Genomic DNA, 130,324 nt, shown 5'->3' on the forward strand with positions numbered 1-130,324 from the left:
TATTATTGGTAAAAGATAACATTACAAAAGATGAATTACAATATTCTTATTTCAACCCTTTTATAATATGAGATTACATGGTTGTTAATGGATTATATTCTAGTCTCAGGCTATATTCTATGATTTTGACTCAATTTATCAGAAGCTCTTGAAAGTAGTTGTATAATTTTATTAATTTTTAAACTCGTATTTATTCATAACATACAGATGAAAGTAACCAATCATAAACATTGTGCTTATAACAAAAGAATTCTGACACAGATTCCATAGTCTCAAATGAAAGACTTCAATTCCACGAAGTCTGTTATAGTAGGTCTAATGTGATGAAGGATCTTGGCTATATTCAATGATTTTAATCAAAACCTACGTGTAATATGAATTCTCAAGTGTAAGATGATTATAATTTTGAGAGACTCTTAGTATTAAAATTTGAGGTGGGATGAGAAATCCTTGTGGGCTAACACACAGATTAGTGTAAAGATCAAGTTTTTCACTGACACAGTGTTAGTTGATTCAACAATTATATCTTAACCATTGAACTCTCACTTGATCTCGGCAATTCATCTCTTCTTTTTATCTCATGACATTTGACCTATGGGGCTGATCTATATTGGTTCAAACTCTAAATCTCTGAGGATGGATAAAGAATGTAGTCAGCTATTTTCTGTGCATCTGGTTAACCTTGTTTACCAGTTAATCTAACTGTCGTTAGTTGTAATTACACACAGGATCTGTTTTCGCATACAGCACTGATCACTTCTCAAACATTCTTAACATTTTTCAAACTGTCACAATTCTGCTTTTAACACTTTTATCAGAACATCCTCTTGTTTTCATTGACAATCACATAATCCTTTCCTAATAATTACCAATTCAATCAAATTTTATGATATTTTTCATATTATGCCTCTTTTCTGATATATTGTGATATGGGCTCACACAAATAAAGCAATTCCTGGAACTAAAGTTAGAACTGTTAATTCATTTTGTGGAATTTGAGGTTTGTTGTCAAAATTCTTCACTATAAACCATGATATAGATGCATAAGCCTATAAAAGAACACCTACTTAAACAGATTATTCAATTGATAATTCATCAATCTATGAAACTTTAAAACATGTTTCGATTTATCTTGTCTTAAAAGAAACTTTCATCATTTTCCATTCTATCAAATGTTTAAGAACCTTCTCGAACTGTTTAATGAACTAAATTTTTGTTCTACTTGATAAAGATGAACTTGATATGATCATCAAAGGTTGTTTAAATTGGTTCTTATTTATCTTAATTGAATGGTTTATTTTTCTAATAATTTTCAATAAGTATGAAGTGTTCTGAAGACCAAGACCTCATCATTTGTCAAGTTTTATATTAATGTGATTGAAGTTTATACTTATCACTGATGAAAAATATTCTAAAATATGGTAATTGGGGAAAGTAAAATCCGCGTTTTTCTAATTTCCATTCAGTACTTTAAGTTGTGGATGAAAAGGTTTTTCATGTTATTTATAAAGTTTGAAATTGAGATTTAAAAATGAATCTTTTTGAATGCTAGAACACTGTTTTATTTATAACCTTTTTCAATCCTCTTTTCAGTCTTTCTTTGCCTTAGGAAAATGTTTCAAATTTTAAAGTTTATGACTGATTTTTTCCAGGTGTTACTACTATGACGTTTAGAGGTTATGAATGGATCCAGTATAAATTGTATAACAGAAAAGAAGATAAACTATTTTCTGATCAGAATAGAATATCTCTTGAATTTAAGGTAAGTCATCTTTTGATCATTGATGTATATGTATCAGAGATATTCAACACACATGTTCTTTGTATTATTTCTGAAACTTTCCAAACTCAACCCCATTTTTTGCACCACTATAGATATGAATAAGATTATCCCAAAATCAGTTACCAGTAATAGTTTTATTTAAATATCTTTTTGCCTGTATTCTTGATCAATATGTTTCTGCTTATTGCTTTTAAAGAACCTTGATTGCAAATTTACTTTAAGTTCAGAAGGGCATCAATATTTGTGTAGCTGAAAATTTACAATAGTACATGCTTTTATAGATTCAAATTTCAATAGGTTTTGAAAGAGTGTGTCATATTTACAATGGCTTTCATTGAACGATTCCATTATGAAAGGTAGAACCCTGAAGCACCATGTTACATGCAATAATAGTTTTAGTGCTTGCTAATGTATTTCTGAATAATTTATTCTCCAAATGTATTTCTTTGTTTTGCCTGCAGCAAATGTACCTTTGTTTTATGATAGAACTTGTTAAAGGGAATGTTGAGGAAACATTATAAATATTTAACTACAGAAGACATCAGTGATTTCTTAAACCTTCACTTATCAGAATCCATGCAAGATAAAGCAATTTCAGTGTAGAGATTAAACTGTATTTGACACCAATAAAACTTCAGAAGCTGTGCAGATAGTTTTAATATAATATAATTGTGTTGGATGAATTCAGAGAGGATGTAGCAATAGCAATCTCTGGATGAAATATTTAAATTTCAACTGAATGATATACTAATCATCTGAATAATTCTTGAAGCTTCATCAGTAGAACAATTTAAGTACCGGTATTGACCACTGTCTTCCCAAGGAACAGTAAAAAATGTATTATTGATGAAGGTGTTTGGACTTCACTTCAGACTTGATTTGTTTCTACAGTCTGCTAATTTTATGGTAACCTTGGGTGAAATATAAACCTTTTGAGCTGACCTTTTTCTTTGAAAACAAACCATTGGCAATGTGTACTTCTGAAACAGAAGCAAAGTTGACAGAACTTTTACTGAGAACATTCAAGCTTAAAACCTTTTTTTGATTATCAGTCTCATAAGGACTACACAAAAAGTTCTGTTTAAAATGTTAATTCTAAAATAAAAAGTAAAAAAAATAAAAAAATGGAAAGCACTGAAGAGAAAAAGAAAAAGGAAGAATATGGGAAATAAAAATCAAGTTGATATATTACCAGCGCTTCAGACTGTTCTTGTCATTAAAATCATTCAATTTACACACTTTATAGATCTAGAAAGTTGAAAATTGATGGCTGCCTAAAATTTAATGTTACAGGATGTCAGGCATGTAGATGGAAATGGAAGTTGTAACATGTAATCAAAGCTTCAATATGTCTTGTCTTTTCCAATTCAATATCTTAACTTGTTTTTTCTGGTGTTGTCTTTGATAACAAGTACTTGTTTAAAATGTGTTTTTATATCAAAGTTGCTATTTATTTAAAACTTTCTTGAAAGTATTATGTTTTTGTTTGTGTTTGTGATTGAATAACTTTCTTGTTTGGTCATTATTTCCATGTATCACAAGAAAAACACTAACCCAAACAAATCTAATTTCTTTGTCAATATTATGTAAAAAAATTGTGATGCATAAGACAAATATTACATGTTTTGGGACGACGCATTGAAAATGTGTTTACTAACTGTGTAAAAGTTGTTAAAAGGTGGCTAATTAGATTGAAATAGACGATTGACCAAGATAATCTGTGAATGTATTTGATGTTCTTTGATGAGAAACTGAGCGTTAAATCTCTTTCACTGTATAACAAGTATTTTGATATAGAGTGAGTTATTTTTATCCCGAGTTGTTGATCCATATAATGGATTTTCTTATCCTTAATTAACCTATATCATTCCACTAAGTTAATTTACACTTTGCTAAGTGTCAATTCATACCTTTGTATGCTCTTTTTGACATGTTGGGAAGGTTATTTCAAGTTACAATGAGGGTCGTTTCACATTATTTTAAGGGTTGTTTTACATCAACTGAGGGTTGTTTCACAGGTTTGTTTAACATCACTTTAAGGTTTGTTTAACATCACTTTAAGGGTTGTTTCACATCACTTTAGGTGGTTACAATCCTCTGAAAGGTCAATTTACATCATATTTAGGGACGTTTCACACCTCTTAGGGTTGCTTCATGTGTATATAGTTAGGTCAGGTTAGTTATGAATTCAAGAGAGATTAAATTCACACAGGTAGTAAAAGTAGTGTGAATCTGTTATCATCACTTTGTTAAACACTCTGTCAATATTGACTTGTTGAGTTAAAAATATATACAACTCTACTTTTTATATCCATAGCTTCCGTATTGTCTATCTTATCTATCTTTTTAAATTGAAATAATTGTTGAATAACACAATCTGTTGTACTTTTAATGCATGCGGTTGTGGTCAGGTGAAAATTGGCAGACAAAATAAAGTTTTAGTACAGTTTTAATGTGATGGATTATTCTTTTTAACAATGATCATGTTTCTTCTAATTTTCATAGTTTTTTTTTGCTTAGTTTTTAACTTTGAATACCTGTGAAAGAAATCAAAAATGTGACAAATGAAACTTTCTTGGATATTACCTCACTTAAACACACACTGAATTGTATGAAAATTAGAAATGATACATGATTCTTCTAATTTCAGTAGAATTTTGCTGTTATCTACATTAAGAGATTTGTCAGCCAAATAATTTTCACTTTTTAAATACCAATTAAAGTAGACAAAAACATGACTGGTATAAATCTTTTTGACTATCACCTCAAAACAGCACATTGAATTGTATGACTATGACTATGGGAATTACAAAATATGTAATATATTTGGACTAAGTAATGTGATCTATATAATATTCTTAAAGATCAATGTATTTATTCCTGAGAGCAAAGAACATGTTATTCCTGCCATTTGATATCAGGTTAAAGTATTCCTCTGAGGAGAAGGCATTATAAAAGTCAAAGATCATGATCTGTAGATGGCCAGGATAATTCCATCAAACATCTGCTATATAGACAGACTATTGGTAATATGATAGTAATAATATTCACAATCATTACAACTTCAATATACTCTTATTATTACCTTGAGAATTCATATCTGATCAAATATTGTCTGTACTGTTTTAACTGGCATTTGCTCAGAAGATTATAGCCTGGTGTATGTTTAAAAAATGATCTGTTCTCAAATCAGTTCTGAGAATGGAACGGAATTTTGTTTTGATTACAGTTGCAAACTGCTACCACAGAAGTGACATGGTCCTTGAACTGTTTTCAGCACAGAACAGAACAGAACAAACAATGTTTCCATTTAAAGAAAAGTTTATTACGCATGTGTATTGACACCTATCCTTTTCCCTTAGTTTTCAAAGGCTGAACGAGTTTTATGGATATACAGCATTTTGCCATCTACTTAGGTTATGAAATGTGCAACTGTTTTGCACATTGCATGATGTTCATCGCCACTATAGTGTAGAACTCAATATCATTTCATTTGTTAACACTGTGAATAATTTCATTGCTTGAATATAAATCTTTGACTAATTTAGTCATGAAATAATTAGCATAAAGGTTCATCAAACCCACAATCATTAAAATTACAGCTCCATTCATTCATTTATAGCTGATAAAGGTGTGGTGGTGATACATATTACTATTACAATACTGCAGAGTTGATGAAGTGCAATATTCTTTCATATGAATACATTGTGGGTAATGATTATCGCATGGTATTTACTTTCAGTCAATATAGCAATTAGTCAATGCCTGTGGTCTGTAAAGATAAGTTCAAATTAACCACCTAATTTCCACTGTGATTGCGGTTCTTGATAACAAAAAAGGATGCATTGCATATGAAACTTTTTATATTTTATGATCTGGTTTCAGTGTTCCAGTCATTCAATTTGTTAATCACTAAAATTTGATTTTAGATTTGGTTTTCTAATCCAATCATCGCTGTATTTCTGAATATCTGATTTTTTTTTTTTCTATATTCAGTCTTTTTTTTAAATATCAGTGAGTAATGAGATATATTCGACAGTCAATTTGAATGGATGCTATAAATATTCGTATTAATTGGTATGACTGTTATTTGATAGTCCAACCATTAAATTCTTTTCTATTCTAATCTCTTCATCATAGTACATTAGTTATCATTAGTTATCATTAGTTATCATTAGTTATCATTAGTTATCATTAGTTATCATCATTTATTCCAGTCTTTTGATGGTAATAACATTATGATTCATACAGGAAGTTATATCTGATTTGATATGATATATGAGATATGATCAGTTATTCACTTCACCAGCTGTAAGAACATAATTTTCGAGAATCAAAATGGAAATTTAACTGTTGCTTTTCAATCTTCATATTAGAAGTCTTCTTGTTGTAATGTTGGATAACCACACCACTTGATACATTTTAAAATTTTGAAATTAAAACCTTGACACCTTCTAAAAAGACAAAATATCTATAAAGAATATCATAACAAAGGATGGATCAGTCGTTTTAGAAGAGTTTACTTTACTAGGAAATAGAACTTTCTCTTTATTGTAACTATTACAAAAGTTAGGACAAAACACCTAGTGGAACTACCACTGGAATTTAAAATGAAAATTGTATTGCCTGTTTCAGAGAATTATCTTAGGGAAATTCTATAACGAATTATCACTAATCATATGACATATCTAGAAAATTAACATTGATAATTAGCATCTGGTCATTTACAATGATTAGATATAATCTCTGTCATTACACTTATTAGATCCTATCAATTACAATTATTACATCCTATCTATTATAGATCCTATCATTTACTATTTTATAAAGTAGTTGAGGTGCAAAATTACTGACTTCAATGATCAGACTTGATTAGAATAATTTACTAGTTCAATAACATGCCTTTCATTTAAAAATGAAAACTGAACATTTTTACAGCCAACACAAAAATATGTGGTGCCGTAGATACCAATATTGATAAAATTTTAAGCATTGTTTTCTCATGTATTGAGTTCAACATTTGCTATCCATAGACTATTGGGCACCTAGTGCATGTTTGCAAATGGAATACAAATAGTGCATTTTGTCTTATGTTTTGTAAGTAAATGTTAGCTTACACATTGGTGATAAAACATAACTGTATGTATTCAATTTAAAGTGCATACCTTTTAAAGCTAGGTGTATAAAATAATAAATTATATTGAAATATAAAGGTATAAACATGTTATAAAGCTTATATAAATTATAATATAATGTTAATTGTGAGAAAGATCAGAAGGGGTCATATATTTGTACTCAATGTAATAGAACCTTCTAATTGCACCTATTGACTTCAGATCAGGAAATATTTGAATGAATACAGGCCCTGCACAATGATTAGGTTTAGTTATTGATGACTTTTCAGATTTTGTAATCTGAGGAAATTCTTAAGGTCAGAAATATAAAAGACATTTTTCAAAGTTCCAAAGATTGAAATTACTTTCAGATGGAAGAACAATAGTCTTGACTTCAGGCAACAATCCAAGAATTTTTAAAATACATTTAAGTCATCTATCTTTCTTTATCAAGTGCTCTTTATAAGAGCAAAACCCTGAAAAAACTTTTGAAGACCTTCAATATTAATTGGAAACTGATAATTCAACTAGCAAAGAAAAAGCTATTCAACTTCCTGTTTTGTTTGGAGGAAAGTCTTTATAAGACACAATATCTGAGTGGCCTCACGACTCCACTGATTTAATTTCCTGTGACCAGATCATTGGATTAACTGGTTGATTTAACCTGCAGGGTTATTGACGTGTATTGGGTTAGAATGACCAGCACTCAGCTATCTCATACCAGCTAACTTGATCCTGGCCACATACTCTCAAAACGATCTTAGCACTTGGATCTCCCAGAAACATTGTTAGAAGTTATGAACCTAGGACATCATAGCCCTAAGATCATTTCAAATTTCATCCCTTATTGAAAGGATGGATAATGAAGGCATATAGGATCAATCTAACTCTTACTGTAGTTATATTTCACTTATTTTCATTCGTATTATTTATTAATACATCTGTTGTCTGATACACAAAAGTGTTTTGATTGGTTAAGAATATTTTTTGGAATTGAAACCAAAATGTACAACAATACTGATTACCATGCCTAAGGCAGGGTTTGTTTACTCCTTTCAAAACACCTGATATCAGTAACTTTTCATTTAATTTTAATAGCGTGGTCGACTATTGTCTTTTTTTGAACAACTTAATTTCTCCTTGGCTTTTGGGCTATCGTATAATCATGTAGGTTCCAGAAAGGCTTTGAGGTTAAGAAGAATGTGTTTAAGTCTGTAAAAACTGGTGAAAAACAATATTAATAGCCCAACAATAAACTGAAGTAGCTAATAAAATACTTACAAAAGAAGAAAATATTATTGTTGGCAATGTGATGTAATTTTAGATAATTTATGAGCTGTATATATTATTTGAACATATGTTTTACCTCATTTTACATATTTCACGAACAGTGATGAAAGTTTTTGAATATTTTTTGTCTTTTTGTAACAAAATTATCAAATTTGAGCAATTTTGATGATGGTGCAGTATGCACATTAGAGGTTCAAAAATGTCCAATTGACAAAAAAATAAATGGTCTACCAGTAATTTTTTACTGGAGGCCCATATTGTAAGCACTAAATAAGACGAGTTTGATTTTTCCTTTATATACTATCAAAAAACATTAGTCCAGATCTACTGATTTGACATACTGTGGCTTTTCTTTTTCTTGATTTGAATTTCCAACCTTCTACAACTGCTTTCTTTTAATGACCTTTTTGTTGCATGTCTATGATGCACAACTGTTAAGGTTTTCTTCTGAAATCATTTTGTTTCCACTCTTTAAATTTTTCCGTATACAAATACATACGGTCTTGCAACACTTGTATTTTATAATGAAATATGATGTATCTATTTCAGACTGGTCGTGGATCTGGTATATTATTATATGCTGTTGGTGGTACACCTTATCATACCCATGTTACAGCTACATTACGTAGTGGTAAATTACATACATCTATATCATTTGGTGATACTACTAATGATCTAGAATTTACAATGGGTCTACAGCTAGATAATAACAGGTAAGTCTATTTAGTTGTTATAGACAGTGACGAAGGGGCAGTTGCCCCACCCCCCTCGCAGCCCCGAAATCAAGCTTTTAGGATAAAAATCTTATTACTAGGTTAGAGATTAGAGCAATCTCGGATATCTAGCTCCCAATGAATTGGATTCTTCTTAATGTAGCTGAGATGATGTATCACTTACTTACATACTAAACAACAGCTAACTGATTTTGTTTTTGATTTTACCAGATAAGTTGGTTAATTTGGGCTAACAAAAGATGTCAAAAAGTCCTGGGCAAAAAAAGAAGCAACAATCGTATGATATTGAAATACCGTAATCCATGAATTAAAATTTAAGAATTTTTCATCCAAACTTAACAAATTAACACTTAACACAATCTGGCAATCTATATACCAAAAAATCTTCACATGTTAAATTAATCACAAATAAGATATATTACTCCAGTAATTAAAGACCATTCAGAATGTTTTTAATGAAGAAAATAATATTGTTGTTAGAACTTATCTCTGTTTACAAAACAAAGTATACTAATGGCATGATTGGCTCTCCCTGACGTGGAACTGGGGGAAAATAAAACACCTCACTGACTGCTTTAGACCACCACTTGTTGGCTGTAGGAATTAAACATTTATTGATATTGTTGATGAGAAATTTCATTGATCAATTCTGCTTTAATTGTTTTGTCCCTCTGTAGTTCAGTTTATTGTATTTATGCTTACTGCTTTGAGTGTATATTACCTTACATGGCAAGCAATGTTCTCATAATATAGGAGTATTTGATTGATAAAAACATGTATTAGACAAAATTCCAGAAATTTGAACTAAAAATCAATATTTACAGTAGAAAGTAAATTTCTGCTGCTACGTGAAATATGAAGTTGATAGATAACCTGGGTGTAATTTATCATATTAAATAAATAACAAAATGTGTATGCACAGATTACTGTGATAGACAGATACATTTAGATTTCACTTAGAATAGGATAAGTTAATCTCTCAAGCCTTGAGACTCAAGGTCTGAGTAGAAGATGTACCATATCTATTACCAGATCTCATAAATGTTTTCACACGACTTAACCTGATAGTCAAAAGGGAGAAAAGGTATAAAAGGGTCACAGTTTGTGTTAGAGGTTGTTTTTTTACTTCACAATTTGTTAAACTGTCCTTCAAGTAAAGGAAAATTTAAAAAGATTTCATAAATTACATATTGTTAAAAAAAACACGGTCAGACATTTTGAAGGACATGACATGACTGTCAAATAATGAAATTAACATTTCAATTAAAGAATATGTAAGTGGTTGTGATGATAAACCAATATGAGGTAATAGATATATAAGATATTTGAAGTATTAAAAGATTGGATAAACATCTCAATAAATCTTATATTAGGTCAGAAAACACTTTCTTATAATCATATTACTATAACCTTTGATGATGAGGCCAGATTTCTGAATAGTAGACCTATAGTCTGAAACATCTAATTCTGTTGGTATAAGAGATGTTGAATATTTGGACAGTTTTCTTTTTAGAAACAGAACCTGAAACATGCAGTGGTGTAGAATGTTTTTACTCCAAGCTTCAAGCTGTGCAATCCATATATAATGTTACTTTGTTGTTGATACTATGAACATTACCATTGCTCAGACACTGATATATTGGTTTCAACTGGTTCAGCTGGCACAATAGCATTACCTATATGTGACCACACAAGATAATATCAGAAAATTTCAAGATCTTGAATATGTGCTAACTGCAAAAATGGATCTTTAATGTACTTTGTGTACCATAAGCTCATAGTAAGTCTATTGGTGCCAACATGCCATTAAATCTCAATTGGTTCCTCGGACTAAGTTTTTACCAATGTTCTGTCAATAAGATGGTAACTAGATAAAGAGTAGAAGTGGTTTATATCTTTACCAATTGAAGGAGATGATATTAATTTGATTCCTATTGACTACTACAGTATAGTAAAGTTAATAACTGTACGTGACTCTCATAGTACATTACTAACTTCAGTTTGTTTAGTTAATTTATTTAGGGGTAGTAAGAGGGTCATATATCAACACATTTCTAATGTTTGATAATGCTGAAATCTTAATTCTCTGGGCAGGGCAGGTATCAAGATATTTAAAGATGATAATAATTCTATGACGTGTATTTGAAAGATAACACCTTTTGTGAATTAAATTTTTTTTAAAATAAGTAAGGTCTAAGTAGGTATAATACAAACCTAAAGTAAGAAAAAAATCCTCATAAAGATTCTTGATATTTATTCAAAAACAAACTAAGCTTATACATGTATAATATTAAATGTACATGTTAAATTTCCCATTGATCAGTCTATTTATATTATCCTGAGTGTCTGATATGGAACTGGTATTTAAGGATACTTAGTAAAAGCCTCTGGCAAAGATCAGCTTCAAGATAAACGTGGGAGTTATAAGACTGCCTTAGTTGTAAATAACTTTCAAAAGCACCATAATGTCATGCCTTTACATTTTACATTTTACAACATATAATTCAATTTATAAGAAAATAGGCTGGAGATACAAGTTTCCTTAAGTTGAGCAAGGAAGATTTTCTCATGTATTAATTCACATAACTGTTGCTCTTGTCCATGCAAATTTGCCTTTATTGTACATAGTTTGTTATTAATGAAGAGGTGGTCCAGAACAAAAAGCAAATAGTTATTTCTAGTATTAACAGATATAGCATTCATGGTTGGCTCTAAATTTATATAAAATATTAAGTGAATATATGAATTTTGTTCATTTCAGATGGCACAATTTAACAATAGTACATAATAAACGTGATATATTTGTATATTTGGATGGTGATAAGAAATATAAAGAAGTAACAGCTGATCAATATTTCCTCAGTTTAGATCCTAATGTATACATTGGAGGTGGTGATAATTTTGTTGAAACAAGAGGTAGGTCTTCATTTAATAAACCTGTGATATATACCCTCATCAAGACAGTTGATTAAGAAATTGGGCACCTTCTCATGAGATCAGAGAAATAGTCAATGGAACTTGCTATTTGGCTGATCAATAGATATGTAAATGAGAAGAGCAATGTTTGATGAGACACTGTCAAACATAATACAGAATAAATTGCAGATTGACAAGTCAAGTGATGTCTTGATCAATGGAGTGTTTGAAAAGATGGCATTAATTATTCCTCGAAATTCTAAAATAAGCTCTGTTAATGGATTTTAATGCATATCCTCAGAATTATACGAATGTAACTCCTTGTAATCAAGTGGTATTATATTTTACAAGCTACCTGTATCAGTTTTCAAGATATCAATTTCAGCACAAGGTTTATATATGATTAAATTTGATATGTTACACTTTTATGTATTGAAAGATGAATTAGATATTTATTTGCTTTCCAGACCACTTTTTTACCGTCATCTCAATTTTCTACTTGAAAAACTAGCCATAAAAACTGTATCTCTTTAAATGATGATTATGATTAAATGATGAATTGAAATAATGTTTATTTTAGATTCACTTTAATACCATTAGTAAAATAGAGAATATGTGAGAAACATGCTTGAAGTAAAAATATTAAATACAAGACCACCCTTATATTGCCTGTGAACAAATAGTTTTGTCTTGCAAGATGACCAGTTGTCAACATTTAATACTAATACCTTCAATACAGCTGGGATTAAATATCAGACTGGAGCATTTCCCTACAGATTATACTGAAAACTGTTTACAACACACATGATAACTGAATCATGTTTCTTAGTTTAACCAGTGACCAATGGTCAACAAGGTTATTGTCAATAGTCAATGAAGGATATTAAATAGTCAAGTACTAAAGATCAGTGCACATTGAATTTTCCTGGAAACATGCTAGATGTGAATACTAATCTCAATAACTACACTGGTTTGGATGAAGAATGGACATCGGTCAAGAGTTTAATTGTCGCTGTTCAAAGATGAGCATTGATTAACTATTGAAGTTTTAGTTTGGCCATATTTTATTTGTCACTTTTGACAGCTGGGTCACCATTGCTTCTATCAATATTGTTTTAATTAAACACCAATTAAGGCCATACCAATCTACTTAATGGTTTTGTAAAACCTGTTCTATTCCTGTTGATTTTTCCTGTTGATCATCCCTCACTAGTGATTTTAAATCCTGATTAAGGACAAATTTTGCTCAGTGGTTTGAAAGTTGATGATGAATATTGTTTTGTGTACAAAAAAAGTTTTCATAAGCTTATGCTTAAAAATGTTAGAATTTATTGATATTGTGGCCAGTGAACATTGGTTGGTTGATTCTTTTAGGTCTGGAAATGAAATGAAATGAATGGAGTTTTACGTCCTACTCTTCTGCTCTTTTAGGTCTTGAAAAAATGATAATGACTGCATAGTCTTGTAACACTGCTTAGATGCATTATTCTAGATATGAAAACTACCATTTTGCATATCTCATTTCAGGTTTACAAGTAACAAGAAGTTTTGTTGGCTGTTTACGTAATGTATATTTCAATGATGATTCCGTGCTTCATAGTCTGAAAACAGGGAAAGATAACTGTGAATATCAAGGGGGACGTTCAGCCCAATATGGATGTGATGCAGTACAAGAAATACCTATTACATTTCCTATAGCTGGTTCAATGTTACAATGGGATGTACCAAGAGAGAAAGAGTTATCTGTATCATTTAGATTCCGTACAGTACGAGAAGTAGCAGTATTATTTAGTATAGAACTATTAGCTAGAGATGGTCTAGGTGGTTATGAATATGGATATCTTGAGGTATTGTTGTTGTTTTTTTTTTTTTCGCTATTTATGTGACTTGCATTCAAAATATAAATAATATTCAAATTTAAACAAAATTATAATTGATAGGTGTTCTAATAGATGTTCTAAGGTTTTTTCTACACAAACAATTACACAATGTGTTAAAAATAAATTGTCTCAAGACATTAGTAAAGTTGACCTGTAATATATTAAAATTCAGTGAATGTTTGTGGTCAGTATTTGATGTTGTCTGAAACAAACTGTATATTATGTGACAAGAATAATTTTGTCAGTATTTACTAGTATTGAAATTTTCTTCATTGTTTAAGATGTTATTGTCATATTATATTGTCTGAAATGCTGATTATGATGGTGATGTATTACATCTGAGTATTTTTTCTGTAACTGAAGGATTCAGATACCATTCAGTCATTGAGAAAGATTCTTTGTATTTCCAAAAACAAAGTCCACTTTTTCAGATATACAGGTTGTTTAATAGGTGAAAAACTAAAAAGTTGCAAACACAGTAGTATAACTTATTGTGCTGATGAACCAAGGATATATTTCACATAAGATTTTTGCATGTGTGTAATCTTAATTGTAGGTATGGGTAAAAGATGGTAAACCATTCCTAGATTTTGTACCATCCACTAGAAATAAAGAGAGTTTCCGGGAGAATCAGTCGATACCAAGTTTAGTTAATAATTCACAATGGCATACTTTAGATCTGTCATTACATTCCAGGTAAGATTCTTCATATTTTACCATATTTATTCATTTTCTCCTTATTTTTTATATAACTATATGATATTTTTGTTGCTTTTAATTTGTATATCCAAGAGTAATTAAGTTGCGTAGTTCAAAATATTTTTTTTTTTATCATAACACTGAAGTTATTAAGTTTGTTTTTTTATATATAGATGGGTAAATTAAGTTAACATTAATACCTAGAGTACATCACATTTTCACTGTTTATAAAGTATATGAATGTATCACTATTATTTATCTTAAAAAAACAAAATATTAAAGGGAAACAGTCCTTTAATGATTCTCATTTCAGCTGATTAACATGAAATAGATATGTTTTTCTCAAAACTAAACTGAAACTAAGACATAAGGTCAAGTGCTTGATTCAAATCTCAATTTTAATAACATCTTTATCTATTTGTGAACTGGATAATGAATTTATCTGTAGTTATTGACTCAACCTTGTACTTTCATTTTGAAAAGTAATACAGGTAGATGCATTATGTTTATCAGCTGAATGACTAGACGACTATATTCCTTTCTGATGACAATTATGTAAAGGATGCTGGTTGCACAATATAAATAATGATATTCCATGCATTGAAAATGTCACACTTTTTCTTAGGCAATCTCAAGATTTTTTCAACACGTCCAAATATTCCTTGTAGGTATAAAACTCTTATTGTATTGGTATATCACTGGTTTAATATAATAAGCTATAAGTGGCTTAGTTCGGTACTAATACTAATAAATATCACTATTATTCTAGATCATTGCCTACTAATCATTATCTTATAGGCTTTATACTAATATAGATGACACTTTATATCCTACCATATAACACAGCCATTTTATCAACAATCTATTTTCCTGAGCTTAATAAGCCTTATGATTTTGGGGTGTAAAGCTCAGAGAGAGAGGGTTATTTTAAGTGTAGGTTACATAAAACTTATAGAATTGCAATATCTTGAATTAGTAAGAAGCCAAATGCTCATTTAAATCTGTAGTAAAAAAAAAACCTATTTTCAGGCTTGTATTGTAGAGGAATTTGAACCATGACAATAACCTCATTGATTTCCTTCGATATCCTTTCAAAATTTTACTAATTTCATTCATTATCATAGTTTTAGAGAGTAGCTTTTATTAGTGTAGATTTACAGCTTTATTTTCTAGATCTACTTTCCGAGTTGCTATAGAGTTAGATATTAATACAACCATTCCAACAGTAATATTTTATGAGCAAACAAACTCAAACAGAATGTGAAAACTGATCAAGTCTGCAAGCCATGAAAACTCAACAGATGGGAAATACAATATTAATTGCAAGAAATATCAATAAAATGCAGTCAATATTCTGCAGAGATTTCTGCTAATTATCATTTGAATCTTGGAATCACGATTCAGTACTGTGATAAATTACTTTCCATTTTTATGGCCTCCATTACTGTTTGCTGTTTGGTTTTTATCATAGAATACAATCAACATTGATTTGATTTTATTATGATCACTGGAACTGTCTCTGGGGGCTGCAGAATATTGCATAATGAAAACAGGATTAAACTAAAATTGATACTTGTTTGAAGCAATGAAAAGGGAAATGACTTTTTTAAAGTCATAAAATTATTCAAAGTGTCAATTTGTCATCTCTTTCAGAAACTCAAGTTACACATTTCCTTTTGATATCAGCAGCATTATTGAGGCTTTGGCAATTATTCAAAACTTGACCATAAATTTTTTTTCATTGATATTTTAGTCAAGCCAAATTAAAGGTGGATCAAGTTTCTATTCGTACCAATGTATACAGAAAGACATTAGAACACCAGGGTAAACTTGTATTTGGTTATGGTATTGGACTACGTAGGTATAAAAGTAAGTTTATGTTAAAACAAAGCTAGATACACTTTGCATGACTTTTTGCATTTTAAAGGATATTTCAAGTATTCATATTTTGAAATTTTCTTGCAAAGAGTTAATATGGGGCATATTTTTGCTGATATTTTCCTCAGAATAAGGAAAAAGAGTTTTCCTTCGTTTAATCTAACATCAATACTGCTTCAAGGAATCTGAAAGAATATCTGAAGGAAATCTAATATATTAACCTTTAATATTATTTAGTGATGTGATTATTTAGATCAAAGAATTCAAAAATGACTGTAATGTTAGCAGATGAAATAAAATGTTTTTTTCACATTTGCAATTGAGCTTAAAGTTTACAAAAGATCTTACTGATTGATCTCCAAGTTATAGATCTTTTAATCTTAAAAAAATCTTTTCTTAAAAAAAAATTGAAGTATAAATATTTAATCCTCTGTTTGCCTTGACTTAATTATTGATTATATATTTTCTAGGATCAGAAGGATTCGTAGGATGTATTGAAGGATTAGTTATACAAGGAAAGTCTATAGATCCTATCAGTATTATGGAGAGTGATAGAGCAGTAGGTTTAGTATTAGATGGATGTAACCTAATAGATTATTGCAGCAATAATAATATATGCCAACATGGTAGCATATGTTTATCAGATTGGGATGGTGTTAGATGTGATTGTTCAGAACATTATGAAGGAAAAGCTTGTCATTTTCGTAAGTATATTACTTTTGAATAATAAATTTGGCTTTCTTCAAAGGCTGTTGAGTCCATTAAAGCTACCTTTCTCAAGTCATACACCTCAACATTCAAAACTTGTGGCTTAGATTTCTGATTGGACAACTTTTCATAAAATCTTAGAAATATATCTTAGCTTATTTAAACTAATTTGCTGTAGTAAATAAAGTAATATACACAATTGCATTAAATACTTCATTTTGATTTTTGCAGCAAAATATCCCAGAACATGTGATGAATATTTTCAATCAGGAAGGAATATGTCTGGTATTTATATGGTAGATTTAGATGGTAGTGGACCATTATTACCAGCTCATGTTGAATGTCAGATGGGTAAAATACATGATCAACATGAATATGGAGAAACAATCATAGAACATAACTTTCATCCCAATACCACAGTTAGACAGCCATCATTTGCTGATAGACAATATCATCTCTCTTATAGGTTAGTTTGAACTATGTATCATAGTCTGTCATATTTTAAATATGTAGTCTGAAGATTAAGTTATTGAGAATTATCTCCCTTGACAGAAGATGGTTAGCCTGAATGGAGATATACCTTGATAGCTCATTATCACTGAACAAAAAGATTTGGAGAATCTGTGACTATGTTTTGAATAAAGGTTCACTTCTAAGATATAACATGATTGAATTTGTCTGCTCTGCAACAATTAGACCAATTTGAAATCTAAATTAATGGTTAGAGTTTTTGATAAATATGAGTTTTGTGTACTGATAATTAAATACAGAGATCAAAAGTGAAATGATATATATATATCTTTGATCTTGTGGTTCTATCATATTTCTATATCCTTCAATATTGATTTATTTTTCCAGGGGAATGTCAGCTGCTCAACTATATGCACTAACAACAGTTTCTGCTAAATGTGAACAGTATATTAAATATGAATGCTACAGTTCACCTATGGAGTAAGTTGCTAAAATTTTCTGTCTTTGTTTGTAGGTTCCATATTTTCCCTGCAAATGTTTCAATGTTGTTTTCTGAGTTATCTTGATTGGATGATTTTATTAAAGTAACCCCTGTAAAGAACTTTGTGTCGCAAACAGATCAAATTTCAATCTTCCGAAAAAACAACTTAGATAGATGTTTGATGATTCATGAATATTGTGTGTATTATAGACTAGGTAAGAAGACTTGGTTTAAAGCAGCTAATGGTGAGATAGTAGATTATATAGGGTCTAATAGAGCTGGTTTCTGTAATTGTTTACCTGGTGAAGAAATGTGTTCAGGTGAACGCTGCTATTGTGATCGTGGTATGTGGATATTTCCTAAAGATGGGTTTCCTTATTTTCTTTTAATCTTAATTTAATTTGATTATTTCGACGACTATACTTATATTAATCGAAAGTAGAGGTGTTCTAATGATTGGAAAAAGTACCAGTTTGTCTCACGAGTCCCTAATTATCTTGTATTTAACTAAGTACCAAGGAAATTCCAATGAATTTTCTCACAGTCACAGCACTATAGAAAGTTCAATTGTCTTTTTTGGATTATCCAATCTGTACATATAAGAATGATATGAATGAATGAAGGATGATGATATGATAATTTGTTACAGTATTCTGTTATCAGATGTGAAGAAATAGATGTTATTTTGTATTGTATGTATGATGTTACAGGTTTAAAAAAATGGGACCAAGATTCAGGTATTAATAAAAATAAAGCTCAGTTACCACTAACAGAAGTTACAGTATTACAATATCCTACTGGTACCGGAAACCTTACTATTGGTCATCTTAAATGTTGGGGCAGTGGTGAGTAGGGGCTTTTCAATTCATAAAGATCTTTGATCATTAAAGATGTAAAATTTGTGGAACGATAACTGTGTTTACTGCAGACATAAGCTTATTATCTACCAACTGATCAGCCGTAATAGATGTTCAATATGTAAAAAACCTATTCATTCAAATATTATATGGTATTCTATTTCAGTCCAAGTTCCATTAGATAAGTCTATCACTTTCATTAAAAGTTCCAGTTATGTAATGCTACATTCCTGGAAGTCTGGAGATTTACGTATTAATATAAAAACAGATCAAACTAATGCCTTGATTCTCTATCAAACACCAGGCAAAGGAATGGGAAATAAATTTTGTATAAAAATAATATCTGGTAAGTTATTAAAACGGTTACTTTTAAGATGTCACTATCCTAGGCCACTTAGATATTAATAGCAACATGTAAATAAGGATTGGAATGGTGCCAATCTATTCTATCAGTGTACATATTCTCTTCGAGGTTGCCATTTGATGTCTTATTTTGAACAATACACCATTTGATTGGATGTCTATTTTCAGCTAATGAAGTTCAGTTTCATTTTGTGATTAATGGTAAATCTATATTAAAGACTATATACACACCTATCTCATTTGATACTGGAGAATGGCATACCATTATAGTTGAACATGATAAATATAATCTTAGATTATCAGTAGATCAGAGTCGTAGTTTATATACATTACGTTCTGATATAGATGATTTAATAGATTTCTCTGATGGTATTTTATATATTGGTGGATTGCCTGATGGGTATGTATATCTAATTATCAAACAGTCTTTTACATATTCATCTGATAATTAATTGTTTGATTCATACTAAAAAGAAATGTGAAACCTGCAAGCGAATGTTTTCATACATTTTCAGGGACCCTTATCTCATAGCCTTAATTTTTTTTAAAGCATGACATTTAAAATTTACATTGGAAGCCAACAATTTTGTTGCAACTCTCACTATTCTATAAAATGTATAATTATTTAATTTGACGCACATTCAGGAGGGCTGTTGTTAGACCCTAACTGAAGTGGCTGTATTTAAAATAAAAGCTTATAAAAAAACGTAATGAAAGTTTGGTCTGAGTTTAATTAGGCTACTTCAAGGCATGATTAGATGACTGAAAAGGTAAGCAACTCTACCTGACTAGAAGGGAAATAACCTGTGTTAAGACAGGACTAATCCAGACCACAATATGACAATATTTATAATAGTTTATTGTATATTACAGTATTGCTGGTGAACTAGGAGAAACAGGACCAGGTTTAACAGGGTGTGTACGAGGGTTTGTGTATAATAATAAAGAGAAAGATCTATCTAGATTAATAGATGGTAGTATGACAGGTGTTACTACTGATTGTATGTCATCATGTTGGCCCAATCCTTGTCTAAATGGGGGTGTTTGTGAAGAGAACTGGGGATCCTATAACTGTATTTGTGCCAATAAATGGATTCATTATGGAAATGATTGTGAAAGAGGTATGCATAGTTCCTTATTTTTTTATGGCATGTATTGTATTTTAAGTTTTTTCGTATTGATTAACTTAAATGAAGTTGTGTTCCTATTCCTTCCCTAAGAATTGCCACAGTCTGGTGCTTGTTAAATAGAGTCTGTTTTTGTCATACATCCTCATTAATTCTTATTACTGCTACAAATGCTTAAAATTCTCCCTGAATTTATTTTTTTACCCCTGGTGGTAATGTGTTATTTGATATCTTAATTGTTTCAGATATAAATCGTGATGCAGTGACAATGTCTGGTACAGTAACATCATTTATGGTATTTGATTCATCTGAATATCCTGAAGCCTTACATCAAACTATTATATTTAGTTTCCGAACATTTAAACGGGAGGCAATGATACTATACATACATGATGAAATGAATAATTTTATACAGTTTGAACTACAGAAAGGAACCAAGTTGATTATAAGTTATAATAATTTTAATGAAGTTATTAGAGAAACTATTACATTTGATATTGAGCGTAAGTTATTAATGAATTGATTGAAAAACTGTTCAATACAGAAAATACATTGCTGCACATTTGCTTGTTACTTATTTCCATGATAATAAATATCAGATTTACACCTATGGAACCTTAGTGGTTCAGTGAGTAAAAGGCTTGCTTGAATCCTGGTATGGGTCATTATAATACCTTCCGACTTTTTCCTCCTGGTTTGTTACCTGATGCAGGTCACGGTTGCACATGGAAAAAGCATCTTATCCACAAGATGGCACAATAAACAGGCTGTGCCGTTAAAGATCCCTCAAAAATCAGATATCAAAAAAGAGTAGGCTTATTCTGATGTCCTAGCAAAATTTTCTTCATTTCACACCTCATCTTATTGCCCATCCAGAAAGCTTAAATTGGTGCAAACATGTCATACGTAACACCCATTTAAATTTGAAAACCAATTGATTCCTCAATTTATACTATGAAATATTATTGTAGATAAATTAAGTGATGGTAAATGGAAACAAGTAATAGCAGAAATTATAGGTGATTCTACTAGATTACAAGTTGAAGATAAAACTCTATTAATACAATATCCTAGATTAAAGTTACGCAATTATAATACATTCCCTTATAAAGAAAGTCGTATTCCAGGTAAATTGTGTTTTTTTTTAATATTCTCTTAATTAGAAGTCTGAAATATTCAAATGCTTATTAGAAGATACTTGTAACTGCAAGTTAAATATTCTGTGTTGTCTTAACATTAACCTCTTCCATAGAATATGTCAATGATATGACACCAACTTTAGCTTATATTTTATTGATTAATTTGTTGGCAATTATAGCATGACTTTCAGCAATCAATATTTGGGAATCCAATGATGACATTCCAAATTCCAAGTTAACCCATTTGTTAAGGCATTTGACTATATAAAAGTTATTGAACTTCTTTGTGCTTTTGTTTGTAGAATCAGTATTTTTACCAAGACCTTCTGAAAAACCAGTTCCATTTGTTCATCTTTATGTTGGTGGTGTTCCAAAAGGTGCAACTACTCTACCTACCTTTGATGGCTGTTTACGTGGTTTGAAGATTGGAAAGAGAATATATAATTTGAGGGAACAAGGCGTAAAAGCCAAAGCAGGTAAGAAATAAATAAATACATTTGGTTGAGAGACAGATAGCCTGAGATATCTAGTATGAAATATTGTTCATGAGATCAGACTCAAAATCAGAGAAATTGATCTAAGATACAGATTTTTAGATATTGAATTTTATCTATTATGTTATTTAACAAGATGTCCATTACTCAAACAAATGTAATTTATTTTTGTAGGTGATGTTACTACTGCATGTGAAACTGGTTGTATAGAAGATAGATGTTTAAATGGTGGATATTGTACTGAATATTTTAAACTGGGACAATATGATTGTGATTGTACTGAAACTGATTATTCTGGACAACAATGTCAAATAGGTAAGGACATTTTTTGCACGTTTATAAATATCAAGGAAAACTTGTATGATATAGTACTTTTGATTACTGTGTTTTGACCATGGATAAAAAAAATTTGACGAATACCTGTATATAAGACATTTTGTTCCCTACATCTTTTAGAGTAGTAACTTCAATGCAAACCAAACAAATGTACATTCTGAGTTAAAGAGTTTGATATTGAAACAATATTTCAGTCTGAGAAATGTAGATTACCTAATCATGATCATAGTCCTTAACAAAGTTATCTTAAACCATTGTTATTTATACTTTATAAACAAATGGCAGATAATGTATTATTATTATTATTTCAGAGCCCTCTGGTAAATTTGATGGTAATTCAGTGATAGAACAGAAGTTTAGATTACCATTAATAGATCAACGTAGTTTATCAGAACAATTGTCTTTTACCTTTATATCAGACGGTGTTGATCCTAGTCTGTATGTTAAAGGAGAAATTATAGAAATGGCTATGATTTATGTTACAAGTTCTAAGTAAGTTTTGTATTATTCTCAATGATATAGTTTAGATTTATTCAATAGTTCATGTTTGTTGTTGTGTTAAAAAGGAAAAAAGTGCTGTGAACCCTGTTTTTTTTTTTATTGAATTTTTAATTCCATACCATATCCATGAACTTGTAAAACTCACCAATTGTAATTGTACATTAATATTTAACATGATTTATTACAGAAAGAAAGATTATTTACTGGCTAAATTAGAACAAGATGGTTCGGTCATGATAGAAACTAATCAAGAAATTGGAATTTGTAAGCTTTCAATTTTCATCTACAAAAGCATATGATACACTGGGCTGATTTGTGTGCCTTTTTTGTCATGCAAAATTGGTAATAACTTGAAGAAAAAACAATTAAACAGAATGCTGACTTTGTATAGTCACTTTGATCTGTGAATAATTTTTTGAAGGACTTGTTTTAAATTAAACACATTCCAAATTATTGTGGTTAATTTTTTTTTTTAAATATTTTGCAGATCGTATGAAGATTCCAGTAGATTTTGCTAATGGTAAAGCTCATGAATTGAGATATAAACGTGATGGTTCAGATATGTTTGTCACAGTAAGTGATAGTTATTTTAATACAAGATATACGACTTTCAAATACATGTCTCTGTGATGTTTGAACATTTTGTCTATGTTCATATCAGCATGAATGCATCATATATAATCATAGATTATGACTCTATCAAAATATTTCTGTTACATTTTGTCATTTTTGTGATTCAAAATTATTTTCCAAGTCATATCATATTTTCTATTAGAATAGTATTGCATTTGTCAAATTTCCCATTGTTCATCATATATGAGTTTTGAGCATGCTTTATTCTTCTTTTTATCATAAATTTCCTTTGCCTGATTATTTAGGTTATACCATATGATAAAAAAGGATTTCCCATTGTAAGTTCTCTATAAAAACACTGCCATATATGTATTGTATTCTATTGCTTTATATCACTGTATATATCTGTACCCTGTTTCTGAAAAAATCTTGAAATAGAAGTTGTCGTAGATGTAGAATTTCACGTTGAGAAAAGTCATATTTGCGTTAAAATTTGATCGTTAATTTTTTGAGAAACAGGCGCTAGCACAGTTTATATTATCATATCATATATATACTATTGGGTGGAGATATTTTTATATGTTATGTCAGAGTTAGGCTTCTTTATTGCACCTTTCCTGTATATTTGACGTATATGCACATTTTTGTTTAAATGTAGGCCTACATTGGGTACAGTAAAAGTTTAAGATTTACATATTGGACTTTTTCATCAAAGCTGGTGCTAGTTGACGAACTAGCTAGTTATTGCCAATCAATTTATATCTGTAGATCAGACATGACAGCATAATATGTAGTTTTATCAGCAATCCTGTTGTTTTTAACATGGTTTATTTACTATAATAAAATACATCTATATTTTTCTTGTATTATCATACAAAAATGTTGCAAAACGTATGACAAAAACTGATTCTACAGTGTTTAATATCTAAATAATATTTCCATGACTGTAATTGTTTTATGGTTACCTAGTTAGATGCTTGAGGTTAAGAGTTCAATTATGGCTTAGTATACCATCTTATTTTTCTACCCAACTCTATTTGTCATTTGATCAAAGTTTGAGACATCATCTAATCATTAGATTAGAAGTATAAACTGATGCTCACCAAGAACCTTAACAAATAAAGAGCAGATGGTCCCTTAAAAACTTCCCCATTGTACACAGCATTGTTCCCTACTGCAATCAGATATATGATGCTATATGTTGTAGATTGATGGTATAGAAGAAGCCACCATGAATTATGCTGCGTTTGATTTAGATGATATAGATTCTATTTATGTTGGTGGTATGGCACAACAAACAGATGATTTTTACAGTGTTGTCAATTTTACAGGCTGTATCTCCAGTAAGAGACTTTAACATCTATTTTTATATTTCTCTAAGTCTATCAGGGTTCCAAAGCCCTAACTTAAAAATAGAGCCATATTCATTTGCTTTCATTCAAATAGCCACCTGCTTTGTATTTTTTATTAAGGAAGAAGGTTTATTAATTGTTTTCATAAATGAAGAGTCTGTAAGTTGAATTGTGAAGAATGGACCTATTTGATCAGATATTTTACGAATTTTTTTCATTTCAGATGTAGTCTATACACCATCTAAAACCTCCTCGATTAGAATACGTCCATTAAAAGATTTTTATACTAATAGTTCTGATATAAAAGTACTGGGTAACAGTGTATCAACTTGTTCTGATAAACGTCCTAATATATATGGTAAAGTTAGTCGCACACCAAACCCTCCACCAGATGAGTTCACAGATTTTGAGGTTTCTACTTTTTATATTTTTCCTGATTTGGGACAATTTTATTCCAGTTACACAAAATCACAATCCAAAATTTAAAATGGTAGTCTTTGGAAGCCTTAAATGATATGATAACAGAAATAAAAGTCTGTCATTGATATCAAAGAATTAAAGATCCAGAACATTGGTTGGAAAATGATTACTGTATTCCAAAACAGTTTCTGTTCAGCATTACTCGGATTAGTCTTCTAATTATGCAATTTGTTTTTTTAGTCAGTGACAATGCCGGAATGGAATATTGGACCAGCTAAAGTAGAAATAATTGGTGGAATACCGATACCACCAACAGATATAATAGTAACTACACAATCACTAATCTTACCTAAAAATAATACCTCAACTTTATTAACAGATTATAGTGTTGATAATATGACTATAGGTAAGTTTTTAACCGTCATCCTGGCAAAAGGTTCCTAATTGCACACTGCATGGCATTAACCCTCTTCTTTAACCAATCAGGAGAGGAAAAATAGGCTGTTTCATATAGTTTATTAATCTTTGAAAGTAGAATATTATCACCTTCATCATTTTTGAGGAACAAAATTGGAATATCAGGAATCAGAGACCCAAATCATTGATATTTGTGATGGTCTATATATACTTTATATATGTATTATATTTCAATATTGTGAAGGTAAAGATGCTTTATTTGATTTCATATTAAATTATCATTTCAGTTATTACAGCATGTATTATAGCATTATGTTTAATACTAGCTATTATAATAGCGTTATTATTGGTAAGACGACGTAGAAGATTAGGTGAATATGAATTAAAGAAAAAAATAGTAATGGATGGTGTAGATGGTGATTTAGATGCTAAAGTTCCATTAAATCATGTGACATCTACTCCAGTTCCTCATGACCATCTAGCTAAACTTGATGAATTTAGTATGGTTTCAGCTACTCTTGGACCTCCAAAAAGTAAGCATTATCAATTTTATGTATAATTTGAATTGAATATGAATTGATCTACAATTGTATTGAGCACTATTTTAACAGTGAAAATATTTTATTATTGTATAATTTCACTTATGTAGATTGATACTATAATACATCTTATAAAAATTAGCAGTAATCCTAGAAGTAAAATAAAGTCTTTTTTTGTACTATGTATATTCACAAGGTATAATGATCTTTGTGTAATACCTGGACATCATTCTGCAAATACAGCCCATCAATGCCCTCGACAGAAGGACTCTTAATAACATTGCTGGCTGTGTCTAGATCTCTGATTGGCTGTATGCCTAGCATACAATTCCAATCAAATTGCTTCATTTATAAACTCTTGTGATACATGGAAAGACACGGATTGTATCAACATTGTGAACATGGGTGCTATACTAATCTTTGTTTCTGCATGTATTTCAGTGAGGAATAATGTAGCTAATGACCAGCAAGCTAACAGATTTAGTCAAGGAAGTTTTGTAAGTTATTTTATGATAATGAATACTAGCATGCTATATAAATAGAATGTCTGTTCTACCTCCTAACTGTTCATTAAGAAACATGTTATTGTCTTAGGTATTTGAAGTCCAATACACAGTGATGAATATCAGGTTAATTCTGTATTTTGATCTCTAAACATTTTGGTATTCAACCTTTGAAACATTGAAATTTCAAGTTTAACAGTTAGTATGCACAATTGAAATAAGGCTTGTTTTTTTCCGCAAAGTTTGATTCTATCTTCATGCTACCAAATGCTTTGAAATATTTAAATCTGTTTTAATTTGCTCAAAAGATCAAATGTTTTCAAATCCAAAAATCTGTACTGGTACTGATCTTCATAATTATCAGAGATTTCAGACATCAGTAACAAAACATTAAAGAGATCTTTTGATCAGTCAGTATTTTTGAAATTTATTATAAGAAATAATGCTCAGGTTGATTTCTTAAACTGTGTGTATTGGACTTCTGAATTACCATTCCCTGCACATTTGACTTGACATAGCTATAGACTATATAGACATGCATTAACCTGAACTATTTATGACTTTGTAGCCTATGATAGATGATGAAACAGCGTTTTCTAGTGCTATATATAATAAACGTAAAAATAGACCAGCTTCTTCTATATCCGAAGTCTTAGAGGAATTAGAAAGGCGACAGAAAAATATTAAAGATCCCAGCACAGGTACATTTCTCTATCATATTTTGATACCCTTATATTTACCTTGAATTTGTTGACACCCTTTACTCCTCTTGCATTTTATTTGCACCCTTGACATGCTCTCCCTGTAAGAGTTTACTTGCCTATGGCCTGCCGCTATGCTGATCATTTTCAGATGGAAACAACAATTCACTGTATATTGTATTAACTGGAAATTGCATGAAATGAATGCTCTGATGCAGCTTTGTGCTAAATGTTTTAAATGAACTTTTCTTCCAGATGAAATATGTAAAGAGTTAGAAGAAAATCTTAAAAGAGAATTAGAATTAAATCGTGCCCATGGGGAGGGAGAATTAGAATGGGACCCACAAATAGATAAGGCACCGTTAACTTATGTAAGTCATACTAAAGACTACATATTTATTTTGTCTTTATTGTATTGGACTGTTAAATCATTTTTATATTTTCAAGACCGTTTTTCTAGAGATTGCATTGGAATTTGGTAAAATGGTTTTTAAAACTTAATTCAAACTCAAAAAAGGGATAAATCTTAACAGAAAGTTAACTGAAATAGAAAAAGAATTTGATAAACTCAAAATGTATTAATGATTTTACAGTACCTGTATATATTATTATTAAGTATGGTAAATGGTTTAAACAAAGCTTATTGCATGTTGCATGGCAAATAAATAAATTGTGCATATTTTTAAGATTTATTGTAATAATAATGTACATGTATTATTAACTGCATATAAAGAGAGCACAAGCTTATTTCACCATTTCTTTTTCACATCCCATATTCCCTGCATAATGATTATTAAGTTGCTATTTTCCCCAGTATTTCATTTCATTATTTCATTTTAAAATTATTGTTCTTTATCTAGAAGTTCTCTCAGATTTATTAAATTAAAACAGCTTATTCAACTTTTGAAATATTTATGTTTATGCAATAAAATAATACAAAAATAAATCCCTCAATAAGTTGTTGTTTTTGAATGAAATAAAAGACAAATCCCAGTTTTAATTTAAACATTTTAAATTGAAGAGATCTGAATGTTCTTCTAGATAATTGATCTCTTGCATGATTCCTTTATTCATTTCTTTCTTTCATTCATTCATTCTGCATCGTGTCTTTGTGTTTATTTATTTTTAGGGAGAAATAACTTTTTTCAACAGCCCTTTATTATTGAGTATTCCTGATGAGCTTGAAGAATTAGAAATGTCCCCTAGTTCTTCAATACACAGTCTAGAGGTTGGTATATGCCCAAAATCTATTTCATAAAGGAATGGGAAATGCAGTAAGCTGATTAGCTTCAAATAAACTTCATTTTAACTTTATCTCAAATGATATTGATTTATAGTTTATTTATAAATAATGTACTTAATAAATTTAGTTATTTATTCCTTTTCTTTAAGTATTTTACTGTAGTTTTAGCTTAAATTACTTTCCACTAGCTTGATAGTTTTCACTGATATTTATTAATCCACATTGTGGGTAACCTAGAATTTATTAATAAGTTAAAGTATTGCCACTTTTTTATGTATGGCCACTTTCCATCCGTCTGTCAATAATTGTCTGAAGATTTTTGAAAGATGAATTTTTTTTTTATTAATGACTAACCTTTGAATAAACTTAGGGATTAACGTTTTTCAAAATTCACATTGAAGTAATCTTTCATGAGTATTTTGAGAGTCTCTGAATAGGCCTTTTTTTCATAAAATAACACTATTTATTTACACATATCCTAGATATATTATTTCACGAGGATGATTAAGATTTAAATAAAGAACATTAAATTTCATCACTTTATCCAAGTCATGAAATCTGCTGTGCCAAGGGAGATAACTCTCTATAAATACTTGATATTTTAAGATCACAATATGATGTATGAAGATTATTTTTTCATTCCTGAAATTCATTTTGTGATTTCAGAAAAAGGAAGAGGACGATATAGTAACGGAAGGATCAGAAAATCCTAACAGTAATGGTGAATATAATGGTGATAGTGGGTATGAGGCTGAGTCATCACGACCTGAAGGTTTAGAATCAATAGATGATAGTGCTACTCCAGATACAACTATAGACGAGTCTCCTACAAAATTATACTATGATATTTCTGGTATAGAGTTACAAGACTCTCCAAATTTATCTGTACATCAAAAACTTTTACCTGCAGAGACCAGAACGTAAATTTTCACTAAGAAGTTGTGAACATCTGTTAATGAAACCTTATTAATTCTTGAAGAGACAGTTTTTACTAATGGTTTATGGACAGATGGGCTGTTGTCATGTAGTTGAATGTTGGTCAGAGGGAGCATTTTCATTATCATGCTTATAATGGTGCCAATGGGAACTATCAGAGTCTATGAAAGGAATTCCATTGTGTTCGAACTAAATTACAATCTTATATTCATTTAGGATAATGTGACATTGACATTAAAGTTTTATGTGATTGTTTTTGTTGATGTATTTTTCTGTTTTACTGTTAATGATTTCTGTTATTGCAGGGTTTTGTTACGAAAAGCATGTTATCTACAAGTTTAGAGAAATGAAGGGACAAAATTTAAGGAAATATATCTCTTGTATTCTGTACTTTAAGGAAATAGTGTGCTTTTGCTTCCATTGTAAACTTTGGCATTAAGAAAAGAAAGTCTTTGAAAATTCTGCATTGCTGTATCTGTATGCACTCATTAGTGTCCCTACAAGGGTTATGTTTACTGTGCCAGCAAGATTAATTTGTCAAACTTTTAGACACAGAAAGAACACCAGTCTGGATATAGATCTGAATGATTGATGTTAGGTCTGTTATTTGAAATAGATTGAATGTTAAAGGGATTATATAGAGGTTTAATCAAAATTTATGTGTATCTGGGATCAATTCGCACCATTCCAATTTTCAATCAGATGTCTGTAGTTCCTTCAATTCCACTAAAAATAAATAAGTGTTTGATGACGTCACTAAGTGCAAAAGATGCTTTATCACATATTGCCCTTCGTGATTAGTGATGTTATAAAGCACTTAGTTTTAGTGGAATTGTAGGAACTACAAACGTCTGATCGAAAATTGAAATCAAGTGTCCCAGATACACTTAACAAATTTACAATCCCTTTAAGATGTATAACTAGTCATGTATATATACATACTGAAAACTATGGTGTAATACTGGTATACTGAACTATGATATAATAGTAATATAGTTTGGTTGTATATCTCAGTATTACTCTATCTAGTCTTTACATTCTAAATTTCATTACAATTCATTTGAAACCTCTTTTAAAGTCAATAATCTGTTCTATTTATTTTGATCAAGGTTAGTGCTCATTATTTATATATTATTTTATGTTTTCTTTACTGCAGGGAGAGTTAAAATAGTAATCATACATCAAAAACATTCCTGTGTTCATCTGTGACTCTTGTTTCACTTATTCAAAGAGTAAATTCACAAGTATTTGTGAACGATGAAAAAGCTTAATATAACCAAATCACTAGCCCTGCTTTAAGCAGTCTGGTCTGAAGACAATGATATTTGATGCTGTCTAAGACTTGCTGCAAGAGATAACTTTGGACCATTGGCTATGTAGTTCATGTTTTTGATCACCTGTCTGTAGAATGTAGTAGTTGTCAAGTGCCTTGATTTAAAGCAACTACAATATTCACCAAGGTTGTATCTTGCCAGATCATTTCTAAATGGCATTTTTTTGTTGAAATTTTTGTTTTGTTCATTTCTCTGTAGTATTTTTTAGAAATTGCTATACCTAGCTAAGTTTGAGGCAATATATTATATGATTACACAAGAAAACAAACCTAAAGTCAATACTTGGAGAGAAAGGGTAAAATTGAGTCAATGCAATGAGTATGATATAAAATAGTGTAGTTGTATTACAGAGATTGTGATTACTTGTATCTTACTTCAAGATAATCTTAAAGATCAGTTATTAGCTTTATGTAAACAAAATGATATTCTGTCTCAAAAATATTTCAGGTTTCATTTACAAATATTTTTTTCCCTTGACAAACAACATCATCAACTATCATTACTGTAGATATAAATCATGTCATAATTGTAAAAATTTCATTTTCATTTTCATTATTTGTAATTATCACCCACTATTTCTTGTTTTATTATGAAATAGTGACATCTGTAGTAAGTCATTTACTCAATCTCCAATCAGTATAGGTTGATGACTTCAAGCCATCTATGAAATCATGTTAGACAAATAGTTTCAGTTTGCCTTAAAGCCAAGGTCACACAAAAGTCAATAAGGCAGAATTTATTTGTGGAATTTTTCTGTAAGGGTAAACTTTAAAATTGAAGTTGAATAGTTAAAGGGCTTGTATGTGAATCTGGGACACTGATAGCATCTAAAAATCTTAAATTACTTAGTTTTAGTGGAATTGGAATGGTGTAAGCTAATGCTATCAGTGTCCACAATACACATAAAAGTTTAGAAAATCATTATTTAATCATACAAGTATCATATTATTTGTTAATTTTTATCATAAATCAACAAGTGCTCATCTGCAAGTAGAATCAGCTGACTTGTATTTAAGAAATTTCTATGTAAGGCTTTGTACAAAATGAATTTCTAATTTAATATAAATCTAAAATCCTTGTCACAATGTAATTATTTAAAACAATGATCAACTTGTATTGTTTTATGTTTTAAATTAATGATTTTTTATTGGTTGATTTATAAATAAACTCTTGATAATTATTGTGCTTTTAATTTTTGGATTATTGAACAAGTTTTCAGACTAGTTACCTATAAAACTCATGAGTATTAGAACTAGTAAACTCATGAGTATTCGAAAAAAAAAATCTCTAGAACTCACGAGTATTTTAACTATAAAACTCACGAGTATTTTAACTATAAAACTCACGAGTATTTTAACTATAGAACTCACAAGTATTTTAACTATAAAACTCACGAGTATTTTAACTATAAAACTCACGAGTATTTTAACTATAGAACTCACGAGTATTTTAACTATAAAACTCACGAGTGTTTTAACTATAAAACTCACGAGTATTTTAACTATAAAACTCACGAGTATTTTAACTATAAAACTCACGAGTATTTTAACTATAAAACTCATGAGTATTTTAACTCTAGAACTCACAAGTATTTTAACTATAAAACTCACGAGTATTTTAACTATAAAACTCACAAGTATTTTAACTATAGAACTCACGAGTATTTTAACTATAAAACTCACGAGTATTTTAACTATAGAACTCACGAGTATTTTAACTATAAAACTCACGAGTATTTTAACTATAAAACTCACGAGTATTTTAACTATAGAACTCACGAGTATTTTAACTATAAAACTCATGAGTATTTTAACTCTAGAACTCACGAGTATTTTTAACTATAAAACTCACAAGTATTTTAATATTTTAACTATAAAACTCACGAGTATTTTTAACTATAAAACTCACAAGTATTTTAACTATAAAACTCACGAGTATTTTAACTATAAAACTCACGAGTATTTTAACTATAGAACTCACGAGTATTTTAACTATAAAACTCACGAGTATTTTAACTATAGAACTCACGAGTATTTTAACTCTAGAACTCACGAGTATTTTTAACTATAAAACTCACAAGTATTTTAATATTTTAACTATAAAAATCACAAGTATTTTAATATTTTAACTATAAAACTCACAAGTATTTTAATATTTTAACTATAAAACTCACAAGTATTTTAATATTTTAACTATAAAACTCACAAGTATTTTAATATTTTAACTATAAAACTCACAAGTATTTTAATATTTTAACTATAAAACTCACGAGTATTTTTAACTATAAAACTCACAAGTATTTTAATATTTTAACTATAAAACTCACGAGTATTTTTAACTATAAAACTCACAAGTATTTTAATATTTTAACTATAAAACTCACAAGTATTTTAATATTTTAACTATAAAACTCATGAGTATTTACACTAGTTAACTATAAAACTCATGAGTATTTTCAACTAAATAACTCATGAGTATTTTAAATTATAAAACACATGAGTCTTTGGACTAGTTAACTATAAAACTCTTGAGCATTTAGACTAGTTACCTATAAAACTCATGGATAAAACTCTAGGACACTTAGATTGGTGCTTGGAATGAACAATACCCTGGGTGAGGGAGCCGATTGTTGAATCCACAAAAGATGTCCATAAGAAAGCCCCAAGTTTTTTTCATGCAAAGTACAAAACTATATACTAGACATAATTACAAGTATTTTGCCTAAAAAATGATGATAGAAATATAAAACATCCAATATATAAAATATAACAAGAATTGCATGCAATATAAAAACAAGTTTTCCTTTACACAATGTGATTAAATGGAATATATAGTATACTCAAAAATTAATCAAAGTGGTAAAAAAGTTCATAAAATATTTGAAAATGACACATTTTTTTACAACTTTTTTTTATTAGTTCATAATGCATAAAAATGATGACGATAAATTTGCAAATCAGTCTCATAATCCTGTTTTAACTCTGCTTCCAGCATGAATATTCTCCCAAGTAGCTTTACACAAATATCCCAAACAAAAATAGAACGAGTCTTTCCCCGTTAATCCCAGCTGACCCTGATGACAACGGTATGTATGAATACCAACTTGACCAGGTTTCTTCATATGTGTAGTATACATGGAATATATCACATGTTCATCTGTATTAGCTAGTCCTTTATCTAGTAAATATTCCACACTTGATTTATATCTCTTAATAAATCTACTTAGGGTTTGATTGGTTCCCAACACCATACTACCCGATACCCACACAGCACGATACATCATAATAAAATCTAAATCTAAATGTGGATCATGAGGACCTACTTGTGTAAAACCAACTTTTTCTCGATTGAATTTTTCTGGTGGTAACATTTTAAAAACGTCAGTTCCACTCTCATCAAGCTTTTTAAACATAGTAATATCCACCCAGGCAAAATATGGCGTCTTGAAATAATTTTTCTTCACAGCTTGTAATAAAAATTCATATTTTGCATGAATTAAACATGAAAATTCAGGATTTGTTGTGTAGGGATAATGCTTAGGATATGTTGACTCTTCAAAGATTTTACGAGTTTTCTCCAAAAGTGAAAAAGCCCACAATTCTTCTCTGGAAACTTTGATTATTCTAGTATGAGATTTTGGTAAACAATGTCTGACACTTCTTACATATTTAGCAATCTCATCATCTTCCACAAAAATAACAACAGGGTTGGTGAGTTTACTAAAGGGGCGAACCCATTCCTTATATTTATATGGTGAATGATAGTCTAGAACACCATGTCCTTTCTTTACCAGGCCCAAATCAAACAGTGCTGTAACAATTGTAATTTCATCAGGTTCATGTTTCAAGGCATATCTTGGTATCTGTTTATATTTACACCATTTACTCTGGAAGAATCAAAACTTGAATCATAATCTATTTCTAACTTTATCAAAGTTAGAAATTTTCAATCATGAAAAGTATTGCCTAATGCAAGTTTAATTTTCAAATTTAATTCCATTCAGCCCATCCATGATATGTGTATCTGGTTCAAAGATTGTCCTTGTGGATAATATATAATACAATTATATATAGATTTCTTATAGACAATTGATTATCAAAATACTTTCAATACAAAGTGCTAAGACGAATTAATAATTCTCACGAAAAATAAAACCTTACCACATATGGATGTCCATACCAAATGCCTACACTAAAAACCACATGATCTGTAAAAATACATATAAACCATAAAGTATTTTTTACCAACATGCCGATACAATTAACATTGTTTCTGAATCGGAATATTATATAAAAAAAAAAAATTTTTTACATGTTCTTCAAAAATATTTTAAGTTCTGTTTTATTTTTAAGCTTTTCTCAACAATTTAAAAGGAAACTTACATCCAAGATAAAGTATAATACACAGGAAGAGAAATGCTGCTATCTGTAATAAATTTCTATATAAATATCTTTTCCCAGGAATTTTTATAGCTTTCAATAAAGAATTTGGCAAAATCTTCTCCATTGTGACAGTATTTTTCACCCCATAACAATTCAATCAGTGATCTACAATAAAAGGTTAGCTATTTAGCTACTACTAGAATCTTTGGCTGATTAGTCAATTCTGATTCTGATTGTTAGATGTAGACACTACTTTACATGTTTGGTCATAGACTAACATTATCTAAGTAGTCTTTTTAATATTGGCTGAGGTGTCATTATTGGTTCTAGTGCCAGTAGTCTTGGTCCAAATTGTCCTGATTATCTTGAAAGCTGACAATTTTCAGAAGCCACTTACCAGTAGTCAGTAGATCTTTAATAATACTTGTCATTAGATCTGACATGTATTTTCTAATTTACATACCTAATAATGTACAATTGAGATGTTAGAGAATTAAATATTAGAAGAAAAATCCCTATCAAAGAAATATTGAAATAGTATGAGTCACAACAATGACACACTAGCCTAATAAAAAAATTATGTCTCTATAGCTGTGATATTATTGTAGTCTGTAGCCACTGGCATAATTATTTATTTTCGTGCTGATCTTAGTGAATATTTTATATGTTATCGGACAAATACCTGAAATTTGTGCCTTTTCAATTAAAGAAAAACTAACGTGATTATAAATATTGTTATTCATGCTATAGAACTGTAACAGACAAGAGTTTATTTGAACTCTTGTGATAATAACTTACAACTACACTGGTAATATAAATAAAGGGGAGAGAATAAAATTTTAAAATTATACGGATTAGTCAATAAATATGGGCATACTTTCATACGGACTCACTCCACTAATTCATTTGCCATCTCATCCCATGTTAAAACACGAAATTCAACCTTCTATAACTTTTTCCAGAAATCTCGTTGAAAGCTTTCCAATATGTCGAATGAAAGCCTGAGCAATTCTCAATGTCTCCTAAAAAATTCATTATATGATGACCATGAAAATTTTGAGCTACTAAAATTGAAAGTAGACTACTACCGGTTATACTCATCCGCTAGAGTTTGGCACTTCACAAAACGACTATTTTTAGAATTAGCCTTCCGCCTTTAAGTCTCTCATCATCTCACCAAATCTGAAAGATAATGCAATTTCAGACATCAAATTCCAAATCTAGACCAAATTTTACCCAAAAATAGACAAGCAAAAACCCCAAAAGGGAGAGAGAAAGAAGATTTCTAAAAAATGTTTTAGTGGAGTGAGTCCTATACGGATAAATCTATTGACAGTGCTGAAAGAAGTTATCTCCCTTTGACCACATCCTTATTGTTCACTTGACGGCTTTCCGAACATGTTTGCTGCTGATGGTGGGACATTTTCCCCAACACACATTGCAATCAGTATTAGCCGTTTGCCATGGGATCCTAATGATCAGTGCACCAGTTTATCACAGTCCTGACCTGAACTTGCACCAGTTCATGAGAATTCCATCAGTCCTTCGTGGTTCATTAACCCATGTGAACATCTTGTGAACCTTATCATTTTATGATTATTCATGGAGCCATTTTAAGGTATCGGTAGTCAACTATCTTGATCTAATGAGATGAGTAGGTTAAGCCTGCAATCTTATGAAGTTATGGAGTTGTGAAGAGGACCTGGTTTGGTCTTTCAGTCGCAGTTTTATTTTCATTCTGATTCTAACCAAAAAATGAGAACAAGGCTAGAAAGCTGGGATCATTTTTTTGCCTTTGAAACTAATTGGTTGCCCATTTTAATATTGGGACTGTTAACTATGCAGATGAAAACTTTTAAAAGGGAAGTTTCATAAAATATCACAAAATTTGATTTCATATCTTATTATTCAATAACATACAACCAAATCCCATATAGCATAATCTATAACACACTGTAAAGACAGATTTTACTTCAATCAGTTTTTATTTTTGATTGAATAACATAAAATAATAATAATCTTTAACTAAATATAAATCAAGAATATTTCATGGATCTCTGCTAAATGAATAGATACTTTCTGGTACAGCAAGGAAATCACACGTTTTATGTAATAGGAGAAGTGTATCTCCTGTAACACCTAATACTAACAATATTTGATATACACATCAAAGACTTATGTCATGAAGGTTTTTTTTCTTGGAATATACAAACTAACTGAAAATTTCTCTCAAAAGAGATTCAATAAACAATATTGAGACAATGAAATTAAATAACCATTTTATTTTAAGATTTGACAGTTTTTTTTTTTTTTAGTCATTTAGTAATATATTTAATTACAAGTTTTACTCTTTCATTATTGCTCTTTTTAAAATCATTTTACAAAATTATATTTACATCTAGAGGGTTCACATGGACATTATATGACATTCAGATTAATTGCATTTGACTGCTTGCATAAGGCTGTATCACTCAAGCTGGATTTGTATTTGTACACCTTTTGGCTGAGAATTCGTAACCCCAAATCTATCAAAATCTCTTTGATCAACTGAATTCAAATAAATACTTTAATGAATCCAGTGTTGCCAAATGGGCTTGTACAATTGGAGTGAATTCAGATATTTTTTGTGGCCAGAGCATCAGAACGTACAATTTAAAAAATTATCATTAACACCCATATGAACACCTGTCAAACCTTACTCCTTAATAAGATTTTTATACATCAATACAACAACTAATAGAAAAATTACAAAAAAATTATGCTCATTTTGTTACAATAGTCTACTGAAAATAACACAACACATTAGTAATAATTAGTGAAAATACAGGAAAGGGAGATAATTTCAAAAAATGTGTGAAAATATCAAAAAGTTGTAAGCATATTAATTGTATTAACAGTATAAATAGTGTCAATATAGAAAAAACTACATCAATTTACATTATAATACAGAATATAAAAAATCTAATTACATCATTAATTTTGAATAACTTGTGCACTGACAATATAACAATATCTAAGTTTTAATGTCGCGTTGGAAATGGTGAAAGTTAATATAATAAAAGGTGCTTTTATTAGAATGTTAGAATAATCATGATAATATATCAATCACTACAAGTGAAGACAAAATAAAATGAAAAAAATAATGAAAAAAATATATGAAATTGTGCTTTTCATTCGATCTTTATCCTTCTTGGCCATGTGTAGTGTAACTGGATACACAGTACAACATCTAGCCATGGAACTTATCTGACAATTCTTGTCACTTTAACATAAAACTTAAAGCCACAATTTTAATTCTCACCAAAACACGACCTTTCTGCCTCCTCACATCCTTCAGGAGAAAGGTAAAAATTGCATCAAGATTGACCATGTCAAAAAATGACCTTTTGACCAATTAACCTTTTAGAGAAAAGGTTTGTACCAATACCAAACGACTCTTTATACAGTGTTCAGACTGCTAGAGATTCATGTTCTATATTGGAGTTGAGATATGCTGAGTTCTCAACACCCTCTGTGATCTCCATTGCTTTAGAATCTGTTGAACTACATGTGGTAGAGGTAGAGCCAGCAGTCTCAATGTTTACTGTTTTAAAGGTACTGAGTGGAGTTGATACTATCTGTTCTGTATTCCACTGATATGGTCCTTTCATTTCCCGTCTAGCTTTCCTCTTTAATTTGCGCTCGTGCATCATCTGTTGTAAATGTTGAACCTTCTCTTTAAGAGATTCATCATCATTGGCATTTACAACTGGGCTTTCTACAAATACAAAATTCATACAATATAAGTAATGTCATATTTTTGATTCATATAAAGTAGTCATACATAAATAGCTACAATTCAGTTGTTGCTGTAGCATTTCTGTGCCTTTCTTCGGATTATAATCAAATCTTCTGATAACTCTATGTAACTTATGGTTGATTAAAAATGTAGACTATCAATAAACAGTGAGTTTAGTATTTGAATAAGAAGATGTAGTGTAGACTCACCATTGTTTGGAGTAGTTGACTTATATTCAGGTTTACGTGCACCTGGAGCTCGGATCTGAACATATGGATGAACCAATTGATATGCATTGACACCTAATAAATCATTTAATATATGTACAATAGTATTGACATCTTTCTTTGGTTTACCATTCTGATCTTGCAAAGTTGGATCAAGAGTTCCTGAAATAATCAGAAAATATACATTACAGCAACAATATACAGTGGAGCGCTGTTTAACCTGGAAAGTCCGACATCCACATGCTTTTAACTGGGAACAGAATATTCTTAATCATTGACAAAAGTTATGATCATCAATGGATACTGTTTCTTGCTTCATTAGGAAACGTCTGCACAATAACAGTACCTGATTGCAAATGAAATTAGGAAAATTTCAGTGAACACATACCTGAAAACGTTCCAGAAAACACTCCTTTTCCTAGATGATTCATACTATTTATAACAGCTCCAGAAGCAGCAAGATTGGTTGGCGTAGGTTGAACAGGTTGGGTAACCGGGGGTGTAACAGGAGGTGTAGCTGGAGGTGTAGGGTGAACAGGTGCTCGTGGTAGCTGGGTTTGTGGGGAAGAGGGGCGACTGCTAGGAGGTGTTAAGGGAGTAGAAAGGGGAATAGGAGAGGTGTGTACAGGACTTGATTGTTGTGATTTTGATTGTTCTTTCAGTTCACAATTCTGAAATAAATGAAATAAATTCATCAAAACTATGAATAATGAAGGAGTTCCATAGAGCTTGTATATTTGTTGAAAATGTACCAAAATAACCATCTGCTTGGGTTTGTTCAAAAAGACATTACAATTTGCAAAGGGATCATTGAGGCTGGTTCATTTTGATAATCTTCATATATGAACTAAATAAGCCAAGTACTAACGATACAAACTGTTGTACGAAACCATATGAAAGACATACCTTATTTTTATCATTATCTTTCGGTACTCTGGATAATTGGTGTAATTTTTGTGACAGGTTCCGACTAGCTTCGGCCAGCGAAGCTGAGGAAAGGGATGATGTTGATGGAAATAAATTATGACCAGATGTTGTTGGCGTTGTCATCGATTTGATAGTTTTCGACCTTCGACCTGCACATTGTGACGTCGATAATTGTAACTGAACAAACATCATGTGATCACCAACTCTCATGGCCAGTAATAGTGGTGCTCTACCAGTCAAAAAATCATTGATCTGAAATACATACATAAAATACATTATATAATATAGGTATCATTATTTTTGTAAGTATCTTTATTTTTGAATATATAAGTATCATTATTTTTGTATATACATCACACTATATAGTATCATTTTGTATATACATCCTATGATAGAAGTATCTTTTTGTATACACACCATACTATAAGTATCATTTTGTATATACATCAAATTATATAGGTATCATTTTGTATATACATCAAATTATATAGGTATCATTTTGTATTTACATCAAATATATAGGTATCATTTTGTATATACATCATATGATATAGGTATCATTTTGTATATACATCAAATTATATAGGTATCATTTTGTGTATACATCAAATATATAGGTATCATTTTGTGTATACATCAAATATATAGGTATCATTTTGTATATACATCATATGATATAGGTATCAATTTGTATATACATCAAATTATATAGGTATCATTTTGTATATACATCATATGATATAGGTATCAATTTGTATATGTATCTTATGAGACATTTTAATAAACCAAGTAGACATGGTATTCAGATGAGATTGAACCATCAAGTTGTGAACCATACAGTTTTCATTGATAATCCAAATATATTTACTAAGCTTACCTGTGATTCTGATAAGTTTTCTAAAGCCTGGATAACACTTGAATCTGTTCTTTGAAACTGTAACAAAAAAAACAGAAATGAAACTAAATGCACATCTCTTTCGCATGTTCAGCTTGAAAATCTCACGAGAATGACCTTCTTTTTCCAGATTAATAGTTCATGCACATTGTAATCCTAAAGTCATGCTTTCAACAGTTTCAAATCTACTAAATGCCCTAAATTTTAATAAGTACAATGTAGATTATTATTTCATTGACGAAAGTTTATACAGAATGGGAGGTTTCCTGGTCATAGACCTTTTTTAATGGTTATCTTCTTAATAGACGCTTATAAAAATTGACAGTTAATCTTTTTTTAATCCCCACTTTAACGAGATTGACATAGTGGAAAACGCAACAAAAAACACACTTTAACTAATGAACTTAACATATTCAAAATGAAAATATTCAACTATGTGTAGTTCCAAACTAAGTAAAGAGATGGATACCTCTGGCATGATTGTCAAGATTTTTTCAGGCACCGAATTTGATGTACCTTCATTTAATCATTTTTAATGGAAAAGTAGATTTTCTGAAACGTAATCTGTCTCAATGCTTTTAAGGAGATTCTTGTTTTTGTATGTGCAACAGAGAATTCTTGTGACTGGACCAAATCGAAATGGTGCAAATAGAAACTAAAAGTATCTCTCATACATATATAGGTTAAACTCTGTTGAAGCCTATCCAGAAAACATTTTGAGAACTGAACCATTGTCATATGTTGCTTTTAGAACTAACAAACCCGTTTTCATTGCATTACGGTTACAGGCCATTTTGGATTTTTTACTCCGAACTTTGAGCAATTAAAAGCATTGATATATTATTATGTCATATATAACAAAAAACATCCAAATTCCGAGAATAGAATTGAGAATATGTTTATGTTTAGTGTATTAACTAGTAGGTAGACGCTAATTACCAGACTTTATGAGTCATGTTTTAACAATAAACTGTAGAAACTAGATGTTAATTTTATTCCTACCCTCCTCCACAAATACTTTAGTTATTATATCTGATCAATCATGTCAGTCAAATGGAACATACTTTATATCAGACAGGGGGTGAATAACCTGTATAATAATTGTTATCAAGTAATAACGCTACACTTGTTTGAATATTGACACTTTGAATATCACTTTCAATAAACATTTTGGAACGATATATTGTTATTAATTTCATAATCAAAAACTACTTTGATCATAGTAATCAATTGAAGCCTAATTTACCTACTTTCAATGTGCCGTTTTGGATCCCCAGATATCATATGATTTAATAAGTCCTATGGACCAAACCACATTAAAAACAAAATACAGAATTGAAATAAAAGTTCAAGCTGCAAACTTCAAAGTGCAGTAGAAGTATATTAATTTGTGTGGTTGTTATTGGTTATATTAAAGTACATCTAATTGTTTGGCAGTATAAATGTTATAATATATTTATCAATGCATTTGCAAATCGAACCATAAATAAAAATGTTTAATATCTATCTATGTTAACAGCAGTTAGGTCTGTTTATTTGTGTATAATTTTGTTTATTCTAAAATAAAGTAAATATAAAATACATTTTACTGAAAATATAGGTTAATCCCTACCGTCATTCCACTTTCCATATTTGGTAATAATGTGATTTGGCTACAATCTGTGATATGGTTTTCATGTAAGGTACCATTTTTCAGAGTTCTGAAATTAGACAAAGATAATATTAAGATTAGAGGTACAAAGAGGACAATTCTAGAAATATATTCAAAAAGAGACAGCTAAGTTACAAATAGGAATAGTTCGGCACAGAGAGCTTAGTTTCTCTAAAACAAACTAAGGTAACAAAAAATCCAAAAGAGAAGCCATTTGAAAGAAAAAAAAACTTCATTTTGAGATTTCTTATATCTTTTTGTAGCAAAATTTCATGTGTACAAATTCAGTTTCAAATTTCATCCTACAGTTTTGCTCAAATTAAATGTTAAAGATGTAAATTTCATTTCGTATGTCAAGATTGACTATGATTTCTGATACTGTTCGAAATGAAAGGGGAGAAATATAAATGCTAATTCGCTTCAGGAATAAAGTTTGATACATTCACCTATTGTGAAATCTCTGAAAACCCTAATTATACTTGAAAAAAACTGTAGGCTGTGGGAAGGTTAGACAAATCGTTCACATGTTTTTTTTTCTTACAGGTCTCCTGTTTTGTCTATTGTTTTAACCAATTGAAAGCATGAACAAACAATATTTCACAACCACTTTCAACACATTTTCTTTTTCAAAGTCATTGAAATATAATCAGCCCCATTTTCTGGTATTTAAGTGGTAAGGTGGTTAACAGCCCTCAATATGCGACTTCATAGATAGTCTTCTGTGGTATTCCTATCTCTAGAGCTCCAGTAGAAAAAGATGTTGTGAGAAAGGAATGATGTTGCTTCAAGATACCCTATGTTTGGGTTGCCAAATTAATAAATTTGGTCTCTTTTGTTATGAGCAAAGCTCTTCGATATTTCATTGCATTATATTTCCAAGGTTAAGACCAGATCCTATGACAAGTGTTGTTATTTGAATCTTAATGAATTGTGAATTATGTGTTTTAACATTTAAAGGAGTATCTTCTATCTAATGTTATATGTCATGCAGCTAAAAAATATTTTGAATTCAAACTGATCAAATGATACTTAGTAATGATTAGCCAGGAGTATTTATTGTGCAATATAGAATTATGAAATGCAACACCAGTTTTTCATATTGTCCTTGATATGCCTGATTGCATTGTGTAATAATGATATAACCACTGTCTTAAAGTCCTTAGAGTTAAATTTCCAAAACTAAACTCAAAAATGTTTATCAAAGACAGTTGCCAAAGCCTTAGTAATGCAACTAAAGTTTTTGTACCCATGAAGTACTATGCAAAACTATGAAATAACAATGCACTTTACCAGAGTTACATTAAAAATTTGTCTCATACTTCTGCATCTTGTATCATGTCATTCACAGGAGACAACAAAAAAAGTTTTGAAATGCAAAGATCTATGTTAGTGAGCATGAAAGGAGAAACTCTGCGTGCCAAGGTTCAGAAATGGAGTTCTTTCAAACAAATTGTTTGTGATAAATTTTAACATTTATAGTTTCTGTTTATGCATGTAAAGTCATCACTTCAATCTGAATGATTTTCTTCTCACCTTGCTTCAGGAAAACCTATAAAACACAATTTTTCTACAAAATGATAGATGAGATGTAAATGACAATGATATTTGTTTTGTACAATTTAATGCACAATGGTATGTTGCAATAAGGTTATTTATTTATTCAGAACAATAAGGTACGACTCTCAAATTAGCTTCCATCATGTATTATAAGGATCTCTAATAAAAGTGGCACATAGCCACTGGAAGATTAAAAAAAAAAAAAGAATTACTACTTCACAAAACATGAATAATTTTCCAAAATCTAAGCAAAATTTGTGAATTTAGAATCAGGTTTTCTTAAAGGGACGATAAGAGAATTGTTATAGGCAATATTGTCACAATACACCATGTTTGATCAAGTTAACAAAGATAAGAGAAGTTTAATACCTGGATACAGATTATACCAGGTAGTTTACCTGATCTATTGCTCAATCAAATATTGTGAAATCTATACTGTAAATTTCAAGTGTATTGTCATCAGAGTCAATTATCACATTGCTTTTAGGTAAATTAACAATAATTTACATCCACTTTGTCTTCTATCAAACAATTTCAATAACCTATTGTCTATTATCAAGATCATTTTAAGCAATATATGATAACACACAACCTCAATTTGCTTTCTAAAAACTCATTGATTGCTGTCTGAAGTAGATGTTTTCTAATTGAAATTGTCAATCAGGGACAAATTTTGAACTTCTGTGTTTTGAGGCTAGAGTTTCTTCATGAAGAACAAAATTGAGAAATAGAAACTTTCAACATTAGTATGCCTTTTTAGTATTGAAAAGATTTAAATCTTTTTGGTTTTTTTTTTGCAATATTTACAGACAAAAATTAGTCATAATTGGTGTCTTAATGTAAATATTTACTTTAAACTTTGTATCTTTCAGACACTTTCCTCAAGATATAAAGGACAAAATTGAGCAATAGTATTTTATACTATTATATATATATATATACTATCTTTATATTTTTATTAGTTGACCTATTGCAAAAGTTTAATCGTTGGGGCAATATTAGTCATAAGTGGTAACTTGGATGTAAATATTTACATAAGGCTTTGTACCTTTCAACCAGAACATTCAACAAAAAACTTTAGAAGTAAAGGACAAAATTGAGCAATGAATAGATCTATGTGTCACTTGTGAAATATTGAGCAATACCTATTACAATGTTTATCTTTGTTCCAAACTAGTATGTATGTATCACTTATAAGAATTGAAATTCCGAAAATTAACATTTTTGAATAATTGTTCAATCCATGAAGAGTTTATTTATGCTACTGTCACATCATTAAGTATTGATTATATGCAACTTACTAACTGAATGTGTTGCAATGAATGACTCAATATATTTAACATTTTGAAATATCATGCAATGCTCTCATCAGAACATCTTCATTAGATCAAAATAAAAGTTAATTTTTTATTGTATAAAAAATACTGCCACTGCCAATTAGTATCAAACTTGTATGTAAGTGATTTTCTGTGATTCCTTGCTGAACATCAGGCATCAACTTACCAACGATGGGGTCTGCGATTTTTTTCTTGGTATAGGTCAAACTCAGTTTTGCCAGTCAAGGCTGCAGGGCTGAAGAGCTGATATTGGAAAAGTGTTAGTGTTTAGTGTTCTGATGGAAAAATATATCGAGGCCCTGTGTGCTATAGGTTGCATATTAATGTTTCTTTGACAGTTAGAAATTGACATTTATGAGTTGACCAAGTTTTTCTATTTACTGCATGTTGATGCCTGTCTTTATTAGCCTAATTTGGAGCAGAAAAAGTAGGACGAAAAACACCATGTCATTTCACAGTTTTATTTATTTATCACCAAGGTCTGATCTGAATTTTCAGTAACAGCTACAGACATCAATTTATTAACTTTATGACAAAATGAATTGTTTCTTACCGCCACCTACACCATTCTACCATCACAAACATGTTTTTATAATATACATTTTGGCTAGTTTAATTTAATTTGGTGTAGTTGATCTATAAGTTAGAAGTAAGTCAAGATAATGATGGTGATTATGGAAGATATAAACAGTTCAGTAATATATCTTGTATAATTAATATCATCAGTTTATATTCCAAATAGTTTCTTTCACTTTTCTTTATTTTAATATCTATTCATCAAAATTAATGCTAAACTTTTTTCTAGATTCGCATACTTACAGTATACTTAATTGGAGCTATATGCTCTATTTTTTTTTTGCCTTTGGAAAATGATAATTGACAAGATGTTGCACAACAATCAAACATGTTTCAAAATACTGTGTCAATGCCTGAGCTAGTCTAGATGTTGTGTCATGCGCAAACCAGTTCATGTTTACTTTTTTTGAAACTTCTGATGACTTCTCTTTGGAGGAGTCCCCTACTATACAACTTTCACTGCAGATTTTTGGATGGAATATTTGATTGAAATTATATTTCATCATATACATTTTTACATAACCTTGTGGATGTATTGAATATTAATTAAAATTTAGGAGTAAAATCTTTTCAATGATGTGTTTCCTTGGCTATCTTCAGTAAAAATCTTTAAGTTTTTGAGTGTACCACATCTCATAAATATGGTCACAAGAATATAGGAATCTAGAAATTCAGGATTTTCATTTACTTCATTTCAGTATTAACTTCAAGGACTTAAACAAAATCAAAATACCCAAGTGTAAAAATGACTAAGTTTTATAATAATTTAGAAAGATGGCAAAACCACGTCATAAACTTTAGAATATCAAATGGCCAGAAATAGACCCTAGAAAATATCATGATGGCGAAAATATACTGTTGAGATTGTTCTTGCTATGATTGAAATCCCTATGGAATAATGTATTTAAGTCATACAAAATGTTTGCACTCAGATGTTTTTAGTTAACTCTAAGATATATTTTTGGTATTGTAAATTATTAAAGACAGGTTACTAATTTTGTAGTTCTCGTAGAGATTTTAACTAGTCTGTTCTATGGTATCATGATTAAACTTTGTAATTTCTCTAAACATATGTAAACACAAACAGAACATATCATAGATGAAACAGATACCAAATCTTAATCTTGAAAAGTGATACTGGTAAATTATGTTAGGGTGACAAAGTTGGGATATATGTCTGTTGTTTATATACTTGAAACCATGTTAAACTACCTTAATATACTAGATATAAAATGAACTACCCTATGTTTATTTTGGGTTTATCAGGTGTTGTTCAATACATAAAACACCCACCTAATCTTATCATGTGGTTAATCATATGACTGGAGGTTACACCAGGTCACCTATATTTCTCATTTTTCTTATCAAACCATGCGAACAAATATTTAAACAAATAATGCAAGATCTTTTATAAAAATGAAATAAAGAGAAAATATTTCCCAATTGTCAGAAACTTAATATCAAGGATCAAGTTTTACATCAAAGTGAAGAAATTAGGTATGTTAAAGTTCAAATAAATTGTTGCATTCATATTAGAACAAGAAACCTTTTAAAGAAATCTCACTCAAAACATACCTTTTAAAAATGCAAAAAAAAAAAAATTCTTTTAATAAGGCCCAAATTTTAATTTTACATTTTAATCTTTTATCTGATTCTTTCATTTGCAAGTTTTTCAATCAAGAAAATATGCATCAAGTTTTTTGTACACAAATTCAACTAATTTCATCCCAGATAAACAAGGAAGATATATTGTCGTAAAGTCCTATATATTCAATTATTCAGGATACAGACTAAACATGTATAATATCTCTACCTACACATAACATATAGTACTAATAAACTCTACATGACGTAGAGAAAATCGTCAATTTGTTAAATCCTTAGAATTATTAATATACAAACAAACGCCTACACAGTATATTGATCAAGGTTAAGTTATTGACCTTGCTCTGACCACTCACTCATCTTTATACTGATTATTACTAAGATTGATTAGCAACAATACTATAGAGACCTGGTACCTGGACTGTTATAAAACATTAAGTCGTTAATAAACTAGGAACGATGTCTGGTGCAGTAGACAATGCAGGATAATGGATACAGGATAATCGATACAAGATAATGGATATTGAAGAAAATACACACACAAGGTACTATTTTCTACTGTATCAATGATCCTGAACCACATCGAACACCATACCTTGTCTATTCTCACCATAATAATTTAACCTGCACTCCATTAGGATCATTGTGATCATGTAAACTTAATCTACAAAAATGTAGTGATATAGGCAGTGCTTCCTTATAAATGATAACAGATTAGGAAATTTGGAATAAGTTATAAAGCAATGAACACGAATTCCAGAATAATAAATAATAAAACCCTTGGAAATAACACAAAAGAAAACATCAAATTTGTACATAAAGACTTATAATAAAGTTCTTATTACACAGATGAACTGTAAAAATTGCAAATAATGATTATAGCTATTGTACCGGCCCATAAGTTCAGACTTCATTGATTTTTAGCCATTAACATCCCACGGCTCCAAGAGATCTATGACTCAAAGACATAAAATTTCTTAACATTGTATAGTGGTTGTTTACATGTGTTACCACTAGGGTTTGTTTGTGTTTGTGTTTGTTAGATACCACTGTAGACTAATGGCTCAAACTTGTAGAGAGAAACATCCAAATTATTAATAATTAAGGTAAAACATGCAAGAGGTTAATTCAGACAGAGTGGGTGTTTCGTGCTTTAATAATACCCAAGTTTTTTAACACTTTGCATAATATAATAAACAACTCAAGGACAAAGTTTCATCAGTTGGCTTGTAGCAGACGTAAACTTAACAAAGTTTAAGTTAAATTCTTCTCAGATATTCTGACAATGATAGAGTTGACGTAAAATTAAAATCCAAAACAAGGAGTTCAAAGACTCCAGTTGCGATCTGACATTTCTTCAGAACAATTCAAGATCTCTGTGCCATATAATTTGATTTGAATCCAGACCATCAATAAGGATCAATTGAACATACACAGAATGAATCTCTAACCTAATTCTGTATTGGGTTTTTCATAATGGCTCCATTCTGCCATGAACCAGAGAAACCAAATTTATTGACTCCAATCTCTTAGAAAAGGTCAAATGTCTAGTTGCTTATTGATCCTCAAATAAAAACTCATACAATTTCAACATGTCTTCAGTAGAAATTAAGGGGAGGGGTATTGAAATTGTGATTTAGGGTATCAATTATATATCTGACCTTTAGGATATTTTTCATTAGGTTTCTATATGGCTTAAAATCAATTTCCATCAAGCTGTTTTTCCTTTGTTCCTGTCAGTAATCGGTTATTAAAGAGAGGCACCGCGGACATCAATCTTACACTCTGATTACAATGCAACTTGCTTGATATGATGCAGAACAAACTTTGTGGTAAAAAAATGAATAATATTTAAGGTAATATGATTTGTGGCACAGTTTATCAGAACTTGTTTTGTGACTTTCTGTAATATCTAAGGTCTTTGGGAATTATTTGTGGAACGCAAGAAAAATCCTGCTCAAATCTGTCATAAAAAGTCCTGCCCAAATCTCTCATGAAAAGTCCTGCTCAAATCTCTCATGAAAAGTCCTGCTCAAATCTCTCATGAAAAGTCCTGCTCAAATCTGCCATGAAAAGTCCTGCTCAAATCTGCCATGAAAAGTCCTGCTCAAATCTGTCATGAAAAATTCTGCTCAAATCTCTCATGAAAAGTCCTGCTCAAATCTGCCATGAAAAGTCCTGCTCAAATCTCTCATGAAAAGTCCTGCTCAAATCTGCCATGAAAAGTCCTGCTCAAATCTGTCATGAAAAATCCTGCTCAAATCTCTCATGAAAAGTCCTGCTCAAATCTGCCATGAAAAGTCCTGCTCAAATCTGTCATGAAAAGTCCTGCTCAAATCTCTCATGAAAAGTCCTGCTCAAATCTGTCATGAAAAATCCTGCTCAAATCTGTCATGAAAAATCCTGTTATAAATAAAATATTCTTTGAAAATAATATATAGACTCATGTAGATTAGTAAAGCCCAAATCCAATCTTGACATTTTTAACTACATTCAGACATGACTAGCTAATACATTCTTACATCAACATTCCTGTTCGTGAAACTTTGTTTAGAAGTAACACAAATGGGTCAGCTAAGAAAGACAGAAGACAAACAACATACCAACTACAGAACCTTGTTACTGTCAAACATAGATCAACTTACAGCGATCAATAATTCAATTAAAGAAAGGTCGACAACTTTTAATTAATGAATTCAAGTCAATTTTCTATCGAGTTTGAATCAAGACAAACTGATATCTTACAATTTCTGGCCATAAAAGATTGGCGTAGGTTGATGTTGCCTTTATATTTATCAAACTTCAGATATTTTCTTTCAAACTTCTCATTAACATTGATTTCTTAACTAAACAATCAAAAAATGTCTGAAGAAAACTATTTTTTAAGTAAATTTCTAAAATCTAAAAAGCTTTTAATAAATATAGAATGCAAATATCTGTAGATGGTATGTAGAAAAATATTGCGAAAAAACATCAAGAATGGAAGTTGCAAAAGAAAATCTGATTGCTTAACTGAACTTTCAAAATATACTTTGAATCATACCAAAGCATTCAAGGTCTTTTTTATTATTGTGACTTATATTCCATGCCAATTACCTTTGAACATTTTTCAGCAGGCGATAACATGCAATACTCTATCTATCATAACGTAAGTTCGGCCAATGACTTCAAACTTAGAAGCAGATATCAAATAGATATCAAATTCTGAAATTTCATACTCTTATTATTGCTTATCAGATAAGGGTATTCCATTAATATATGGGTAATAAAATTTGATGTTGTCCTCCCACGCATTATGTCAAGGTCAATATAGTGGAATATCTATTGTTTACATCTGCGGTTACCAAGGATATGAATACAGGGAATTACAAGCTTTTACACTGGTCCATTACTACACGGCTTGGCATCACGCCAACTCTCATTCATTAAACATCCACCTTTTTGCATTATAGGCTACAACTTTTCATTCATTCATTGATTTTCTCCAACATCTTCATCTCAAGTAAACTTTGTATCGTATTGCTATCCTGGATTCCCATCTGGATCAAGACAAATTTCCAAAAGACATTGCACAGAAATCAAGCGCACGCAACATTGATTTTGAATAAAACAAATTTATCAAATTTGCTTTGAAATACAGCAACAACTCATAGAATTCAGGAATTGTGTTTGATTTTGTACACATGAGTATAAAATTCCTACTCGGGGCTCAGAATGATGTTGCCACAAAAAAAACTTGCTCTCATACTGCCAGTGGATAGAAATTTTTATCTTTTTTATTTTTTCAATTTATATGGATGTATTACGTCACGTTGGGAAATAAAGCTTGTTTTTATAAACAAGTTTTTATTGTAATAATAAATCATTTATAATGTTATATAATATAAACAATCGATCTAGTATCAAACCAAACCAAACCTGGCAAATTTTACAATTCTACTACAACTTTTTCCAGTTACGTAGCTGGGCTCTTAGAATAAAACTACAAAACTTCATAATAAACAACTCTTTTGAACTGAGAACCTCCAAAAGTCACTAGCTAATTAAACACATTCATAATTATAATAACTGATAAATAAACCATTCCATAATTGATAGAAAGCCTTGTATAAGAATATAAACAATCGGGTTCCTGCAAATCTGATACAGACTATAACATATCAATACTTGATTGAATATAAAGTACAACCATTGACGTCATTGCCTCATTTCAGCGGATGTAATTTCTTCATAGTTCTTATGGCCTGACCTGTTTCTGACACTTTCTAAGCCTTCACATTATTCCACGAGGGAAAACCAACTCAATTTAAAAAATTCGGTCGAGAATACAATGACCTTGTGAATCTTGCAAAAGTTTTTCCATTGTTACAATATTGATTACATGGGACACTTGATTTTACTCAAGCTCAGTCATGCAGTTTATGAAATTAAGAGATACACAAAAAGTTTGTTTAACTATGATTGTCGTGAGATTAAAAGGTTGATAATTTGTTGGTACCTTTGTACCCGTTAAAAATGTTATCAGAAGTTAATGTGAACTTGACAACTGTGACTTCCATATACTGCGTCATACCTATATCTTTTACTATTGACTTGATAATATTTTCAAATAAGCAGATGTGAACGAGATACAATCAATAAAAATATATTGATTGATGTACAAATAAATAGAGGCGCATAAACCAATTTTTGAATGCAAACATCTGTTGTTAAATTGCATACTTTTGCCCAAAAGGTTTTAATGATAACATATTTATGTTATAAATGCCCAAGAGATGTGCATCAGACCACAAATATCTCAAAAAGGAGATATTGATTGGAAAAATAAGATGGATAGTATACAATATATCATTTAAACAAGTTTCAAACCACAAATCAACACCCTCCTATCTCTAGATTGTGGGGGTGTAAATTGTAAGAAGCTAGAAGTTTAAGTAATATATCAATATAAGTTATTGAGAGAGCAATCTGTGATTGTATGTGCCTGGTTATATCAGTAAACTCTTCCACCTAATCAATGATAGAAGTAGAGAGATCAATATCTTTCAAATATACAGCTTAAAGGCAAAACAATACATTTAACAGTAAATCAATAACTCAGCTGATCTACACTGCCTTATAAGGTAATACGATTGCATTGTCGACTGATTGTTTACATTTTACAATGACACTGATGAGAAGTAGGTCACTAGGCAAGTCTGAATGAAAACCTGCAAAAACACAACCATTGTGTAAAGAGGATGTCCTTAAATAGCCTTTGTCATTGACAAGATTTTTAGAGGACGTATCAACTACGGACTGTCAGTCCACGATATTTCTTTGTGTTCTTTCTGAATTAATATTCAGTGCTTGACTACGAGATGTCAGAAGTAGCGTTCTTACAAAAAATAACTGTCCTCTTATTTGTAATAGGTCCTATGGTGTTCTTCAGTATCATTTTAGTCATTTCTAAATATGGATAGCGAATAATAATAGTAATATCCTATTTGCACATTAAAAAGAAATCCTTGAAAATATTTGTGGTCAATCTCTACCCGTTTTTGGGGGAGTTTCTTCTACCACACCATAAATGGTAATAATTTATCAAAATATTTTTGGGATTGTTGTTTGGTTGAAGTATGCAATATAGGCATATAATAATAATATATAAATCCCTATTATCCAGTGGTTAAAATCTGTTGTAATGTGTTCATATGAACATCCCTATTATCCAGTGGTTAAAATCTGTCCTAATTCTGATCTTTTTTTACCTTTTGCCCTCGTATGTTAATATTCAGTCTCCGAAAAAATCTTTTGATTTACAAAAACTGATCATGTAATAAATTTGCGATACAAGGACCTAGTTTCTGATCTTTTTTTTTTAATTTTGCCCCAGTAAGTTAGTCCTATCTATGTTTGGTAAGTTTTTTTTCTTATTTTATACATTGATGATGGTATGAATGCTGTCCTTTAATAATGTAGATCAAGACCTATCCATTCTCTAATTCTTAACCTCACCTAAAAACTATTTCAACTATTTTCAAGTTTGAGTTGTCATTTCATCTCATTCATGGTTTTTGTTACTATGTCATGGTTTTAGTTTCCTGAATAAACTTGATATTTGTATAAATAATGTAAGAAAAGAAGGGAAACTGGCTTTCAAATACTTTTCACTTTCCTTGAACAAATTTAACCTTTTATAAAACATTGATGTTCAAAAAATGAGAAAATGTGCATATTGCCCCAGGCCCCATTGTAATATATATGTATATACATATATGGAAAACGTTGCCTTAAATATTAAGATAAGATAAAATAAGAAGGGCATATCTTTAATAAAAATATGCATAATAATTCTATTCGTGAATAAAAATTCTGAAAGAACCCATAAACTAGAGTTTTATGACCCACTGCCTTAGTTTCTTTGTTAAAAATTTCCTTCACAACAGGATCATTTCTAGCCAAAAGGCTTCACATTAGAAATTTAAATCAAGCCTTCACAAAACGTCTTTAACAACAGCATGTAAAAAAATATCAGCCTATTTAAAGGGACAGATTCACCATCCGTTTGGTCAATCGTACCTTTGTCATTAGCTAATCAGTAAGATTGTTCACAGCTCACCGTCGTAATTTGAGCCTTCAAATCTTTGTGTGTCCAGAATTATCTGTGTTAAAAGTAAAAAAGATGATTTGTCTGTTCTTGAGACTCTGCCATATAAAGAAATAGAAAGAGAAATTCCTAGTTGAGTTATTTTGAAGGAATTCGTACATTTCTAGTACTTCTAAGACTATTTACATATATTCAAGACCAAAATAACCCCCTGAAATGGCAAACCTGTCCCTTTAAATGTAGAGGTTTTATATCTGAATAAACATACCATATATGGATAGACATAGTTTCTTGTCTTTGACATGCTAATACTTGTCATATTAATAAGTAGTAAAGGTAACCAACAAGACAAAAACAACAATAAACATCAACAGTGACTATAACCATGTACATATACAGATTATCCTAAAGATTAAAACTGAAATTAAATAGCTTTCAACTTTATATGAACTATTTCCTTCTTAACCCAAACTTCCCTATCATGTCCTGAACATAAGACACACCCAACATAGAAACATAACTTTAAATCTACAATTCACTATGACAACTTGATGTTCATCTTCACAATGTCAAGCTATTACATTGGATGTATTGCTTGTATTCTATGCCCTGAACAGAAAGGCTGTAAACATTATGGCTTTCTGTTGAGTGGCTGTATTCACTAGCTTACCATCCAATCAAATTCTGTGATACAAGAAAGGTGACTATTGCAGTTATAGAAGAAGTACAAATATTGTAATGGCTTGACATGGTGAAGATGCTTAATGTGTTGCTGGGGAAGAAGATCAAGGTATAGGCACAATTGCACATGCAAAATAACGAAATTCAAATAGGAAAACAACTTAAACTAGGGAACCATGAATATATGTTTTATGCATAGGGTTGTAGAATTTGAACAAGTTTAAAAAAGAAGCCAATCTTTGAAATTTCAGAAAAGAGAGTACCTTTAACATTCGTTTCACTTGAATCAAGAAAGGGTGGCGTTCTTAACCCATTGAAAAATCTTAATTGAATCAAGGGTGGATCCAATTTTTTTGACATGTCTTATCATATATAATTTATGTTAAACCCACTGTCATGAATCTATTTTTTGACTAAATCATGACCCTCTTCGAAGATTATTACAAAGATATTATATTCATGGCTTTTTGATAGTGTTAAAGTGACTGACTTGTCCTATGTTGCCCTACATACAAGAATTAGGATTAAACTAAACAAATAAAAAAAATTGAGCCATTTTTTCAAAATAATTTCCTTTGCATTGTGTGAGTTTCATCTATATTTTAAAATATGAATAAGCCAGAAGGGAGGGTGAAGGAATCCATTAATGTTTTATTAATCGAGAACTGGAGGTACTTAATTTACACATCATGTTTATTTAAGCAATAAATCTTGTATGAATTTTAAAAAGCTCCACCTTGCTATCTATGGAATCAACAATGATATATGAACCATCCATAGTATGAAGTCTATATTGGGTGTGGTATATCAGTTATCTAATGTCAATACTAAAGGGGTATTACCCAAAAATGTCCTCATATTCAAGAGCAATTTAGTGTGAATTCTACCCTAATTATGATAATTACCTTTCATATTCGAGTTTAAATTCGCTGTTGAAATTGATACCGAATATTCTCTTACATCATCAATATGCATTTTTTTACAACACAAAGTTTTTACAGCCTATTTCAACAAACCCTCCTTCACATTTTTCTCTCAGATGAAATATTATCAAGTCAGTAAGTGCATTGTTACCTATCCTAATCAAAATAATTACATCTTTTCTTCCTTGAAATAAATTTAGGCCTACACTTGTCAAAAACAATTGATTATCTTTTCAAGTTTTTTTTTTCTTAGAGTACACTGAATATATAAATGATTGAGTTTGTATGTCTGCTATGAGGAAACCCTAATTTAATTTGTTAAAAATGGACAAGACCCACGCAGTAGCTAAACATAAATAATATCACTTCCTGGTAATAACTGCAAGTCTGACATATATAAATTTATACAAACATTTTAAACTAAAGATAGCTTTATCTCTGTATTTCAGGGTTTCATCTGTGAACTTTATGTATTTTCAGAAGACCTTCCCAAATTGACAAATCACAGACAGATAAATGATCAGCATTACCAGGTTACAGGTAACAATTATATTTAAAAAAAATATCAGGACTAACAGGACCAGAGATTGTCCAACGATTCCAACAGGTTTGGCAGACTGATACAAACAGTAAGCTTCAAAGAATTTACATTGCTTTCCATTCATAAACCAGTACCTATATGTCCAGATTACAATTTTCATTTGGCCAATGTTTATCAAAATTGTTGCAGGGAAGAATTCCTTACATTTTTAAAAAAAATTGAGACTCTTTGGTAAAAGGCTTTCATCAAATTGATCTTATAAAGGCTAATTGTTTGCTTTTTCTACAATAAAAGATCAATTGATAATGAGAGGAAATAGTTAATCATTTTGATTAAAAAGAATATTTAGAACAATTAACTCCTCATAAAATGATTATATATAATATTATTAGTGGAGGACATAGTTTTGGTAATTACCAAGTAAATATTGTATATTAAAAATTTATCATACTGTTAAAAAGAGCACAATGATGATTGACTGTGAAATGAATGGGGTCTTACTCTTCAACGTGTGACACTCTTCAATTTACTATCTTTTTCTATTGTTCATTGTGTATTGTTCATTGTTTCTAATTCATTTCACAATCCCTCTTTCAAATTTCTGGCAATAAAACATCTAATTATACCTAATTTAGGACTATAAATTACAAAAAAGTTATTTTTAGGAGAACAACTGATAATCAGTTCAGTGTTACAAAATAAATTGCTAGAAATAGTTTCTCTTATTGTCTCTTCTTCAAATTGTCCAATTTAGATTCCTTTTTCAGCTATGTGAAATGTTCGCTATACTTATCTGCACTAAAGAAAGACGCACGATTTCTATAATGAGAAAACAGGATATTTTTAACGTTTTTAGGAAGATATATTAACTTTACAGTTTAATAATGAATGGTGAACATTTCGTATCAATTTCATACTGTATATAATAGTTACTCATCATTTATTGAAAATGTGGAGTGTTTTTCACACTTGATTAATAAATGTAGAAATTTAAATCTATCCTATCTTCTAATTATCATTTCAATGCAACAATTTTAATTGCTTTTGATTTGCAAAATGAACTCCTTGAAAAGGTTTGACGAAATACCAGATCCTCTTTGTGATCTTGACAGCAAATCTTTATTTACTGCTTCAGTGAACATATAAATGACAGAACTGTGTCTTATAGATAACTGTTTTAACAGGGCAATAAATTTTCTCCAATATATAAATTGTAAATATGAACTAAATAAGAAGAAGAAGAATGCAAACAAATATCTTGCCAGTGAATTTTTATCCAACTTAACGTGCCCTTGAAACGGTTATTCTGTAAATAGTGCCTCCACCTACATACTCCCAATTTAACCTGGCACCACAAAGTTTGGCACCATGTCAAATCTTCATCCTAAATAAAACCAAGTAATGTAAGCAATTTATGTTTATTACTGCCTTTCCAAAATTCAATCAGCATGTACTTTACTTTCAAATCTAATTTCTAAGCAAATATGATACAGATAAATAAAATATCAGATACAGTGAAGATCAGGTGATTAACAGGCAGACCATGGTGAGAATTCTGCATAGTAATTATAATAATCAAATGTGTTGCAATTTAGTCATTTGTTAATCTTTAATAGCATAATCGTAAACCCTTAAAATATTGGAGTTTAAAGTCAATACAAAATGTAAATCATTGTATAAAGTATATAAGGCTTCTGTATAAGGCTTGTGTTATATAAAGATAAATTTTGGTGTAGGTGTGAACTACTTAACAGTCCTAATTTTAAAGTTCATGAGGTCAATATCTGACACACTTCCTAAATTTAATGCGAACCATTCAAATACTTGATGGTATTTTTTTGGCAATTGTAACTCAGACAGAAGTCCATAGTTCTGGTTGTAATCATAGTAAATTTTGTGAAAAAATAAATTGCTGAACTAAAGAATATTGTTTTAGCATTTTAAAAGTCTACAAAACTACTGACAGTCAGCCACATTTTCACTCCAATCAGACAAAATTGGCAAATACAAATTCCATATCCCTGATGAAGCTACCAGTATTGAATTAGCAAGTTGTAGCTATTTTCAGGCCAAATCAATATTCATTTTACCCTAGGATCTATGGCCTACAAGACCCAATATAATGTGTGTATGATTTTTAATTAATGAATAATTCACCCCCTTCCCAAAACAATCCCACCATCTACAAGCAATATGACAAGTTTGATATATATGATTCAATATACCTCATTTCACTATTTATAGGGTTCAATTCACTTTAAAGCAATGTCTAGTCAAGTCAGTCATTGACGTCATACTATATACCCTATACAAATAAAGAAAACACATAAAACCTATTTAAATATACACTTATTATTAAATATATATACACTGCTATATCACTTAATGTATTATCATGATCTTTATATTCTTTTCACTTTCAAATTTGGGAGTTTAATCTAATAGTTTCAAAAGAGGAACTATAAGGATCAACACCCAAAATTTGACACACCTAACATGTTCATTGAATTGCCTACCTAGAATACAACCCCCATCTAGTAGTAAAATACAGTCAGCCTTTTGATATAGAAAGAAAAAGTAATGATTTATTCAGTATGGCTATGCCTACAGGTCTCTGTAATGAGTAATAGTAAACACATATAAACAGATGATCAATGTAATGAAACAGTGCTAATCACTTTAGTCATAACATGTGGCAATAACATTTACTAACTTTATTACTAATACTTATACTCAAACTGATATAAACCCACTTTCAGCATGTTACCCTATGTCTCATATATTAATTACCCACATAGTAATTAACAATTACACACATAAAGTTCTTTAAGTCAAAATGCCAAATATGTGAATCAGCTATTCAGCGCCAATTTTATGGTACCATAGATGTATCATCATTCATATCTTTTAAGTTGCAGGCAATGTATTATCCTAATCCTTTAATCCCAATGCTTGGTGCAATATATCAGGAGTTCAGATTATTGCAGGAGTTCATGACCAAGTATATGCAAGATATTGCAGTTGTTTATATTCAAGCTATGATTATGTTTATCAAAGTTTAATGACCAGACAATGACTTATATAAAATATGAGTTAACTATGTAAATGGGCCCACAGGAATTAATATCAACATTTCTAAATATCCCGAGCACCAGCCTACTACCAGTCTATACGGAATGAGTCAGAGTTTAAAATCGGTCAATTGATTTGTCCTATTGATTACTCTATGGATTCTCAATTTATTCAGATCTTTCACCCTTCTAAATTACATTTTCTTTGTCTTCCCAACTCGCCTAAACTCATTAACGTCGCTCTTCCAAGGCGCAACATCAGGCTAGCCCAAGCCACACGTCAAGGAAAGCACGCGCATAATACGTCGTCTGCTATTCAGCTGATAAAGGAATGACAAGCTTGCCGTTGACACTGAACTTGAAACATAATGCGCTAAAACTTTAAAGTTATTTCACCGAATTTTAAACACATTTGTCAATGGATTAAAACAGGTGCAAATAATCTGTTGAAATTACTTAAGATCAAAGGGGCGGTTATTCAGATTTTGCATGCGAATGTAAGAGTTTGAGAGGTCAATAGTGCAAACCGCAACATACACCCCGTTACAGATAAAACTTCAGACTCAACTTTCACTCATTGTTAAAAATATAAATTTACTCACCGATCTTTGTGCAATAAAGTTATTTTTTCTGGAGCAATTTTCAGCTTCCGCGCTATCATCCATTTCAATCCTTGAATCGTTTCCAATCCGGATGATCGTAATTCGATTTGTCCGCCTGTAGTCGGACACACAGTCACTCTAATTCTGTCCGAAACCGAAGTTCCTCGACTTTGGAAATTAAGTCTATCAATGGTTATTTTCTCTTCTGACATTTTAAAATTTAAAAAGTACAAAGGTTAACTTTTGACTTATTTGGTTAAAAGTTTGGCGATGTTTGAGGCTATCACAGTAGGTCCAAGATAGTGACGACCTCCCCCACCCTGGCTTATATCAACAGTGGCGTCAGTACGCGAACTTGTGGCTGGCAAAGACCATCTTCGATATGAACCACATATCAACCAATCAAATAGCTGTATTTGGGCGAATCCATTCACTGAGTAGGCTGTATAGTATATAAATCACTATTATATATATAACAACTTGTACAAAACTTATTAGGGGAGGGTATTCAAAATACTGAATCTGCGCAGTGTCATTTCAATGGAATGAGGGTTAGGTAATATTAGGGCTATTTGGTGTAATAAAAAAAGAGAGAATTAAATACGGATTTCACATAAAATAGACTGGCGATCGCTGGTATTGAATCTGTTCCAAACTATCGATAGTGTATTGGTCTGAATGAGTTTTACTATTGACCAATTCCGAGGTTTATAACTAGTTATCGAGCATTTTATTGAACACAATTCATTGACCATTCAATCAGATAAAATATCGACTATGTCAGCTATCGATTGCCTTGTAAGAAGTAGTTTTCAACATTACATAAACAATGTGTGTGTACAGGACATTTGTGTGACAAATAAAAACCAGAAGGAGGGAGGGGAGGGGGGGGGGTGGATCTGTTGAAATTGACAGGTATTTTGCACTTCCATTTAAATAGCCCAATGAAAACTGTTTGGTATAATAGATATATTTGATCTCAACATCGAGTCCCCAACTTTTTCTGAGCGGATGGAAAACCGTTATAATTGCCGTTATATCCATAAAGTATGATTTACAATGTGGGTACATCGCTTGAATAGAAATACAACTGTCATGTAACAGCTGAAGTTGTTAAAACAACCTGGTACCCCGAGTTTTATTACAATGTGGGAGAATACCCAATGCCTCTGGCCATGACAAGCCACGCTCAAAGAAAATAACGCTAACCGAATGTAGCGTCATATCAGCATTGTTAAGTGACTGGGCTACTTGAAGCTGAAAGCTCATGCAAATGACCAGTCGAAAGCTGTGCTTCTTGGATGGGCGAACAATTACATGTTCAATAACCATCTAACGGTCAAGGCTTTGGCCCTTATTATCATTCTCAAATGTGATTTATGATCTAATTTTATCTTATATACAGCAGTAATTTTCTTGCAATGTAGCAGATTGCTATGTACAGCCGATCCCGATTTAGTCCTTTAAGATCGCATTGCGTAAAACAAGTAACAGCAAGCTTTTTATGTTGTTTTAATATTTCTAGTCCTTGACATATATATTCTTTATCAGCCTGTTTTCTATCAAGGATACAAAATTTGAAAATACACGTACACTTTGACATACAAAATGGAACGCAGTTTACATGCGGAAATAGATGGACCGGGAGCAGCTGGAGAACTGCCGGAAGTAAAATGCTACCAGAAAACTTGCAAAGTTTCGCAATATACACTGACTTTACATTACCCTAAGGACCATAGCCTATTTACGGTGACCGAAATTTCAAATTGCAAAATGAAAGTTTCTTGCTGACGGGGATTGGTGACCAAGGACAATTTTTAACCTTTAGTGAAAGGTTGCATATTTGCAAGCCGAAGGCTTAATTGTACGGTTAATCGGTTAATCCGTTTATCACATTTTTATAAACCTTCAACCAATTTATATAATGTACAGGTCTATGATTTTCAATTCAGTATACCGGCAACTGTAAGATTGTTGCGGAAATTGTGATATGGAGTTATGAAATGACAATTAAGCCCATGCAGAAAGCGATGTAGCCGAATGGAACAATGCTTTTTAGTGACTTGGCATTTTTCTGTTATCCTGTATATCATATCTGATGCCTAATGTACGTGGCACGCACGCCACCAAATAGTTGTATGTGAAAATACTATTTTATCCTTCTTTAATGCATTTCGTGAAATTTCATAATTGGACACGATATCAATATTACGACACATATTTATAAAAGGGTTCCATTTACATGTTACTCGCATGCCCATAGAGATATACATGTAGATATGGTTATTTCAGCACCATTCTTACACTGTGTTAATATTTATGAATGAAGCTATTGCCTTTGTTCAGATTTCTTCCACAGAATGTCATATCGACCCATTACGTTATTTCATTCATTAAAAAGGCTTCGTATCGATCTATCATTAGAGATGTTTTCTTTCAATAAACAAAGTAAGAACTGCCTTATCTTTTCCAAGACTTATGTTTACTCCAGACTAATTCCACAGTTTTGCAGAAGCGCAGAAACATGCCATATTTTCTGTATCTACCTAATATTGCATTACCTTTATAAGAGGACGAAAATCCCGGCAAATAACCTATCGGTTAGTGACTTGCAATCAGATCAGATTTAAGTGCTATATTAATAGCTACCATGATTTTAAATTATTCGGTTAGTTTCAGAAAAACTGGAAGGAATCATGTGATGGCAGATAAATGATATTCCTAAAATACCGAATTAAAATGAAAGTCAAGATGTGCTAACCATTTGAATGCACTAGTATGCAAACTCATTAGTGCAACTAAAAATGTTGAAAAATATATATTAATAAAAGTAAATACTATCGAGGACATATAGTTAGCAGGCAAATCAATGGTTTGGTAATCTAATAGCATCATAATGTCCTCTGGGTTGTTTCACAATCCTATAAACTTCCAATAAATAGCCCCCGGACCAGAAGATCTTGTTTATTTACGTAAGGGACAGAAGGTCGTCGTCCCCTCCTACAACAGACCTGACGTCCTTTACAGGCTTCAGGCAAAATCTCATTCCAGTTTGGAAGCATTTCAATAACTCGAGGTCGTTTTCTTTTTCTTTCATGACGCATGGTCATTTCTAATTGGGAAACAATTGATGTAAGCATTTCCATCTATAGCCTATTATTTGCGTTGCATAATAAAGCCTGAATAGGCGTCCCTGAAAGGCTAGCATTATCCTTCCTCACTAGTGACACTAACCACATAGTATGTTATACTTATGTATACAAGAAATATATTGCCTGATGTTTAAGTATAAGATTTGTTAGAGATATAAACTTCAATAGCCAAAATAAAACTTTTACAAAGCCTAATGATTTCACATCACGAAGATATCCGCAAAGTCATTTTAGACAAAACAACAAAATTCAGCAAAGTTATTAGGCCTACTATTTTTGTCGTAAGGCCAAAACTAACCGACCCGATACTCACAACCTGTGTATATTCTTGTTTAGTGCCCGAGATGGTATCAGATGAAATTACCATTCGAAGACGTTCGGTCGTACCTTTGCTGTTGCTGTGATCAGGCCAATTGCATAAGCTAAGGATCTGAATGATGAAATATGCTCTGGCTTTGGAAGACTATGTCGAAGAGTCCTTTGTTAGAAATAATTATTTCCCATTTTAGCCAATAATATTTCTCAAAGTGCAGTAGGTAAAGTCAACTAACAGAGTCCGAGGTTAAATGTCAATGACCATGATCTCTATTACAAAGAACCATCATCGAATGGCTAATCTTAGTTAACTTTTTTCATGTCATATTATCAATGCTACTTGAAAGTTTCGTGCACGTAATAATACCTTGTCTTCCGGGGGTGTTTGACTTCCTAACACATATTCTGGTTGAGTTAAACTGTATCTTCTAAAATGTCATAATAATACAGAATTTATTGTGTTAATTTACTAGGTTAATATTTCAGAACAAATTGTCAGCTCGAGACTTGAGAACAGACAATAAGGACACTGATGACGTAATGTATGACCTGATTCAATGGTCACCGATTGACAAACTTATAGATTTTTCTTTCCATCAATAAAGCTTTGTCAATCTCCTGTAAAGGGCCATGACCTAGTAGTTCTATTCTCTAATGATCTTGATGTATTGGATAGAGATTACATCCAGCCTTTGCACATATCGAATTTACCTGCAAAGTTTAATATTGACTAAGCAGGATCAAACAGATTTATCCCACTCTATAGTCGGTCGATATTCCAATAGATTATGGTAATATAAATTACTTATTTGTGCAGCTGCTGGCTTCGATTTGGGCCGCCGAATCAGGTTTATATGGGTGATATTTTTTCGATGGATATCCAGTTTGTAGTAGTAGTGGATACCCATCAAAGTTGATGGAAATAATTCGTGGATAGGACGCACAATATCGTCTTTTGCAGATAAAGTGAGTATATCCTGATTGCGCATGTTTCATCCATGTAATACCACTTTGACCTTGTTTCATCCCATTGTTATCCCACTGTACTAATGTGATCTTAAGCTATCATATTGTACTGCTGTGACCTTGTTCTATCCCACTGTTATTCATTTAACCCACATCTTCGATCTGTATCCATCCCATTCTACCAATGTGATCTTTAACCCGGCCAACCCCATATCTTGGACTGAAATATCTCACTTCAAATTGCAGATAGCAAACATATTTGGAATGTCATGATATATCTACATATTGTCGAATGTTCTCTTTGTTGGACATTTTTCGTCGGAACTCTTTTTAGATTATTTCAGGATTTGGTGCAGGCCCTTTGAATTGAGGGTAGTATTGCTACCATTCGAACTCTAAAGTATCCCAAGTTCTTGAGGATTTAAATAGCAATCTATAACTTAAGAAAAACATAATCTTATTCAATTATTCACTCAAATACCACATTGACATTTTATTTCATCATTATTATTTTGTGGTTGAGCAATTTTTATTCTACTCGCCTCGAAACAAAAATACGACACGATTTGCCTTGAGATATGTCCTACAAGTGTTGTTGGTTTTGTGGACCTTTTTTAACCATGAGTGGGAGTAAGAATTTGACAACTCTTGTTACAATTAGGTCAATAGACACCAACGACGTACTTCGTGTGATATAGATATAAATTTATACCTATTTGTACCCATATCAAATTATCTGAAAACAACCCGTATTGCTGGTAACATTTCCTTGGTCCCGTGACATTTTGATATGGGCCATATGTGAAAATGCAAGTTTGTGACTTTTAGCTCTATACATTTTACCAGAAGTTGAAAGTTGTACAATTGTTTCCTCTTAAACCGCATGGCATTTGCATTATGTTGGTGCACTAGGTTATATTATAATACTAAGTCATAGGCTATGACTAATCCATTACTCTCCAAGCTTACAGTATACGGTATAGTCCTTTCATATATCTGAAATCTGAGCCAAGGTTCTTTGTCTGTAAGTGTCTTCGGAATAGCTTGTTTTGGGATTCAGTGACTTTAAGCTAACAATTTATTCTATGTTCAGAGCGGAAATAACAAAAAATTGACAAGGAGCTTGAGATTTGCCTGGATGCAATTTTGAGTGAGTCGGTTATGTCTACAAGGTCTTAATGCATCTTATATGCCTAAAATAGCCAAGAAAATTGAAACGAAAATTTTGAGTCATCTTAAACAGACAGCCTACGGTTGAAATTGCTTTGAAAAGCTTTGACAAATTTCAACCTCCTAATTTGACCTGTCGGAAAACATGCATTCTTGCAATAAAACCAAGTTTGGTGCTGTTCTACGGTGGCTTGGCTGAAGTTGGATGTTAAGTTGATGATATGCTTCAGATTCAGTTTTAACAAACATAAAAACACAGGAGCATCAGTAGGTTCAATGTTGATGTAACTGCAGATTGCATTTTCTGGAAGGTCCCACACGCTTTGTGAGAATGGCCTTGGGTCTAAAGTCAGTAGGTAAGACAATACCCTCTTATCATGTTCATTAAACTAGAATAATTACCCTTTGCTCATTAAACCAAATATTGCGAAATTCTTAGTATGTAGTTGATGAAACATCACTTTTATCAATAAAATGTACTCGTGTACCTCTGACCTGCCGCAGATCGAATATATAAACAATGTCACATCATTCATTCACAATGATTTCTTAATGATAGTATTTGTGTCGCGTGAAGCTTGGAACAAACCCACGAGGAAGTAACCCGGCAACTTCTTCCAATCATTGACGTCATTGAAAATATTGAAACTTGTTAAAAGGTCTTGTCTGACGTCAGTAAGGCATTTTGCCATTTAGATTGAATGAAAAGATAGGTAGGCCCTTCAGTTATAGCACCCACAAAAATGGAACCAGGCGGTTTAAAGAGCATAATTATCCTTGATAATGTTGCAATGAGAGAAAATTCAGCAATGACTCATACAAAAATGATGATGATCGATGACCTAATTATTTCCGAATTTACCGCTTCCATACGTGCTCGTCTTTGATTCCAAGGTCAGTTTCAGAGTTCAGTTAAACTAAACTGTTAAATTTGTATTGATCTGAGTTCTACCTGTACCAAAACACATAATTTAAATTGGAAGATAGAAATTTGTTTACATCTAGTTTCTCGACAGGTGCTAAAAACTAGCGAAATCGACGTGAATCTGCAAATATCCCTTATTGATATTGCTTACAAGATAACAATTAAATATATATTATGCAAGTGATTATTTGCAGATATGCAACGATAATTTTCTGCATGATTGGAAAATGTATCACAGCAATTTTTAGGCCAACCCGTATGGTAATGAAAAAAAAATGACCTTCACGCATTAATAGAGCTGAAGGGAAGGTAAATTTAAGGCCTAGGCCTCTTGGTGATGTCTTGGTGCATCACGTCTTGCAATGACTTAGTGAAACTTTCGGAAGCTGTTGACACTTCTCGACTGAGGTTGTCCATTCAACATCCATATGGGAAAGTCAACATACAGTCATGTAATGTACTGTTATTTGACAGGTTCTAACTTATTTTTAACAGCGCAGTGTACGGTACAGTTAAAGTTGCATATGTTGTCATTATCTTTTTTTTTATTGAGAAAGGGCAATGACCCGAGAAAATAGATGAGTTTAAATGGCTTTTCCCACTTTACTGTGACCAAAACTTTTTGATCCAAGGTGCAACTTTCATCCCTTACAATTCTTCAATTCGTCGAGACCTTGAGCTTATGGCTTATTGCCTATATACTTCCATGAAATAAGTTGGTTTTTGCATCATCAGTATACCATTATGATGCTTTTGTGTCATTTTCTTAACAACCTATCATACTTTAAACCTATTTAATTTGATAAAATTAAACGTAAAAGAGGTTAAATCCTGCAGGAAAACAGGAACTGGATATCCGTGTTGACTACCTTTATTTATGACCGTGTTGATGAACTCTGTAGAGTTTTTGTCAAACCAATCCGGTCAAATAGCAGAGGCGTTCTTATATAGGACCTCTGGATGAATATCGTAGTTAACCTAGAACCACTCGAGCTAAATCATTCCACTTTTTCATTTAATGTTGTTTTCGAGACGCTCAATCTTTCATTTCGTATCAAATGGTGGCTTAATTGTATATATAACTGTTTATTCATTTATCGTGTCGGTCGCGTGTGGAAGAATTTCAATGGACTTTTGTCAATTGCTTCAAGGTCTTTCACCTCCCTCTTGATTGCTAAAGCTCTGTTTGACGTCAGTAAGTCACGTGGTGTTTTGTAGTGATGATTATATAGTTGAATAAATTGATAATAACAGACTTTCATCTCCAATTGTGAACATGTATAATAGATAATCTATAATACATTCGATATGTAGTCAATTTCGCGATCATTTTTAAATACAAGCAATATCTAAACCTATTCAGTGTTGTCGTTGGGCACGTGCGACGGTCTTTACAAAAAAAAAAAAACTCCCACATCAATTCAAACTCAAAGGTGTAAATTTACAGACTTTGCTCAATGTTACAAATTTGCAGCGCCATTAGGCGCTTATCATGAGAGACCATTACCAAGGTGTGCCAAAATTGCTTAGACTAACAAGTAACCACATATCTTATTATCTCTAGGAAATGCTGAGGACCATGAATGGCATGATGTTGGTTGTAAGCTTTACTATTGGTTGTACTGTGCTGTATATGTTACTTAAGACACTTACACGGCTGTGCACGCAAAGTTAACTGTGGTCTGAATATTATAAATACGTCTTACTTATCTCCCTTGTTCTACTCTTAGGTTGAAAATATCAAATTAGTCATCCATCTGTAAACAATCATTTTTTTTTGAAGAAAAATTACTGTTTCAGACTTGATTAACAAAACAGAAAGTCTTGTCTATTCTTATTTAGTTTGTTTCACAAAATGGCAAGTCGTGGTAGAGGTGGCAGGGTTCCGTTTGACAAAAAAGCTGGGTTTAGAAATCAAAGTCAGCAATCGAAAGAAGCTGTGTTTGATACTCTGTTGAAACAGGCAAGACAAAGTGGACAATTAAATTTATCTGGACGCGGCCTCTCTGAAGGTAATCTCTCCTATTTGAAGGTATCTTTGAATACTATAAGAGTTTGGTGAACCACCTTGGATCTGAAGTACCTTCAACTAAACTAAACCTTCAAACCCTAAATCCTCAACTGCACTGTTAAAACCTAAAATTCCTAAACACTTTAGCCTACTATGCTTTTCTTAATATTTTTTAAAAGATTGACATAATTATTTTGCAGTGCCTCAAAAAGTGTGGAGAATAAATATAGATGTACCAGAAGAAGCTAGGAATATATCATTAGATAACACAGAGGATAGATGGTGGGAACAAGTAGATTTAACTAAGTTAATTTTAGCTTCAAATACATTAACAACCATACCTAATGATATCAGTAACTTTCCAGCTTTGACAGTTCTTGACGTGAGTTGTTTTTCTTTGACACGATTTATTGTCTTGAAGAAATATTTCCTTGTCAATTTGATATTTATTTAAACTTTTATTAGCTATGTTAAATAGGTTATAGAACTGACTCCTCCAGAAGTATTTCCCAATACTATACTATATTCCTATTCCTGTTACTTAACAAGATGATAATATGATTATAGAATTCAGGAAAGCAATCTGTTAGGTTTTTAAGGTGAAAATGTAAAATACAAAACATTTACACCTTTGAAAAATAGTATATATAGCTTAATTCTAGATATTTCTGTCATAAGAAATATTTCAAAAGTGAATGTTATTTAAAGTTTAAATTTTCTTTGAATAGGAAATAATGAAAATTAATAAGATTAATTTGGGCTTCTAACTGTGAAACATGATTTCTTTTATTACATATTATTGTTCTAGATACATGACAATAAGCTTGAAATTTTACCAACAGCCTTACAATCATTAGAAAATCTTCAAAAACTGGATGTGAGGTAAATAAATTCATTATGCTGCAATGAAACTGACATTTCATTAATCATTATTATATTAACTCTTGATAGAATTAGCCCCTTTTCACACATCTTTTTTATGATATTTATATAGTGAAGCCTTGGGCTGTGTTTGTGGCTCTGTCTATGTTAATTGTTAAGACAACTTGATCAATATTGTTTTGGAAAATGCATTTTGTATGCATAGCTGGTGTCAAAATGAAACGCATGTATGAGTTAGCCATAGCTTCATCATCTCAAAGACAGTAATTTTCTAATTACAGTCGTAATAATTTAAAGACACTACCACCAGCTTTAGGTTATGTGACATCTCTAGTCAGTCTTCATGTAGAATATAATCAACTATCACAACTTTGTGATGAAATAAAGTGTCTACAAAAACTGGAAGATTTAGTAAGTTTTTTAAGTCATTAGATTCAGTAAATTCTATGTTACTTTAGTAAGTATAGACTAAAATCTCTGTGCTTTATGAATATGATATGCATGTACATTAAAAAATAAAGAGCTAATTTTTTTTTTTTACTAGTGTGACTAAATTTCCCTTTTTGGACACTTCACCTGAACAGCCCTATAAAGTGAAAAATAACAGTACATTACCTCCATTTCTGTAATTATTTTTATCACCATGTGTTGTTATTGTTTTCAGGATGTATCTAACAATGAATTGACAAGATTACCTCAAGCTTTAGGCTATCTGGTAAATCTTGTTAAATTAAATGTATCCAACAATAAAATTACAGCCTTACCACCTGAGATCGGAGATATGTCGGGTAGGAACCTTAGCTTTCTTTGTTTTTAAAACCACTGAGATGATTCTAATATCATCTGACCTCATGATACAAGCTCATAAAATGCTTTCAATGCATGTTTTGAATACAAAATAAATTACCATAACCCCTTGGCATTCAAATGGAAGTTTAAACAGACAGGAACTCCTTCTGTAAACATTTTACATGTCAATTTACAATTTTAAAAGAAATGAAATTGCATAACAGCTGAGTTTTTGACACCAAATTACTTAACATATAATATTTCATAGTGTACTCTGATATAAAGGAATATTATATTGTATTTTAAGGATTAAAATATTTTGATGCAACTCATAATCAACTTACTCAGTTGCCACAAGAATTTGGTAATCTTCGTCATTTAGAACTTCTGTATCTTCGTCATAATAGACTATCTTATCTACCAATATTAGAGAACTGTACCAATTTGAAAGTAAGTTATAAATTCCTTAAAAATCAGAGCGACTTTCATCTGATTGAAGAATTTTTTCCTAATGAATCCATGTGTGCAAGTGGTTTGGAATGTTTCTTGTACTACATGAAACCAAATGGTACTAAGAAATGCAAAGAACTTTTAGACTCACCTTTATCATAGAATATATGTATACTTCAGGAACTTCATTTAGGTAATAATAATATAAAAGGAATCACATCAGAACATTTAGAACATTTAACAGCTATTAATGTATTAGATTTACGTGATAATAAACTATGTCAAATACCAGATGAAATAACACTGTTACAAGACCTACAACGATTAGATCTTACTAATAATGATATAAGTGGGTAAGTAGAGGTTATTTTGTTGTTATTGCTTGGGAAAGCATTCTCTTGTAGATGTGTATGCCTGAAAAAATGGATGGATGTTTAATCTTTGTTAAAAAATTTGTCAAGAGTTTTGGAAATGCATTGTAAAGGCTGCTTGAAACATTGACACAATATGAGTCATGTCACTATCTGGTTAAGCTTTCTTATATTCTTCTGTATGAGGATAAAAAGAAAGATAGAAAGTTTATTCCACAGTTTCTAATGCTATAACAGACTGTACAACAGAACCCTCAGTAAGAATAAGAGAGACAGCAATCAATAAGAATGATGAGCTAGCACAATGAATTTCACTAAATTGATGCTGATAAAATATGATAGTTGGGCCCCATTAGACATGATTGTATTACAATTACAATGTGGTTTTTTTTTGTGTGTGTCATTCGAGTTTGTTAAATTATTTACATGTTTTTAGATTACCATATTGCATTGGAAACATCAATTCATTGAAATCATTAGTTTTAGATGGTAACCCCATGAAATCTATTAGAAGAGACATCATTATGGTGAGATAGTTGTTTTCCTGCTATGTCTGTTTCTTAAGGCAATATTATGACCCTTCAACTGGTATTTTGTGACAAGGCTAAGTTTTATTATGAGAAAAAAAAGGGTTGGGAGGTCACAGCTTGTGTCATCCAGAGACGAAGTGGTTATCACATAACAGAAAGCTAGATCAAATTTTAATAAATAATTCAAGACATAAGAGTGGATTTAGATTTTAATTAGTTATGTCTCTATTTTAGAGAGGAACAATGGAATTAAAGAAATATTTACGCAGTAGAATAGAGGAACCTGATCTGGTAACCAATGGTAACAGTGAGAAACAGGGTAGTAATACTGGTATAATAGGAGGTAGTGATTCAGGTAGATCTCATGAGATGTATCAAATGAAAACATTAGATTTTAGGTATGTTAATTTAATCTTAGCCTTGCAAAAAATTGTTTGTTTTATTTCTGACTTCATTAGTTAGAAATCTAAAAGATGCACAATTTTCATACTGAGTGCTGTTGCCCATTCCTGCAGAACAGTAGGAAGAGAACTCCACTTTATATCAAAATGAAAGTACCCTACATGTACTGTTTCTGAATAACGACTGATCCTGTTTAGAGCCAACTACTGGTATCCAAATGATTTTTTACATCTGAATCATGTATCAACATCATATTAAAGTTGTAATTTTGTCTCAAATCAATAGCTTTTATGATTATGTTTTGAAGTTTATTGTATCATACCATTCCAGTAAGAAACAAGCTACAGAGATTCCAAGTGATATTCTGGAGGCAGCAGAAAAAGCAGAAGTCCATAATGTAACTTTACAGAAAAATAATTTCATTGATCTGCCTTCGAAGTATGTAGTAATAGATTGTTTGTGGCAAGAGCCCTGCTGTCTTTAAGGTGTTGCTATCCCTTTGTTGCTACTTGTGTTGGATCAACCCAGTCTATGTTGATTGTGCAAGAAGCTTAAAAAGATGAACCTTCTGGTTGTTCAGAGAAACAAAACAACCTAGTTCTCATCCATTAAAGACCTGAACACAGTTGGACATATGTTCCCAATTTTATTTTACGTGGCATTAGTTATTCAGCCCATAGAGAAACAGAATAAAAAGACTGTCTCTTGAGACTATTATTAACTGTTCTGTGTGTATATTTTCAGTTTGAAATGTTTGTCTGGTTTTCTAACAGAGTTACATCTATCTAATAATAAAATATCTAATTTATCTGGTGAAATTGGATTATTTACTAATTTGATGTGTTTGGATCTGGGGTAAGATATCATTGTTGTTTGATATTAAATATTGCAAGATAGTTGAGCCCCATTATGACAAAGAATTGGCCAAATGCCTTTTCCTTGAAAAATTTATCTCTGGCAAAATCAAATTCTTTTATCCACAAATGGTGGACTTATCCATAATCCAATTAACTTGTATATGATTAACTCCCTTTAATAATTTCAGTGGTAACATATTAACAGATTTACCTGATCAAATATCAAATCTTACTAAGTTGAGAGAGATCATCATTTCTTGTAACAGGTAAATTCATCATTTCTTGTATTAGTGAAATCAAATAGGTCTCATTGAAGCTTTGGCATTGATGACTGAATTTTGTGACATGGCATGGTTATAACATGGCATTGAAATGGAAAATAAAATTGCGAACTCCAAATTCTGTTTCTTACAGGAGTATTGTTTTCACCTATTTTATTATTAAGACTTTGGCATTGATAACTGCATTTTTCATCATGATATTGAAATCATTGTGTGTCTAAGGAAATGTAAAGCCCTATGTTCATTTCATATTGTCTCATATGGCAGGTTGTATACATTTCTTTCCATTTCTGTGTACATTTTAGTGTATTCAATTTTAAGGTTCACAAAGATTCCTGAAGTTATATACCAGCTAGTAAAATTAGAGATATTGTTTGCTAATGATAATAAAATAGAAGTTATAGATGTTAATGGTTTATCTAGATTACCTGTCCTAGCCACTCTAGATTTACAAAATAATAGTATCACACAAGTACCACCAGAACTTGGCAACTGTCCATTGAAGTAAGTTAGATTCTATAATATCTCATTGTGTAAAGCCTGCAGATCTTTGTTTTATTCTCGAACTAGTTTTACGCAGAATTATTTGATAACAAGGAAAAAATAGGATTTCACTTTTAAATATCTACTCATCAAGCTCTATCAGGTTGAAGAAGTTGAAAATGTCAACAACCAATAAAAAACTGCGCTTTCTAATGCTTACAGCTGGGCAAGATAAATATGCAAAGTTCAAATACCGTAGTTACCAAATTTTGCTTTGAATTTGAAAGATTTTCCCCATTTGAATGCTATAAACTTTAAGCTTAGTAGTGGACATTTTTAATCTTGAATCTAACATTAAGTTTAAAATTTTTTAATATTTTCCATTGTAGATCATTACTGTTACTGGGCAATATGATACGGAATCCACGACCAGCTATATTATCTAAAGGTACACCGGCCTTGTTAGAACATCTACGATCTAGAATAGTTACTTAATACAGTCTACTACTGGATCAAGTCATCACTTAGTGCTTTTCATAAAATTGTATTAGTGACAGTTGTCAAATCACTGAAAATTCGAATAATTGTATGAGTTCTACAATAATATTTCCCCAGTTGTTATAGACATCGATTTTTAACAGAACTTAAAGATTATTCATTACGTCAAAACTTGAATTATATATACCAGAGTTGTGTTTGTGTTCACTAAGTGCCCTATATATCGCAAGATTTTTACACTGTACACCATGCTCAATGTTCAATTGCTGCTTTCGTATGTGATATTTACTAATCATATATTTATGTTCCATAGTGCCATGCATTTCAGGAAATAAACTGTTTTCAGTAATCACAATTGTTAGTCTATGAATGGTGTTGAACATAAAAACATGTTCCTGAGATGGTTCAGCTTGTTGATAGCGTGTTGCAATTTTGTCTTCCATTAATCTCAAGGCAATAGCAGTTTCTAATTCCATTGCAAATATAGTGTATAATGCTCACACCTTCTTTCCTTAAATCTGGAAAAAATTCTGTTACCACTGTTGACTCAATGCATTATTATATTAAGTATACAATAAAAAACAATTTTATTTTTAATAAAGAAAATAAACTATAGATAATAATCTGGTAAAAATATCACAGTTTTCTAACAAACAACAAATTATTAATAAAATATCACATAAACTACCTGGTTAGGAGGTTAAATAAATCATGAAAAAATTATTAAAAAAATAGGCCAGAGTTTTTACAGAGAGTATCTTCTACAACACCTAATACAATGCCTTAGTTTACAGTAAATAAATTAAATGGTTCCCTTCCACCGTCACTTCTAATAAGTCATTGTAACTGCCTAAATTGGAACCACATTATACTAATAGATTGCTTATAAGAACCAACCTAGATCTAGAAAAACTATAATAAATTTAAATGTTGGGTATATTTCGTATCCTTGATTAAAACACATTGTTATTTGTTTGTTACATGAAATAATTAGCTAGAGAAATTTTGAAATAGTAATTATTTTTTAGGATAAACTAATTTTAATAAAAATATCTACATAATATGCTAAAATTGAGATGGATAATCAGAAAGACTAAAATTAAAAACTATAGTAAACAAAAACGTTTCATAATAAACACTAACAAAGACATTGGCAACAAAATTGAAAAATTAACATTTGCATAGATCATGTAACATGAGTATGGATAAAATAAAAGCTCAGTTTAACTGTCCATTTGTTTCATCATTTTGAACCATGACCTTTTTCACTTTTGAGCCCCAACTGTCAATTTTTTGTAAAAACTCATCAAAAGGCATAGCCTGATCTTCTAAGTCAGTGAGAGTTATCAGCCCTTCTTGTTTGGTATGATTGTCCAGCCATTGATTCATCTTATCTGTTATTATCTCTTGGGCTGCAGTGTTATAATTAAGCTGGTTATAAGAGTCAATCAGATGTTGATAACAGGCATGAATCCACCAAATATAAATCCCATTGGAATCTTAAACAGATATATGACAAAAGAATTAAAAGCTGTGTTGGTAATTTTAAGGTTGCAGCCTCAGTACACCAATCAAAGTTATAATTTATTTTGATGGTCACCCCAACAGTCTAAGCGCCTTAGCCTTTACAATTTGCAATTTTGTTTTCAATTTTAGTTGTATTTAGATCATATTAAATAAAATTTTGTAGAGCGAAGCAACCTACCAAGGAAATTTTACATATGATCTAAATTACTTAAAACTTACTGTTAGCTGTCAGTTAAAATGTCACATGATTGAGAAATTGTTAATGAATAATTTTCCACTTAATAGAGCATTTACCCAATGCTGATTGGACAAAAAGTGGGTAAAGTTCTTATGATGTTTTCACCAAACCTCTGTAAAATGACTTTATTGTAACTTACCAACATTGTCAATAACTTCATGTAAATATCGTAGAGCTTCTTGTGGTCTATTTTCTACTGTGTAGTATATACCTAATGTGGCAACAGACAGTAAATAAAACTGACTTTTAGGTGACTGACATAATTTCATATCACTCACAGATTTCTTTAGATTGGTTTCAGCATCTACTGGTCTGAAAATTTTTGTTTATCAGAAAATAAATACCCGGTACATGTAAATAATATACATCTGATATAAAACAATTATAACATAACATATCAAACCCATTCTAAAGATGGTAAAGCAAATTATCATGAGCACATGCTGGGGAGGGACATAAGCAATTAATTCCTGCTCTAGATCGATTTCTTTTTCAAGGCAGAGCTTTTATTAGTTTAATAATAGTTTTTGGACGGTAATCAATTTGACCAATAATGCGTTAAATTGACACTCATATGATTGAAAAATACTTACAATTTGACACTAGGATCTGGATGACTGAAATGAATGACATATATTAATATTATTAACAAACAACTCAATATACTTTGACACGGACAAATTTTAATGTCTTCAATTGATTGAAATTGATTTCCTTTAATTGTCTTAGATTGAGACTAAGCCTAGTAGTTATTTTTCAGAAAAGGACAATTCATTTCATAGACACTATCAAGTATATGCAAGTATTTAATGAGTAATTTACCTTTTCATTGAAGAGTAAATATGTCCTAATAAGGTATGCATCTGAGCTGTTCTTAGTGATATTTCTCCATAACAAGATTTTGCTATTGATAAAGCATGTTTAGCTTCAGTTTCAGCCCACAGCAAGGTGGAATCTTTCACTTCTTCAACACTATTCATAGCTTTCCATTGTAAGGCAGATGCTGTCAAAGAAAAATGCATCGTACAACCTTCAAATCCTACTGTTAGCAAAAGAAATGAATAGATTTTTACATCCTACTTTTCTTCATCAACTGACAGAGTTTAAAACTTTGAGGGTATTATCTTGACCTATGTCAGAGTTCAACCCTGGCCTTTCAGGTTAGTGAACAAGCCCCTAACTCACTAAGCCGCAGTTGCTTCCCACAAGTGGCAGCCATAATCTTTGCAGATTATTGAAAATTAGATAACACAGCTTGTACCTTGACAGACTCGATTGTTTTTACAGTAACATGGTGTACTAAATGATGAAAACCAAATTCTTCAATTGACTTTAAAAATAAGAAACTTACCAAAGGTATGTAGAAAAAGATGAAGGATTGAATGCTGATTACCAAAGACAATCCGAGCTATTCTAATTCCTTCCATAGCATGTTCATAATAATCATCATTATCAAATCTATGTAATAACATCAGAGCTTTAGATAGAGCACGATGAGCTAGAGCTACTTGTAAACATTCACAACCATATAACTTCCAGGCCAGTTGTAATGTCATCTAAAATAATATAATATCACAGACTTGGCGTGTAAACTGTAAGATGAGAATTAAGTGGCGGTACCAGCCTCCTGGAGCTGGGGATAAAAATAGGATGCAAACTGACTTAATAGGGGACAACTGCCAGTGTTAGGGTAAGTGCCATAGCCCAATGATCTGAGGGGGATCCCCAGAAAGTTCTTATAAATAAAATCAATTGGTATAAACTTTTTTCCATTCAGTTAATGCAAAATTTTCATTGGATAATCTTTAACGTACTGTACTCTCCAGTATAATCATACTCTACAACATTTTCTATGACACTTTCTTATACTTTACCTCAGCTATGTGTATAGTGACTTCTTCATGAACATATTCACTGGTAAAATGACATAAATACAACAAAGCTTTTAAATACATAGGATGGTTTCTTCCAAAATAACTCCTGAAACATTGAAAATATGTCATAAAATAACAAATTTAACACATCAACAAGTATATATCTCACCTACACTATATCAATTGTTTTTTCCCATTGTCACACTACTAAACCCAGGGTATAAATGATAAACATATAACTCTGATTTTAGCATCCTATCAAAGGCTTCTTACTATAAATTTACAACGTCAAGAGTCGATCTTTGAGTGGAAAAGACACTTCCACATGTGTTTTGTTTTAAAATCATTCTTACTTTGCCAGTAAAACAGCTTGTACTGCAATATCTCTAGCTTTCATTATCTGTAATTTACTACTGTAAGCCATTACACCATTACATAATCCATTTATAATACCAATATGATTAGTACTTGATAGTTCCTAAAAAGAAAATATAGAAAATAGGGGATGAATATGAGATAAGTGATAGGTTATTGAATATAATAGGACAAGAGGTGTCTAAAAGCAGCTAAGCAAATGTATAACACTCAGCTAAGCATTTCACCAAAAATTGTGACGTCAATAAAGCAGCATGAAGTGAATTTTAAATAAAACCTAGACATCATAATATATATATATTACTTTGTAATTAAACAACACTGAACCTTAAAAACATTCATGTGCAAGAATTCTTTGGATGCACACAAGCACCATGTGTAACTTAAAGACAACATAATTTATGGAAAAAGAGGAAATATTAAGCTAAAAATGACGAATCATATCAATACCTGAAGTGCTCTCTTGGCCCAACCAAACCCAGTAGATATTGAACCTTGTTCCAATTGGTAATGGCTGAGTTCCATTAAAAGATCTCCTTCTGATATCAAATCTTTACCAAAAGTCATCAACTGAATAGGCCAGGTCGTCTGGACAGCCAGGAAATAAGCTTGTTCTGCTCCTTGAAAGTTGTAATCTTTATTCTGGATCTGGGTCAATTTGACTGCTGCTTGGTATTTCAGCATCCATGTATCTATACCTTGATTTGTGTTGAGAAAATTCAAAATGCTAACAATTATTTTTTCTGCTTCAGAAAATAAACTCAATTCCATGAGGAAATCTGACAGCAGAATTCCACTTTTCATGATTTCATTACATTCATCAGTTTTTTCAAATGTTCCAATTGATTGAAGCATAGAATGATAGGAATATACAATATCTCTTGGTAACGATTTCAAAATTTTAAAATATTTAACATAATGATGGTAGTAAAATGGTTCAGTTAATATGGCGCCCAAAGCATTACAAGTGGCAATCTGGAAATCTTCTGGAAGCTTTGACTCTTCTTTCAATGCTAAAATCATTTCTAAATTCTGCATTTTTAGCAGGACTTTGTTCTCCTGTTCTACTAAGTCTTGATCTCCTTCTGTCTGTAAAACATTCAGTAATCTGTCAGGGATTTCTAATCTGGAAGCCCAATTTTCTGGTTTAATCATATTTTGCTCATTGGAATCTGTTTCTGAAGCCTGTGGATCAGCAACACTTGTTTGATCAGTAGAAATTTTGTCATCAAATTTATAAGATCCGGTGCTCTGTAATAATTTATTCTCAACATCAGACTCATTGTTTCTTTCAATTTCAATCTCACCATTCTCATTCATTCTAAATCCAGTTCCATCAATTACCAAAATATTCACAGAACCAGCTTCTTCCTTGATTTCCTCCCTTGATACTTCATCAGAATCTTCCCTTTGGTTTGAATTTTCTGTATTTCCTATATCTGGCAGTTTGTCATATTTTGGTAACTTCAGATCTCCAACTTGTGAATCTGTCAAACTGATTTTAAGTGGTGTAGAGTTAGGTTGAGGTATAAAAGTGTTGGCAAGAAAATCAACAAGAATTTGATATCGCTGATGAGATTCAGAATCCCCCAGAGAGTTTAATAAAGCATATACAAAATACTGATACCAATCACATTTTGTTTTGGTTGGAATAATATCAATAAGAAGTCTGGCTTTATCTTGAATTGTTGAACCTGTATTAATCTTTTGTTCATCTTGTTTTGAAAGGACACCTGCGTCTTTTAAAACTGGTATTATGTGTTCCACCTTAATTTCTTGAACAAGAGCTATCCTGTTGATTCGCATTCTCATCATATTCTGTCTTTCAATTCGACTCATTTCCATACTGTTTGGAATGTTATGAATTGTTGGGCCTTGGATGTTGCTGAAATATTAAATTAATGACATAAACGACTGTAATAATAACGAATCTTTGAGGAAGCATATAGGCCTACCACAAATCTGACATTTGGTTGCATTAGTTGGTCTGTAGCAGGTGCTGCGTTTATATCCAGGATTTACAAATGTGTGAAGCAGGTGCTGTGTTTATATCCAGCATTTACAAATGTGTGAAGCTATTCATTGGCTCTCTGATTCGATTGCTGACACTGAATATCAAAATTGCAGCTTCATATGAAGAGCGAAAAGAGTCAGAATGTTTCGGACTATTTTTTATATAGCTCTTTCACTTTGGCAAGTTTTGTAATCATTTCTCGAAATCCCGATTTCCTGCAGGTCTATATTTTATAAAAATTCAACACACCCTCCTAAAACATACGTATTTCTTCTGACGGATGATGTCATCATAAAGAGCTAATTCAAAACGACTTGATTTCCATTCAATTATTTCAATAAAATTTTCTGTTTACATTCCAGCCATGTTGGATACGGATAGCCTAGCCTCTAATATCCAGTCCCACTTTGTCTACGAACTTCAGCTTTGGGCGTCCGGGTGTCCGAAACTACAGACAGCACTACTTTACTTATATTCCTACAATACTGCCAGTAATTGTAGAACCATTGCATTCTATTGAAATAAGATATTCCATGGTTATCATTACATCTGTTACAACTATTTGGTTTCAATGTGACACTAAGCAGGTTAATTTCGAAATCAAGATTCTTTTTTGGGGTATACAATTCAAAGTTTACAGCGGAGAAGCGAGGAAGTAATACGGTTTCTGGCTCGAACAGTAAATAAAAATAATATTGGTTGTAGTTATTTCCCTTGAATCCTTGATCATCTTCAGCATGAATGTAATGAAAAAAATGGTTAGTATCTTCTCCAGCCCTGTACCCCCATTATGTTGTGAAAATACTTCTACTATACTTCACAATGCATGCATGTATTGTAAACCACATGCCTACTTCCAGAAGATGCCAGGATATTCAATCAAGCAAGATTAATTTTACAGTCATCACTCTTAAGCAGTAGTCATATTTGGGCCCATCCATTCTGACTATTCTATATACAAGTTTTACTCTTAAAAATTCTCTGTAATATGGGATTTGTGTTGTTTGCCTTTTGTCTTTGTTGTCAGCCTATCATATCATAAAGAGAATATGAAGTAATGGTAATATGAAAATGACAATTTGGCACTAAAATTTTAAACTTTTATATTTTACAGATTATTAAGACGCATCTAATTGCCAATGTCAGAAGATGTTTTCACAAGTCAGTTCAAACGAATCTTCCCTACATGCAAGAAGGTTATAGAGATATAAGCATATTTTCCCGTCTTTTACAAGAAAGAGTTATATGTGTAATGCAGCCTGTATGTATCTATTTCTTCACTGTGGGACTGAATGATATTGGCCCCAGCTTGTAATGGCTAGTCATTTGATTAAATTGGACTTTTTATTCACTTTCATAAACAAAAAGAAGGTTGAAGAATGCCAAGGGTTGATATTACCTCGTTGAATATACTGATAGTTTGGCAGAATGAATGAATATAGATATTTAGAAACTTTCAAGATATAATATTACCAGATTTCAATACCTAGGCTTTTTGCTATTTATTCACATACTAGTTCTGCTACTAGAATGCCTCTCTGTTCTCAAATAAAACTTTATTTCTTCCACTAGATAAGTGATCCAGTAGCAAATGAAATCATAGCTCAGTTATTATATCTTCAATCAGAGAATGGTGAAAAACCAATTCATATGTATATCAATAGTCCTGGTAAGTGATATCTTTCATCCCCACCTTATTATCAAGCTAACGTGTTACACCTCTCATGTAAACTCTTATCACCTAGCTCAATGAATATGAAATGGTTGTTTCGGCTTATAAATGACCTTCATAGGTATTAGCTACATGTATCAATAACTTTTTACTAAATGATTTACATGTATCTTATTACTTAAGCTCTAGATAATCCTGCTAGGGTGATGAAATATCTCTCCTTGACATTGCCTTTATACGATGAGAAAAAGACAATAAAACTCATGTCTATTTTATTTATAAATGGTGTACAATCTGATATATCTTGTAAATCTTATATTATTTTAAGCAGCTTTCATAATATATATGTCCTTATTATTTATGCCACTAGGTGGGTCTGTAACAGCAGGGTTAGGTATATATGATACAATGCAATATATAACAGCTCCTATCTCAACATGGTGTGTTGGTCAAGCCAGTAGTATGGGGTCATTATTATTAACAGCGGGAACAAAAGACATGAGATTTTCTTTACCTAATGCCAGTATCATGGTTCATCAAGTTTCAGGACAAGCTATGGTATGCTCTTTCCTTTCTGTCATTTAGTTTTTGTAAAATCAATTTCGTCATCCTGATGTTATTTTATCCATTTCAAACTCTGCATTTTAGGATTTTTAGCTCAACTGTGACTAAAAGATAATAGTAAATCATTTAAGTTTTATTTGATTATTAAATTTGTAGAATCCTGGATCTTATAACTTATATTGTTGTTAAATTTATATCTTTCAGGGCCAGGCAACAGATATAGAAATTCAAGCTGAAATGATTTTAAAATTGAAGAAGAAATTAAATACTATATATGCCAAACATACTGGTCAATCTGAAACGACTATACGTAAGTCTTATTTGTGCTTGTTTTTATGTCAGGCATTACACTGTTGTCATTTGAATGAGATGCTGACTGTTGTGTGATTCTGTTTTGAGTCAGGCCTTTAAATGGCGTTCAATTAAGTATGTGATCATATTCTGGTAACTTTTCCAATTACAGGACTATATTACTAAAAATCTAGATTTTTTATTGAGTTGAATTTTTGAGAATAAGGCCTCTGTACCCAAACTCTGTAGCAATTCGTCTGATTATTTTATATTTTTTATTATAGGAGATTGTATGGAACGTGATAGGTATATGTCTCCTGAAGAAGCTAAAGATTTTGGTCTTATAGACAATATTGCTGAATTTTCAAAAGTATGAGAGAATAAATTATTTTAATATGTTCTGTGTGATATAATTAAGGGAGGTGTGTTGAATGCTAGACTAAATTATTTATAAGATAAACAGTGATTTAACAAAACAAAATCAGATATTCATCATGTTTCATGGGCAGCTAATTCTAGCTAATCTGTTAGTCTAGAGTTTTTGATGATTTTTAAAATAAAGGCAATGTAAGAAATTTGCTTTCTCACTCCATAGATAACAGTCATCATTTTATAAAATAAAATCTTTGAATAGTGAATGAAATTGAAATATGATTTGGTATTATGACATACATATTGATGTAATTATCAGGATCATAAATCATGATCCTGAAATGGGGTCAGCCACAAAGGAAAGCAGTAGAACAGAACTACACTGGATGAGCTCAAAACTATGGCTCCTTTAGGTATCAATGAATTTATCTGGGCTTCTCTACTGTCACTGGCCAACTTAATTATATTTTCATAAATAGTACAGATGGAAAACAAATAGCTCAATGAATATTTATCACGTCTATTACAACTAATAAGTGTGACAAAAGTATTTCAAAATTATACTTTCAAAATCCAAATCTCATTTTATTCAGAAATAAATAGTTACAACTTTAATTTTATTATATAAGTTACTCAATTTTCAAAATAATTGTATGGAAAACAATTTTAATCTTAACAACTGATTGTTTAGCTATTTTCATAAGTGACAGTTCAATGGAAACAATTAAGGCTATTCAATTAGAAAACACTAGTAAAGATTTTAACAACATTTAGAGCACATATAAAAAAACAAAACAAAAAACACAAAGAAGTTATTGTGGTATAAATGTTAGGGCACTTTGTTGTCAAAGAAGTGTGTGAAATCAGAATATATTCCTGTTTATTTTGTTGTTGTATTGTTTTCTATATGTCAGCACTGTTATTCCTAATACATTTCATATAAAATACAATGCTAAGGAAACATTTAAAAGCATAAGCAGTTTTTATAGGTCATAAAAAAATGACTATTTATAAATTAACAAAAATCAATAGAAATTTATAATATAGAGCATTGTTTATTTAAAGCGTATGAAGCATAATATTCATTTCAAAATTCTAAAAGATTTGCAATGCCTATTTTTAGTTTTTCAAATGAGCTTAACTATCGAAACTTTGTAGGTAAATTAAATAAATAAATATTATGTAAGCAGCACTTTTGGAAACTACAGTATACTAGTATAATGTAAAAATACAATAGAACTGTATAATTTAGTTCACTTTTATCAATCCAAAGTGTCAATTTAACATAACAATTTAAACTGTTTGTTGAATTCAATGAGAGATATCCTGACGAAATAACAAAATCTGCACCATTCATTGACTATTTTGAGCAATTCCACTGAAATTTGAGAAACACTTTTTACTGAAAGTTTTTGAAAGAACATTGATGAAGACTAACAATTCATATTCAAACTGTTGATTGATAATTACTAGGGTTACACCTTAATAAAGCTTACTATAATACTATCACATTAATTAATTGTCATTTTCGTTACTCCATCTCCAATATTTTCTTTATTTTTCTTCTGTTTCTTCAATTCTTGTTCATCTATTGGTGCAGGTTTCAAAAATGGAATCTTTTCTTTAATTTTTTCTGGCATGAACTTCCGTAAGATTTCTGGAACTACCACACCATCTTCTGTTTGGAAATTTTCAAGTATAGCACAGATCACTCGAGTAGTTGCACACATTGTAGCATTCAACATATGTACATAATCTACTTCTTGATTCATTTTCTTTGTCTGTCCATAACGAACACGTAATCTTCTAGCTTGGTAGTCAGTGCAGTTTGAACATGATACTAATTCTCTGAAGGCACCAGAGCCTGGAAACCATGCCTCCAAATCCAACTTCTTAGCTGCAGCATTATTTAATTCACCAGACACAATATTAACGACTCTGTAGGGAATTCCCAGAGATTTGACGAACTCCTCGGCATTCTCGATCATGTGATCAAACATCTCCCAGGATATGTTGTCATGTGGTGAAGTAATACAGAACTGTTCCACCTTCTCAAACTGATGTACACGGAAAATACCCCGTGTATCCCTACCATGGGAGCCAACTTCTTGTCTGAAGCATGTTGAATAACCAGCATATTTTAATGGTAATGATTCGGTGGGAATCCATTCATCTCGGTGAAAAGCAGCAATGGGTTGTTCAGAAGTAGCAATTAAGTATTTCTCATCAATGCTTCCGTCATCTTTGTTTTCACTTCCTTTCCCTAAAACTTTATATAATTCTTCATCAAACTGAGACAATTGAGCAACTTCTTGCATGACCTCTTTCCTCATGAAGAAGGGAGTATAAAGTGGTTCATAACCATTATTATATAAGGAGGTCAATGCATGGTTAATCAAAGCTTGTTCCAAGAATACAAGTGGTCCCTTTAAAAAGTAGCCTCTTCCTCCAGCAGCTACACAGCCTCTTTCAGTATCAACACCATCTACCATGACTACCAAATCAACATGAGAGTATTTCTTTCTTGATTCAATATCTCCAAAAGTCTTTTCAATTCCATTCTCATCTTCATTATTGCTGACAATAACTGACTCATGTAACATGTTCCCGATTTCTCTCATTGTTTCATTTCTTAATGTTTGAGCCTCGTTCATCTCTGCATCATTCTTCTTCATCAAATCATCAATTAGCAGTCGAATTTTCTTGATTTGTGTAACTGTCAATTCTTTTAACTTATCAGCTGTCAAATCAGTGATGTTGTCTGCAATTTCAGCAGGCAAATTGTCATTATCTCCAACTGCTTCTTTCTTCTTCATCTTTTCACCTATAACTTTACTGCAGGCATTCTTTATTTTGTTATATTCATCAGCTTTGAACCGTAGTTGACGCCACAGAACATCTTTTTCCACAACTTGATCAACCAATGTAACATCTTTGAATCTTTTGGACTGGTTCTCCTTGATTTTAGCAGGATCTCCACCCTTTTCTGATCGAAACTGTTCAATATCGAGAACCATTTTCGTTGAGTATTTTTGAAGTATTAGTCTGTAAATATTCAACACTAACTAAATCCAACAACGTGTAACACCAATATTTATATACGGAACTGTTTCTCGCACCTTGCGTCAGCCGGTTATTATTTCCGGGTCAATCAAACCTTCCCGGTATAGTCCGAAACCAGCTCTCCTTGGGGCCCTTAATGTTTTAACTAATTGTCAAAAGTTGTCAATACATTACAATAAGTTTCATTCAATACTTAAAGAGTAGGCCTATTGTAAACAAAACATGAATAATTTTTAGTAGGCATAACAAATATCAAATTGATTGCAATAAAATGATTTTTTTTTAATGTGATTAACACTAATTATTCTATATTCAATACATACCATAGTTAAATAAATGTATACATATCATAATAACTACATTAATCAGGACAAAAACATTTCGGATTTCATAAGCTTTTGTAAGTCTTATTTCAGGCATAGTTTTCGAGGGCTAGCTAAAAAGTTCTATGCCATAAGCTACTTTGAATGACTCATACCAGGTCTATGGTTTAATTTATTCCTCTACATATAGTCCCCTTCCAGTCTGGATACAGACCAAGCAAAAGATTTACTACAAACACCCTAAAAAAGGGTTATGAATAGTGTTATTTTCAGATTAATGGCGCAGTTTGAGGCGCCAATTCGGGCTATATAAAGTAAACAAATAAATTAAGGAAAATGATGCGTTTTTAATCCGCTGTCAAGAAATTTAGCACCCATCTTATAGATTGGTAAGTTCACAAGATTGACTGGTACAAAGACAATATTAATACTACAGTAGCAGTTCTCATATCAGATTCATCAAATAAATGAATATCTTCCCACTCTTCAGTTTAACCCTCATATTTCGAGTTTGGTTGAATTAATTAGACAAGTTTAGACAAGTATGGGCCTTAACAATAATATGGCGACTAGAATTTGACTCTTTTATCGTTTAATAAGGGGGGGGGGGGGGGGGTCCCCAACCCGAAAAAAATGGATTGCCCACCTAGAAAAATGTTAACAACCGATCCATAGCCGGATATATTATTTATCAAATAGTGTTTGCATTTATAAAGAATTTGCCAACATCCAGTCGTTGGCAGTTTCTATAAAGGGAAGGCCTAAACCTGAAGAGTCTTTCGGTTGAAGTTATGCTATACCCAATATAGATTATTCTGCAATGAAATAACCGCAGTTATTATAATATTTAATAGAAGTAACCCAGACATTTTTTCATTCGGTAGTGGGTTACATGATCATGAAAATTTGTATCTAAAGTGTCTCATGAAAGTGTTTAGTCGTGTTTAGTAATTATAAGCAATGACTCATGAGTAGGTAGAACTATATTTTAGGTTTGCGAAATATGCAACACTGAAAAATATGGCAGGGTATTTGTGCCATTATTCAGCAGTCTATCACGTATTTTCAGAATTTTGTTTCAGCGTTTTTTTGTTTTTTTTAATTTCTCCAAAATTTCGCCAGCAGAATTATGTTTCAGTTAGTACTTACTCAAACATGAAACGACCAGAAACGACCAAAGAAAACGTGTAACGACCAGGAACTGAGCAGGAAAATGACAGGAAACTACCTCAAACTATTTTGCGATAAATTCGTAGCTAGGTTAATAGACCAAACAAGTAATTAATTTTAAAACAAATATGCATTTGTGAGAGGACCACTTAATGACTCTCAAAATCATGAAAAATTAAAGTTATTCTTTCTTGATATTTTTCATTAACCTCATGTCAATTATTATTTGTTAATTATTTTTTTAATTTTTGAAGAAATTTAGGGGGTGTATCATAGTGTCTCTTTAAACTTCACGACAACATTATAAAACAATATTGTTACAATGTTATGTATCAAACAATTGGGTGTGATCATAGAACTGTATACTGTCAGTATACAGTTCTATGGTGTGATCAATAAAGTGCACTTGCACATTTTCTTCAATTTCTTCTCTGTCTGACCGATCCGTGTGATCGGCGCAATACTAACACCTATTTTAGACCCCAAATAGTTATATTTATGCCGATATAACCAAATTCATGGGCCGATATGACTAAACTTAAAGGCCGATATGACTATTATGGACCGTCACGACCAGCAAGCAGTGATTTTGAAGCCTAAATTCCTTAAATCTGAATATTTAAAACTCTCACAGCAAAATCAACAAAATGCTTATTTATGACTGTTTTAAATAGTGAAGCATGGGTTTCATTTAAATCAATCGTATTTTTGGTTTATTTATATTTTGGCTGCGGAGCTAACGGAAGTTGTATATGTACATCCGGTACACATGTTTTAATGTTTTGGTTCCTTTCTAAAAGTGTAAATTTTAGATTTTTGTTTGTTGCTTTGAATAAAATTATCGAGTATGGCCGATGCATTTGGTGGAGACCTGTTTGATGTTTTTGAAGATTCTAGTAATGCATCAAAGTCAGAAAAATCTTCGAAGACTAAGAAAAAGGATAGCGATGAGAAGAGGTAGGACCTTCCCCTCTTCTGTGTCACTCCACTGTCACTATCAATGTGAGAATGTGATAACCATACTGATTTTCTTCTTGAAAACTTGCTTACATTTCCGAGTTGTAGACGCACATCTACCATGAGGCATGATTACAGTCTTTCTGTCGAAGGCCCTGATTGGCTATATTCACTTGAATACAATCAAATTGCATTATTCCACAAGAAATGGTGCTTTTGTAGTCAAGGTATGAGGCAAAGTTCATGATTGCTTATCGGTGTGAAAATGACCAGTTGGCTAGTATGGAACTTTTACTGGTTCTCGGTCTACTCGGTGACCCTTCACTGATTAGTACAGTGGCCTCTAATAAAAGATATAATTGTTGAGTTTTGAAGATAGTAAACCATAATTTTGATGCAAGGCATATTTCATTTCAATACCTTATCAAATACAGGGCAGAAGACCTTCTGCACCAAATAATACAGAAAAGACCTGTACAAGAATCATCACAAGATGAAGAGACAGAGACTAAGAAACAGAAAACTATGGTGGATGAAATCAGGTAAATTGATGTGACTCACGATTCAATTTTCTTTTTGCAGATGTTGTTATTAAAATCTGATGCTTCTATTTGTAAAATGATATGCTTTTAAAGTTTGTCCCATTTTCTTTTGTCATATTTCAGTACATTTGATACTATCCCTAGAATACAGATTCATACTGTAGAAACAGTTGAGGCCTGTTTACACGAGGTAAGATATAATATTCTTCCTTCAGATTAGGAAAATCACTCTAGTCATATGTGAAATAAGAAGATTTGTCTGTCAGATCTCCAACCAACCATTGTTCTATTATTCTGTCCCTTTTATAATCTTATCGCAATGCAGATTGAGATGTTTTGTTTTAAATTTTATTGTGGATTATTACATTCACAAGAAGTCTTTAATTCATAAACATGAAACTCAACAAATTAGTCTGTGTCAGTTTTATTCTTTTGACAAAAATATAATATATCTTTTATTGCAGGTTGCTATTCCACCAGATGCAGAATTTACACCATTGAAACCTCCACCTGATAAACCTGCCCAAGAATATCCATTTATTTTGGATCCTTTTCAAAAGGAAGCTATATTATGTCTCGAGAATTATCAGTCTGTTTTAGTTTCTGCTCATACATCAGCTGGTAAAACTGTGGTAGCAGTGTAAGTAATGATTTTGCCTATCTTATCTCTCAAATTGATAAAATTGATATTTATCTGGTATTTGTCAGAAGTCATTAAATCAGCCTTATTCACAAAATGTTTTTGGTTAAAAATGTTAAAATTAATGAATATATTGCATGTTGTTAAACCCAATATTGTACCTATCTTGCAACTCTAACATGCAGAAATACTTCTTATCAGTGATAAAAGAAGTCCCTGAAATAATTTTTTTTATTTTCTTTTATGATAGGTATGCTATAGCCATGTCATTACGAGAAAAACAAAGGGTTATCTATACCTCACCTATTAAAGCTTTAAGTAATCAGAAATATCGAGAACTATATGAAGAATTTCAAGATGTAGGATTAATGACTGGTGATGTTACTATTAATCCAACTGCCAGTGTTTTAGTTATGACTACAGAGGTACGTTATGACTTTTATATCAATGTTATATGACTTTTACATTTAAGTTTTCAGTTTATCTTTTGCCTTCTGGACTTTAAGCTTATTCCTTGCTATATTATTAGTATAATTCCTCCACAGTTTGCAATGTGACCTATGAAATTCCAAAGTCTATTTTCATCCAACTCTTTATTCGAACCATGTGCAGTGTGACAAAGGGAGGCTGTTTTTGTACAAATCAACAAGTATAAACCTGAAACTAACATGTGCAAAATCAAGTGACATGTTCAATAACTATTCATATTTTTCTTCAAATCCAAGTTTTTTACTTTCTCAGATTTTAAGAAGTATGTTATATAGAGGATCTGAGATAATGAGAGAAGTGGCTTGGGTTATATTTGATGAAATTCATTATATGAGAGATAAAGGTTGGTTTTAACATTGACTGGGAATTAATGTCTGGTGCAAATTTATTATCAAATGGAAAAAAGAAGGCGAAGATGCCATATATATAAATACGTCGGTACAGCTATATCTGTTGGTCAGAGTGTTATTGATCGAACCTGAGACCTCTATCCACAATATACAGCATGAATATTCAGGGCTTTTAATGAAATTCTCTTTAATCAGAATGTAGAAACTTTTTGAAAATTATTTTAGAGCGTGGAGTAGTATGGGAAGAAACCATCATATTATTACCAGATAATGTACATTATGTATTTCTATCAGCTACTATACCTAATGCCAGACAGTTTGCTGAATGGATTTGTCATCTTCATAAACAGGTGAGTCATCTTGTAAATAGTTTTGAATTGAATTGTTTTTTAGTAGCACGATAATAATATGTCATATCCAATTATTACTATAGATCATGAGATTAAAGTATTGATGTATTTTGCAGCCATGTCATGTGGTATATACAGATTACAGACCTATTCCCCTACAACATTATTTATTTCCTTCTGGTGGAGATGGTTTACATCTTGTGGTGGATGAATCTGTAAGTTAACTCATGTATAAGGCATTTTTCCTCAATGGTTAAGAAAATATCAATGAACAATTTACAAATGCTAAATATACTTCGATTTGAGAAAGCTTATCAGTACTATTTGGAAGAATATTGTAAATTATATCAATAGAGAAAAGGAATCTTTTTAACAATGATATATAAGTGTAGTGTTGCATTTGGAACCAATGTTTTAGTAATATGTTCTGTTTATTTCTGTAGGGAGATTTTAGAGAAGAGAATTTTAACACGGCTATGTCAGTTTTAAAGGATGCTGGAGATGCTGCTAAGGGAGATCAGAAAGGAAGGAAGGGTGGATCTAAAGGTAGAAATTCTTTTTACATTCATTTATGTTGTAAAGAATAATTGATGGTCTCAAATATATTCCCTTTTGTTTTGTAGAATACTGTATTAAACTGAATGTGTAATGTATAAGTTAATTTGAAGATTATGAATGGTGAAAATATTTTGTTCATATATGTATCATTTATATTTCAGCCCAAGATTCAAATTGTTTTAAAATAGTGAAAATGATAATGGAGAGGAATTTTGCTCCTGTTGTTGTATTTAGTTTTAGTAGAAAAGAATGTGAAGGATATGGTATGAGTATGGCCAAACTAGATTTTAATACAGGTATGTTGTTACTAGAAATTAAAACAGTGTATCAACATATGAAATGCAGGCAGATTGTCAAAATCTCAAAGTTTGTAGGAGCCTTGTTGGCTCAGTGTGTTAGCTGAAGGTCCATTACCTTATTAACTTATATAATTATAACTTTATATATTATAATCTTTTAACCCAAGGTTCCTCTGCCAAGTCAAATGGATGGAATGGCAGGGCCATGTTTGAAACAGGCTGTGCACGTTAACGAAAAAGGCCAGGCTTATGCTACTGTCCTGTCTTCATTAGTCGAATCAGACAGAAAAGTAGTCTCTAAAACTCCATTCATTTTATTTAATTTAAGAATTTTCAGATTGATGTGAGATAAAACATGCCAGCATGTAAAATTGTGTGTTATTCTATTTTCTAGTTGAAGAGAAGAAGTTAGTAGAAGAAGTGTTTAATAATGCTATTGATGCCTTGTCTGATGAAGATAAAAAATTACCTCAGGTGAGAGAAGATTAACTTGTTCATTTCACTATTTCCAAGAGGCCTTATTTTACAGAAGTTAAACTTATGGGACTATAGCATATGGTGTATTTTTCCGTGAAAATATGGACTACAAATGTGTTTTTGTATTATAGGTAGAACATGTATTACCATTATTAAAGAAAGGTGTTGGAATCCATCATTCTGGTTTATTACCAATACTTAAAGAAACTATAGAAATATTGTTTTCAGAGGGTTTGATCAAGGTAAATACTTGTAATTTGTGAATGCCAAAATTCTTTCGAATTTAAGTTATTGCCCTTGTTTCAACTTGTTATAGTTTGACGCTTGTTACTTTTGCAAGCCCAAATCATTTCAAAACCATTGTATGCATAAATTTCTTATTTGAATAGACAATAATTAAGTTGTTACCCTTGTTCCCACTTCATTTTCACTATATTATGAGTCAAAATTTACATTTTAGGCCTTATTTGCCACAGAGACATTTGCCATGGGATTAAATATGCCAGCAAGAACAGTCTTATTTACAAGTGCTCGGAAATTTGATGGAAAAGATTTTCGCTGGTTAACGTCTGGAGAATATATACAGATGAGTGGTAGGGCTGGACGTCGTGGTCTAGATGAACGTGGTATTGTTATTCTCATGATTGATGAAAAAATGAGTCCTGATGTTGGTAAAAATTTACTGAAGGTAGGGCTGGATATTTCCTTCTATGATATATATATATATATATCCAGATATGATTCCTAATGCATATTTGTGTGCTTCTATGCAGGTAGATCACTGTCATTGATTGAAATGTTGTCAGCCACAATTTTTTGCCATTGTATTTTGAAGGGTTTACCTGATCCATTGAACAGCGCTTTTCATCTAACCTATAATATGGTATTAAATTTATTACGTGTTGAAGAAATAAATCCTGAATATATGTTAGAAAGAAGTTTTTATCAGTTTCAAAACTATGCTGCTATACCTGATCTTTGTGAAAGTAAGTCTACAAAGATCATGTTTCAGTGATCATATGTACAATTTATGGTATTGGTGTTAAGTAAATCAGATCTGCTTTAAATTTTATCACTCCAATTAATCACCTCTTTGAAATGTTATACCCAATACTTCAGACAGATTGCCATGTTCAGCTGACTAAACCATGGCACTTACCAAGTGTATTTATTTGCTGGCAATGTCTTTATATAATTATGCCTAATAAAATATTTTTTTGGGGGAGGGGAGGATAAGAAAGTGAATCGTACTTAATATTAAATTGATGTTATTTCACAGAATTAAAGAAGAAAGAATTAGAATATAAGAATATTGTGATAGAAAATGAAGATAATGTAGCAGCCTATTATAAAATACGTCAACAATTAGACAGTTTGAGTAGAGAATTGTTATATTTTATACGTCAACCATCTTATTTATTACCATTCCTTCAACCTGGTAGATTAGTTAAAGTAAGTGGTCTTGCTTATGGTTCTTAGCAAATCATGGTACATGTATTAAATAAAATTTCAGGATTTGCCCTGGCTTTGAGAAAAGCTTAGTTTGACAGCAGAGCAATAACATAGATATTGACATGGAAAAGTGTCTAGATACAGGACAAACTGAGCTACAGATGAGAATGGCTAAGTTAGTGATGTTTTATTTCTAATTACAGGTAAAGAATGATAATGATGATTATGGTTGGGGAGTTGTTGTTAATTTTAATAAGAAAAAGGAAGATAAAGTAAGTGAAAATTTGATACTAATCAAGAATTCCTTTTATTTAGGTGGGGGTACTTCAGTACTTTTCTAATAACATGTTTGTAGTTTTGTCAGATTTGATATAATGCTCCATATTTATATTTTCAGACATCTTTAGAAAGAGAAGCTGCAGTATATATTGTTGATGTGTTACTTTATATAACTAAAGATGGTATTAAATCTCGTGATATCACACAGGTTAAACCTTGTCCACCTTCAGAAAAGGGAGAAATGCAGGTAAGAGTCATTGAATATAAATCATTAAGCTAGAATACTGATTTGTCAGTTTTGTGACTATGGCAATATCTGCTCTTGCAATAAAATACTTATTCTTTTGTGATTTTCATATTTTTGTAGTGAATTGTAGTCAACTTAGTATCTCTTTATAAGTTGATGAACCTTGTGATCATCATAAAACTCAATGTTTTCATCTGCTTATTTTAGGTTGTACCAATAATGAGTCATTTAATAGAAGGTGTGAGTGCATTAAGAGTTTATATATCAAAAGATTTAAGACCAGTAGATAATAGAATGAGAGTTTATAAATCATTAGTGGTAGGTATAATTCATCATTATTGTGCTTTCATGTAGAGGATGATGTCATAGACCTTTCTTGAAAGTTTTAGCTAAAAATATCCAAGCAAGCTTTAAGTCACAAATAGTTTAAAAAATCTTGTTACTTGCAGCTATGTGTGACTACATGTTTCCCCCAGTGTGAAATAAAGAGAATAAAAATTAAAAAGTTCCTGACTGTATTTTCTTTATTAGAGAAATAAAGGCAGTTCTTTCTAATATATCATTGTGTTATGTTACAGGAGGTAAAGAAGAGATTCCCAGATGGTCTACCACAATTAGATCCTATAGAAGATATGGGTATTAAAGACAAGTCATTGAAAGAAATAATAAAAGTGAGTACATATACAATTCATTATTTTATTCAACCTTTCATTTCATACTTTTGTCTTTACATCTTTAGCATGTGTAGTATTTAGAAACTTCCTGAGCGAACTTTCAAATTTGAACCCTAAAAAAGATTTTTGTATGTGTTCTCCTCTAAACTATTTAGCAGAATTGTGTTATGATATTTGAATGTTTTCGTCTTACAGAAAATAGAAGCCTTTGAACATAGATTATACTCTCATCCACTACATAAAGATAAAAATTTACAGTATCTTTATGATCAGTATGATAACAAAAATAGGGTAAGTTTAAATGTTGATTGTATTTAATATAATATGAATTATACTAGGCTATATAGAGATTGACTTGAAACTACATGAATTATCTCCCATTGCAAATTTTTTGTAACTGAAAGAGTAACATGGTTACATTTTAGTATTTACCTGGTTTTATTACAAAGTTTTTACCTGTGTCTGGAGATTTTAAGTTACAGTCTGAATACATTATCTTGTGTGGTCCTTCATCACATACTTTATACTTACTAATATTAATGAACACAATGCCTAAATGCTGTTCTCAATGTTTTGAAGCTCAAATTAGATTTTATAGCAATGAAATGCAAATCAACAATCCTGCGTTTGCCTTGTCAAGATGACATCTGATGTAAAAGTTGTTAAAGAAATTTATTTTGCCGACAGGTGAATAATGAAATAAAAGTTATAAAAAGTGAGTTAAAAAAGAAGAAATCATTGTTACAAATGGATGAATTAAAGAAACGTAAAAGAGTATTAAGAAGGATGGGGTATGCTACAGCTTCTGATGTTATTGAGATCAAAGGAAGAGTAGCTTGTGAAATCAGCAGGTAGGAATTATAAAATGTACTGATTGTGTAAAACACAAAAAATGTCAAGTTGATTTCAACAAAATATGTTATAGCATGACCCTGACACACTAAAACTAATTTTTTGAGAGAAAGTTGTAGGATTTCTTGATTCTTGTGGTCAGTGACCACTTGCAGACTTTATTGCGATTTGGGAGCCTCTAATGGCCTTCTGATTGGGTTCACCCACACAATGCTTACAATCTATCGAACATGGACACACTGGCTGATTTTCACTTCTTGTATATCATTTATTTTAACATTTCCTACATTTTAGTGGAGATGAATTATTAATGACAGAGTTGTTATTTAATGGTGTTTTTAACGACCTTTCACCCCAACAATCTTGTTCCCTAGTCAGCTGTTTTGTTTTCCAAGAAAATGCCAATCAGTTATCCAAATTATCCGAAGAATTATCAGGTCCACTCAGGATCATGCAGGTACAAAGTCCAATCTTGTTTGTTGATTAATGTATACAAAGAAATGTTGAAGCATCTAACACCATGTAGTGAGAAAATAAGGAACAGTAGCCTTCTAAAATATATATGAATGTATTTTCCAGACCTATGTGAACAAGCATCTTAATCACTGAGCTATATTCTCTCCCTTGTATTTATTTATGTGCCATGAGAATATAAGCTAAGAATATTGCTATCATATCAAAAGATAAAGAAAATGTACTTAACATTGTCCAAAATGTTAATTATAGGACACAGCACGTAGAATAGCTAGAATAAGTAAAGAAGCTAAGTTAGAAATAGATGAAGAAGTCTATGTTGATGGTTTTAAACCACATATGATGGATGTTGTTTTTGCTTGGTGTAATGGTTCTTCATTCGCTCAAGTTTGTCAAATGACAGACTGTTTTGAAGGTAGGTTTTTGATTTCTTTAAAACGTAGAACTAAAATTTGTAGTCTCTACATTAAATCAAATTCATTATTTATGTGAACTTTCTTAAAGGGATGCTCAGTTCAGGTGTTATGGAAATTGCTGGCTACCCGTCTATTCTATCATCTATGTTCAGGTCCTTCAATCTGAAACCAATTTGAAACAATGCCTAGAATTATTTATATGAAAATTACAATTGAACATGTTTATCAGATTGTCTATTGGGAAAATGAAAAATGTTCATATTAGAAATTGATCTACTGCTATAGTTTTGAAGATATATTAAATGTTTTATAAACAGGTAGTATTATCAGGTGTATGAGACGTTTAGAGGAAACATTAAGACAGTTATGTCAAGCAGCTAAAGCAATAGGAAACACAGAACTAGAAAATAAGTTTGCTGAGGGTAAGTAAGACATTTGCTACTGTCTTGACACTTTTGTTGGTAAATTATTTCATTCTCCTAAAACCAGGTAGGAATGATCCCAACATAGATTAAAAATGCATGTTGAAGACTGGTCATGATGATACACCAACTACATTACCGAGCATTCTGTCACTGGTAAAGCTTACTTTTATCAATAATGTATGTTTTATATTTCAGGTATTCGACAAATAAAGAGAGATATTGTATTTGCTGCTAGTTTATATTTATAGATGTTCATTATGCTCTGTGCATTATTGGAATGTAAAGCTGATGTAATAATGTTTTAAAAATACAATTTCAATACAATATGGTAACTTCTAGGTCTATAGGCAAACTTTGAACTCATTTGAATGACACTAATTTGAAAAAAGAGCACAGAGTGCTAAATTACAATTTGTTAGGACAAGCATGTTCATTGAATCTGTTTTGTTAATGTTATTGTTTATTCTTTGTAAATAACATATATTTACATTTGTTAATAGTTCATCTAAATCTCTTTGTAAATAACATTATGAAATACAAATAAATGTACAATTTTCAGTAAATTATTTGATTGATTATTTGTGGTTTTTTGGATTGTATGCTAGCATATACAGTCAGAGCACTCAACATAAAGACAGTAAACGTTATGGATCACAGTCTCTCTGTCGAGTACTGACTAGATATATTTGGTAGCTTTCCAACCAATTAAATCAAGAAAAGTGCCTATTGATGTCAAGGTATTTGAAATGAGTTTTGTTCTATCTGAAACATGTGGGCTGATGAAGACAGACAATACCTCGCAGGGTGCAATGAGGGAAATTTTGCCAGGACAGCAGCATTAGTCTGCTCTTTATTTCCAACTGTCGAGGGATCAGCACAGCCTGTAGCACATTGGGCCTTGGTTTTTGTCAAGGTATTAGATGTAGTTCGTAATAGTTTGACATAGTAAAGATGAGTTTCCTTGGGCAAGGTCCTCAGTACACAAATTCCAATGTAACTAAGATAACTATTAAATACAGATTTATCCCAAGTCCATATTGAAATAAACAAGAACTAATTGAAACTTTTATTTCAGTAAAAATAATTTGTTTTATACAATAAATTAGATATGTATAATATCATTATAAAAATTCTTTATTTACATAACTATTCTGTTTACTGAATATATTTTAACAATGTCTTCTAAATAATGTTATAACTAAAATCATGAAATGCAATGATTTTCTTCAGAAAGATCCATGATTTTCTCAATTATATCTCAGTCTTTAGGTTGATATGTTGAAAAACCTTGGTTGGTTTTCTAATGACCGTCCAATGCCTTCAAATATTTTTGTTCGATAACTTTCGGTACCAACTTGTGCCTGAAATAATCAGAAAAGAGAATATCAAGATGTGAGTTTGTTAGCTTGGTGTCATGCACGAAGCAGAAAATGTTTACTCTTTTTGAAACATCTGATGGTACTTCTCGTTTAAGGAGTTCACTACTATACAATTTTTGTTCCGATTTGTGGTTAACGATATTGTTTTACTTGAAGGGATTTTTATGACATGAGCTCTAAATAAAATACACAGGTTCATTTAAAAGGAATTAAGTCTTACCTTATAGGCATTAAAAACATAAGTAAAATTGGAAATATCATCTTCATATAGGCAATAGTAGAAAAACCAAATACACATAGTACTACTAATTGAACTACTTGGATACCAGTAAAGGTGTGGATCTTTTTCTGTGGAACTCGTCTAATGTAATGATTTGGAGGGTAAGCAACCTGAAATTTATAACATAGAAGTAGGTACTAAAGCCCTACAATGGAATAAAGTTATTCATTCATTAATTCAATGAGAGAGATGTTTCAGTTCAGAGATCATTCTAAAGTGTTCTTCAGTTTTACCCCATGGAAGCAACCTATCACAATCAAAATTCATTGAAACGCTTAAATTTGGTTATGAGAATGTAAAATTACTATATCATGATTGAATAATAGTCTACCCTCGATATTGAGATGTACACTCCCAGCAATAATAGCTGAGACCGTCTGGTTGTTCAGATTGGACAATAAAACGGCCCCTTTATGCTGCAGGATATGCACATTAAAGATTCCCGTACAATTGGAAACGTAAAAAAGGAGACTAATGTCGCTATCTTGGCAAAATTTTCCTAATTGTACCCCGCATGGAATGGCCAGTACACATAAGCCAGAACAGATGCAGAAAAGTAGGACGTAAAACTAAATTCATTTCCTAGCAATATTACAAAAGTATAAATTCCAGAGTTCAAGACAAACCTACCTGTTCAGTAAATAAAAGTAGGATTCTATCGAAGAATTGGTTACCATATAAAGCTGATATAGCTACATATAAAAATAAGCCATCTAATACAGCTCTAGGTATATATGATAGGGGTTGAGGTAATAATAAAACTGATAAACCTATCATAACATGTGATATAATACCAGTTAATCTTGTTTCTCTCACATTTACTACTCTACAATATAAAAACACATTTTGTACATACATCCATTCTCAGTGCTTATATCAGAGTTTTAGGATTATCTATGACCAGTTAAACATGGTTACACTGTAGAAGAAAATGATTTTCAACCAAAATTTATTTGATTCTTTAGTAATAAGTAATAGTGAAGGTGAAAGCTGTATCTCTTTTAGTTTGATCTTTCAATATTTCAGATTCTCGAGAACTGAAGTTGTTATCCTTGTAAAATGTGGATATGTGGAAAATCGCCAATTCATTATAACATTTATCAAAACATTGGCCCTGTTGACTCTGAAGAAGCAGAAGTTAAACACTATTCTGAGATATGAATCATACTTCATCATATGTATTAGATCTATTAACTTAAAATGCGAAAAACCATCAAACTTACATTTGATGAACATGTCCTTGTTCTACTCTTTCCTCTATATCAGCTAGAGCTCGGACATGTAATGGGGAATGTGGTAAAGCAGCGTGTACCCATGGGAAGGTAAATACTGATAGAAATAAATTTATTATAGCCACTACAAATAAATCCCAATGATATGCAGCACCTTTCTTTAACCTGTAAATAAAAAATAAAAAATTGTAATCAAGCAAGATCTATCTCTTGCCAAGATTCAGTGTTAGATTTTGCTCCCTTTAGACCTACCATTTAAAATCATGGAATTGAGTTTCTGAGGTATTGATGTTCTCTTGAACATTTAGTAGTATTGAAATATATTTGGTCAGAAAAATAAAATAGCAGATTGGCTGGGTATCTTCCAAGACACTTTCTACTGGTTTCATTTCATATTTGACTGTCAAAAAAGGAAATGGAGTATTTAGTGACTGAATACAAATTTCTTCATTTTATTCAAGAACTTACCTATGATTTGGTGTATTAACTAAAGCACTGGAGATATTTTGATCCATAAAGAATAATAAAGATAAACTAAATCCTAATCCAGCACTAGCTAACACTGCTCCTATAGGTAGTTTATGTAATGGTGCTATTACAAACATTTCTTCATCAGGGTTATACTGAAATGGTTCTACTGAAAAATGACATTGATTGTTCTTAGTTACTGATAAAACCATTGTATATGGGAGTAAAAAAAATTATTTAGTTTGAGGGACAGCGGGTTAAAAAAAATGTGTATGAAAATTGCCTAGTCCATTACCAGTTACCATTGTAACATTTGTTCTGATCAAGCTAATAATTGGAGAGATGTGCATTGATGTTGGTATGTGTATCATGTGATGCACAAGCACTTACTGATGAAAGAGCTGTTGGTCTTACTCAGCTTTTGCAACACATAGATATTATAAGCTGATATATTGTGGCATGGGTGATATTTAAAGGAATAATTTGAAATAAAGTTGATAACTTACATTTAATATCACTGAAGACATAAGTACCAATAAATGACATAATTAATACTGCAACAGGCAGGGCATAATCTGCTAATATTTCTCTTTTACCAGCATTTAAATAGGGCCTGTAGTATTAATGTCAAAATTCATTAGAGAGTATTCAAATTTAAATTCTAATGCTGCCTGAATTTTCCAAACTCAGAAGCATGGTTTACTCAAGCTAACCCACACATCTGAAGTTTAATCCTGACAATGTGACGAAACCTTTTGATTTCAATCCAGTTTCCACTGGACACATGTGCAGGTTGGAAGGGCTGACATGGGAAAATGGTTAGATTTGACAATAATCAGTGGCCCTCCTGCTACAGGCTATTTAACAGATGGTAGGCTATTCAAAATGATGCAGAACCATGACACTGTCTCAGCAAAATTTCCTTTATGGCTGTGCATTTCATAATTCTGTTTCCTTGATTTTTTAAAAGTAGTCAAATATTAGGTTGTGCATCACTTACGTTTTTGTGAAGTTAAAAAGTGTTAAACCAAGCCATAAAGTACCCAACATTAGAAATAAGAATAAAATGCTATTTTCTGGTAAACAGTGTGTTATATTAGTAGGTGTTGGTAGAGTGGTTGTTATATTAGATGCTATAGTTGTGGTTATTACAGCCTCTTCTGTCTTATTACAGTCCTCTGTGTTGTAATTTTTGTTAAATTCTGAAAATAAAATGTTAGCATTGTCCAGATACCTTGTTTCCAGGTTATGTTTCTTAAAGGAAAAGGTAATTGTAACAGTTATAAATAAATATCAATCTGATCCAAATACAGATCTACACTTTTACCTTTTATGTCTATTTTATGTGTCACTACTTTTGCCATCCACAATCTTTACAAATTTTTCAAATTTATGCAGACCAATCATACAAACTATTAAAAGCAGTTTTATTCTATGAAGAAATGTTAAGCAATAAATATCTTTTACAGAACTAGAACTTGTGGTGCAGAAAAAAAATGTCAGATCAGAGGTTGAGTCATCCACTTAAAATACATAAAATAAAGATCTAAAGCTGCAGTTGTCTTGAATCATATAGGTTTGTGACCAGATACATTATTTCTCTAAATAATCATCTGTATATTATTATTAATTCTGTAGGCCTACCTATCAAATGATTTTCAGATTGATATTTTTTGATAAAAAAACAAGAAATTTCCATCACCATATAAAATTGTAAAAAAACATTATGAAATAATATGAAAATGTTAGAGAATATCAGAAATAATTAATCATTTTACCATGTATTGTGTCTACAATTGCATCTGCAGAAAATGCAAATGTGATAAAAACTGAAAATATTTCTTCTGTTGATCTGAAAGATAAGATAATATAATAGTTCGATACTGTACAAGTCTTTTAACAGGACTAATATACCCAAGTCTGCAACAACACAGTTACAAAATTATATCAGTGAGCAGTGGCGCCTCTAGGAAAAAATAAGTGAGGCACTAAGCCTAGCCAGCCTCTTTTCTGGGGGGCCTGTGGTTCCGGCTCATTGCCTCACATATTTTTTCCTCTCCCCCACTTGTCCCCCTGTAGAAATATCACTGTCTAAGAGAGAAAATCCAAAAAAACAGAATATTCTTTTTATTACCCCAAATATTTGAAATCGATCAATAATTATCAGAAGGGTTTTCTTTAACGTTCTGTGTTTCTGCCTAATATACAGTCACTCATCTAATTATCTAACTTAATTTATTACACCCATTAATTCCCATTCAAATGCAAAAACCAAACGTGAAAAATTTACAGTTGCAATCGTGGTTAAACATTAAATACATGTATACTGTATCACCTGTTAAATTTGTTTTTTAGCTATAAATTTAACTGTTAGTATTTCTTTAACATTTCTACACTAAATAAATTCCAATTTTAACTTCTTATCTTTCACTTCCATTCTAATTTCTTATCAGCAATAACAGTCTCTTAAAAAACCAATTAAATGAAAGTTTTCATGACAGATGAATCATTCTGGCAATAATCTTCTTACCTTGATGAAAACTTCATTAATTTACTAACATCAAAAATGGAGTAAACTAGCAAAAAAAATGTATTCCATATACCCACACAGGAAAACATTGCTTCAAAACTTAGATCAAAATCTTCGCAGATTGTAAATATAACTGAAAATAAGAAATCATGTTTAAAGGAAGTTGAATTGGGTCTTCAGAACAAATTTTTTTTTATTTCTATCTTAACTGGTTTCTCTGATGCCTGAATATTGTACATCTTGTAGACAAGGTAACACTGAGTGCACATCCTTTTCTTGCATCATATTACTTATATTTTATGAAATTTTCTAATATATTTTGTTTCTAGAATGAATTTATATGCTTACTTTTAGTATAAAGAGCTAGTGGGGCTGTAGTTAGTAAAACTATTAAAGGTTGACCACCAAACACAGCAAATAATACACCACCAACAGCCTGAGAAAATAACACTTTTTTTACACCTGAAATAACAAATATTGTTTTATGTTTGGATAATAAATTTGAATGAAAATCCAATCAAAAGACATTTACTAGCAGAGAGGATTTTTATTTTTTTCTGACATGTGTAACTTGTAAAGGACCACCATGCAGCAAAACTTGCCATTTATGGATAATTTTGCATCTTTGATATGATTGTAAATAAGAATAGCTGTCATAAGATTTGAACTCTCATGTTGCGAGTTGCATTTGGTGCTCTTGATCACCAGGACCATAAAATGATGTCTGTTTACCGAGAGTGTCAGAGTTCTCAAATTTGTGTTTGGCCATACCAAACATTAAAATAGAAGTCCACTGACCTATTACACCATGTGTATTATTACTATTTAACATTCCAAATGCTACATTAGGTAGAACACAAGCAAAATACAGAAACAATATGGCAGCTACAACTTTATGTGGGGTCTTCTTTCCAAAAATTCCTGCAAAAAGAAAAGTATTTTGTCAATGACTTTAGTCAGTCTGTCAGTTCACAGTTGAAGTTTAATTGATAATAAAAGTGTTTGCCATTTGATGATAAAGAAAATGCTCAAATACCTGAATACAAAATTTACTAACCATCTTTATAATCTGATAAATAGTGTGGTAATCTTCGTTTAATATCACCTATTAAACCTTGAAATAATGGACATTTATTTCTTGACTGTAAAATTATAAAAATATTGTAAACATTACAAAATACAATCACAAGTCAACAATGGTGTGAATAAAACCCTAAAAAATTGTTGTAAAAGTATGTTATGGACTTTGAAATAGATTTATAGACTAAAGCCTTACTTTTGAATAATAGTTTGAAATAAAATTGGTAAAATGATAAACATTAATTAAAGATGAGTGAAGAATATTGAAGAATATTTACCCCTACTGGATCATCAAATACTGATACTAAATTACTATGAGATTTTCTAAATTCTGGTAAACTGTGACTTTCTATTAGATCTTTGGCTCTGTCATCTAGATAATGTTTAAACTGTTTTTCACCAGGAACTGTTAATAACTCATATCGAAATTCTAAATCCATAAATAATGTAGCAAATGTCCTGCCGATTTCCATGGGACCTTTTGTCATTTTCTGTAATAAATATACATAGTGATGGAGTCAAGGATTACAAATAAATTCATTAAATATCAGTGTACAAATGATAGTATTAGGCTTGGCATCACTTGCAACCATTCTAAATTATCCTAAACCTTGTGTCCAACTTTAATGAAAAAAGGAATAATTAATTGACATAATGATAAACAGAATAACTAACTAAATGAACTTATTTATGATAAACATAATGAACTTAATGATAAATATAATGAACTTAATGATAAACATAATGAACTTAATGATAAACATAATGAACTTAATAATAAACATAATAACTAACTAAATGAACTTAATGATAAACATAATGAAATTAATGATAAACAAAATGAACTTAATGATAAACATAATGAACTTAATTATAAACATAATAATGAACACAATGATGAAATTAATAGTGAACTTAATGATGAACATAATGATTAACAAAATGATCCAATAATAAACATAATGACTAACTAAATGATAATAACAATCATGAACATAATGATCAACACAATCATGAACATAATGATGAACTTAAAGATGAACATTATGATGAACATAAGCATATATTAATAAAGAAAACTGCTGCCGACTTGACATTAAATAAATAAACAAATAAAGTGAAGACCTACCTCTCTACTTGGAGTTAAAATTAGAATAATAAATCTACATTCTTGACAGTTATTATTGATATTAGTTGGTTCTGCTAGTCTGGCTATAGCTACATAACGGTCATTTATGCTTGGAATATCACATCTACAATATATATTCACATCTACATTAAAAAAAAAATCAAATTTTAGTTATGTTGAGTGTGAGATAAGATAGAATGAGTTTACAAGAGTTCAGTTGACATAGTGCAGTGGCATTGGTGTTCTGTATGAATGGACATGCCGCGACTGGCTTCTATTATTGCTTCTGTGACAAAAACAGAGATTTTGAAAGTGCAATATGAATTCATGTACTTTTTAAACAGATGCTGGCATGTATCTCTAGTGGAGGGTATAGATTATTTCAACAGTCTGTATGGCTACCAATAATCAAACTATTAGAGTACTTACAATATACAGATCCATGATTGATCATATTCTGTACAGCCTGTTGTACTGTCTATTTGAATACCTTGTATAGTTTGAGCTAAATTTTCACCTGCAAATAGATGTAAGCTGCTTTTAGTTAAAATGTAACTGATCTGTTTGCTTAGCAAAGATGTTAGCTTCCTTAAGCACACAAAAATAGCTGTTTATTAGATGGTCTAAAACTTTTTCAGACAGAATCTGTTGTTCCTTTATGGAAATCCCCTTTTCACAGCACCTGATTTGAGAAATAATTAGAGAAAAAACATTAAATTACAGCATTCTGTACCTGATTCTGCAGTAAATATGGAAGATTTGGCCTTTTCAAAATCAAATTTCTTCTTTTCTGTAGTTCTTAAAACTTTATCAACCATTGTCTCCACTATTTCATGAAGGCTGTTTTTCTGGAGATTGAGTAATAAGACAGCTTTATCAAGATAAGACTGGACATCTTTTAATGCTCTGACTTCAGCAGCAAAATCTTTTACTGGTATGATCTAGAATAACAAAATGGTGAAATAACCCAGACATCCATAACATGACAGTGAAAGCCTGTGTGATTATTATCTGGCTTCAAATTATGGGAAATTGATGTTCACCCCCGACAGTTTCTTACAATTTATCTTTCTTTCTCTAAAAATAATTTAATTGGTGTTTTTTTATTAAATCATAGTCCTTACTAATTTCACTGACTGTTTGTTATTTTTTTTTCCCAAAATTTCAATGAAGATTATATTTTATCTCTAGGCAGTAGCAAGAAAAAGGGCTATGGACTATAGCAGCATTATGTGGCAAGGTATTTTCTACAAAGTTCATCTTTACCCACAAGTTCCACAACCAAAAACTTGTCCCAGATCTTTCCTTTCGACTACTCATTTACTAGCAATCTACATTTTGTAGAACAATAATGCTTCAATCTTAGTAGATAGGCCTACTCATCAGTGAAGATATTTTTTTTATTTGATTACTGATGGTGAAAATTACATTGATATTCATGAAAAAAGAAATAGTAGTCATAGAAAGGCTCTTAACTCTAAGGAATTGTGGAGAATTTTATTAACTTTTTTATATGTATTAGGGACACTGATAGTATTGATTTACACCATTCAAATTTTCAGTTAGACATTTGTGGTTCTTGAAATTCTGTTTAATGAAAACATTATCACAAATGTCCTAGCCTTTCTGTGATGCTTAGTTTATTGGAATTGCAAGAAACAATTAAAAGTTCAGAAATCCTCAATAAAGTTCTACACTGAACAAATAAGTAAAAAAAACAAAGGAAGAAAGTAAATCTTACCTCCGATTCACTGTGTAATAAGTTGATATGATCACCATCTATAAGCACATAAAATACATAAATACATGTACTCAGAATACACATTATAATGGCATTTATCATTAATTTATAACAGTATCTTAGCAGTAGTCCTCACAGAACATAATTCCATTCCTTTTCTGATGATTATCTTGTCATTCAAATTGATTAGGAACTGCAGGAATTTTTTTAATATGTGGAATCGTTTAATTACTACACTAATTGATGCAATATAGGCTAATAAACTATAAAACAACAAAGTAGTTGAAAGCATAAATTTCTTTGCAGAATTTCAGACTTTTATATTCTTGATATATCTATATATATTATAAACCTTTTTTTTATTGTCATAGAGTTTTAGTATATGAAATCCTAGACAACCACTGCTCTTGGGGGAAGTACTTATTAATTGAGGTTAATATTTTTAGTAGATTAGATAAAGCTAATATTAATGTTGACATGGTATCTATTGAAAAAAGTTAAATTTTCTGTTATGTTAGAAATGCAACATAAGTGACAGAAATACTGTTATTAACAAAAAACAAACCCATCTTCCAAATTGACCTATATTGGGTGCAAAGGAACACAATTAAAATCCCTTCACCTCTGAGGTTTTAGTACTGATTAGATCATAACTATACAGCTACCTAAATTCTAACTATTCTAAAATTGTAATGAATAAAATGGAGTTTAGGTTTTAATTTACTGCACCTATAGATGGGCTACACCATGCACCATGCGATGAGGGAAAGTCTGCCTGGACATCTAAAATTGTAAAATTAAGTGTTTATTTTCATTGTTTGTCTAGCTTAAATCTACCTTAAACCAAACAAAATGTCACATACTGTATTTTAAAGGATATCCCCACCTTTTTATAATTAGTGTATACTTTTTTGTCAACATTTTGTACAGTATGTTTTTATTAACACATGTGTTAAAACAGGAAACTTTTACTCATGTATTTTTGCTGAAATGTTCACAACCAGCACATAGTTACAAAATAAATTAAACCCAAAAGTAATCAGTATTCAACCTATTTATTGATGAGCATTTCCAAAATTGAACATTTCAAATGGTTTTTTATTGATTACAAAACATTTTTAATCCCTGTCTGACTGAATACTTTAGAGAATTAGTACCTGGATGTTCTTTGTTAGGTTACATTGAAATATGATATTGTAATATCTAGTCTCAGTTGGTGTGAGAATGACTGGTTAATAATTCCAGAGAACCTCATTGTAAATTCATACACAAGATCCGGGAAAGAGTAATACCAAGAGGTATAGCCTTAAACTCAATGTATATCAAAATTGTAGAATAAGATGCTTACCTAAACCATTCAGGGTTTTCACGTAAAATCCATCTTGTTTATGAGAATCTAACACATTGGCATTCGCATCATCTTTACTGTGAGGATTAGAGTTAAGCAGTTTGGCAGCTTCTTTGGAATTGGTCATGGAATCATCATGATTTAAAGGCTCACTCATACCTCTGAAAATATAAAAAATTCCTCAATGTTAATAACTTCCTTGAACTCCATTTCATATCCTGTATCTGTGAGAATATTAATTGAAGCTTAATTTTGATGTTTATTTTTTATTAATTGAAATCCATAAGCTGAAAACAGCAATTTAATTAAAATACAGCTTTAGATTCAATAACCAAATGAACTATTTGATTGCTAAAGCACCAACAGTAGTTCTGTTTGGTCTGTTCTGTAAACCAACTGTTTAAATAAGAAGCACAAAATTTAAATTTCAATAACTAACAGCAATTTCAATGATCATGATTTATTAGTCTTTCTGCCATATTGAAAGAATATATCCAAACGGCAGAGTCAGTTTTCATTTGAATAATGATTTAGTGTTTGACTGTTCAATATGATCAAAGTTTGTTCACAAGCACAGAGTGATAGTATGAAAAAACGCATTAAGAAAAATGAAAATACAAATTATCAGCTCAGTGCAGTGTAAAGATAAATTCATTTTTAAAATTGGTATTCATAGGGGTGTAATATATCTCTAAACCACTGCAGCGAAAACAGACAAAACACATTAAATTCAGGCAAAACACATCAATATATCAATGCTATTATTGAGGTATAACATTTCATATCACAATATATCTCTAATATGTGAAAATATAGATAAGAACAGTGTCATATCAAAATAGCCAGACAGATTCCATTGAACACCCATCAGTTCCAAATTCAGCAATTTCATTTCATCCCTTCAATCTTTTATTTCATACTATGAATTCCTGTCAAACATACATTTGTTGTCCAAGATACAAAACTAGAAATATTATAACAGAACCTGAAACATGCTGTTACTCTAGAGTTTCATGCTGTGATCTTCAGACAAATGACTCCAATTTGAACTCTGTAACAAAATGTTTCAGGTTCTGTTTTTTCCATATCACTCTACAATTCATGACTTGAGAACTTTTATACATTGAAAATATTTTGTTACAGTATATCCAAGGCTATATTGTTGTAACCTTCCTGAAATCTGCACTGAAGTACTACACTGTCAATGTACAGTATCCAATTGTAGTAAGAAAGTATATCTGAATATTGCCTGATATTGATACTGTTATTCACACACAATCTATAGATAATAATAACAAATCTTCACCATTATATAGCCCAGTATCTATAAACATCTCATAATTCTACAGAGTAGACCAATAATAAATAATAAACATGATAGATTATAGATGTATAGATATATGTGCTCAACCATGAACCATTCAAAGCAGAAACACAACAAGTCAACTACAGTATATTCTTAGGTAGAATTAATAGTAATTGTTACTATACAAACTATTACTTCAACTAGCTAAAAATAATGGACTCTAAGTGTTAAAGTTTCCATGTACCCAGATGAGTCTCAATATCAAAAATCAAAAGTCATTGAGCAAAAAAGGTAGATAAAATGAAATGAGATCTGAAATTGACTACCATGTGTCTGGATTGGTATTATCAATTTCATATCCAATAAGAAAATGAATAATAATTATAAAAAAACAATCTGAAAATAAAAGGCATGTGTCTGATATTGATATGACACATATATCATTTAAGAAATTGTTTAGCCTGCTTATATTATGTTGAATTTCAACATTCAAAACCTTAAAAAACAGGAATATGTTCTGAAATCAAAATAAAAAAACCTGACATTTTCTATCCAAAATGAAATCCATAAGTCAAGGTCCACTGGTCAACAAAATTAGTCAAGTTCATCTTTGGTCATTCTAATGACAAAACCAGATGTCTTTAGAAAGAATAAATACTTAAATGTATGATTTAAGATGTTGAAAAATCTTGTTCACAAGAATGAGAGGTACATGATTTTACTTAATCACACTTACACCACAGAAATATTTCTGAAATGAAAAAACAAACAAACCTACAATTCAGATTAATAAATATCTGAAAACAGATATAGCCTTATCATTAGCCTTAAAATAGAAATTAGTATCACTAAATCCATATGGTGACAATAACTTGACTTGTAATCAAGAGTGAATTGTTTGGGTGACTAGATTGGTTGGATCAATATAATATACTAGAACTGTGGAATTAGAATCGTGATTAGACAGACATTAAATAGATAAAGCATGCCTGTTCCTTGATGACATGTATATCAAGACAATAGCAGATAGAAATCCGAGTGAAATGTCTTTTGCTTTTCATATACATCTTATTGTTTAATCATATCACCAATAAATTACCTGTACTGAAACAAACCAATAAATAACCTTCTATATACCTTTTAAGGTGTGAAAGAGATTATTATGATTTATTGTGATTTAAAACTGTGTGATATCATATTATTATATTCTCATTATGCCACTATCTTATAAACAGATATCCTCAAGCTATGTACAGTCTGGTTTGTTTGGCCTTGCTTGTATCTTTTGGTATAAATTACTAGCACTAATTGGAAATCCAACTTTATGCTTTGGGGGCTTACTCTACAATACATTATGGGGCATTAACAGTTAAGTTTCTTGAAGGTAATAACATAAAGACGGTTGTTTGGCCTTGACAATTACTATAATAGCTTTATTGCTCGAATTGTTAACTACCATTCTGGATGATTTTCCACTCCAATAATTGCCAAAAAGAAACGTACAACCCTACATTGCAATTGGAAGTGAGCAGGAAATATCTAGCATGTTTGATTAAAAGATGTCCAGACTGCACCAACAGATAATTTGCTGCTATACGCTTTTTACCCGGGCGTTTAACTTTAATCATAGCTGATGTTCTTTTAAGATTGATCACTTAACGTCAATTCCCAGTTGATGGTTTACACCATGGTTGATATCACTCTCTATCACACTTGATATATAATTCAAATACATGAATTATAAAAGTACATCTTGGGTATTCTATCCTAATATTTATTTCTTGATTTCTCAATAGTAGCTGGTCACACTGACCATATATGATTTATTTTTATTTGCAATTTGAGCCATTCTCACAATCTGATTTTTTTCCGCGTGAAAACATTTATCAAGTCATTTGTAAATGCATTTTCTAATCACATTCCTGCTGCTTCCAATCATTATCAGATTGCTAGTTGACAAGTGGTTCTTGAAGACGTGAAAGATTTTCATCTATTGTTATTGTAATTGAAGTATGTCTGCTTGGTTGATAATGCTGACCCTTTCAAATTTGTAGGCTCAAGAAAGTCCACAAAGCTAATAATTTATTGGAATCTTTATCTTGTTTGTCTAAAGAGGCCTCAGCTTGATAGAGATGCAAACTGTCTTTCTGTTAAGTTAAAGTACAGTTTTTTATAATCATTAGGAAATCTGATGTCACATTTAGATTCTTAGAAGTGATACAGTTAGCTGAAATCTAGTTGGTAAAGCAAAGAAGCCTTGCTTAGTAATGAAAATCAAAAATAAATGAAATGTGATAGACTTCCAGACAAATGGTGAATGATGATAGAAATATTAAAACAGAACATGCTGTTACTCAAACTCATGCTGTGAAATCTTTAGACACATGATCTATTTCTGTGTCCATAGTTTGAAATTAGTCTGTGTTCGTTAGCCCACATGGTGCAGAAGTGTAATTAAACCCCATTCATTTCATCTTCATTGAAATTAGTGAAATTTTGAAGATTAGGGTGATTAAAAGAAACAAGTTATGTCTGTTAAAGAAAGTTTTGTAATTAATAGGTATATGAAAGCAGGGTTGACATCTGAAGGTTATATTTAATAGTAAATGGTGGACATGAGTGATAATTTCATTCATCTTATCAATATGGGTCATTCTTACAACTTCAAGATAAGATTTATATTTACCTCAAAATCATTATCATTATCTATGATATATGTTGATAATATAAAATAACTTAATAGATACATCATTATTCAAAAAATAATTTCCAAAATAAAAGAAAGTTTACCTAGACAAAGTGAATAGGGTACCCTAATAGCATCAATTTGTACCATTCCAAGTTAAGCATTTAATAATGCCCTATTGCAAAGGATCTTGTATATAAATATAAAATACTTATTTTAGTGGAATTGCAAGAGCCACAGAAGTCTGACTGAATGGAATGGTGCAAATTGATATCCTTGATACACATAACAAGTTTAGAAAACCTCTTTACAATCCCTTCGATTAACCAGGAATTTTGTTAAGATTAAACTTATCAAATATTTATTCATCTTTCAATTTAAAGTAGAAAGTTGGCGTGTGATCATGCAATGCAACAAATATATTGGTCTTAATGCACTGAATAAGCTTTTAAAATTTAATTTCAAGTCTAAAAGCTTTTCTGTCTTGATCTCTAAACATTCAAATTAGACTGTAATAAGACAAAGAGATCCTGTCTGTCCTATTATCACTGTAGACTTTTTTTACTGTTTGGAATCAACTGTGGATCCGTCAATAGAACATTTGGGTTCTGTAACTTGCTCAGATCAATTAAAAGCATCTCCTTTTCTAGTTTACATTTCAGTTTGTCTTGTATGTAAAAGGTGCAAATTCACTTGATAACTGAACAAGTTTATCAAAAAAACTTTTAAAAGAAATGTTTCTCTAATCATTCACTGCTAAGGTTTTTAGAAGTCTTATGATCATTAAAGTTATATTTTTTTACAACATAAGCACCTAATAATCAGATGAATGTGGTTGTAAAAACAATATAAACTTAAGATTAAGAAAGAAAATTCAGTTAACATCAGTTTCACACCCTTTAATTTCATATATGTCAATGACCTCTTTATATAGACCTCGACTAAAATCAATACGATTCACATTAACATACTTATAGCTTCATATTGAGATTTTTAATTGAAAATAATCAAAATAATTGCTATAACTTAATAAAAGTAATAATAATTTACCTTGATTTGAGTTGTGTCTTGAAATGATGAAATTTAACCACAATAAGGCAAACGTGATGAGTGAATGTTGAAAGATTTTGTCCAAACAGAAAACAGCATGGTCAGAGCACACAATATAAACATATACACCAAGCGGGGTTAAAACTACTCGAGATAAAGTCAACAACTTAACCCCCCTATTTTTATTGATATTGTTATATGATTGGTTAACTGTTATAAATGTTCTTTCCAAATCCTGTTTATTTATGATTTTTAGTAAAAATCACTACAAATTGAATTAAATTAACCTTGTTTCGGGTTTTATTTAAGTTTATATAAAGACTTGTTGATGAACAAAAGAACAAATACTATAGCAGTCTCCTGACCAGCAAGCTATTCTTTTTTAACTTACAGAATTAATGATGATATCCTCCTAAATTTTGAATGTAAATGGAATGATGATGTATAGTTCTTTTTTCTGCACCTCATTGGGCCAATCAGAATAATCACCACTATGGATTGTGCAAATAAAATTTAGCCAAAACAGCCCTTGGAACCAATTATTTTTCCATTTTCATGGTTGATGAATGATTTGACTTCAACACTAAACTCTTGCCATAACAAGACTGACAAGAAATCTGGAGGTAATGTCCCAGTCTATGCCTGTAACCTGAAATCCAGGTAAAAAAACCAAGGAAACTGACTATAACCATTAAACTTCTAGAAATCAGTTTGACCTTCTATAAAACTTAAAATAAAAACTTGACATTGCTTTTAATAGTTTATATAGGATATCATTTTTTCTACTTGAAATAAACAATTTTAATACACTTTAAATTAAATTTTCTACTCACTCAGTGTTATTATAGAAATCTCAAGTTTAAGCTCTTGACTACTTCACTTTCTAATCATTGAATCTTTTTCTCTTTCAAAACCAATGATTTATATCTACAAAATAGCATCAATCACTTTTAATCTTTGTAAACACTCCAGGTTCAGTATATTCACAGAACGATCTTCAAATGTCTCGCTAATGCAAATTCACTTTTGAAGTTAAAATGCATAATCTAATTTCTTGGTTTGCACTCACAACATGAACTAGTCATTCCTGTTGTACTTGACAACTATACTGTGTTCAACTATCTTATCACAGATACTAGTGTACAATTATCACTATTTTAACAGATAGTAAAAATCTTGAAGGTTACGACAAACCCTTTCAATAAATACACCTTTATATATCTTCATGTAATTTCTAGGTAATGTGCACCTTTTGACAATGTGAAATTATACTTCATTAATAAGGACAGTTCTTCACATGTGAGAAAAAAGTATCTTTTTCGTATTTAAGGCCATGATTCACCATTTCAGGGGTTAATTTGGGTCTTGATTATATATATATAGTCTTCAGAACTACTAGAACTGCTCAAATATCACATAATCTATTTAAATATTCCTCTAAAATTTACTTTCAAGAGTCAAGAAAAGCCATTTTAATTTCAAACTCAAATAATTATACACACAGATGGACTTTTTGATAGTGAGTTGTGAACACTGTTACTAATTAGCTTAGCTAAACAACTCCTGTTTCTGAGACTAAGATGGTGAATCTGTCCTTTTACGTTCAATCAAGTAAAACCAAAAAAGAAACCAATTCTCATTAGCATATAAATACTAAAACCAATTATCTTTAAGAAAAAATGCTCGATATTCCATGAAATATAATATAGATGTGAAGAACAAAGAGAATATCTTCTACAGGAAGTCAAACAATACAATTAAATTCTCTCTCCACTAATCAGAATTTTAATGATCACATCTTGTTAGTTTAATAATAATCTATTCATACGTCTGTCACATAAAAATTCATCTACTCTACACAAATTTCAATAATTGTGAAACATATTTCAAAATAATTGCTGCAAATTGAAATATATCAAATAATGATGGAACTTCAACCTTTAAAGTCAACGACTGATTACTGAGCAGAAGAAAATCATAAAGAACAGAGCTAAGACTTTATATAGAAGAGAGAGACTGAGGACCAACTTGGGGCTAATATCATATTTATTAATATCGCTTGAAAATCTAAGGACACTGATCACTGCAAGAGAACATGATTTGCTATACAGCTTGAGCTATTCCTGGTTCTAGTGCAGCGAGTCTTCAAATTCTATACATAAAAGACATTTCAGAATAAGTCGAAAATTAAAGCTGGAACCACATCATGGTTTCACGCTATCTGCTCAAAATGCATGAGTAAAATTCCGTAAGTGATTCCACCAAGTCACAAAACCATTAGAGATCATATTTGATTTTCAGGGTTAGAAGCAAAATGATTGAAGACATAAAACTTATAAATCCAATCAACATTATCAATCAAAACAAAAATAATGGTGAAGGCATTATTATGAGTTTATACCAACATTATCTACTCTCAAATAAAATATGGGAAGTGGAAAGTCAACATATTAAAATGGTGTAAAATACACAGTAAATGTTATATTAAAGCCACACTACTTCACAGAATCATGTGGTCCCCTAAATGAAAAGAACGGAGTGTTAATCCTGCTCTTCTGCAATTAATTTGACTTAAGAATATGGGCAATGCCATACAGAGTGTAATGAGGGAAATTAAGCATATTCTTTTTTGATTTCTAACTGTTGAGAAAGCTTTAATTTGCACAGTTTGTACCTAGGGACTCGGTTTATTGTCCCATCTGAATGACTGCACAAGCACTGACAAGGGGAAACTGGTTTGAAAAAAATCCCAAGGTATTATCTCGAACTATGCTAAGATTGAACCCGGGTCCTTCAGGATAGTGAGCAAGCATTCAACCCACAGCGGCTACAATGTAGTCTTCTAAGGGCAAGACAGTGATAAGCTTAAATTGAAATTTAATTGAAATTTAATTGAAAGTTGTCTTACATGTCCTGCCTGTTGAAAATATCTACAGAAGGAACAGTCCCTTATGAGCGCCAATGTTCCAAAATTTCTTAAGTTTTTGTTATCAAACTCAGAGTAGCAAGCCAGCATGAGCATGTCATTTTAATACAATCCAAATTGTTGACTCACAATCATTATCTTAATCTGTGATATTATGAGGTTCTTATACAATATCACAATCCCCTACCATCATGTGAACTAATGACATTTTCAGACTAAAAGCATCAATTTCATTTCATATTATTATCAGACAGTAGCTGCCATGTATAAACCTTTCCTGCTTACTAACATGATAGACAAAAATCATTTAATAGGATTTATTTAGTAAAAACTGAACTGAGGCGAATGATAGAGAATTTAAATTTCATTAACCTTGTCACTTGTGTCTGCTTTCAAAAATCTTTACTTTCTGGCTTAAAACGTAACATCATCTTGAAATAGACCCTAAATCACATTTCATAGAATTCTCTTGAGATAAAATTTTACTGGTTGAAAAGTCCTATAATCAAAATGGTTTTAATGTTGGCATTCATAAAGTCCAGCTATATTGGGTTATTTTTGTAGATGAATCCTTTACAGCTGGATCTGGACATCAGGAAACTCCCCTAGCCTGCTATTTCTTTAGCAAAAAGGCTAGAATGTGGATGTAAATATGGTTTCAATTATTGATAGTGAAATTAGACAGTCACAAGACAGAAAAAATTAGTTTCTTTTTTTGAAAGCAATGGATTTTTACATTTTCCCTTTTTGAACAACTTTTTTCAATTGATATTTTCATAGAGTTCTTTAAGAACATAGTGAAATCTGGTCAAATGTTGTTAAGGTTTGGTTGTGTTATGTAGGCCTATCTGTATCAGTCCCTTATCTTAGAGTTAAGAGTTCATGTCAGAATAAACTTTCCACTTAACATTACAAGGATATAAATAATGGAATCTATTTCACAGAGAAAACATGATGGTGACAAAATGTCTGAATATTTTATTCCTAAGATAAGGTGGAATAATAGAAAAGATTTTTTTTTATCAATTTATTTATTTATAAAAGATTTGTAAAAACTGACTGACAATTTGTCCTTAAGAATTATTATATTAGTCAAATTTAAACTCTAGTTTAACTTTTGCCATGTTTCGCCCTCATGATAACACAGAAGAAATTTTGCAATTTCTACTTTACAACTATCTGCAGGCTGTTGTAATTTCATAGATCAATCAAATACTCATATAATCAGAGTGGTTAAGGCGTACTGACCAATCATTAGCAATCAAATACACTTGACTCACTACAAAAAAATATCACTGCAGAATCAGAAAATACATAAATCAAACACATTAATAAAAAGAATATCTATGTATCTTATCTTCATTTGAATAAATCTATAATTATGAAACACATAGTGACTTAAAACAAATTGATCAAGGCTATAAATCAGAAGTTGTAAATAGGAGGTTTAAAGAGATATAAACACCACTTGTTTTAGATTAGGCATCATAAACAAACAGAATATTTAATGTCCACAAATAAAATCCTGTTTTTAAACTCATTTTATTGTGTATAATTACAAATTCATTATCACAAAACTCTTGAACATAGTTATGGCCTGCTTTATGTGAGCATTTGACCTCAGATTTTTTCACCAATCTAATAAGGTTTATTCTAATATAATCTATGAGAGAATGTCACCTTTTATACATTTTTATGAATAAGGTGGGTGTCAATGCCCTTATAGTGCAATATTGACAAAGGGTCCTTTGTGTCCCTTTCACCATCAAATGAATATCAATGTCATTCAATAACATTATTATTACGAGGGGGACTGAAAATTTCATAGGCTGACTCGAAAGAAGTTATGCCACAGCAATGAAACCTGGTATACATTAAATTCAACAATTTCAGAGTCTGCCTATGAACTTTTCAGTCCCCCCTCATAATAATAATGACAAGGAATGGCATTGATATTTTCACCTTTGTATCTGTATACACACATTACACATTACTTCAAGACATTAAGTTCAACTCCACCGAACAAGTGTAAAAAATCTTTAAGGCCACATTGCATGCATCTTGTTCTCTTAATCTTCATTTGAAGAATATTTCTAATTAAGAGATGGAATAAATACATTTTTCTGCTTGCGCAAAATGTTTTATAGACCATTTCTGCATTCAATAATGCAAAATAATTTCAACTGAAAATACCATAGCTCCTTTAGTTTTCAACTGATTTATATGAACCTTAGCATGTTGCATTATAAAAAGATTGAAATCTTACAATTTTATGTCTTTTAAGTCTGAATGAAATTTTTACAATTATACAATTAGTTAGAATGAAATTTGAATGATAGTTATGGCCCTTAGCCTGAAATATTGAAAATGTTGTATTACCAGCAGCATGCCAACTTTATCTACTACCTTTAATTAGCTGTTACCTTGTATAAGAAATACAACCATTTTGACATTCAAATTTGCAATTGAGTAAATTGATTAGAAAAAAACATTCATTGATCATGAAATGTGATTAAATTACTACAAAAAAAACATAATTCAATTTACGTTATCTAACTAATTCTTATACCTTTTAACAGATCTAGACATGTGTTAAATCTTGTTTTTAATATTATAGATAACTGAATTTTCAAATTGGCCTACTCCTCCAGGGTCTAAACAGAACAAGGTCAATAACTCCAAATAATTATTATAATTTTCAGAAGGATTCATCCATAAGAGTTAAAAAAAAAATTCATTCAAACCTGTCTAGAATTGGGTCTTTTAGATTATTTATAAGCTGATCAACAAATTGAACCCAGCCAATACATCATTCATGTGCTAGTGCTAGTCCTAGGATGAAAATTTGTCTGATCATCATGAAAATGAATATTTATTATCCATTGCTGTCTCATTTATTTAAGATTCTACAAGAACTAATAAGGATAAGTTATCTAAAACTGACTCAAACACTAATTAAATAAATTAAATGAAAAACATCAAATTAAGTTAGAAGGCTTACTTGAAAAAACTTGAGATGAATCATTAAAGATTTCTGCATCAAAAAGTTGTTTCTATTATTTGCTGACATGACAACAAGAAGAAGTGAACAATGGGATGTCTGCAGTCACAATGAACATGAACATGTGTCTAGAGGTCTCTAACCCAGGCTGATTTCAGCTCACCCCTTATCTGTGAATGTTACCTTTGTCTTAATTTCTAGAAAATTCTTAATATTCCTGACTAAAGTTCAATTTTAGCCTTCAAAACCCTGAACAACTGAACTTTAATCAAGAATTGGTAACATACATACTGAAAGTTGAGTGATTGATTTGAATCAAACTCAATGATAAAAGGATTTAATCAACTCAAACATTTCAAATTGTTGACCACAAATTTGGACACCAAGGTAACAAAGTCCCTCTTTAAAGCTGTCTAAAAATCCACCCTGAAAGTCATTGGTATATAGAAAATATCACAATACATTATAGGTATGACCCTTTTATCATCAAATATATTTGTAATGTCATCATTATTGATGTTTACCCTACTATAGATCCTCTGGATTTGATGAAACAAAAACCTGTAGCCTCTTTCACATCTACAAAAAAAAGTGTAGCCAATGAAAAATACATAGGATACTTATTCAGAATGTGTATATATATATATTTCTATTAATACAAAATATTGGACAATTTGTTGTTTTGAAGATAAAACCCCATTGTTCTGGACTTGCAATTGTGATGAGCTCCTTATCTCTTGAAGAAATATATTCAACTTACATATTATATTCCTGGTTGTTGATAAAATATTGAATATTAATTGTTAATATAGATATCCTGAAAGCTACAGGTCTGACCTTATATAAAGTTTAATCAATGTTACACAGGAAACAGCTGGTAAGATTTAACATCACCCACTAACCATTTATATATTCAATCTTAAATTCTTTTTTCTTTATAATCTAAATAGTCATAGTAATATGTAGGTCCTATCATCTGATACATGGTCCTAACAACATTGCAAGTGATGCTGGCCTCTCATCATTTGCTATAACCGTCTTCATTAGCCCACATGGTGCCGAATAGTGGGACGTAAAACTTCATTTCATTTCATTTCATCATTTGCTATTAGGCTTACGTACTCATAACATGTGTTTGAAATATATTTGTCAATCAATCTTATTAGAATTTTTTTTTCCCAAAATACTATCTTCAAAACAGAAATCATACTTAAGCACAGTCATAGTCGATATATCATTTCCTGTTCAAAATCAAAAATCAAAAAAATTTCAATATTCGAGAATTCAACCCTTTAAGGTACCTTGAATTGAATTAATTATTTTGGAACAATTAGATTGTTTTTAGTGGAACTGCCTGAACTACAGGCAACTGAACAAAAATTGGAATGCAAATCGATGTTATCAGTGTCCCTTTTTTCTCATTACAATCTTTTTTACACTGAAGACTGAACAACCATGACTTTCATCAGAAAATTAGAACAAGTCAATTAAGCACATGTAGTAGTCTAATTATAGCATATTAATTGATACGAAGATTCACCCTCCCTTAGAATAATTACAATAGATTTCAATAAATCATTCAATTGACAGACTAATCAATTTATTGACATTCTAATAATATGGTAAGTAATTAGGTTTTATGTTGTAATCAGCATGAGGCAAATCAAATCAGAGATACTCATTTAGTTGAAATGTATCAAAGAAAAAAAAGTAAGAAAGAAGTAAACAAGTCATCCAAGTTCACAAGGGATCCTATTTACCAGCTGGTCTTAGTCTGGTCCTCTTGGCATTGATCTTTCCTTGATTATCCTTACCAATATACAACTGGGTTGACTAGAATTATGAGACTGCGATTAGAACCTGTGAACACTATTTGTGCAATGTAACCAAGTAAATGACATTTAAAGAGCCAACACTAATTGACTGTGCTACAGAACGCCTGGTTCTAATACTTGGATCTGATATAATTTCTCTAAAACAGATTCTTTTGTGTGAATAACCCTTGTTTTCAGGATTAGGCCCAAGGTCAGCTGTTTTACACATTATCATAAGACAAAAGTCAACTTGAGTACAGAAGTCTTTGTTACTGTCATTTAGTCAGAAAAAAACACCAGGAGACTATTTAGATCACCCATAAAATTGTCAGTCAGTGAATATTTGGCTTCAGCAGTCACTGATCAAACATTAAATTGAGTTTTTTGTATTGACATGTACTTTTCTCTCATTCATTATACTTAAACAGACATAGATGACATAGATAGGGTTTGTTACACCCATGTTCAAGTGAAATATTGTACAATTTAAATTGTGTATATGCAATATTTTAAATCTTTATGAAAAGAAACAATTTAAAGTTGTTTAAAGAGACAATATTGAGACAATATTTCGAGAGCATTGGATATTTCTCAATCCGTCAACAAATTTAGTTGTAGTAAATGAATCCTTTCACAAAATAGTAAGACAATATTTTAGGAGGAATTTGTTAAAATGTTTATTTTGCCTTATAATTTCCAATCCACTGCTATATCTACATTTGTAGTCTAGAAATGAGGTTTTATCAATTTCAGGAATCACTTACTTAGTACCAGAATATAATTTGAATTAGATGCTGACAACAGCTGATGTAAAATGGAGGTTATAATGATAACTATAATCAGATTAATATATTATGTAGCTAATTACAACAGTCAATAAACTGTCATTAATATAATAAATCATTCCTCCCTGCTTCATAATCTATATCATAATCTATAACATTATTATCCAGAATATACTGCAATAATAAATTTTATTAGGAACTGTCCAAAAGGTCAATTAGATTCCCCAATATAAAGATCCATAACATTATTATCCAGAATATACTGCAATAATAAATTTTATTAGGAACTGTCCCAAAGGTCAATTAGATTCCCCAATATAAAGATCCATAACATTATTATCCAGAATATACTGCAATAATAAATTTTATTAGGAACTGTCCAAAAGGTCAATTAGATTCCCCAATATAAAGATCCATAACATTATTATCCAGAATATACTGCAATAATAAATTTGATTAGGAACTGTCCAAAAGGTCAATTAGATTCCCCAATATAAAGATCCATAACATTATTATCCAGAATATACTGCAATAATAAATTTTATTAGGCACTGCCTGAAAGGTCAATTAGCTATCAAATTAATTGAGTATTCTTAAGATAATATTTATCCCAAGAGAGCAGTTCATTTTGAATTTGAGAATAATTACTGAATAATTGCTGAAAATAACATTAACCTAGCTCACATATACCCCTTCAACTTGTAGAAGCTGAAATATTTTCAGCTATTGGCTTGTTTATAACTTTTTTCTTGATGTTCTCAATAATTATTTTCTTTCTGCAACTTGCTTTGTCAATATTGCTTAAATTGTTAATGACTTTAACTTTACTTAAACAATTTATCATAACCTCAATTATATCATCTTTGTAAAACATATAGAAGTAGAAAAGTTACATTAAAACACTAAGAATTACTACTTCTGACTTGATCACCAACTACATTTTGAAACACACACTGGTAATGTTATCAAAAAACGTTTGGAAATGTGGTATGTATTATTGTCAGAAGTAGTATAGCCATATATCTTAATGTAGTGTTTTAAAGTCAATAATATGTACTAATGTACTCACTCAAAGTAGATATTGATTGAAATAATTAAATCTTAAGTGAATAATGGGCTTAATTATATTTTTTTTAAATATTACAGTAGCTTATATGTATTTGAAACAAATGGGAATAATAAAGTATGAGTTCTTAAATATTTAAGTTAATCAAATTGATATATTAGTCTCAGCTTTCCTAAAATATCTAATATTGGGACATCATTACTCTAATCAACTAAATATCAAAAGAAAAACTAATTAAATTCAATAATTAGGGATCCATCTTCACCTTTCCAAAAGGTTTCAGTAAGACAAAATTCAATATATAAGGTATATGGGTAAATTATTTGCGATGCATATATGGAATTTATAAAAAAATAATTTTGTAATAACTTTTCAACAAAACTTCTCCTTTACCTTCTATTTTTGATCCAAGCAAGTGCATATCTGAAATATGCACAAACTGCTTCATTTTACAAAAAAAATCATGTCTGAAGTCAAAATCATAATCTAGAAATTTAAGCTATATTAAAACTAAGAATAAAAAATATTAGAAATAAGTAAAATGACTAGTACGTACTTGGTTTGTGTCTGAAGTTCACAATAAAATCTCTACCTGCTAGCAGTAGGTAAACATGTATATAATGAGAATACAGGTAACATTCACAGTGATATATACAGAAAACACATATCTTACAATGACTACACCTGGTATTAATACATAACTACCTGTCTGTCTGCCTTCCACCCAATCACAACTTTCTATTTCTCAACCTACTCCCATAAAACAGTTATTTTGTAGCCAAATTATTTATTTCCCAGCCCTGATAAATCTTAGAATTATGTATCAATAAATTCAAATTTGCATCGAATAGTATAAATATCTATATCACAAAATCCCACGACTGCAAAGTTGATTTCTACTGTGATTTCCTTATGCTTTTCAATTGCTTTTCAACATAGTTTATTTAGGTACATCTATCCCATTTCTTTTGCGATTTTCACTTCAAGTTAAGAAAAAAGTAACATTCACCTACTATTAGGAAAGAGATTCAGAAGATAAGCTCATACGAGCAGAAGAAACAAAGGTCCTGAGAGAGCTCCAACAACACAATCAATATGCTTTAGAAAAAAAATAGCAAGAATTATCGGCAATCTATTGCATTTCATACAGACATAATCAAATGTCAAGAATCTTGTCATTGTCATGGTAATTTCCACAATTTTTGTTCAACATATTTAACAACAAGCTGTCATTAATTTCAACTTTAAGGAAAAAGGTCATCATTTGCAAAATGGTAAATATAATATTAGATTCTGAATCAGATTCTAAATCACCTACTAACCAATATTCAACAGACATGAAAAAAGATTGATAATCAGTCTGAATTAATTATGTTTTAATAATATTGATGTTAGTTGATAGTTTTACATTAGAACTTACTTTGAAATAAATGTCATCAAAATCTAATAAAGTCATTTCTATGCAAGAACAATCTACAGAGAATTATAGCTAGTTACATGAACAGCATTACATGTTATTTTTACATTTTATTGAAGGTTAGCACAATGTTAGTGAATGCAAACCTGTAAAACATTATAAATCATGCTATTCACTTATAAATATATTAAAGCACATTAAACCACAGCAACAGATTAAAATCATTTCTTGGTAGTTTAGTGCGAGCTTCATCTGCAATTTTAAGCCCAATTCAATTCTTCACAGTTAATAATAATTCATTAAAGAGTATGATTTGCTCTTAGAGTGCACTGGTAAGAAAGCGCTTACTCTTAAATATAATGGAATATATAGAAATAAAAAGTGATATGAAGTCCGAATAATTTGCTCATAAAAACTAGATTCCCTTCAGACATGATAAGAAAACAGTATTGGTATTCATTGTAACATCAAACGGTTTGATTTGAATATCATTTGATGTAAAAATACTAATCAATAATAATTACATACTACCGGCTAGACACAAAAACATGTTGATTTTGCTATCATCAAATACAATACAATACAATAAGAAACCTACAAAATACCAAAAAACCTTTAACAAAAACAAAAGATATCAGAGTTGTTCTCCAGGCCGTGTATTCTTGAGTCAATCTGATCGTTTTGAGTATATGTGACCAGGATAAGGATAGAGTATGCTCACCCTGCTTAATATGTCACTAGCATTCTGTATGTACAATAGTCACAAGTCAAACTCATCATGACAATATGTAATGCAATACAATAATCAATTCAATTTCATTACAGTTAAATGTGTAAATCGCAATAGGTCTACCAAGCCTTACAAATAACTGGGAACAGCTAGCATAAATACAAATCAAAGAAAAGATCAATATAATTACACTTCTTCATCAGGTTAATACTAATTTCTCTAATGCAAATATAAACAGTCTTTCTCAATCAAAGAAAAACCTCAATTTGATATTTGATTTATTCTCGATTGCTACTAAGTCAAGAATGGTTTTGCTTATGAAAGTATATCACAGAATGCAGCAAAGACCTAACTTATTTAGTATAAAAGCAAGCGGATTACAATTTTATAAAATATTTGATTGAGAACTGTTAATTGATTATCATAAGATAGCTATCCATGAATGTCTATCATTCCTTATAGAACTTATAGAGAATTTTACAGAATAGCATGTAGAAAGAACAGAATGGTACAGACACTTACCTGATTTATAAAAAAAAACTGATCCAGAATTCAGAAACTAAACTAATTCTTGATTACAAGTATTTATCCATGTATGAACACACACAACTCCTCACAGAATATAAAGAAAGTAAACTGTTGTGTTTATAGGGCTAGTACTATTGACTATAGAGAGAAGAATGATACAAAGGTATTGTATATTGATTGCTCCAGCCTAGTAACATATGTGCTATTGGCTCATCTCCACACCTACATATACTCAACAATCTGAAAATATCGGCAATTCTCTTGCTTACTTTATATATACTGTAATATAAAACAAATAAACATTATTAGCTATCCTGATGCAACAGGTTGATTAGGCACTTTTAAGCTGCAGTTGCTTATGGTATACTCAAACAGCAAGCAAAAATTTAAAACAAACTTAATTTGATTGATAATAGGCCTCGGCCCATGTGAAATATAATTATTTTACAACTTACAGGAGCACAAACACCAAATTTCAACAGTAGGGGCATGAGGCATCGAAGGACACTTTGTTGTAAATTTTATTTCATTTGCCCCCCTTTTCCTATGGTTGCACACCATATATTTTATTTTATTTATGCTAGCTCAACTGAGGACAAAAGGGCATTTGATCTCCATTTTTGAAAATGTGAGTGAGTGGAATAGAAAATGACTGTATTCCTGAACTCCCTATTTCCTAATTAACCTTTTAAAGCAAAAGATAACAGTACTCTTTCTTGTATTAAAAGCAATATATGTACAATCTCTTTCATATTTATATAACAGTGGCTTAGTGAGTTATACATATGCTTGCCAACCTAAAGTCGAGATGATATCTTCAGATTTTTTTAACCAGTTAAACTTTGTCAGTAATGCAGGTGGGAAGGGCTGATAAGGAAAAAGCGGCTAGTTCTTCGGGTGGGACAACAACCCTATGTGCTACACACTGTACATGTTAAAGATCCCCTGACAATGGAAATCAAAAAAGAGTAGGCTAATGCCACTGTCCTGTCTTCATCACTCCATAAGGTGCAGAAGAATAGGACTCCATTCATTTGGTCATTTCACAACAGCTATATCACTTTACAAACTAATAACATATTGTTATATTCTCTATTTCTTTACCATATGTTTTTATGTAATCCTTACCATGTAATAAAAATGGGAAAGATCGTAATCTACCTCTGTTAAAAGGTTATAAGGAACTAAAAGATTAAAGTGACTAGATAATTAGAGAGACTTGCATAACCTTTGTATGTGTATTTGCAACATTTAAAGCTTTCATTATCATGATTTTAATTTCCTTTCCAACATCTGTGTTTTATGTCCTTCAAGAAAAAAATTGAACAGTTTCTGACCTTGCTAACATATGGTTTAAAGTATGCAAAAACCATAGTAAAAGTCTATCGAAAACTTATGTCTCTTAGTCACTTTTTAATCAATAAGTGTAACTTCAGAAAGTTGACAAGGATCCTTCATGAAAGACTCTAACTTCTCTAGTTCTTAATTAATGTAATAATTAGACAGAGAAGGAATTCTTATACAGTTGGTATCAGTGACTGTGCCAGGATCTTGGAACTGAGGGCACAGATTGACTAAATTGCAGTAGGGCCATAAATGCAAGCCTCCCATGACGGGTCTAAGGTAGTTCTGCTGCCAGAAAATCTTACAATTTAGAATTGATTTGGTGTATTTTGGCACATATTTTAGGGCAAAAAATCATATTTTGAAATATCTTAAATGAAATTGGGGTACAAATTACTTTTCTGAGGAGGTAAATGCCCCCCTATACTCCCACTTTGCATTAAATTTTTTGTACTGAATTGTGTATAATAAGCTTATCTGTGTCCACATACCCTATTACAATGTGTGTTTAAAATCTTCCTCAAAATAAATTCCTACTATATAGATATTAGAAGAACAATTTTCAACACACTTTATAAGATGTTTCTATGTAATTGTCAGGATGAGTGTTAAAATTTCATAACTGAAAACATCAAAATTATAAAATGTAATTTCTTTTTCAAAAATGACACCTTTACCACAGAATAAATGTTACAGACTTCTTTGACAAATTTGGCAGGTGATCAATTTGAAAATTTGACTAAGTTCATGAAATATTAAAAGGATGAATTTCTCATGATTTACAACCATCAATTGTCAATATTAATTGACAATTAGTTCAAGCTATTCTGAAGGATGTAAGAGAAGTCAAGTGAGTTTAACCATTATCACTTTACTAATGGGTTCTAAGGTGATAATTGTATATCTTATGTGAGAGGTTAGAGAGTCATAATTCTTTAATTTACAGATTTCCATTACAACACATAACAAAACCTATATTTCATTGAAGTAAATGACGCTTAATCTATCTAGACATATTCTAAGTAAGGATTAGTTAAAAGGTTTCATGAGATCCTCTCATTCCGCTTAAAATTTTAAAGATCTTCCACTTATGGATAATCATTCTACTGACTATTTCACTGAACTATAGAGAGTAAAACTTTATCTCTGTAGAGTTTATCTCAGAAATAAAGTGTATTATCCTGAACCGACTTCCTGATATAATGTGTTAACTGGAAAGAACTCAGTCATCAGTCCAAAAGGAATATAGTTATAGTATAGTTTCTTGGTGTAGGTCTGATCTCTTCATGAAAATTTTACAGTGGATGTAAAATTCCAAATTCCTGAACTGTCAAAATGGGTCAGAAAAGACTAAAATATCGAAATTAAATTTCTGCCAAAGGTCGTGCACAAATCCTGGATCAAAAATTTTACATCAAAAAACCACTATTTTTTTTATAAGTGCACAGTAATTGTAGTTTCATAGTAGGAGGTAGAGGCAGAATAAAAAGAATAAAACTTTACGGATTGTTATCATTTTGAGTTTGATTAACAAGGTACAGAATTATACTCATGATGATAACGATAAACCCACGTTCCTTAGGCCATGCACCTAGACATAGAGGATCTTTTACAAGTGTCACAAACCTTGATGTTTTAATCTCAAAACTTCACAATAGCAAACCCCACCTTTCAACACTCAAAATTTGTGAATGATACTGCTATATAGATGAATAGAGTAACCACTTTGACTAAATTGGGCATAAAATTATTATAAAAATATACCACAAAACAGTCAAATTGGTCTTGAATGTAACCATCCTGTCTTAACCACTAGAATAAAAGCTTCATAACCTCTATCAACAGCACCATTTTCAGGAACTTGCTTTTAATCAAGAATAACATAGGGCTCTGATTGCGTTCTAAAATCATTTACCAGTTGAACCATGCCTTTTGAATTGATGCAGCTTATTGAAACTTGTAAAGATCTTCCAAACACCAAAAACCATAACGAAGAAAGATATTAATCAGGACCTTCCCAAAATGCATTTCGAATTGAGATAGTAACTTTACCACTAAAACTACTGACAATGTGGAAACAGAAGCACAAACCACTATGACAAAATTGGGCAAGATGTAAAAATAACCTGCCACAAAATAGTCAAAGCGGTCTTTGCTCCACCATCTCTCATCAGTCGCACCATCTTGTCAGGTACCTATAGAAACCGAGCAAAGACCATATTGGGACGAACATTTGTATCAAAATTGTGGCCAATCAAAAAAGTAATGACAGCTTTAAACTTGTTGAAAAATACTTGGTACTCAAGATAACAAAAAGCAAAAGTAGACCATCAATTCAGACACAAATGTCATCACAATATAATTCCTGGAATAAAAAGAAAATTGGAGATTAGTGGCTATATAAACACTGATGAAATAAACATAGAACAACATTACACATAACAACTATAGACTAATCTTAATTTCTTTATTTCGTTTCCAAAAAGACACTACTTTGTTTTTCCAAAAACATAACAAGAAATCAATGAGGCTATATCAACAAATGTGTCATTTCTTAAGATGTGATACATATCCCTCTCTTTTGGCTTATGTCCAAGAAACATAGTATCCCATCAAATGCCAATCAAGCATGGCTCTATCCGAAAAATGTCACAGACTCCCAGCAACAGTGGCCCTGCCCGTATGTCGACGTATGTCCAACAAACATGGTAGCCCCTGAATGTAGCTGTCCGACAAATGTGCTCTTGATTAGCAAAATACGGCATTTCTACAGATGCAGCAAATGGCCTACAGATGTTGTCCAGAATTCAGCAATTGTGTCAAGAATGCATCAAATGTGAATTTGAACCCTCTCAAGGAATTGACAAAATGAATAGTGTCAGATTTAAAAGGTTTCTAATATTTGCCGTAGGACACATGACACCACCTTCGAGGATCATGCAGCAAAGTGGTCCCCTCACCTACTGCATGACCACTTCCAGAGTGCCATGCTGACCGACCATCCAATTTAGCAAATGGCAATACCCAATTTATCCCTACTGTGAGAGGGAGATTTCCTAAAATTAACACTTCATGTGAATATCCAACAACTGTGGTTAATGCACAGCAAAAGTGACCATCCGTCAAATGCCAATCAGACGTGGCTCTGTCCGACAAATGTGGTTATGATAAGCAAATGTGGCATTCCTACAGGTGTAGCATATGGCCTACAGATGTGGTACAGAATTCAGCAACTGTGTCATGTATGCATCAAATGTGAATATCCAACAGCTGTGGTTTATGCCCAAGCAGGTGCCATCCACAAATC

The 130,324-nt window shown here is 31.1% G+C and overlaps 9 protein-coding genes across 9 annotated transcripts; 4 read left to right on the forward strand and 5 right to left on the reverse strand.

Annotated features, from left to right (window-relative positions):
• Nucleotides 1-1,418: 1,418 nt before the first annotated feature.
• LOTGIDRAFT_233060 (hypothetical protein) lies at nucleotides 1,419-29,797 on the forward strand (the record flags this gene model as incomplete). Its single annotated transcript, XM_009058505.1, has 33 exons — nucleotides 1,419-1,434; nucleotides 1,653-1,762; nucleotides 8,737-8,900; nucleotides 11,683-11,837; nucleotides 13,365-13,684; nucleotides 14,274-14,413; nucleotides 16,170-16,285; nucleotides 16,765-16,998; nucleotides 17,234-17,468; nucleotides 17,861-17,953; nucleotides 18,165-18,298; nucleotides 18,665-18,799; nucleotides 18,978-19,157; nucleotides 19,343-19,574; nucleotides 20,048-20,295; nucleotides 20,547-20,804; nucleotides 21,273-21,428; nucleotides 21,743-21,916; nucleotides 22,109-22,249; nucleotides 22,582-22,762; nucleotides 22,959-23,035; nucleotides 23,259-23,344; nucleotides 23,650-23,682; nucleotides 24,552-24,687; nucleotides 24,920-25,107; nucleotides 25,357-25,522; nucleotides 25,821-26,066; nucleotides 26,514-26,569; nucleotides 27,144-27,276; nucleotides 27,532-27,647; nucleotides 28,406-28,504; nucleotides 29,186-29,439; nucleotides 29,761-29,797. 33 exons carry the CDS (start codon nucleotides 1,419-1,421, stop codon nucleotides 29,795-29,797), a joined length of 5,049 nt encoding a protein of 1,682 aa, XP_009056753.1.
• A 3,954-nt stretch (nucleotides 29,798-33,751) lies between these two features.
• Nucleotides 33,752-35,295, reverse strand: LOTGIDRAFT_162529 (hypothetical protein; the record flags this gene model as incomplete). Its single annotated transcript, XM_009058506.1, has 3 exons — nucleotides 33,752-34,675; nucleotides 34,950-34,996; nucleotides 35,172-35,295. The coding sequence occupies 3 exons, from the start codon at nucleotides 35,293-35,295 to the stop codon at nucleotides 33,752-33,754; spliced, it is 1,095 nt and encodes a 364-aa protein (XP_009056754.1).
• Nucleotides 35,296-37,061: 1,766 nt separating this feature from the next.
• LOTGIDRAFT_233061 (hypothetical protein) lies at nucleotides 37,062-60,343 on the reverse strand (the record flags this gene model as incomplete). The annotated part of the gene is made up of 7 exons (XM_009058507.1): nucleotides 37,062-38,928; nucleotides 39,159-39,338; nucleotides 39,565-39,847; nucleotides 40,083-40,355; nucleotides 40,981-41,037; nucleotides 42,611-42,698; nucleotides 60,132-60,343. The coding sequence occupies 7 exons, from the start codon at nucleotides 60,341-60,343 to the stop codon at nucleotides 38,621-38,623; spliced, it is 1,401 nt and encodes a 466-aa protein (XP_009056755.1). The 3' UTR covers nucleotides 37,062-38,620.
• An 8,088-nt stretch (nucleotides 60,344-68,431) lies between these two features.
• LOTGIDRAFT_190595 (hypothetical protein) lies at nucleotides 68,432-74,563 on the forward strand. Its single transcript, XM_009058508.1, has 14 exons — nucleotides 68,432-68,671; nucleotides 68,871-69,052; nucleotides 69,479-69,552; nucleotides 69,834-69,963; nucleotides 70,217-70,340; nucleotides 70,649-70,791; nucleotides 70,972-71,144; nucleotides 71,599-71,689; nucleotides 71,927-72,090; nucleotides 72,425-72,532; nucleotides 72,839-72,949; nucleotides 73,140-73,217; nucleotides 73,554-73,736; nucleotides 74,105-74,563. Exons 1-14 carry the CDS (start codon nucleotides 68,515-68,517, stop codon nucleotides 74,208-74,210), a joined length of 1,824 nt encoding a protein of 607 aa, XP_009056756.1. The 5' UTR covers nucleotides 68,432-68,514; the 3' UTR covers nucleotides 74,211-74,563.
• An 868-nt stretch (nucleotides 74,564-75,431) lies between these two features.
• LOTGIDRAFT_162532 (hypothetical protein) lies at nucleotides 75,432-80,196 on the reverse strand (the record flags this gene model as incomplete). The annotated part of the gene is made up of 9 exons (XM_009058509.1): nucleotides 75,432-75,712; nucleotides 76,118-76,290; nucleotides 76,572-76,595; nucleotides 76,801-77,020; nucleotides 77,330-77,534; nucleotides 77,853-77,958; nucleotides 78,206-78,330; nucleotides 78,678-80,112; nucleotides 80,183-80,196. 9 exons carry the CDS (start codon nucleotides 80,194-80,196, stop codon nucleotides 75,432-75,434), a joined length of 2,583 nt encoding a protein of 860 aa, XP_009056757.1.
• Nucleotides 80,197-81,427: 1,231 nt separating this feature from the next.
• LOTGIDRAFT_162533 (hypothetical protein) lies at nucleotides 81,428-83,144 on the forward strand (the record flags this gene model as incomplete). Its single annotated transcript, XM_009058510.1, has 5 exons — nucleotides 81,428-81,502; nucleotides 81,814-81,910; nucleotides 82,284-82,471; nucleotides 82,682-82,787; nucleotides 83,053-83,144. The coding sequence occupies 5 exons, from the start codon at nucleotides 81,428-81,430 to the stop codon at nucleotides 83,142-83,144; spliced, it is 558 nt and encodes a 185-aa protein (XP_009056758.1).
• A 442-nt stretch (nucleotides 83,145-83,586) lies between these two features.
• Nucleotides 83,587-86,267, reverse strand: LOTGIDRAFT_190601 (hypothetical protein). Its single transcript, XM_009058511.1, has one exon. The coding sequence runs from the start codon at nucleotides 86,155-86,157 to the stop codon at nucleotides 84,652-84,654; it is 1,506 nt and encodes a 501-aa protein (XP_009056759.1). The 5' UTR covers nucleotides 86,158-86,267; the 3' UTR covers nucleotides 83,587-84,651.
• A 2,276-nt stretch (nucleotides 86,268-88,543) lies between these two features.
• On the forward strand, nucleotides 88,544-97,425 carry LOTGIDRAFT_162536 (hypothetical protein; the record flags this gene model as incomplete). The annotated part of the gene is made up of 26 exons (XM_009058512.1): nucleotides 88,544-88,653; nucleotides 88,876-88,880; nucleotides 89,093-89,195; nucleotides 89,319-89,385; nucleotides 89,660-89,835; nucleotides 90,086-90,260; nucleotides 90,577-90,667; nucleotides 90,900-91,024; nucleotides 91,141-91,239; nucleotides 91,468-91,570; nucleotides 91,744-91,878; nucleotides 92,276-92,355; nucleotides 92,490-92,600; nucleotides 92,819-93,046; nucleotides 93,194-93,344; nucleotides 93,638-93,810; nucleotides 94,014-94,082; nucleotides 94,208-94,336; nucleotides 94,544-94,654; nucleotides 94,915-95,007; nucleotides 95,206-95,301; nucleotides 95,698-95,861; nucleotides 96,157-96,319; nucleotides 96,589-96,751; nucleotides 97,070-97,174; nucleotides 97,373-97,425. 26 exons carry the CDS (start codon nucleotides 88,544-88,546, stop codon nucleotides 97,423-97,425), a joined length of 3,078 nt encoding a protein of 1,025 aa, XP_009056760.1.
• Nucleotides 97,426-98,228: 803 nt separating this feature from the next.
• LOTGIDRAFT_216724 (hypothetical protein) lies at nucleotides 98,229-113,507 on the reverse strand. Its single transcript, XM_009058513.1, has 19 exons — nucleotides 113,407-113,507; nucleotides 108,365-108,525; nucleotides 107,017-107,054; nucleotides 106,009-106,216; nucleotides 105,705-105,792; nucleotides 105,276-105,399; nucleotides 104,425-104,637; nucleotides 104,124-104,208; nucleotides 103,865-103,987; nucleotides 103,415-103,528; nucleotides 103,067-103,199; nucleotides 102,315-102,388; nucleotides 101,537-101,738; nucleotides 101,043-101,149; nucleotides 100,537-100,705; nucleotides 100,060-100,233; nucleotides 99,467-99,662; nucleotides 98,777-98,946; nucleotides 98,229-98,538 (listed from the first exon to the last, which is right to left on the reverse strand). The coding sequence occupies exons 2-19, from the start codon at nucleotides 108,519-108,521 to the stop codon at nucleotides 98,478-98,480; spliced, it is 2,436 nt and encodes an 811-aa protein (XP_009056761.1). The 5' UTR covers nucleotides 108,522-108,525; nucleotides 113,407-113,507; the 3' UTR covers nucleotides 98,229-98,477.
• Nucleotides 113,508-130,324: the final 16,817 nt, after the last annotated feature.

This window comes from Lottia gigantea, assembly GCF_000327385.1.
Source record: "Lottia gigantea unplaced genomic scaffold LOTGIsca_34, whole genome shotgun sequence".
Classification (NCBI taxonomy): domain Eukaryota; kingdom Metazoa; phylum Mollusca; class Gastropoda; family Lottiidae; genus Lottia; species Lottia gigantea.

What these genes read in the sequence shown, in the direction of transcription:
- LOTGIDRAFT_190595 (XM_009058508.1), top strand. Translation starts at nt 68,515, where the DNA reads ATGGCAAGTCGTGGTAGAGGTGGCAGGGTTCCGTTTGACAAAAAAGCT. An exon ending in TGAGATCGGAGATATGTCGG is followed by an intron (nt 70,341 to 70,648) that starts GTAGGAACCTTA and finishes TTGTATTTTAAG; the next exon opens with GATTAAAATATTTTGATGCA. An exon ending in ATGAAAACATTAGATTTTAG is followed by an intron (nt 72,091 to 72,424) that starts GTATGTTAATTT and finishes ATACCATTCCAG; the next exon opens with TAAGAAACAAGCTACAGAGA.
- LOTGIDRAFT_190601 (XM_009058511.1), bottom strand. Translation starts at nt 86,157, where the DNA reads ATGGTTCTCGATATTGAACAGTTTCGATCAGAAAAGGGTGGAGATCCT.
- LOTGIDRAFT_216724 (XM_009058513.1), bottom strand. Translation starts at nt 108,521, where the DNA reads ATGAGTGAGCCTTTAAATCATGATGATTCCATGACCAATTCCAAAGAA. An exon ending in TAATACACATGGTGTAATAG is followed by an intron (nt 103,529 to 103,864) that starts GTCAGTGGACTT and finishes TTGTTATTTCAG; the next exon opens with GTGTAAAAAAAGTGTTATTT. An exon ending in ATGTTTTTAATGCCTATAAG is followed by an intron (nt 98,539 to 98,776) that starts GTAAGACTTAAT and finishes TGATTATTTCAG; the next exon opens with GCACAAGTTGGTACCGAAAG.